At 42.4% G+C, this 144,179-nt stretch overlaps 7 protein-coding genes, 2 non-coding genes and 3 pseudogenes across 9 annotated transcripts; 2 read left to right on the top strand and 10 right to left on the bottom strand.

Moving 5' to 3' along the window:
* Positions 1 to 2: 2 nt before the first annotated feature.
* LOC133367398 (olfactory receptor 11G2-like) lies at positions 3 to 962 on the bottom strand. The gene has a single exon (XM_061591500.1). It carries the CDS (start codon positions 960 to 962, stop codon positions 3 to 5), a length of 960 nt encoding a protein of 319 aa, XP_061447484.1.
* Positions 963 to 40,821: 39,859 nt separating this feature from the next.
* LOC133367397 (olfactory receptor 11G2-like) lies at positions 40,822 to 41,781 on the bottom strand. The gene has a single exon (XM_061591499.1). It carries the CDS (start codon positions 41,779 to 41,781, stop codon positions 40,822 to 40,824), a length of 960 nt encoding a protein of 319 aa, XP_061447483.1.
* Positions 41,782 to 60,341: 18,560 nt separating this feature from the next.
* On the bottom strand, positions 60,342 to 61,295 carry LOC133367396 (olfactory receptor 11G2-like). Its single transcript, XM_061591498.1, has one exon. It carries the CDS (start codon positions 61,293 to 61,295, stop codon positions 60,342 to 60,344), a length of 954 nt encoding a protein of 317 aa, XP_061447482.1.
* Positions 61,296 to 72,907: 11,612 nt separating this feature from the next.
* Positions 72,908 to 72,996, top strand: LOC133368122 (U2 spliceosomal RNA; annotated as a pseudogene).
* A 1,943-nt stretch (positions 72,997 to 74,939) lies between these two features.
* LOC133367395 (olfactory receptor 11G2-like) lies at positions 74,940 to 75,893 on the bottom strand. Its single transcript, XM_061591497.1, has one exon. The coding sequence runs from the start codon at positions 75,891 to 75,893 to the stop codon at positions 74,940 to 74,942; it is 954 nt and encodes a 317-aa protein (XP_061447481.1).
* Positions 75,894 to 88,386: 12,493 nt separating this feature from the next.
* On the top strand, positions 88,387 to 88,582 carry LOC133368120 (U2 spliceosomal RNA). Its single transcript, XR_009758589.1, has one exon. It is a non-coding gene; the product is annotated as a U2 spliceosomal RNA (small nuclear RNA).
* Positions 88,583 to 90,408: 1,826 nt separating this feature from the next.
* LOC133367394 (olfactory receptor 11G2-like) lies at positions 90,409 to 91,360 on the bottom strand (annotated as a pseudogene).
* An 11,305-nt stretch (positions 91,361 to 102,665) lies between these two features.
* Positions 102,666 to 103,610, bottom strand: LOC133367393 (olfactory receptor 11H6-like). The gene has a single exon (XM_061591495.1). The coding sequence runs from the start codon at positions 103,608 to 103,610 to the stop codon at positions 102,666 to 102,668; it is 945 nt and encodes a 314-aa protein (XP_061447479.1).
* Positions 103,611 to 111,229: 7,619 nt separating this feature from the next.
* Positions 111,230 to 112,192, bottom strand: LOC133367392 (olfactory receptor 11H6-like). Its single transcript, XM_061591494.1, has one exon. The coding sequence runs from the start codon at positions 112,190 to 112,192 to the stop codon at positions 111,230 to 111,232; it is 963 nt and encodes a 320-aa protein (XP_061447478.1).
* Positions 112,193 to 112,941: 749 nt separating this feature from the next.
* Positions 112,942 to 113,018, bottom strand: TRNAG-ACC (transfer RNA glycine (anticodon ACC)). Its single transcript has one exon. It is a non-coding gene; the product is annotated as a tRNA-Gly (tRNA).
* Positions 113,019 to 116,707: 3,689 nt separating this feature from the next.
* LOC133366309 (olfactory receptor 11H6-like) lies at positions 116,708 to 131,058 on the bottom strand (annotated as a pseudogene).
* A 1,715-nt stretch (positions 131,059 to 132,773) lies between these two features.
* LOC133367391 (olfactory receptor 11G2-like) lies at positions 132,774 to 133,727 on the bottom strand. The gene has a single exon (XM_061591493.1). It carries the CDS (start codon positions 133,725 to 133,727, stop codon positions 132,774 to 132,776), a length of 954 nt encoding a protein of 317 aa, XP_061447477.1.
* Positions 133,728 to 144,179: the final 10,452 nt, after the last annotated feature.

Genomic DNA, 144,179 nt, shown 5'->3' with positions numbered 1-144,179 from the left:
TATTATACTGTCACTTTTCTACTCAGAAATATTTTATTTCTGTTTAGTAACCTGCCCAGGGCCTCTTTCACTTGATCATTTCTCAGACAGTAGATCAGGGGGTTAAGAAAGGGTGTAAGGCCTGCATAGAAGTATGTGACTGCCTTGGTGGCCTCTGAGCGACTTTCTCCCCCTGGAATAAAGAACTCCACTGCCACACTGCCATAAAAAAGTGTCACCACCATTATGTGGAAAGAGATGGTAGAGAAGGCCTTCCTACGACTGGCTTCATTTGAAGATTTTATCAGGTTGAGAATGACAAAGCCATATGACAGCAAAACAAAGAACACATTGATTGAATTCAGAGCATACAGAAATATTTGTAAGACAAAGGGAGTATTTCCAAGTGGAGGGCAGGCCAGGGACAGAATTGGCCCAGGATCACACAAAAAGTGGTCAATAATGTTAGGACCACAAAAGGACATCTTGGAGATCAAAATCACTGGGATAGGAAACCACAGGAAGCCAACAACCCAACATGTCCCTACCAAGGCATAGCAGGAATGTTGGGTCATAAGTTGTGGGTAGCGCAGAGGGTGGCAGATGGCCAAGTACCGATCCAAGGCCATGGCTGAAAGGAAGAAGCATTCTGTGGAGCCCAGAGAGAACCAGAAGTAGAACTGGAGGAAACAGGCCTGGAAGGAAATGATTCCATAAGGGGAAACCAGGTCAGAGAGCATACGAGGCACAGTGGTAGTCACGTAGCACATCTCCATCCAGGAGAAATTGCTCAGCAGGATGTACATGGGAAGCTGGGCCAAGTGGTTATCTAGGAACACCACTGTGATGATGGTGATGTTCTCAGCCAAAGTGAGCATGTAGAGAATGGAGAAAAAGCCAAGGAGCAAGAATCGTGTCTGCTGTTGAACGTCAAATCCCAGCAAAATGAATTCGTGGATGGTGCTTCCATTGGCCATCTCCATCTGGAATCACATGAGAGAATCACTATCATATACCACAAGGACTGAGATATAAATTAAATGACACACTACAGTTCTGTCTATGCTATCTGTTTTAATGGAAGTCAAAGGCTAAGGAGACATGCCTTTTAGTCTGGGTACTCCTTCCACCCCATGTCTTGGATCACAAGTGATCATTTACAAAAGCAATTATGCTCCTTTTTAACTATTTATTATAATAATATTAAAAGGGCCACACCAACAAGCACACTTAAAATAAACACACAAAATTGCTTTGGGGCAATTTAGCTCTGAATATATCCAGGAGCCTTCCCTTCGTAAGTAAAAATGAGGTAGTTCAGATACTTGTGAAGGACACAAATTGGTCAGGCTGCAATTTGGATGGATACAAAGTGAGAGAAACATAGAAAGCTGAACTTTAGGGATTTGAAAGCCTCTTTAAGTGCTTTTTACTCCCTGGAGATCAGATGTGGGAGCAGTGGACTTTGGTTATGCTTCGACCTTCGTTCAACCTGTATATTTGTATATGAAAGCTAATATTGCAGAATACCATGACACCTCCCGTGACCTCATCCAAAGGAAAATAAACATGGAATATCTTACCTTTTGTAGAATTAGCATGAAGAAACTTTTTTTAAAAAATTACATAATATACAATCAATGGAAGCAAATGGGAATATAAGAAGAGTCCTGCACAAGGTCAATTACTGCACCATCCTGAGGCCCATTAGGGCCTGTACAAAGCCTCCTGCTCCTCTGTTGTTTCTGTATATTTCTGTACCTTAGCTTTTGCAAAAAAGACAAGGCTGTCCAAAATGGTGCCTGCAAAGACCTGAAGAACTCTGGTTTGCTTTTTGATAAAGCACAGGAGTGGAAGATTTTTTTTTTAAGTTAAAAGCTTCCTCTATTTTTTCTAAACATCCTGCATTGCTCTGCATAACACAACAACGGAGTGCTTCTGAGCTCCACGGGCAACATTCTCGACAACATCAGGAGGATGATATTAAAATGTACCAGAAAATAAGGACAGCATACAGCTACAAAGTTTCAAAAAATGCACAGTCAAGAATACACAACTACTTATGTATCAAGTTTATCAATTTTAAGGTGAGAGAGAAGAAGAGACAAACCCTCTCTCCTCTCTCCATAAGGGATCATGGAGGAAATTTAATACCATGTACATCCCCCATAAGAAAAAATCTCTGGACATATTTGTCTACAATTTGCAGGCTCAGTCTCGGGGGGGGGGGTTCTTGTGCCTTGAAATTTCATACATCTTGTCCATCAAGTGAAAAGTCATAGCTATTTCTAGATTCCAGGCTGCTGACCTGGCCGGAAATGAGGAAATCATGGAAAACCAGAAATCCTTTTTTGATTTCTCCTGTGAAGGAGAAGAAGAACTATTAAACAACTTCCACTTATTCACAGACGGCGAACAGACTGAGGTTATCAATATGTTACAATCTCTTTTAAATAACCTGAGGGTAAAACGGCCAGGCTCCAGATATTTAGAACCCTTCGAAATGGGTTCCCCACCAAACGTCCAACTTTTAGCGTCGGAGTCGCATCCTTCAACTGCCCTACCTCAAGGCTACTCAAATGTTTGTAGACCATCATCCTCTTTTGAAATAATAGTTCATGACCCCAACACATCGATCTGACAACATCCCAACCATGCTATAATAAGGAATCAAGGAACTACAAGGACACGACGCACTCCAAGAAAAGGAAAAGGAAGCCGAACTTTAAACTCTCACTTGGTTAAATTTGTATCCTGGAATGTTGCAGGTTGGGCTTCCATGTTAATTTCCCCTGGATGTTCCGAATTTTTGTGCTCTTGTGATATAATTTGCCTACAAGAAACTTGGGCTGTTAAAAATATTTACTTATATGGCTTTCAAACTTTAGAACTTTTTGCAAAACCAGCAAAAAGCAAAGGCAGACCAAAGGCTGGCCTAGCAATTTTAATATCCACAGCTCTGGGAGCCAAAATTGAAAATCTACGTCCTTGTGATAATATAGCTATTGCAACTTTATTAGACCTAAATTTTTCACCGATTTTAATAGTAAATGCCTATATTTCACCATTTCCTACAAAGACTAAGGTCCTATCAGCTTGGCAACAGTTGGAAAATTATATAATGAATTTAGAACTCAAATATCCAAAAGCTCAATTTATTATATCAGGAGATCTAAATGCCAGAATAGGCTCAAATAATGACACATTGGCTGCATCTCCCTTTTGGGCTGATCAGAACATCGAAAATGTAATCCCACAGTATAGCCGTAGTTCTAAAGATCAAACGATAAATTTTGCGGGTATATGCTTGACCCAATTGGTATCTCGTTTAAACCTGATAATTGTCAACGGGCATAAAGAAATCGATTTTTCTCCAGAGTACACCTATATTTCAGGACGAGGTTGTAGTGTGGTCGATTATATTTTACTATCCCCTCTTTTGTTCCCACATATCTCCAACTTTTTGGTTGGAGATAGATTGGAAAGTGATCACCTTCCTCTACTATTCAATTTGCCCAACTGTAATATTTCCCAACTCCCTCTAAAATCTGCACATGATACGACCAAAACTGCTATCCAATGCAGGAGGGTTCATTGGAATGAACGTACTTCTCTTAAATTGGAAAATTTCTTAACTTCTCAAAAGGCCCTTAAGTACAGGACATGCATAATTGAATCAAACTCAATCACGGAGTCTATATTGGAATACTCTGCTTTAACTTCTGACTTAGTGAAATTCCTAAAACCACCCTTCCGTCCCTGCCGTTCAGAAAAATCGGCATATCCTAAATGTTTTGACAGGGAATGTAATGATCTAAAGCAGAAACTAAGAAAATCTTACAATAATTATAGGAAATCTGGGGCAAGTTTTCTTCCTCCTGATTTTTATACAACTAAAAAAGATTACAAAAAACTAATAGCTTACAAGAAAACTGTAGCGTTGCAGGAAAATTGGAAGTCCCTGATAAAGGCCTCTCGAATCAATGATTCCAAACTCTTCTGGGCAATAGTCACTAATGCCCTGGGATCCACAACTCCCCTAAAATACCCTATTTCCTCAGAGATTTGGGAACAACATTTTTCCACACAATTTGCAACAACCAACGGAAATTCACATAGGTCCTCGCCGCTGTTCAACCTTAACACGTTACCTGTTTGGCCCTCGATTGAACAAGCGGAGGTTGTTCTTTTGATTAGAAAGCTCAAAAGAGGTAAAGCCCCAGGGACTGATGAGATTATATCGGAAATGATAAAATCTAACATTCAATGGTGGGCGCCTCTTCTCACATCTCTTTTTACCAAGATAAACTTAACGGGAATTATCCCTACATCCTGGCTTGAGGCAACCATTATTCCGATTCATAAAAAAGGTGACAGAACAGATCCAACAAACTATAGGCCCATTATTTCTTCTTTCTATAGTGGGCAAGACCTACGCGAGCCTTCTAAATAATAGACTACAATCCTGGTTAGAGCAAGAAGAAATTTTGGGACGGGAACAGGCAGGTTTTTGCAAGAACAGATCTACTAACGATCACTGTTTAGTTTTAAGATACTTAGCCGAAAAATATTCTAGCGGCTTTAAGAGAGGTCTTTTTGTCGCTTTCATGGACCTCAAAACAGCTTTTGATTCCATTCCAAGAGGTCTACTGTGGGCTAAATTAAATAAATCCACAATTGACAAGCGCCTTCTATTCTTAATTACCCGACTCTATCATGGTACCTCTCTTAGGGTGCTATCTGGGTCAAGCGAAAGCTTGTCAAACCCCATACCAACAAATATTGGAGTCCGTCAAGGCTGTGTCCTAGCCCCTGCTCTTTTCAACCTCTTCCTCAATGACCTGAGCTCTAAATGCACTGCCAAAAATCTTCACTCACCCAAAATAGCAGAAGTGAGTTGTCCCCTACTGCTCTATGCGGATGACACGGTCCTAATGTCCTTTTCGGAAATTGGACTTAAGCGACATTAATATCTTCATGACCTATTGTAATGAAAATTCTCTCTCTATCAATTATAATAAGTCAAAAATAATGGTCTTCTCAAATAGACATTCAAAGAAACGCTGGTTAATAAAAGGCCAAACGATTGACCAGGTTAAAAAATTTAAATATCTAGGAGTTATATTTTGTTCTTCTCTTTGCTGGTCAACTCATATTAAGTCTGCAATTAACGCAGCACATAACTCCTCCAAAGCCTCTAGCAGATTTTTCTATACAAATGGAGGGCGATATATTCCTGCTGCTATGAAAATTTTCAAACTCAAAATATTACCACAACTTTTGTACGGCACTCCAATCTGGATAACAAACTTTAATGGAAAAATTGAAGCAGTTCTTTCAGGGTACTTGCGGGCTATATTTGGTCTGCCTAGATGTGCCTCTCCAGCTGGCCTCCGTCTTGAAGCGGGTATAAATTCGGTAGAATGTACAGCCTGGTCGCAAGCATTCAAATTTTGGACCAAAATGGCTTATTTTGGTCCCTCTCTGGGATACCTGAATCTAATATGGAAAGATCCTTTCAAATGCTCTTGGTCCAAAATTTTTAATGAAAAGCTAAACCGCCTAGGCCTGTCGCATGACCTATTGTCCTCATGGGACTTTATGAAAGCCAATTTTATCATTACACAAAGAATAGCAGACCTAGATCGACAATATTCATTATCAAAGGCCAAAACTTCTTCTTCCCCTCTTTTCCTGGATTTAACTTTTCGTTTTCCATCCCAAGCCTCATATTTGGAAGATCTAACGTTCCCTCATTACAGATTTTTGTTTTCCCGAGCAAGGTTCAATTGTTTACCTTCCCTCTATTTAACGGGCCGTTTTCAAGGCATTCCTATAGAGTCTCGTCTTTGTATATGTAATTCTAATCTTCCAGAAACTGTTGAACATGTACTCCTTAAATGTGAATTACATCGTGACGCCAGGACTAAACTTATCGTTCCACTTATCATAAACTTTTCTGAAAGATCCTCAAAATGGATAGCTCGGCACCTTTTGTTAGATAAAGATAAACTCATAACAGAGCAAGTTGCAAAGTTTCTTTTCATAGCTCAATCGGTCAGGAACAGACAGACTCAAAAATCATAATTGTATTAAAAGTGTTGTTTTATTCTGGATTTTCTTTCTGTATTACGGGTCTATGACTGTAAGTTTTAACAATAAATTTAAATAAATTTAATTAGTTTGGTTGGACAAGGAGAGCATTGCCTTCAGATTGGGTCTGCTAACGTTCTTGTGAATATTGTTACTTCTCCCGGTAGAATCTTTCATCTCTCCTTTATTGACCCTAGAAACATGGCTAAATTAAATCATTTAAAAACAAACCAAAATATTGAATGGTCACATTTATAACCTCTCATATTTATCTCTTAATTATTTCCAGACTTTCGCAATGCCCACTGCATCATAGACATTGCCAGTGTACCCTGTAATACTTCCTCCTCTTATGAGTGAGTCTGTCTGTCTGTCTGTCTGTCTGTCTATCTATCTATCTATGATTTCTTACTTTCAAAAAGAGGAATATCTCCCATCATTAACTCCTGTTGATGAAAATTCAGCCAATCATTCTGAACTTTCAGTTAGCAGATGCTTTGAAAAATTGTTCCTTTCAGCAAACAAGGCCTCTGAAACAGTGTGAAAGGGGATGCATCCTGATTTCAGTTAAAAACATTCAGTGGGCAATCCTATGTACACTTCCTAGAGAGTGCATCCAACTGAACTACATGGGGATTGCTTCTGAGGAGACATCTAAAGTCTTGTACTGTCGCAGTGCAAAGCTATAACACTTTCCTGGAAGTAAATTTCATTTAATGAAATGGGACTGACATTTGAGTAGACCTGTATAGGATTGTCTGTATAGGATTGACCTCTGTTGGTTTTGTGCAAGTCAAGGGTTTGGAAGGAAGGTAATAAGGTCTGCATGAAGGAAAGCAGGTGATTAAAGTCTTCCACTTAATTATGTTAAAGTGTTTTGTTTCCGTTCATGAGTTCAGTGAAATGCAGATTTCCACAAAGACTGAGGAGGACAAAGTTTGGTGAAATGTTTCAGGTGGTGGGAGGGTAGGCAATTACCTTATTTAACTTTATGACATTTCTGAGGATTTTGTACAGCAAAACAGAAAACATTTGGCTACCTCATAAACTGAAATAAGGTGAACACCACACTTCCCACTTCACCGAAATTCACTGCCCTGAAAAAGGCACTTTAGCAGGGAACAAATAGACCCATGGAAGTGGGGAGATGATGCAGATATGGATGAAAGGTGAATCTTGGGACCATGCATGCCCTTAACCTGTCTATCTATATGTCTTCACTGAAAGACAAAAGTTAAGCAGGCATGTCAAGGGGGGGATATGCAGTTCTGCAGCTCCTCCCCCCATTTGAGAACACATATCTTTATTTTTCGGAAACAATATTGTTTCTATTACATAAAAACTGTAAGGTATAAAAGCTAAGTTTAAATAGTTCAGTAATGGGCAATTACAGTCTTCATTGTGGGTCTGCTAACCTTCTGGCAAATATTGTTATTTCTCCTTGTGAAATCTTTCACCTTTCATGCTATCAAACCCAGAAATATAACAAAACCAAACCATTCTAAAATGGGAGAGTAAAACAAAATGTTCATTTATTTATTACATTGATATACCACCCCGTAGCCGAAGCTCTGTGGGTGGTTTACAGCAAAATGTTCAACTTCCGCATTTCATTCTTCTTTCACATTTCTTTCTTTTTTGTTTCAACACTTTCCCAAGTGCAAATGGCATCATGGATATTGTCAGTGTATCCTGAAATACTTTCTCTCCTCATGATTATATATATTTACACAGATACTGTAAAGTATCTGTCTGTTTGTCTGTCTGTCTGTCTGTCTAATAATCTAAACTGCTTACATTTGAAAAACAGAATACACCCCATCACTAGCTCCCATTGATGAAATTTCAGCAGATTATTCTGAACTTTCAGTTACCGGTTTTGAAGGAGAGACCAAGAAAATGCTCCATTTGGCAAGCAGGAACTCCCAATCAGCTTGAAAGAGGATATATCCCAACTTCAGTTAACAAAGACATTAAGGAAGCAGACCTATGTACATTTACTGGAGAGCACATCCCAATGAAATACACAAGGATTACTTCTGCTGAAATATCTGTAGGCTTGCATTGTCACAGTCCAAGTCTATGGAAGAAACCTTTGTGGAATTAACTGGGACTGACTTCTGAGTAGACCTGTCTAAGATTGTTCTGTTGCTAATACTCACTATCGATCTGTGTGAGTTTTGCACACATCAAGGGGCTGGGAGGAAGGTAATAATATCTGCATGAAGGAAAACAGCTGATTAAAGTCTTTTACTTAATTATGTTAATGAGTTTTGTTTCCATTCATGGGTTAGTGAAATGAGGAATTCCACAAAGACTGGGGGAGGACAAAGTTTGGTGAAAATTTCAGGGGGTAAGAAAAGGTAGCCACTTACCTTCCTTAACTTCATGAGGTGTCTGAGGATGTTTTTTTTAAGGAAAAGATAAACCGTTGGCCACCTCATAAGTGTAAATATAAGTGACAAATTTCCTACTTCTTGAATAATTCACTGAAACTTGCTCACTCCCCAGAAAACACACACAAGAATGCTTTAGCAGGGAATGAATAGACCCACGAAAGTGGGGGGAACATTTTCGTCACATTTTAGTTTCAATTTGGGATGCAGCTGAGAGTTATGGAGAGATTCCATGATCCTTTTTTCCAACTCAAACCTCCCCTGCTCTAATTTTAAAATAGTCTATCAAAATGTCATTGAAGTCCTAGCCATCTGTTGGCATCCCTTCAAATCCACCCCTTCATGGCTTCCACCCAAGTTTCACAGGTGGTCAGAACTCCCATTTCTGTACCTCAACAGGAGTCAAAGTCTTGATCCGTCTTTTAAGAGGTTTCCCAGAAGTGCTGCAACATGTTTGTGGGGACAGACCGTTCTTCTCCGTGCATTTAACTGGTGCTCATCTGCAGCGTTGATTGCATGAAGAACACAAGGGACCATATTGTAGTCTTGGTAGGAGGAAGAGTCTCCAAGTAGATGTGTAGACAAGAGCTGAAATGCCACTCTTAGCAATGACTGCTGTTTTAAAGAGTGACGGCAATGAACTTTTGGAATGTGTCTCTTGGGCACAGTACCATTTAGTGCACAAACAATATTTGTTTGAAGACAAGTTTCCAGTTTTGCAAAACTTTCTCAGCAGGCATTCTTCCCCACAGAAAACTTCTGTGAATGTTCACTTCCCCTGAAATAGAGCTCCACTTTGCTAAATATTCTGGAAACGGTTTTCAATATTTGTGTGTGACAGCCACTGTCCCACCTCTTACAATGCCCCAAGATTGTCAGCCCAGCTGCTATTGCATGATTTCTGTTATTGCTGGTGCCATCAAATGGTGGTTTCAAGAAAATCAGCTTTGGGAAGATAAAAGAGCCATGTTGCTGCTGATGGGGGTGGGAGCCTCACCCCAAAGAAACTGCTGGAGATTTTTTGCTCATCCCACCACCACCCCATTTTGTTACTGATGGATTGGGAAGAGAATGTCAGGAAAGCATTTCCTCTCAACTCAATGGTTTGTGCTTTCCAAAGGCTGCCTTTTTCAAATGGTGCCCACCTTGAAATGGAAAAAAAACTGTCTGGGCCTTGAGCAAATGAGGGACAGACTACTAGGGAGAGAGCAGCAATTCCTTTTCAATAGATTCGTACACTGATTTTGTGGTTCTGAGCTGATTGAGCTTTGCATGCATCCCAATATCTCTTGTATTGAGTGTCTGTTGATGTCTGAGTTGTTTGTGCATTGACAGATTTTTCTTTAGAAAAAAACACACATTGTAGGCAAAGTTAAATGCAAGATATACAGAGACAGTAATACCTTAGTTAACAAAGTACATGCATTCCTGGACATTACTTTTTTAACAGAAAATGTGATACCAGAGGTAGGAATTACATGGAAAGAATAGGGATAGGTTCCTACAGCTCAAACAAGAAGAGCAGTTCAACATAGTATATTTTATTCAAATCTAACGATACACATGTCTGAAATGAAACAACCAGTTCAGGTTAGCCTTGCATAAGTAAACAAAAACATTTTGAACCTTCTACAGACCACTTGAAGGCTTCTTCCAAAATGCATCCAGGGATGCCTGCCTTGCCTTTTTTTCTTTTATCATGTAGCATCTTGCTGTAGCAATTTAAAACTTTGTGCACAGTTCTCACTGTACACTCGAGCAGGCAGGCATGGGGCAGCAACCACCATCCTGTGCTTGCTCCCTCTCCCTCTCTCTGTCTCTTTCCCTCTCTGTTTGCCACCCTCCCCTGCACTTGAGCAGGTACCCTGTGTGAGAGCCGCTTGCAGCAGCTGCACTCCAGCAGGCAAGGAGAACTGAAAGATTGTGGCTGCTGCAGGCAGGCTTTACATGCACAGCTAGAAACATGCTTCTTGCCAGGTTGCACAGGCGCATCTGCAGTGAACAGTGCTTCCAGGGCACCCGAATCCTTGTTTGCTATGGAGATGCCTTCGCCACCTTTCTATCATTCCATCCACATGTGTGAAAGCTTCCTGCATAAGTTGCAATCCAACAGACAAGGAGCCACATTCTCACTATGCCAGAGTGCGCATCCCCCTGAACCCAAAAAGGCTTTGTTGAAAAGGATCTTCTTTCCTGGACATTACTTTTTTAACATTACGTTTTTTATTATTAGAAACCTCTCCACCATCACTACCATTATTACTACTACTACTTGCCCTTCTTCAGCAGATCTCAGTTTGGGCGGTTACAGCAATTTAAAAGTCAGTATGGAAACAAGTAGAACAAATGACAACCCCAAGAATAGGGTGGATCCTGAAAACATGCATCTCACGTGTCAAAGGACAGAGCAAAGAGGTGCATTTCTGTGGGGAGGGAATTCTACAACTTAGGGGCTGCCACAGAGCATGCCCTCTCCTGGCCTGTCCAATCCCAAACATCTCAGAGGGGTGGAACTACCAAGAGGACCCCCTCTGCTGATCTTAACACCTGGGATGTTCTGTAGGAAAGGAGATGGTTTCGCAGATATTGGGACCTACTATAAGTTGTTTAGGGCTTTAAAGACTAGCATGAGCATCTTGAATTGAGCCCAGAAATGAATTGGCAACCAAAGCAGCTGTTTTAAAACAGGGGTTATATGAGTTCTAAAGGCAACCCAAGCCAGTAATCTGGTGACTGCATTTTTTACTAGCTCAAGTTTCTGAGTCATCTTCAAGGGCAGCCCCACATAGAGTGCACTGCAGTAATCCAATCTGGATATTCCAAGATCATGGATTACAGTGGCTAAATTTGGGGTGGGTGGGAGTGGGAGTTTCCTTCTTGCTCTTTCCTACCTTAAGATACTGCAGAGGTGGTTGAGTGATGTGTATTGTTGCCTGGACTACTTATTACAGAAACGATAATATTATAAAACTTACTGGTCTTTCTGATGCTTCTTTGTGTCTTCTTTAAGGCTATCCAGAAAGTGAGGTTATCTTGTGAGGCTGCCTGAGGAGGTCCGAAGAGCTCTGCTTTGGGGGATTTTTTGTAGTTGCTGTTAAATAGAGCAGCATAGGATATATTAAAAAATAAAAGGAAGCTTTTAACTTAAAAAAGCCTCTGCTGCTGTGCTTTAAGAAGAACAAATATAAAGATTCAGAGGTCTTCAATGCTCCACAGGCAACATTTTGGACAGCCAGACTTGTTGCAAACCCCATAAACCTGTAGAAAGATGGAGCTTTGGAAGAATATAGAGCTGTATGGCACAGACCATATGCCAGTGAGCAGAGAGAGGGAAGCACTTGAATCACCCTGTTTCACTTCATTAATTGGCCCCTGCACAAAGACTCTGCACACCCCTAGGTCCAGGCCTTGCATTCTGGTACTCAAAGACAGAAGCAAATTCCTTGTCATGCTCTATGGCTGACACGCCACCAACAATTTCCTTACTGATTTGGAGCATCTTCACTCGACATTACAAAACAAAAATGGGAAGAGTTGGAACTCTTATTTAGCTGAGTGTTTTATGACCTCATTTGAGCAGTTGAGAGTTCTGAGGTTTTTCTTTTTCTTGACTCGTCTCCTTGTTATACTGTCACTTTTCTCCTCAGAAATATTTTCCTTCTGTTTAGTAACCTGCCCGGGGCCTCTTTCACCTGATCATTTCTCAGATCAGGGGGTTAAGAAAGGGTATAAGGCCTGCATAGAAGTATGTGACTGCCTTGGTGGCCTCTGAGTGACTTTCTCTACCTGGAATAAAGTACTCCACTGCTACACTGCCATAAAAAAGTGTCACCACCATTATGTGGAAAGAGATGGTAGAGATGGCTTTCCTACGACTGGCTTCATTTGAAGATTTTATCAGGTTGAGAATGACAAAGCCATATGATAGCAAAACAAAGAACACATTGCTTGAAATAAGAACATACAGAAATATTTGTAAGACAAAGGGAGTATTTCCAAGTGGAGGGCAGGCCAGGGACAGAATTGGCCCAGAATCACACAAAAAGTGGTCAATAATGTTAGGACCACAAAAGGACATCTTGGAGATCAAAATCACTGGGATAGGAAACCACAGGAAGCCAACAACCCAACATGTCCCTACCAAGGCACAGCAGGAATGTTGGGTCATAAGTTGTGGGTAGCGCAGAGGGTGGCAGATGGCCAAGTACTGATCCAAGGCCATGGCTGAAAGGAAGAAGCATTCTGTGGAGCCCAGAGAGAACCAGAAGTAGAACTGGAGGAAACAGGCCTGGAAGGAAATGATTCCATAAGGGGAAACCAGGTCAGAGAGCATACGAGGCACAGTGGTGGTCACATAGCACATCTCTATCCAGGAGAAATTGCTCAGCAGGATGTACATGGGAAGCTGGGCCAAGTGGTTATCTAGAGACACCACTGTGATGATGGTAATTGTAAATTACAGTTACAATTACTTGGCCAAAAAAGTAATAATTACAGTTACAATTACAATTGCTCTGAAAGTAACTGATTACTTTACTTTTCCCAAAAGTAATCACTACAATTACATTTCACTTACTTTTTTTAAAAAATAAACACCTACAAGATGCTGGCCTTGGCTGCTTCACATCTAAGTAGCCTAAAACAATATCAAAACTAAACACAGACACATAGGGGGTAGTAGAAGGGTTCAAATCCCCACATAGCCATGAAGCTCACTGGGTGACCTTGGGCCAGTCACTCCCTCTCATGAAAACCCTATTCATAGGGTCACAATAAGTTGGAATCAACTTGAAAGCAGTACATTTATTTTTTATTTTGAAGATGATGATGATGATAATGCAGCATTTCAAATTCTGTATTAGAAGCATTCCATGCCAAGCTTGGAAAACCAAGGAGGAGGTATAAAATGTAGACAAAAATACTTTTGACAAAATGCCGTTTATCCTTTATATCTATAATTAGCAATACAGCTGAATGATGTATGTAAAGTATTTTTCTCTGTCCCTTTTTTATTAGTATTTTAGTACTACTGCTAAAGTTCTGATGAAAGAATAAAGCATTCATTAGCCAAATTCAATTGATTAGAGCACATCACATAAATTCCACTGAAGTTGGAGTTTTTGCCATAGAAAAGGCAAAAAACACATACCCTATGATAGCCCAATAGTCAATCAGAACTAATATAAAACCCTATTGCTTCTCATTTGCAAATGTTGCAAGATGTAAGGTAACTCATGTGAGTTCAGGTGATGCATGTTATGTAAATCTGTATAGATATAAGCAGAGATTGTCAACAGTCTGAGATGTGTGTGTGCCAATGTGTGCGTTTACCTAAGTGGCAGGCTTTTACCCTGCACTGAGATCACTGAGACGTAAGACTTAGTAAAATAAGAAAAGCTATTTTATTTATAGAAATACATAGTAGATGGGAAAGGCATACCTAGTTCTAACTAACTAACTTGGAGGCACAACACCCAGGTTTGGGAGTTGCCCTCATGGCTCAGGAGGGAGAGAGCAGAGACAAAGGTGTCTCCTCTCTCTTGGATTACTTAATTGCTTAACTGCATTCTTTGTTTGCCTCTGTAATTCTCACTTTTTTTTACCCACTGTTTGAATGTCTTCTGGGAATGCCTACTGATTATTTGTTATCATTTGGGGCTGATTACCTTCAGCTATTATCTCACCAAAGTTGCATACACATGATAGATTTGAAGCACATTTCCACCACCACCCCAAAAAAGAATCCTGGGAACTGTAGTTTGTTACGGGTGCTGGGAATTGTAGCTCTGTGAGGAGTAAACTACAGTCCCCAAGATTCTTGGGGAAAAGCCATGTGTTTACATGTATGGTGTCTACTGGGAGACTCTTATGGATTGATTCTATACTCCCAGAAGTAAATCCTATTTACTGCTATGGGAAATACTTCCAAGTAAGTATACTTGGAATTGCAGCTTTTAGGTCATGCTTAACAGCCACCTTGTATCAAATTGAACAGTTTCCAATCAGATTTGAACACTAACCACTTAAACTGGTTAGAGTGTCATTCCCTCTGTTTCTGAAGCTCAGGCTGGAAGTGTTGTTGCTTATGTAGCCATGGTATCACCATCCATATCACACATAATAAGGAGTATTAGTGGGCAAGAGGGAACCCCAAGTGTTGCAGAATACAAAAAAGTGAGAGAGAAAACAGAAAGGGGATGACTCCCCAAACAGCCCAAATGAGTACTGAGCATGCTCTGTTATGGAATGCTCAGCGGCTGTGTGAGTGAGTGAGTGAGTGAGTGAGTGAGTGAGTGAGTGGTGCATTTGGGGAGGTGAAGCAGATGGAAGGGGCTGTTTTCCATGCCTGCCACTTTACCAGTGCATTGCCCCATATTTTTCCTTATTGACCTCCATTAGCTAGGGGAAAGTGGCCAGGGAAGGGGTTGCAGATAAAAAGTTTCAGCAGCAAATTACCCCCTCTCATCACTTCTCCCTAACAAAATGTCCCCCACGTCAGTAGCAGACACCAGCAGGGAAGTTCTTTTTTGAATTGTAATTCAGCTCTCATTCTGTTAATTCCCAAACTACACCAGTTGTCATTTTGACCTACATGCATAGGGAGAAAGACAGCGGAAAGGGTGTACACAAGGGGGAGGGGGTGACAAAGGATTTAGGACTTAAAGATTTAATATTCCATGAGTAGAAAAAAATACCCTATGCAAATGTCTATATTATTGCAGAAAAGTTCAGTTCTCCATATGTTTGCCATCTTTTCCTCAAGCACAACTGTTTTTGAGATAACAGTCTTATTCTCTCTTGCCCTTCACCAAAAAGCCATGTTAGTTGTCCAGTATATGAAATGACTGCAAGCAGGTGCAGCCCAAGACATTTTGCTACTTGAAGCAGAACAACAAATGGTGCCCTGCCCCCAAGTCAAGGTCATAGTACCATAGCTTGAAAAGTTATGTTGGCATTTGAGGCAGAAAATCTCACAAGTACCTCTTCCTGACAGTAAATATACAACAACCAAAAATTAAAATAGCTAATAATTTGTTGCATGGTGCCCCAAATTAGTTGCTTGGGGTAGTCATCTCTTGCTGCCTAGTGAGAGTCTCTCTATGAGAGGCACATAACTGAAGCAAAACACACAAACAGAAGTGTGAGACTGAACCTACCTCCTAGTCTCTTGCCAGTTCCCAATAATTTTTGTCAGTCTGGGAATAAAACAGACTGACAAAAAACTAAAAACAGAGTCAAACCTCCAACAATATTCCAGAGAGAGGGAGAGCCACGTGAGAAAACTTCTCAGGTAAAACTCAGGGAGGGCATGAGAGGCGGTGGCAGCAGTAGCATGCTCATGCAACCTTGCAGTGGGCACGAGGGGGAGGCGGCAGCCATGTCAGGTGCAAGTACTGTGTGTAGAGGAATTATTTTTCAGGGGATTGGGCACCTTGGCCCCCAGACACACACACAGAGAGGTACAGGATCTCAAGCCGCTGGGATGCTCCTGCAACCTCGTGGCAGGGGCGAGGGGGTGACAGGCACAGGGGGACAGGCACGAGCAGAGGGTGCCAGGAGGGTGCCAGGGCAAGTGGAGGGGGTGCAGAGGGGGTGCAAGGACAAGCAGACAGGGTGCAGAGGGGGTGCAAGGGCAAGCAGAGGGGGTGCAGAGGGGGTGCAAGGGCAAGCGGAGGGGGTGCAGAGAGGGTGGAAGGGCAAGCAGAGGGGTTGCAGAGAGGGTGCAAGGACAAACAGAGGGGTGCAGAGGGGGCGCAAGGGCAAGAAGAGGAGTGCAGAGGGGGTGCAAGGGCAAGCGGAGGGGGTGCAGAGGGGGTGCAAGGGCAAGCGGAGGGGGTGCAGAGGGGGTGCAAGGACAAGCTATGGGGATACAAAGGGGGTGAAAGGACAAGCGGAGGGGATGCAGTGGGGATGCAAGGACAAACAGAGGGGTGCAGAGGGGGTGCAAGGGGAGGGGTGCAGAGGGGTGCAAGGGCAAGTGGAGGGGGTGCAGAAGGGGTGCAAGGGCAAGCGGAGGAAGTGCAGAGGGGGTGTAAGGGCAAGCGGAGGGGGTGCAGAGGGAGTGCAAGGACAAGTGGAGGGGATGCAGTGGGGGTGCAAGGACAAACAGGGGTGCAGAGGGGGTGCCAGGGGAGGGGTGCTGAGGGGGTGCAAGGGCAAGCAGAGGGGGTGCAGAGGGGTGCAAGGGCAAGTGGAGGGGATGCAGAAGGGCTGCAAGGGCAAGCAGAGGAAGTGCAGAGGGCGTGCAAGGGCAAGTGGAGGAGGTGCAGAGGTCGTGCAAGGGCAAGCGGAGGGGATGCAGGGGGTGCAAGGGCAAGCTGAGGGGTTGCAGAAAGGGTGCAAGGGCAAGCTGAGGGATGCAGAGGGGATGCAAGGACAAGCGGAGGGGATGCAGAGGGGGTGCAAGGGCAAGCGGTGGGGGTGCAAGGGGAAGTGGAGGGGTGCAGGGGGTGCAAGGGCAAGTGGAGGGGTGCAGAGGGGTGCAATGGCAAGTGGAGGGGTGCAGAAGGGATGCAAGGGCAAGCGGAGGGGTGCAGAGGGGGTGCAAGGGCAGGCAGAGTGGGTGCAAAGGGGGTGAGAGGGCAAGCAGAGGGGGTGCAGAGGGGTTGCAAGGGCAAGTGGAGGGGTGCAGAGGGGGTGCAAGGGCAAGTGGAGGGGTGCAGAGGGGTGCAAGGGCAAGCGGAGGGGTGCAGAGGGGGTGCAATGGCAAGCAGAGGGGCTGCAGAGGGGGTGCAATGGCAAGCAGAGGGGCTGCAGAGGGGGTGCAATGGCAAGCAGAGGGGCTGCAGAGGGGGTGCAAGGGCAAGCGGAGGGGTGCAAGGGCAAGTGGAGGGGTGCAAGGGCAAGCAGAGTGGTGCAGAGGGGGAGCAAGGGCACGCGGAGGGGGTGCAGGGTAACACACTCACCTCCACAGCTCTTCACCTCCATTCTGCTGCTTGTGCCTTCTCCTCCTCCTTGCCCTCCAGCGCTGTCTGGCTCCCCACTTCCTCCCTCATGCCTCCTAACATAGAGCACGAGGGAAGAGCTAAACTGCGCAGAAGCCTAGTATGAGGCACATGTCTTTCCTCCACCATTCCACCAATCACAGCAGCAGATGATTCCCCTGCTTCTCCCCCCAGTAATGTCCAAATGTAATGCAGAAAAGTTACATTTGCAGCTCAAAAGTAATGAAATTACCAATTGTTCTATTACAAACAAAATGTAACGAAGCAAAATAGTAATGAATTACAAGTAACTTGTTTGTTTGTTTTTGTTTATTAAATCTGTGCATAGCCATTGGCTGTTACAGAAGGAACACAATCATTAAAAAACATCAATAAAATACAAAAAACATTTAGTAGTACTATACACGTGTATTTAGTTTAAAAATTCTATAATCTTAGCACCTAGATTAATTGGAAGCTTTAATATGCCTGGCTCTGAGATTCTTTGCCGCCAGAGCAAAATTAGCGGTACACATCATTGTGTAAGGTTGATCTGAGGATAAAAGAAATACTACTATCTGAGCTTCGTTTAAATCTTTATTCTTTTGAATCAGCGGATCCAGAAATTTTTTTCTAGGGCCATCAAATAAGGGACAAACTAACATATAATGAATTAAATCCTCGGGGGCCTTGCACCCTGCAGGACATAGGCGCTCTGCATATAGAGTACCGAGGTATCTACCGTATAAATATGCAGAGGGCATGACCTGAAATCTTAGTTCCGTGTACGCTCTACGGAGAGTGGCCTTGGTTAGGATATCAAGATAAAGTGGCCATTCATGGGTGGTTTTAATGCGTGGAAACCAGAGAGAGAATGGAGCTGCGGTAATAACTGCTTTGTCTTGTTGTGCCTCGTGTTCAAAAATATGGATACGCAATGGTCTCGAATCAAGATTAGTGAGGAGATTATCAGATAAATCATAAGTTTTAGCTACGCTAGAAAAAATTGTCTCCCAAGCTCCATTTTGCGACTGTTCCTCTCGACAGAGTCTAATCAGAGGTCGGGGATCAGATGTAATTAGTTTCTTACGGTACCGGAGAAATGCCAAGTCTGATCTAGCCTTTAAGGAGGGAACACTAAGTTCTGCTCTAACATGAGCTGCTGGAGTAGCCTTGGGTAGCCCCAAAATTTGTTTGTTTAAGGTGTTTTGAATCTGGTCTAGGGCATGCCGTAAAGGTGGGCCCCAAATTTCGGCACCATATAAAATTGACGGAATAAATTTTGTAACATAAAGTTTAAGGAAAGGTCTTATTAATTGCCCTCCCCTAGTATAGAATTTTTTTTTCAGTTGGCCTAAAATCTTGATTGCCAGAATTTTAATATGTGCTAATTGATGAGACCAAGCCAGGTTATTGTTGATATGGATACCTAGGTATTTATGTTCTAGGTGGTGACCGTTAAGGTACCAGGTAGATTTGGTTCTGCTGTTTTTACCACATATCATTATTTTCGATTTGGTGTAGTTAATCTGCAACCTGTGCTGGTTGCTGAATTCTAAGAGAGAAAGCAGCATGCATTTAATTCCTATCCTATTTTGAGATATCAGGACAAGGTCATCAGCATATAAGAGCACTGGGATTTTCCTCTCTTTGATCCGTGGCGGAAAGAAAGCTGGAGAGGCCATATTAGAGACAATGTCATTAATGAAGAAATTAAAAAGAAAAGGCGCCAAAATGCATCCTTGTTTGACTCCTCTCGATACAGAGATCTTTTGGGAGAGTGAGCCATTTAAACAGGTGCAAATTTTTATAAAGGTGTCCTGATGAAGTATCTGGATAAGCCATAACAATCTCTTATTTATACCGGCTTTATCTAGTTTCTTCCACAGAAGGGAACGGTCTGTCGAGTCAAAAGTGGCCGCAAAGTCAATAAAAGCTAGATAGAGCGACAAGAGCGGCCCCTTTTTGACTTTCCCAATAAGTTGTTGCAAGAAATATACTTGGTCAATTGTACTAGATCCTTCCCTGAAACCCACCTGAGCCTCATCTATGATAGATTCTTCTCTTTCCCAATCTAATAATTTGTTTAAAAGGTAGCGTCCATATAATTTTGCAGCCACATCCAATAGAGTGATCAGTCTGTAATTTGTAGGTATTGTAGGGTCCCCTTTTTTAAATATGGGGACCACTATACCTGTTCTCCAGCCGATGGGGATACATCCAAGTTCATTTAGTTTGGTGAACAGAGCCACAAGAATCGGGTGCCACCACAGTGAGAAGGTTTGATAAAGATCTGGAGGGATCATATCGTGACTGGGGGCTTTCCCCGGTCTAAGTGTCGCTATTAAGTTATCAATTTCCGCACCTGTCACAGGGGGCCAAGGTGGACAATCGGCGGGTAGGGTGGCCCTAGTATCATGAGTGGAGGAAAGGTCTTCGAAAATAGATTGAAAATGGGTTATCCATGTTTCTGGGAGTATTGGGAGAATTGTCAGCGGTGGCCTGTTAAATAAATTGCCATGAATTAAATTCCAGAATTCTTTCTGGTTTCCTTGCATGGCCGCCAGACTGAGCTGTTTCCAAATGGAGGTAATATATAGCGATTTTTTTTGTTTTAATAGATTATTATATTCTCTTTTAAGATTGTATAGCTTGGAGATGGCTACCTCAGAGAAATGGAGTCTAGTAAACCGTGTTTGGAAACATATTTGTTTCTTTTTAGCTAGACAGGTTTTATCAAACCATGGCTTAAAATCCAGATGGGAACTAGAGTTATTTGATGTTGATTTAGTAACCAACTGTTGGAGTCGAGTGGTGATCTGTTCAAATACACCTCCTATATCATTAGATGGAAAGGAGGCTTTGTGGCGCAAGTCCATCATACTTGAGGACTCTAATAATTGGTTAACTTCCATCATCACTGAAGTCGACCATCTTCGGCGGCAGGAGTGTTGAAAGGAATCTATATTATGGGTCATACTGTGATGAGTTGTCTGTATAATTGGATTGTATAATTTCAAAATCAATGGTAAGTGGTCACTTTCTGATCTTTCTCCAATGGAAAGCTCATTAACATGATCTAAAATTTGTGGAGAAACCAGGATGTAATCAACCACGCTGGCCCCTCTTTTAGTAATGCAAGTGAAAAAACCTTTGGATCTGTCAAAGTTCGAGCCATTTAGGCAAAAGAGATTTGCCGAGATCATGCTCTTGACAAATGCCTGTCCATTTTTATTTGTTAAATTATCTCTAGACTTGCAATGGTGTAGGGCCAGGTCAGAGTTGAAGCAATTTTGTGAATCATGAACATGAACATATGGGGAGTTGGAGCCTATTCTGGCGTTAAAATCTCCCCCGATTATTAAATTATGATTGGGGTATTTTTGATAAGTTGATTCAATGAGATCATCAAATTCATGCCAGGCTTGGGCCCTCAGCCCTGGAGCGAGGGGTGGAAAATAAACATTAATACAAATAAAGGGATGTAGTGGAGGGCTGGTTGTTATTATTAGCGCATGGCATGTAGTTGAGGGTAAGCATATTATTTCTGACATGGATACGTGGTTCTTGGTAGATATTAAGAAAGCTAGCCCGCCACTAGCACGGCCTTTTGTAGCTGTACGATGGGCGGGTTTTGCCCAACATTTAAATCCATCTAAGGGGGGCTTGTTTTCATCCATTAACCAAGTCTCTTGAAGACATATACTATCAAAAGATTGGAGGAAAAAGAGGAACTCTTTATCTAGAGCCTTATTATTCCATCCCGCAATATTCCAGAATACAATACTAAGGGTAGATGGAAAAGACAGAGATGAAGGGTTAGAATGAATTGTCTGTTCTTGTGAAGGATTATCATGAGGCAAGGTCGGCTAGTTCTCAGGATCAGTGAGTAGGCAAATTTGGTCAAGCTCTGGGCGCATCACTCTAACATTAGAAATATGCAGTTTCTCCTTTTGCTGACGGGAAGGGGAAAAATGTACGTGCTGCGCCGGTGAACCGAACTCATCTGGATAGAGATATCGTCTTTCCATCCATGTTGGGCTGGTAGTGGTTAGCTCAGATGTGTGTTGTGAGATTCCGGAGGCCTTAGGGTTTGCAGAAGGTCTAGTGAGTGGGGAAGAAAACAATTGTTGTTGATGCAAAAGGTCCATCTTTAAGTGATCCAATCTCTTGATTATGTTAGTTTGTTCATCTAAAGGAAGGTCAGGAAAGACTGCAATCAATTGTAGATCTTCGGATTCACGTGAATCATCGTTTGAATTTTTTATTGAACAATGCTGTGGTGGGGTTGAAGATTGTGGTAATTCATTCAAATCAGTCGGGGGATTGTTTAGATAAGACTTATTGTTAGGCGTTGTAGTAGTAGTTCTTACTAGCGCTGGTCTGATCAACAGAGGGGCAGGTGGAGCCACATTCTTGAAACAGTGGGTTATAAATAAGCCTTGAGCTGCTAGATGTGACTTTAAAGAATAAAATTTGCTCGCTATTTCTAGGTTTTTGAAAGTTATTATAACTCTTGTGGTATGATATTTACTGTAGAGAAACATAATACCTATTATTTCAGTGATGGCAAATTGTGTGGGTAGGAAAGGGCTTAAGTATTCAAAAAGCTGAAATTTATTTGGATAATATCCAGTTTTCCTTGGGAAATTAGGGTAGTTAAGCAGAACTACTTTGTTTTGTTCAATAACTAAATCCATATTATCAGGGCCAAATCAGTCTTTATAGCCTTTTGACCCATGGAATTTGTTCTCAGTCTATCCGCAGATTTACTGATTGTCTGCAAGCCTTCCTCAGTTGTAGTTAAAGGAGAAGGGGCATGAGATTTCATGGGTAAGGCAGAAGATGTATCTCTGTGCACACATTTCTGAGAGTCCTTTGAGACTGGTGCAGGGGTTCTTGGAAATGCTGCCTTGTTTCTTGGCTGAGATGTTAGTGCTTCGGCTGCTTTCAGGATTGCAAACAGAGGTTTATAGTTTAATCTCCTATAAAACGGTTGTTTAAAATTCTTGATGTTTTTAGGCTTCTTGAGTTGCTTCTCTTTTTTCTTTCGTTGTTTGCATTTCTGTTGTGAAGCCACTTGGGGAGGCAATTCCTTCCCCTTTGTCAGTTCCTTCTCATTTACTTTATTCTTTGGCGATTTTAAATATGCTGGGTTTCTAAGTAAAAGAGTTTTAGCTGATTGGGTCAGCATTTTCAGAAGATCATTGCATTCTGTGAGGAACGACTTGATTAAGTTTAGTTCATCAAGTACTACGAACAAGGTGCCCATAAGGTTAACTGTGGGTGGAGAGAAAGTGATTGCATCATTTCCCACAATTTCCACACTTTCCACACTCTCTTCGCAGTCAGGAGTCACGATGGGCAATGGAGGGGGAGGGGAGGATATTCCAACTGAGAAGCAGTCAGATAATTTTCCTTTGGCTAATTCAGCTTCAGCCAACTCGACGTTCAGAGGAGTGGAATGAGGATCAACTCTCAGAGAGACGCAGTCATTTATACGATCAAGGGACCAGTCCTGGATTAATGGCGATTGTGCTGCGATCATTGTATCGTCCTTGTTCTGCTGCTTTAATACTAGATCTTGTTGGAAAAAGGCAGTAATTTTTGGTTGTCCTGGGTCTTGGACTACAGGCAGAATTAAGAGGTTATCTGCCAGATCTTTGCATCTCTGTCTTGTTAGCACCATTATAAGTAATTATCCCACAGTGGTTTAAATGAAGATTAATTGTCGACTCAGCTGCTATAACTAACTCTGCAGAGGAATTTGTAGAAAGACCACCACAAGGACAAAGGCAGAGGCTATAAATTTCAGGTTTGACAATATTATCAGTCCGTTAAAATAGCAAGTAATAAAATAGGTTACTGATTTCAAAAGGCAGCTCTAGACCCTACTTAGGAGACAAATACTTTAAATCTTACGGGAGAGTGCTTGATCATGCTGCGTTTGCGGTAGCCATCTTTCACGGAAGTCACAAGTAACTTGTTATTTCTAACGAGTTACTTCCAAGCTCTGGGAATATCTTACCTTTTGTAGAATTGGTGTGAAGAAACGTTTTTAAAATATTTACATAATATACAACCAGTGAAAGCAAATGGGAATATAATGTATGATGACTTATGTCTGGAGAGGGACGGAGGGAGTGTTACTCTGTTGATTCTCCTTGATCTCTCAGCGGCTTTTGATACCATCGACCATGGTATCCTCCTGGAGAGGCTCGCGGAGTTGGGAGTTGGAGGTACAGCTTGGCAGTGGTTCCACTCCTACCTTGCGCGTCATCTCCAGAAGGTAGTGCTGTGGGAACATTACTCAACACCGTGGGCTCTCCAGTGTGGAGTCCCGCAGGGGTCGGTTTTGTCTCCCATGCTTTTTAACATCTACATGAAGCCGCTGGGTGCAGTCATCAGGAGTTTTGGAGTGCGTAGCCATCAGTACGCTATTGACACGCAGCTCTGCTTCTCCTTTTCATCTTCTTCAGGTGAGGCTGTCAATGTGCTGAACCATTGCCTGGCTGCGATAATGGACTGGATGAGAGCTAACAAACTGAGGCTCAATCCAGACAAGACTGAGATGCTGTTGGTGGGAGGTCTCTCTGATCAGATGGTGGATGTCCACCCTGTTCTGGATGGGGTTACACTCCCCCTGAAGGAGCGGGTTCGTAGTTTGGGAGTATTTTTAGATCCTTCCCTGTCACTCGAGGCTCAAGTAGCCTCGGTGGCACGGAATGCATTCTACCAACTCTGGTTGGTGGCCCAGCTACGTCCCTATTTGGACAGGGAGGACCTCACCTCAGTTGTCCATGCTCTGGTAACCTCTCGATTGGATTACTGCAATGCACTCTATATAGGGCTGCCTTTAAAGACGGTTCGGAAGCTGCAGCTTGTGCAGAATGCGGTGGCCAGACTGATAACGAGGACCAGGCGGTCTGAACATATAACACCTGTTCTGGCCCGCCTGCACTGGCTACCAATATGTTTCCGGGCCAGATTTAAAGTGCTGGTTTTAACCTATAAAGCCTTATACGGCGCAGGACCACAATACCTGCTGGAACGCCTCTCTCGATATGAACCTGCCCGTACACTACGTTCCACATCAAAGGCTCTCCTCTGAGTTCTGACTCATAGGGAAGCTCGGAGGATGATAACAAGAACTAGGGCCTTCTCAGTGGTGGCCCCCAAACTGTGGAATAGTCTTCCTGATGAGGTGCGCTTGGCGCCGACGTTGCTATCTTTTCGGCGCCAAGTTAAAACCTTCCTCTTTTCTCAGGCATTTTAGTCTATTTTAGTATTTTAAATATGTTTAACTGATTTTAGATTTGCGGATGCTTACATACATGTTCCTTGCACTGAATTATTGGATTTTATTGTGTATATTTATATTCCTCTTTGTACACCGCCCAGAGAGCTATGCTAGTCGGGCGGTATAGAAATTCAACAAATAAATAAATAAAATAAATAAGAAGAGTCCTGCACAAGGTCAATTACTGCCCCATCCACAGGCCCATCAGGGCCTGTACGAAGCCTCCCACTCCTCTGTTGTTTCTGTACATTTCTGTACCGTAGGTTTTGCAAAAAAGACAAGGCTGTCCAAAATGGTGCCTGCAAACAACTGAAGAACTCTGATTTGCTTTTTGATAAAGCACAGGAGTGGAAGATTTTCTTGTTTAAGTTAAAAGCTTCCTCTACATTTTAAAAAAATCCTGCATTGCTCTGCATAACACAACAATGGAGCGCTTCTGAGCTCCACAGGCAACATTCTCGACAACATCAGGAGGATGACATTAAAAAGTACCAGAAAATAAGGACAGCATACAGTTACAAAGTTTCAAAAAATGCACATGCAAGAATACACAACTACTTATGTATCAATTTTATCCATTTTAAGGTGAGAGAGAAGAGACAAACCCTCTCTCCTCCCTCCATAAGGGTTCATGGAGGAAATTTAATACCATGTACATCCCCCATAAGAAAAACTCTGGACATATTTGTCTACAATTTGCAGGCTCAGTCTACTCTGAGGGGGTATGACTTGTGCCTTGAAATTTCATCCATTTTGTCCATCAAGTGAAAAGTCATAGCTGTTTCTAGATTTCCCATTTATAGTGACTAAGGAACACACAGTTTCACTTTATACAGATTTGTTTAGAACTTGAAACACAGATTGAAGTGGAGACAGTAGAGAACAATATAGCAATCAACTGAAATTCTGTAAAAACGCAGAGCTACAGATGAAAGGTCTCCACTGACATTTAAAGATTAAGCAGGGATGCCATGTTGGGTGGGAATATACAGCCTGTAGCTTCTCCCCTCATCTGAGATCACAAAAGTATTTTTCAGAAACCATGATGTTTCTGATTAGATAACAACTGTGATGTATACAAACTAAGTGCCGCAACTGCATTTTAATTAGTTTGGTTGGACAAGGAGAGCATTGCCTTCAGACTGGGTTTGCTAACATTCTTGTGAATATTGTTACTTCTCCTGGTGGAATCTTTCATCTCTCCTTTATTGACCCTAGAAACATGGCTAAATTAAATCATTTAAAAACAAACCAAAATATTGAACGGTCACATTTATAACCTCTCTCATATTTATCTCTTAATTATTTCCAGACTTTCGCAATGCCCACTGCATCATGGACATTGCCAGTGTACCCAGTAATACTTCCTCCTCTTATGAGTGAGCCTATCTATCTGTCTGTCTGTCTGTCTGTCTGTCTAATCATTCTGAACTTTCAGTTAGCAGATGCTTTGAAAAATTGCTCCTTTCAGCAAACAAGGCCTCTGAAACAGTGTGAAAGGGGATGCATCCTGATTTCAGTTAACAAAAACATTCAGTGGGCAATCCTATGTACACTTACTAGAGAGTGCATCCAACTGAACTACATGGGGATTGCTTCTGAGGAGACATCTAAAGTCTTGTACTGTCGCAGTGCAAAGCTGTAACAATTTCCTGGAAGTAAATTTCATTTAATGAAATGGGACTGACGTTTGAGTAGACCTGTATAGGATTGTCTGTATAGGATTGACCTCTGTTGGTTTTGTGCAAGTCAAGGGTTTGGAAGGAAGGTAATAAGGTCTGCATGAAGGAAAGCAGGTGATTAAAGTCTTCCACTTAATTATGTTAAAGTGTTTTGTTTCTGTTCATGAGTTCAGTGAAATGCAGATTTCCACAAAGACTGGGGAGGACAAAGTTTGGTGAAATGTTTCAGGTGGTGGGAGGGTAACTTTATGACGTTTCTGAGGATTTTGTACAGCAAAACAGAAAACATTTGGCTACCTCATAAACTGAAATAAGGTGAACACCACAGTTCCCACTTCACCGAAATTCACTGCCCTGAAAAAGGCACTTTAGCAGGGAACAAATAGACCCATGGAAGTGGGGAGATGATGCAGATACGGATGAAAGGTGAATCTTGGGGGCCATGCATGCTCTTAATCTGTCTATCTATATGTCTTCACTGAAAGACAAAAGTTAAGCAGGCATGTCAAGGGGGAAATATGCAGTTCTGCAGCTCCTCCCCCCATTTGAGAACACATATCTTTATTTTTCGGAAACAATATTGTTCCTATTACATAAAAACTGTAAGTTATAAAAGCTAAGTTTAAATAGTTCAGTGATGGGCAATTACAGTCTTCATTGTGGGTCTGCTAACCTTCTGGCAAATATTGTTATTTCTCCTTGTGAAATCTTTCACCTTTCCTGCTATCAAACCCAGAAATATAATGAAACCAAACCATTCTAAAATGGGAGAGTACAACAAAACGTTTATTTATTAATTACATTGATATACCACCCCATAGCCAAAGCTCTGTGGGTGGTTTACAGCAAGATGTTCAACTTCCACATTTCATTCTTCTTTCACATTTCTTTCTTTTTTGTTTCAACATTTTCCCAAGTTCAAATGGCATCATGGATATTGTCAGTGCATCCTGAAATACTTTCTCTCCTCATGATTATATATATTTACACAGTTACTGTAAAGTATCTGTCTGTGTGTCTGTCTGTCTAATCATCTAAATTGCTTATTGTTGAAAAACAGAATACACCCCATCACTAGCTCCCATTGATGAAAATTCAGCTGATTATTCTGACTTTCAGTTACCAGGTTTGAAGGAGAGACCAAGAAAATGCTCCATTTGGCAAGCAGGAACTCCCAATCAGCTTGAAAGAGGATATACCCCAACTTCAGTTGACAAAGACATTAAGGAAGCAGACCTATGTACATTTACCGGAGAGTACATCCCATTGAAATACACAAGGATTACTTCTGCTGAAATATCTGTAGGCTTGCTTTGTGACAGTCCAAGTCTATGGAAGAAACTTTCGTGGAATTAAATGGGACTGACTTCTGAGTAGACCTGTCTAAGATTGTTCTGTTGCTAATACTCACTATCGACCTGTGTGAGTTTTGCACACATCAAGGGGCTGGGAAGAAGGTAATAAGATCTGCATGAAGGAAAACAGCTGATTAAAGTCTTTTACTTGATTATGTTAATGAGTTTTGTTTCCATTCATGGGTTAGTGAAATGAGGAATTCCACAAAGACTGGGGGAGGACAAAGTTTGGTGAAAATTTCAGGGGGTGAGAAAAGGTAGCCACTTACCTTCCTTAACTTCATGAGGTGTCTGAGGATGTTTTTTTTAAGGAAAAGATAAACCGTTGGCCACCTCATAAGTGTAAATATAAGTGACAAATTTCCTACTTCTTGAAAAAATCACTGAAACTTGCTCACTCCCCAGAAAACACACACACAAGAATGCTTTAGCAGGGAATGAATAGACCCACGAAAGTGGGGGGAACATTTTCGTCACATTTTAGTTTCAATTTGGGATGCAGCTGAGAGTTATGGAGAGATTCCATGATCCTTTTTTCCAACTCAAACCTCCCCTGCTCTAATTTTAAAATAGTCTATCAAAATGTCATTGAAGTCCTAGCCATCTGTTGGCATCCCTTCAAATCCACCCCTTCATGGCTTCTACCCAAGTTTCACAGGTGGTCAGAACTCCCATTTCTGTACCTCAACAGGAGTCAAAGTCTTGATCCGTCTTTTAGGAGGTTTCCCAGAAGTGCTGCAACATGTTTGTGGGGACAGACCGTTCTTCTCCATGCATTTAATTGGTGCTCATCTGCAGGGTTGATTGCATGAAGAACACAAGGGACCATATTGTAGTCTTGGTAGGAGGAAGAGTCTCCAAGTAGATGTGTAGACAAGAGCTGACATGCCACCCTTAGCAATGACTGCTGTTTTAAAGAGTGACTGCAATGAACTTTTGGAATGTGTCTCTTGGGCACAGTACCATTTGGTGCACAAACAATATTTATTTGAAGACAAGATTCCAGTTTTGCAAAACTTTCTCAGCAGGCATTCTTCCCCACAGAAAACTTCTGTGAATGTTCACTTCCCCTCAAATAGAGCTCCACTCTGCTAAATATTCTGGAAACAGTTTTCAATGTTTGTGTGTGACAGCCACTGTCCCACCTCTTACAGTGCCCCTAGATTGTCAGCCCAGCTGCTATTGCATGATTTCTGTTATTGCTGGTGCCATCAAATGGTGGTTTCAAGAAAATCAGCTTTGGGAAGATAAAAGAGCCATGTTGCTACTGATGGGGAGGGGAGCCTCACCCCAAAGAAACTGCTGGAGATTTTTTGCTCATCCCACCCCCACCCCGTTTTGTTACTGATGGATTGGGAAGAGAATGTCAGGAAAGCATTTCCTCTCAACTCAATGGTTTGTGCTTTCCAAAGGGCTGCCCTTTTCAAATGGTGACCACCTTGAAATGGAAAATAAACAGTCTGGGCCTCGAGCAAATGAGGGAAAGACAGCTAGGGATGGAGCAGCAATTCCTTTTCAATAGATTTGTACACTGATTTTGTGGTTCTGAGCTGACTGAGCTCTGGACGCATCCCAACATCTCTTGTATTGAGTGTCTGTTGACGTCTGAGTTGTTTGTGCATTGACAGATTTTTCTTTAATACAATAACACATTGTAGGTAAAGTTAAATGAAAGATATACAGAGACAGTAATATTTTATTTTATTTATTTTTATTTATTATTTCAATTTATATACCGCCCTTAGCAGAATAGCTCTCAGGGCGGTGAACAAACAAGATAAAATACAATATATCATAATAAAAATCATAAAAACATATACAAACAAACAACAAAAAACACTACAAAAACACAATACGAGAAAAATTAAAAATACGGATTAAAAGATTAAAATGGTTAAGAAAATTAAAATGCCTGGGAGCATAAAAAGGTCTTTACCTGGTGCCGAAAAGATAAAAGTGTAGGCGCCAGGCGTACCTCTTCGGGGAGGCTGTTCCACAACTCAGGGGCCACCACAGAAAAGGCCCTAGATCTAGTAACCACCCTCCGGGCTTCCCGATGGGTTGGTACCCGGAGGAGGGCCTTAGATTCTGAACGAAGTGAATGGGTAGGTTCGTATCGAGAGAGGCGTTCCACAAGGTATTGAGGTCCCATGCCATGTAAGGCTTTATAGGTAAGAACCAGCACCTTGAATCTCGCCCGGAGGCAAATAGGAAGCCAGTGCAGGCGCGCCAAGACAGGTGTTATATGCGAAGACCGACTGGTCCTCATCAGTAGTCTGGCAGCTGCGTTCTGCACCAGCTGAAGCTTCCGAATTGTCTTCAGGGGCAGCCCTACGTAGAGCGCATTACAGTAATCTAATCTTGAAGTTACCAGAGCGTGAACAACGGAGGCGAGGTCGTCCCTGTCCAGATAGGGGCGTAGTTGGGCTACCAGACGAAGATGGTAAAACGCATTCCGTGCCACCGAGTCCACTTGGGCCTCGAGAGACAGGGAAGAGTCGAAAAGACCCCCCAAACTACGTACCTGTTCCTTCAGGGGGAGTGTAACCTCATCCAGAACAGGGTTAACATCCACCATCTGAGCAGGGAAGGCATTCACCAACAATGTCTCGGTCTTGTCTGGATTGAGTCTCAGTTTATTAGCTCTCATCCAGTCCATTATCGCGGTCAGGCAACGGTTCAGCACATCAACAGACTCACCTGAAGAAGATGAAAAGGAGAAATAGAGCTGCGTGTCATCAGCATACTGATGGCAACGCACTCCAAAACTCCTGATGACTGCACCCAGCGGCTGCATGTAGATGTTGAAAAGCATGGGGGACAAAACCGACCCCTGAGGGACTCCGCAATGGAGAGTCCATGGTGTTGAGTGATGTTCCCCAAGCACTACCTTCTGGTGACGATCTGCGAAGTAGGAGCGGAACCACTGCCAAGCAGTGCCCCCGACACCCAACTCCGCGAGTCTCCTCAGAAGGATACCATGGTCGATGGTATCAATCGCCGCTGAGAGATCAAGGAGAATCAACAGAGTCACACTCCCCCTGTCCCTCTCCCGACACAGGTCATCATACAGGGTGACCAAGGCTGTTTCGGTGCCAAAACCGGGCCTGAAACCGGATTGAAACGGATATAGATAATCAGTTTCATCCAAGAGCGCCTGGAGTTGGCTGGCAACCACCCGCTCCAAATACCTTAGTTAACAAAGTACATGCATTCCTGGACATTACTTTTTTAACAGAAAAGGTGGTACCAGAGGTAGGAATAACATGGAAAGAATAGGGATAGGTTCCTACAGCTCAAACAAGAAGAGCAGTTCAACATAGTATATTTTATTCAAATCTAACAATGCACATGTCTGAAATGAAACAACCAGGTCAGGATAGCCTTGCATAAGTAAATAGAAACATTCTGAACCTTCTACAGACATCTTGAAGGCTTCTTCCAAAATGCATCCAGGGATGCCTGCCTTGCCTTTTTTTCTTTTATCACGTGGCATCTTGCTGTAGCAATTTAAAACTTTGTGCACAGTTCTCACTGTACACTCGAGCAGGCAGGCATGGGGCAGCGACCACCATCCTGTGCTTGCTCCCTCTCCCTCTCTCTGTCTCTTTCCCTCTCTGTTTGCCACCTTCCCCTGCACTTGAGCAGGTACCCTGTGTGAGAGCCGCTTGCAGCAGCTGCAATCCAGCAGGCAAGGAGAACTGAAAGATTGTGGCTGCTGCAGGCAGGCTTTACATGCACAGCTAGAAACATGTGTATATTGTTACCTCTCCTGGTGAAATCTTTCATCTCTCCTTTATTGACCCCAGAAACATGGCTAGATTAAATCATTTAAGAAAAAACCAAAATATTGAACTGTCACATTTATTTCCTCTCTCATATTTATCTCTCATTTATTTCCAGACTTTTCCAATGCCAACTGCATCATGGACATTGCCAATGTACCCTGTAATATTTCCTCCTCTTATGAATCCATCCATCCATCCATCCATCCATCCATCCATCCATCCATCCATCCATCCATCCATCCATCCATCCATCTATATTGCATACTTTTGAAATACCCCCATCACTCGCTGCCATTGATGAAAATTCAGCTGATTATTCAGAACTTTCAGTTACCAGTTTTGAAGGAGAGAACAAGAAAATGCTCTGTTTGTTTCCATTTATGGGTTCAGCGAAATGAGGAATCCCACAAAGACTGGGGGAGGACAAAGTTTGGTGAAATTTTCAGGTGGTGAGAAAAGGTAGCCACTTACCTTCCTTCATGAGGTGTCTTTTTTTAAGCAAAAGAGAAAACATTTGGCCACCTCATAAGTGTAAATGTAAGTGGCAAATTTCAAACTTCATGAAAAATTTACTGAAACTTGCTCACTCCCCAGAAAAAACCCACAGAAGAATGCATTAGCAGGGAATGAATAGAACCATGAAAGTGGGAGGAACATTTTCATCACATTTTAGTTTCAATTTGGGATGCAGCTGAGAGTTATGGAGACATTCCATGATCCTTTATTCCAACTCAAACCTCCCCTGCTCTAATTTTAAAATTGTCTGTCAAGAATTCATTGAAGAAGACCTAGCCATTTATTGGCACCCCTTCAAATTCACCCCTCCATGGTTTCCACCTAAGTGTCGCAGGTGGTCATAACTCCCATTTCTGTACCTCACAGGAGTCAAAGTCTTGATCCGTCTTTTAGGAGGTTTCCCAGAAGTGCTGTGACATGTTTGTAGGGACAGGTCGTACTTATCTGTGCATTTAACTGGTGCTCATCTGCAGGGTTGATTGCATGAAGAACACAAGGGACCATACTGTAGTGTTGGTAGGAGGAAGAGTCACCAAGTAGATGTGTGGACAAGAGCTGAAATGCCACTCTTAGCAGTGACTGCTATTTTTATGAGTGACGGCAATGAGCTTTTGGAATGTGTCTCTTGGGCACTGTACACTCGAGCAGGCAGGCATGGGCCAGCAACCACCATCCTGTGCTTGCTCCATGTTGCTCTCTGTCTCTTTCTCTCTCTCTGTTTGCCACCCTCTCCTACACTTGAGCTGCAGGCAGGGTTTATACGCACAGCTAGAAACATGCTTCTTTCCAGGTTGCACAGGCGCATCTGCCGTGAACAGTGCTTCCAGGGCACCCAAATCATTTTTTGCTACGGAGATGCCTGCATCACCTTTCTATCATTCCATCCACATGTGTGAGGGTTTCCTGCCACAGTCGCAACCCAACCGACAAGGAGCCACATTCTCACTATGTCAGAGTGTGCGTCCCCCTGCACCCAAAAAGGCTTTGTTAAAAAGGAGCTTCTTTCCTGGACATTACTTTTTTAACATTATGTTTTTTATTATTAGAAACCTCTCCACCATCACTACCATTATTACTACTACTACTTGCCCTTCTTCAGCAGATCTCAGTTTGGGCGGTTACAGCAATTTAAAAGTCAGTATTAAAACAATTAGAACAAATAACAACACCAAGAATAGGGTGGGTCCTGAAAACATGCATCTCACGTGTCAAAGGCCAGAGCAAAGAGTTGCATTTCTGTGGGGAGGGAATTCTACAACTTAGGGGCTCCCACAGAGCATGCCCTCTCCTGGCCTGTCCAATCCCAAACATCTGAGAGGGGTGGAACTACCAAGAGGACCCCCTCTGTTGATCTTAACACCTGGGATGTTCTGTAGGAAAGAAGGTGGTTTCACAGATATTGGGACCTACTGTAATTTGTTTAGGACTTTAAAGACCAGCATGAGCATCTTGAATTGAGCTCAGAAATGAATTGGCAACCAAAGGAGCTGTTTTAAAACAGGGGTTATATGAGTTCTACAGGAAACCCCAGCCAGTAATCTGGTGATTGCCTTTTTTTACTAGCTCAAGTTTCTGAGTCATCTTCACGGGCATCCCCACATAGAGTGCACTGCAGTAATCCAATCTGGATATTCCCAGAGCATGGATTACAGTGGCTAAATTCAGAGTGGGTGGGAGTGGGAGTTTCTTTCTTGATCTTTCCTAACTTAAGATAATGCAGAGGTGGTTGAGTGATGTGTATTGTTGCCTGGACTACATATTACAGAAACGATAATATTATAAAACTTACTGGTCTTTTTGATACTTCTTTGTGTCTTCTTTAAGGCTATCCAGAAAGTGAGGTTATCTTGTGAGGCTGCCTGAGGTGGTCTGAAGAGCTCTGCTTTGGGGGATTTTGTTGTTGTTGCTGTCATGAACCTGTACTGGTCATGGGTTATTAAAAATCTAATAACAATACTTTGGCTCCAGCAAGGGACTCTGGGAGATGGTTAGAGTTAGGAAAGTCAAGCCTTTGCCAATTTGTAAAGTTAAGTTTCATTTTCCTGCTGAAGACGGTTAGAAGAAGCCTTAACAAGCTGCACCTGTTTATCTTTGCTGATTAGCAAGTGCCTGGCACCCAAGGTCATCCTTGGCCTATACAGTTGGAAAACATAGTTGGGAGGGGGGCCTGAAGGCGCGAAAATGTGAGAAACATCGAGAAGAAAGTTACATCAGCCAATTCCTGATTGGTCAATTAGTTTTGGACCGTTAGGATCCTTTTCCCTTAAGTATAGGGCTAGAGACCCATAGCCTTTGTTCTCTGTTCTCTGCCTATGCTGACTGGCACCAGAGTTCCAAACCTTTCTGCCTTATGGTTTCAGGGGTTGCTTATGGGAAGGCAACCTATGTCTGGTTCCATTGCTTTATGTTGAACATCCATCTCTCTTAGGAGAGGTGCCACGCAACCAACTACCTCCTGTGTAAGTAGTTAGGTAAGCTAGTTTGTTATTTTCTTGTTGTGTGTATGAATTCTCTTGTAAGAACCTAAACCCCTGTTGGGTGAATGGTCTTAAAGGATTATTTGCTGCTATATGATATGTGCACTTATATTTTTTTAATAAAGCTACTTCTATTTAACCTGGTGTGTTCATTTGGGAGAAGGAGTGGTTCTGAATTCAGTGCTTCGACCATTCTCAAGTCACTCACTACCAAAGAGGGTTAAGAAGCTAAAAGCTTGGATTCTAAGTGTTAAACCAGAGGTGCCTGGCAAGGAGTGTAACTGTGACTCTTGCCTTTTAGGACCTTGGTTTTATATATCTTCTGGGCTCAGAGATCCCCTGGCTCTGAGTGGACCAGTATACAGGGGTGGTGGCAGCCTACCTTCTACCTTGCAGGGTTGTTGTGAGCATACACAGCCTTGGCAAGGGTGAAGTAATAGCTTTTTTGGTTCCAGTCTCATTTCCCTAAGGGTGGGGGTCTGAGCCTGACGCATGAACCCAGTACCTGAGGGTCTGGCGGTCATGACATGGCTGGCAGCGGTGAGGATCGAAGCCATTCCTGCTCTTAAGTGAACACGCTGTGTGAGATAAGTGCATTGCAGCAAGTTGTAAATTTTAAAGAGACTTCTGGCACAACTGTTTGTTACTTTGGGTAGTAAGGTTAGTGCAGAATGTCGCAAAAGAAAAAAACCAGATCTCAAAAGAATGGAGCTGAGGATGTGCTCCTGGCAGACACTGTGTTGCCTAGTCAGCTTGTTCAGCTGGAGGAAGGCGCTGCCGCTCTGTCGTTTATACCTCAACCTTCTGGGGATGATAAGGAGGTCATGTTTAAGCAAACTGAGGATAGCGAAGATGAGGAGGAACAAGATTCGGATGAGGAAGAGCTGCCTAGGAGCATGCAGCGCTACCTAGCTAAGCAAATGAAGTTGTTGTCCCTGCAGTTCAAGGCTATGGAGGAAGATCGCCGGAGTAGGGAAAGTTTTGCTCGTGAGATGCAACAACCGCGAGGAGGAAGACCAGATCTCCATAAAAAATCTTTTCCGACCTTTCGTGAGACAGATGACATCTTTACCTTTTTCCAAGATTTTGCTCACTCTTGCAGAGATCAAGGGGTGCCTAAAAAGTACTGGATGAGTGCTTTACGCATTAATGCTGAAGGCGAGTTGAGAGAACTGTTGAACTCCTTGCCAGTGGAGTATGCAGATGATTTTGACTATTTTTATGCTCTGGCCAGGTCTCACTTTGCTTTAACAGCAGAGGATTGTTTTCGTCGCTTAGAGGCAGATCAAAAGAAGCCTCGGGAAAGCTTCTCAGCGTTTTCTGCACGGATGGGCAGGAATGTGGAACGCTGGGCAGACACGGCTGAAGCTGTAACCCGAGAGGAGGTTTTAGATCTGTTTGCTAAAGAACTGTTTTACAGACGCCTCCCTCGAGATTTGATGGCTTTGGTCAGAGACCAGCAGCCCCGTTCGCTGGCTGAAGCAGGCATGCTAGCAGATCGTATGTTTAAAAACAGAGCTGGAGAAAAGTATACTTTGTTTTGGAGACCGGAGAACGCTCCTGTGAAACCGTCGGGGCGAGAGACTGCAGGTATGCCGAAACCATGGCAACCGCCGAGGGAAGTGAAGGGAGGGCCTGCTGGCTACTTCAAAGTATCTTCCGCCCGGACAGAGGCTGCAGTGCAAGAGAAGCCCCGTGTAGAAATAATTTGCTTCAAATGTGGGAAAATTGGGCATAAGGCTAATTCCTGTTCTGAAACCTTGCTTAAGTCCAATCCTGCTGGAAGGAAGAATCCAAAGGTTGCTCCAGTTGCGCATGTAAGAGACTTAGCGTCCCCTGGAGCGGAACCCCCTGAACTTTCTTCTTGGTCGTCAGCCGAGGAAAATGAAGGAGCGGAATCAGATTTTGTATTTTCTGCCCCAAATTCACAAGACCGTCCTGAGACTCCTCGTGGACCAGTTGTTAAAGCCCTGTCGGTGAGTGTTGCACAAAATATACCCGGGGGCAAAAAGGGAGAAGAAAAGGATGGTTTGCTGCCAGGGAGGGACTGTCCAGAACCTCTTTCATTGGAATGTAAGGAATGGGTTCAAATGCAGTTTTCAGAACCCATATATGTTAATTGTGTTCAGGTCATGGGACGGGTAGATTCGGGCGCAGAGCTCTCCAGTGTTGCTGAACACCTGGTGAAGCCAGAGCAATATGTCCCTGACTTGCAAGTGACTGTCACAGCGTATGGACCCAGGGCAGTGCAAGCCCGTGTAGCTGAGCTGGTGCTTTCGTACAAGAATTGGACTGGGCGCCATAGAGTTCTAGTTCATTCAACCAATAGTTTGTGGGATGTTTTGATAGGAACAGACCTGCTTTTCCTGCACCATAAAGAGACTGAACGTAGGGCGGAGAGGGATGCTCTTGCTAAGTCTCAAGTTTTGTTAGACACCTTGAAATGTAGTGGGAGAGAAGCCAAGGCTTCAAAGGAACGGGCCGTACGCTTGCTTGAGCCACAGGAAAAAAGTTCGCCTTTGCAGCCCAGAGGAGGGGGGGCTGATGAAATGCAAAGTGCCGCCTGTTAGCTCTCAAGGAACTAAGTCAGCTCTAATAAAGAAGGGAAGCCTCCAAAGTTGTAAAAGCAAAACGGAAGCTAACTCGGCTGTTTTATTACAAGCTGAGGAATCTGAGTCTCTTAATGGACATTTAATTATGGCTTGTACCAAGGTGTGTGAATTTACAGAGGATTCTTTGGATTTGGTTACAGAGAGCCAACAAGCAGGGGGGATAGCTGAAATTACCCTACCCGAAGGCTTGACTCAGGAGCAACGAAATCAATTAGTCCAAATTCTGATGGACTTTAAGCCTATGTTTTCCAGCAAGCCTGGAAGAACTGACTTGGCTATTCATTCTATTAACACCGGGAATCATCCCCTTATGCAAGCTTCTCCGTATCGAGTTACTGGGCGGAATGCAGAGGTGGTAGAGAGGGAAATCCAAGCTATGTTGGAAATGGGAGTTATTGAACCCTCTACCAGTCCCTGGTCCTCCCCTATTGTGTTAGTGGCTAAACGGGAAGCTAATGAAGTACGTTTCTGTGTGGATTACAGGAAGCTGAACCAGATTTCCCAAGTGGATCCGTATCCTTTGCCTAGGATGGACCATTTAATAGAAAGGCTGGGAGCAGCAAAATACATCACTATACTGGATTTAACCAAGGGATATTGGCAAGTGCCTCTAGATGGGGACGCTGCTGTGAAATCTGCTTTTGTCACGCATATGGGTTTGTTCCAGTTCAAGGTTCTCCCATTTGGACTTCGGAATGCTCCAGCAACGTTCATGAGGCTTATTAATTCTGTGATTAATGGCCTAGGCGAATTTTCTTGCGCGTATCTGGACGATTTGGCCATTTTTAGCCCTGACTGGAAGTCGCATTTGAACCACTTGAGAATTGTTTTACAGAGACTGCAGGCCGCTGGGCTAACCATCAAAGCGCAGAAATGTCAATTTGGGTTGGGGGAAGTTGTGTATCTGGGCCACAGGGTGGGGCAGGATTGTGTCAAACCCCTGGAGGCTAAGATTGAAGCTATTCACAATTGGCCTGTCCCTAGGACTAAGAAACAGGTTCAGTCTTTTTTGGGGTTAGCCGGCTATTACAGAAAATTTGCCCCACATTTTAGCAGTGTTGCTACCCCCCTAACTGAACTGTGCAAAAAGACTATGCCAATGCGTGTTATTTGGACCGATAAATGTCAAAGTGCTTTTGATGCTTTAAAGACTATGTTAGTAAACTATCCTGTTTTGAAAGCTCCTGATTTTTCAAGCCCTTTTGTAGTTCAAACGGATGCCTCTAACTTTGGGCTTGGAGCTGCCTTGCTCCAGGAAGATGCTGCTGGAGAATTACACCCTATTGCATACATTAGTAAGAAATTGCTTCCAAGAGAGCGTAATTTGGCTACCATTGAAAAGGAGTGTCTTGCTTTGGTTTGGGCTCTTGATAAGTTACGCCCGTACCTATGGGGACGTCATTTTCAATTGCAGACAGACCATTCTCCTTTGTGTTGGTTGAACAGGATGAAAAACTCCAACCAAAAACTGTTACGTTGGAGTCTGGCCCTTCAAGATTTTGATTTTACAATCCAGTTCATAAAGGGGCGTGATAATATAGTAGCTGATGCTCTATCTCGCCTACCTGTTTCAGTTGATTGATATTTGATTCATGCCTATTTCACTGACTGATTTCCCGGCTCTGATGACCTCTGGACTGTTTTTAGACCTTGTTTTACTCTTTTACATTTTTAACATGTTTTATGGACTTTTATAAGATTTTATGGCTTATGACCTTTTTTGAACCCGGACCAGCTTTTGGATCACCCCATTTTTTATTCTATCTCTTTATTTTTTTAATAAAGTCTTTTTTTCTTGGGTGTTTTAGGGGTCCCTTAATTTTTTTTCTTCTTATTGTTACTTTGTAACTTTGTTGAATTTTATGAATATATTTAGAAGGCATAAGTCAAGAAGTAGCTCACTTGCTTAAAATGTATTAATTTGTTTTTTTTCCCCTTTCTTTTTATGTTGTATTTAGTGTAATGTGATATAATTTTTTGATTGTTCCCTTATCCCTGGTTGTTGTGGCGATGATGCAGAACTATCCAGAGTCCTGACATCATCTTCCCAAAAAGGGGCGTGTCATGAACCTGTACTGGTCATGAGTTATTAAAAATCTAATAACAATACTTTGGCTCCAGCAAGGGACTCTGGGAGATGGTTAGAGTTAGGAAAGTCAAGCCTTTGCCAATTTGTAAAGTTAAGTTTCATTTTCCAGCTGAAGACGGTTAGAAGAAGCCTTAACAAGCTGCACCTGTTTATCTTTGCTGATTAGCAAGTGCCTGGCACCCAAGGTCATCCTTGGCCTATACAGTTGGAAAACATAGTTGGGAGGGGGGCCTGAAGGCGCGAAAATGTGAGAAACATCGAGAAGAAAGTTACATCAGCCAATTCCTGATTGGTCAATTAGTTTTGGACCGTTAGGATCCTTTTCCCTTAAGTATAGGGCTAGAGACCCATAGCCTTTGTTCTCTGTTCTCTGCCTATGCTGACTGGCACCAGAGTTCCAAACCTTTCTGCCTTATGGTTTCAGGGGTTGCTTATGGGAAGGCAACCTATGTCTGGTTCCATTGCTTTATGTTGAACATCCATCTCTCTTAGGAGAGGTGCCACGCAACCAACTACCTCCTGTGTAAGTAGTTAGGTAAGCTAGTTTGTTATTTTCTTGTTGTGTGTATGAATTCTCTTGTAAGAACCTAAACCCCTGTTGGGTGAATGGTCTTAAAGGATTATTTGCTGCTATATGATATGTGCACTTATATTTTTTTAATAAAGCTACTTCTATTTAACCTGGTGTGTTCATTTGGGAGAAGGAGTGGTTCTGAATTCAGTGCTTCGACCATTCTCAAGTCACTCACTACCGAAGAGGGTTAAGAAGCTAAAAGCTTGGATTCTAAGTGTTAAACCAGAGGTGCCTGGCAAGGAGTGTAACTGTGACTCTTGCCTTTTAGGACCTTGGTTTTATATATCTTCTGGGCTCAGAGATCCCCTGGCTCTGAGTGGACCAGTATACAGGGGTGGTGGCAGCCTACCTTCTACCTTGCAGGGTTGTTGTGAGCGTACACAGCCTTGGCAAGGGTGAAGTAATAGCTTTTTGGTTCCAGTCTCATTTCCCTAAGGGTCGGGGTCTGAGCCTGACGCATGAACCCAGTACCTGAGGGTCTGGCGGTCATGACAGTTGCTGTTAAATAGAGCTGCATAGGATATATTAAAAAATAAAAGGAAGCTTTAAACTTAAAAAAACCTCTGCTGCTGTGCTTTAACAAGAACAAATATAAAGATTCAGAGGTCTTCAATGCTCCACAGGCAACATTTTGGACAGCCAGAATTCTTGCAAACCCCATAAACCTACAGGGAGATGGAGCTTTGGAAGAATATAGAGCTATATGGCACAGACCATATGCCAGTGAGCAGAAAGAGGGAAGCACTTGAATCACCCTGTTTCACTTCATTAATTGGCCCCTGCACAAAGACTCTGCACACCCCTAGGTCCAGGCCTTGTATTCTGGTACTCAAAGATGGAAGCACATTCCTTGTCATGCGGTATGGCTGATACACGACCAACAATTTCCTTACTGGTTTGGAGCATCTTCACTGTACATTACAAAACAAAAATTAGAAGAGTTGGAATTCTTATTTAGCTGAGTGTTTTAATTTTATGACCTCATTTGAGCAGTTGAGAGTTCTGAGGATTTTGTTTTTCTTGACTCCTCTCCTTGTTATACTGTCACTTTTCTCCTCAGAAATATTTTCCTTCTGTTTAGTAACCTGCCCAGGGCCTCTTTCACTTGATCATTTCTCAGACAGTAGATCAGGGGGTTAAGAAAGGGTGTAAGGCCTGCATAGAAGTATGTGACTGCCTTGGTGGCCTCTGAGCGACTTTCCCCACCTGGAATAAAGTACTCCACTGCTACACTGCCATAAAAAAGTGTCACCACCATTATGTGGAAAGAGATGGTAGAGAAGGCCTTCCTACGACTGGCTTCATTTGAAGATTTTATCAGGCTGAGAATGACAAAGCCATATGATAGCAAAACAAAGAACACATTGCTTGAAACCAGAGCATACAGAAACATTTGTAAGACAAAGGGAGCATTTCCAAGTGGAGGGCAGGCCAGGGACACAATTGGCCCAGGATCACACAAAAAGTGGTCAATAATGTTAGGACCACAAAAGGACAACTTGGAGATCAAAATCACTGGGATAGGAAACCACAGGAAGCCAACAACCCAACATGTCCCTACCAAGGCATAGCAGGAATGTTGGGTCATAAGTTGTGGGTAGCGCAGAGGGTGGCAGATGGCCAAGTACCGATCCAAGGCCATGGCTGAGAGGAAGAAGCATTCCGTGCAGCCCAGAGAGAACCAGAAGTAGAACTGGAGGAAACAGGCCTGGAAGGAAATGATTCCATAAGGGGAAACGAGGTCAGAGAGCATACGAGGTACAGTGGTAGTCACGTAGCACATCTCCATCCAGGAGAAATTGCTCAGCAGGATGTACATGGGAAGCTGGGCCAAGTGGTTATCTAGGGACACCACTGTGATGATGGTGATGTTCTCAGCCAAAGTGAGCATGTAGAGAATGGACAAAAAGCCAAGGAGCAAGAATCGTGTCCGCTGTTGAACGTCAAATCCCAGCAAAATGAATTCGTGGATGGTGCTGCCATTGGCCATCTCCATCTGGAATCACATGAGAGAATCACTGTCACATACCATAAGGACTGAGATATAAATTACATGACATACTACAGTTCTCTCTACCTTATCTGTTTTAATGGAAGTCAAAGGCTAAGGAGACATGCCTTTTAGTCTGGGTACACCTTCCACCCCATGTCTTGGATCAAAAGTGATCATTTACAAAAGTTCTTATGATCCCTTTTAACTATTAATTATAATAATATAAAAAGGGCAACCCCAAGAAGCACACTTAAAATAAACACACAAAATTGCTTTGAGGCAATTTAGCTCTGAATATATGCAGGAGCCTTCCCTTCCTATGTAAAAATGACGTAGTTCAGATATTTGTGAAGGACACAAATTGGTCAGGCTGCAATTTGGATGGATAAGAAGTGAGAGAAACATAGAAAGCTGACCTTTAGGGATCTGAAAGCCTCTTTACTCCCCAGAGATCAGATGTGGGAGCAGTGGACTTCGGTTATGCTTTGACCTATATTCAACCTGTAAATTTGTATATGGAAGCTAATATTGCAGAATATCATGACACCTTCCGTGACCTCATCCAAAAGAAAATAAACATGGAATATCTTGCCTTTTATAGAAGTGGTGTGAAGAAACTTTTTAAAAATATTTACATAATATACAATCAGTGGCAGCTAATGGGAATATAAGAAGAGTCCTACAGAACGTCAATTACTGCCCCATCCTGAGGCCCATCAAGGCCTGTGCAAAGCCTCCCGCTCCTCTGTTGTTTCTGTATATTTCTGTACTGTAGCTTTTGCAAAAAAGACAAGGCTGTCCAAAATGGTGCCTGCAAAGAACTGAAGAACTCTGGTTTCATTTTTGGTAAAGCACAGGAGTGGAAGATTTTTTTTTAAGTTAAAAGCTTCCTCTAAGTTTTTTAAATATCCTGCATTGCTCTGCATAACACAACAACGGAGCGCTTCTGAGCTCTATAGGCCACATTCTCGACAACGTCAGGAGGATGACATTAAAAAGTACCAGAAACTAAGGACAGCATACAGCTACAAAGTTTGAAAAAATGTACTGGCAAGAATACACAACTACTTGTGTATCAATTTTATCAATTTTAAGGTGTGTGAGAAGAAGACACAAAGCCTTCCCCCGATAAGGGACCATGGAGGAAATTTAATACCATGTACATCCCCCATAAGAAAAAAACTCTGGACATATTTGTCTACAATTTGCAGGCTCAGTCTACTCTGAGGAGGGAGGTCTTGTGCCTTGAAATTTCATCCATTTTGTCCATCAAGTGAAAAGTCATAGCTGTTTCTAGATTTCCCATTTATATACTGGTAAGGAACACACAGTTTCACTTTATACAGATTTGTTTAGAACCTGAAACACAGATTGAAGTGGAGAGAGTAGAGAACAATTTAGCAATCAATTAAAATTCTGTAAAAATGCAGAGCTACAGATGAAAGGTCTCCACTGACATTTAAAGATTAAGCAGGGATGCCATGTTGGGGGGGGGAATATACAGCCTGTAGCTTCTTCCGTCATCTGAGATCACATATGTATTTTTCAGAAACCATGATGTTTCTGATTAGATAACAACTGTGATGTATACAAACTAAGTGCCGCAACTGCATTTTAATTAGTTTGGTTGGACAAGGAGAGCATTGCCTTCAGATTGGGTCTGCTAATTTTCTTGTGGATATTGTTACCTCTCCTGGTGAAATCTTTCATCTCTTCTTTATTGACCCTAGAAACATGGCTAAATTAAATCATTTAAAAATAAACCAAAATATTGAACGGTCACATTTATAACCTCTCTCATATTTATCTCTTAATTATTTCTGGACTTTCCCAATGCCCACTGCATCATGGACATTGCCAATGTACCCTGTAATATTTCCTCCTCTTATGATTGAGTCTATCTGTCTGTCTGTCTGTCTATGATTTCTTACTTTCAAAAAGAGGAATATCTCCCATCATTAACTCCTGTTGATGAAAATTCAGCCAATCATTCTGAACTTTCAGTTAGCAGATGCTTTGAAAAATTGTTCCTTTCAGCAAACAAGACCTCTGAAACAGTATGAAAGGGGATGCATCCTGACTTCAGTTAAAAACATTCAGTGGGCAGTCCTATGTACACTTACTAGAGAGTGCATCCAACTGAACTACATGAGGATTGCTTCTGAGCAGACATCTAAAGTTTTGTACTGTCGCAGTACAAAGCTATAACACTTTCCTGGAAGTAAATTTCATTTAATGAAATGGGACTGATGTTTGAGTACACCTGTGTAGGATTGTCTGTTGTTAACAGCATTGACCTCTGCTGATTTTGTGCAAGTCAAGGGTTTGGAAGGAAGGTAATAAGGTCTGCATGAAGGAAAGCAGATGATTAAAGTCTTCCACTTAATTATGTTAAAGTGTTTTGTTTCCGTTCATGAGTTCAGTGAAATGCAGATTTCCACAAAGACTGGGGAGGACAAAGTTTGGTGAAATGTTTCAGGTGGTGGGAGGGTAGGCAATTACCTTCTTTTACTTTATGAGGTTTCTGAGGATTTTGTACAGCAAAACAGAAAACATTTGGCTACCTCATAAACTGAAATAAGGTGAACACCACAGTTCCCACTTCACTGAAATTCACTCCCCTGAAAAAGGCACTTTAGCAGGAAACAAAAAGACCCATGGAAGTGGGGAGATGATGCAGATATGGATGAAAGGTGAATCTTGGGACCATGCATGCCCTTAACCTGTCTATCTATATGTCTTCACTGAAAGACAAAAGTTAAGCAGGCATGTCAAGGGGGGGATATGCAGTTCTGCAGCTCCTCCCCCCATTTAAGAACACATATCTTTATTTTTCGGAAACAATATTGTTTCTATTACATAAAAACTGTAAGGTATAAAAGCTAAGTTTAAATAGTTCAGTGATGGGCAATTACAGTCTTCATTGTAGGTCTGCAAACCTTCTGGCAAATATTGTTATTTCTCCTTGTGAAATCTTTCACCTTTCATGCTATCAAACTCAGAAATATAACGAAACCAAACCATTCTAAAATGGGAGAGTAAAACAAAATGTTCATTTATTTATTACATTGATATACCACCCCATAGCCAAAGCTCTGTGGGTGGTTTTCAGCAAAATGTTCAACTTCCGCATTTCATTCTTCTTTCACATTTCTTTCAACACTTTCCCAAGTGCAAATGGCATCATGGATATTGTCAGTGTATCCTGAAATACTTTCTCTCCTCATGATTATATATATTTACACAGATACTGTAAAGTATCTATCTATGTGTCTGTCTGTCTGTCTGTCTGTCTAATCATCAAAATTGCTTACGTTTGAAAAACAGAATACCCCCATCACTAGCTCCCATTGATGAAATTTCAGCTGATTATTCTCAACTTTCAGTTACCAGGTTTGAAGGAGAGACCAAGAAAATGCTCCATTTGGCAAGCAGAAATTCCCAATCAGCTTGAAAGAGGATATACCCCAACTTCAGTTAACAAAGACATTAAGGAAGCAGACCTATGTACATTTACCGGACAGTACATCCCATTGAAATACACAAGGATTACTTCTGCTGAAATATCTGTAGGCTTGCATTGTCACAGTCCAAGTCTATGGAAGAAACTTTCGTGGAATTAAATGGGACTGACTTCTGAGTAGACCTGTCTAAGATTGTTCTGTTGCTAATACTCACTATCGACCTGTGTGAGTTTTGCACAAATCAAGGGGCTGGGAGGAAGGTAATAAGATCTGCATAAAAGAAAGCAACTGATTAAAGTCTTTTACTTAATTATGTTAATGAGTTTTGTTTCCATTCATGGGTTAGTGAAATGAGGAATTCCACAAAGACTGGGGGAGGACAAAGTTTGGTGAAAATTTCAGGGGGTGAGAAAAGGTAGCCACTTACCTTCCTTAACTTCATGAGGTGTCTGAGGATGTTTTTTTTAAGCAAAAGATAAACCGTTGGCCACCTCAGAAGTGTAAATATAAGTGGCAAATTTCCTACTTCTTGAAAAAATCACTGAAACTTGCTCACTCCCCAGAAAACACACACAGAAGAGTGCTTTAGCAGGGAATGAACAGACCCACAAAAGTGGGGGGAACATTTTCATCACATTTTAGTTTCAATTTGGGATGCAGCTGAGAGTTATGGAGACATTCCATGATCCTTTTTTCCAACTCAAACCTCCCCCGCTCTAATTTTAAAATTGTCTATCAAAATGTCATTGAAGTCCTAGCCATCTTTTGGCACCCCTTCAAATCCACCCCTCCATGGTTTCCACCCAATTTTCAGAGGTGGTCATAACTCCCATTTCTGTACCTCAACAGGAGTCAAAGTCTTGATCCGTCTTTTAGGAGGTTTCCCAGAAGTGCTGCAACATGTTTGTGGGGACAGACCGTTCTTCTCCGTGCATTTAACTGGTGCTCATCTGCAGGGTTGATTGCATGAAGAACACAAGGGACCATATTGTAGTCTTGGTAGGAGGAAGAGTCTCAGGTAGATGTGTAGACAAGAGCTGAAATGCCACTCTTAGCAATGACTGCTGTTTTAAAGAGTGACTGCAATGAACTTTTGGAATGTGTCTCTTGGGCACAGTACCATGTAGTGCACAAACAATATTTGTTTGAAGACAAGATTCCAGTTCTGCAAAACTTTCTCAGCAGGTCTTTTTCCCCCACAGAAAACTTCTGTGAATGTTCCCTTCCCCTCAAAAAGAGCTCCAATTTGCTAAATATTCTGGAAACAGTTTTCAAAGTTTGTGTGTGACAGCCACTGTCCCACCTCTTACAATGCCCCAAGATTGTCAGCCCAGCTGCTATTGCATGATTTCTGTTATTGCTGGTGCCATCAAATGGTGGTTTCAAGAAAATCAGCTTTGGGAAGATAAAAGAGCCATGTTGCTGCTGATGGAGGTGGGAGCCTCACCCCAAAGAAACTGCTGGAGATTTTTTGCTCATCCCACCCCCCCCCCCCGTTTTGTTACTGATGGATTGGGAAGAGAATGTCAGGAAAGCATTTCCTCTCAACTCAATGGTTTGTGCTTTCCAAAGGCTGCCTTTTTCAAATGGTGACCACCTTGAAATGGAAAATAAACAGTCTGGGCCTTGAGCAAATGAGGGAAAGACTACTAGGGAGAGAGCAGCAATTCCTTTTCAATAGATTTGTACACTGATTTTGTGGTTCTGAGCTGATTGAGCTTTGCATGCATCCCAACATCTCTAGTATTGAGTGTCTGTTGATATCTGAGCTGTTTGTGCATTGACAGATTTTTCTTTAAAAAAATAACACATTGTAGGCAAAGTTAAATGCAAGATATACAGAGACAGTAATACCTTAGTTAACAAAGTACATGCATTCCTGGACATTACTTTTTTAACAGAAAAGGTGGTACCAGAGGTAGGAATTACATGGAAAGAACAGGGATAGGTTCCTACATCTCAGTCAAGAAGAGCAGTTCAACATAGTATATTTTATTCAACTCTAACAATGCACATGTCTGAAATGAAACAACCAGGTCAGGTAAGCCTTGCATAAGTAAACATCTGCAGTAAACATCTGCGCATCTGCAGTGAACAGTGCTTCCAGGGCACCAGAATCCTTGTTTGCTATGGAGATGCCTGCGTCACCTTTCTATCATTCCATCCACATGTGCGAGAGTTTCTTGCAACAGTCGCAATCCAACAGACAAGGAGCCACATTCTCACTATGTCAGAGTGTTCATCCCCCTGCACCCAAAAAGGCTTTGTTAAAAACGAGCTTCTTTCCTGGACATTACTTTTTTAACATTACGTTTTTTATTATTAGAAACCTCTCCACCATCACTACCATTATTACTACTACTACTTGCCCTTCTTCAGCAGATCTCAGTTTGGGCGGTTACAGCAATTTAAAAGTCAGTATGGAAACAAGTAGAACAAATGACAACCCCAAGAATAGGGTGGATCCTGAAAACATGCATCTCACGTGTCAAAGGCCAGGGCAAAGAGGTGCATTTCTGTGGGGAGGGAATTCTACAACTTAGGGGCTGCCACAGAGCATGCCCTCTCCTGGCCTGTCCAATCCCAAACATCTGAGAGGGGTGGAACTACCAAGAGGACCCCCTCTGTTGATCTTAACACCTGGGATGTTCTGTAGGAAAGAAGGTGGTTTCACAGATATTGGGACCTACTATAAGTTGTTTAGGGCTTTAAAGACTAGCATGAGCATCTTGAATTGAGCTCAGAAATGAATTGGCAACCAAAGGAGCTGTTTTAAAACAGGGGTTATATGAGTTCCAAAGGAAACCCCAGCCAGTAATCTGGTGATTGCCTTTTTTTACTAGCTCAAGTTTCTGAGTCATCTTCAAGGACAGCCCCACATAGAGTGCACTGCAGTAATCCAATCTGGATATTCCCAGAGCATGGATTACAGTGGCTAAATTCGGGGTGGGTGAGAGTGGGAGTTTCTTTCTTGCTCTTTCCTACCTTAAGATAATGCAGAGGTGGTTGACTGATATGTATTGTTGCCTGGACTACTTATTACAGAAACTATAATATTATAAAGACTTACTGGTCTTTCTGATGCTTCTTTGTGTCTTCTTTAAGGCTATCCAGAAAGTGAGGTTATCTTGTGATGCTGCCTGAGGAGGTCCGAAGAGCTCTGCTTTGGGGGATTTTTTGTTGTTGCTGTTAAATAGAGCAGCATAGGATATATTAAAAAATAAAAGGAAGCTTTTAACTTAAAAAAGCCTCTGCTGCTGTGCTTTAACAAGAACAAATATAAAAATTCAGAGGTCTTCAATGCTCCACAGGCAACATTTTGGACAGCCAGAATTCTTGCAAACCCCATAAACCTACAGAGAGATGGAGCTTTGGAAGAATATAGAGCTGTATGGCACAGACCATATGCCAGTGAGCAGAGAGAGGGAAGCACTTGAATCACCCTGTTTCACTTCATTAATTGGCCCCTGCACAAAGACTCTGCACACCCCTAGGTCCAGGCCTTGTATTTTGGTACTCAAAGACAGAAGCAAATTCCTTGTCATGCGGTATGGCTGACACACCACCAACAATTTCCTTACTGATTTGGAGCATCTTCACTGTACATTACAAAACAAAAATTGGAAGAGTTGGAACTCTTATGTAGCTGAATGTTTTTTGACCTCATTTGAGTAGTTGAGAGTTCTGAGGTTTTTCTTTTTCTTGACTCATCTCCTTTTTATACTGACACTTTTCTCCTCAGAAACGTTTTCTTTCTCTTTAGCAACCTGCCCAGGGCCTCTTTCACCTGATCATTTCTCAGAATGATCATCCCACCCCCACCCCACCCCCACCCCCAACCCCAACCCCATTTTGTTACTGATGGATTGGGAAGAGAATGTCAGGAAACTATTTCCTCTAAGCTCTGTGGTTTGTGCTTTCCAAAGGGCTGCCGTTTTCAAATGGTGACCACCTTGAAATGGAAAATAGACAGTCTGGGCCTTGAGCAAATGAGGGACAGATTACTAGGGAGAGAGCAGCAATTCCTTTTCAATAGATTTGTACACTGATTTTGTGGTTCTGAGCTGATTGAGCTTTGCATGCATCCCAACATCTCTTGTATTGAGTGTCTGTTGATGTCTGAGTTGTTTGTTCATTGACAGATTTTTCTTTAAAAAAATAACACATTGTAGGCAAAGTTAAATGCAAAATATACATAGACAGTAATACCTGAGTTAACAAAGTACATGCATTCCTGGACATTACTTTTTTAACCGAAAAGGTGGTACTGATATGAAATGAGATATATATTTTGGGAACCATAGTACATGCAGTGTTAATTTGACACAGCAGAGAATGAGTTAACCTGACTTAACATACAACCAGGAAAACAAAGTTCCTAATATGCCTGTAGAGGCTAGATGCTGAGTTGGTGTTTGATACTTAAAATGCTAGCTTGTTCACCCCATGTAACTGGACATCATCCAAGTAGCTCAAGGACAGAAGCGCTGGTTTAATAATGCAAGACAATGAAGCATATTGAAAAGTTGCTAACAAGCAATAAGGGAGGGGCTGTGTGTTAGGAGGACTTGAGAGACATATAACTTGTATACTGTGTGTTCATGCTTCAGACTAGGATTCTGGCGCTAGCTGAATGCTTCGTCTCTCTTTTGCAAAAGATATTGGTAATCAATCAATAAAGGTGTTGTTTTATATCCTGGTTTCCCATCTGGTGATTATTTGGAACTTCCCCCAGATGAAAAGAACCTTTTTGGGCGTAACAATTCTGGCGAGCCAAGCAGCCAGGAGATTTGGTTAACCTGCTGACCTTCTGGGTCGCCCCTGGAGAGTCAAGGGGAGCTCCAGGTTGTTTGAACCTGCCTTGAGGCCAGGAAGCGGAGAGCAGAGGGTACAGCAGTTTCAACTGGAGCTTCAAATAGTGAAACCAGAGAAGCCAACACCTTAAGGAGGAACGGGAAAGCTGCAGACTGTGTGTGGTCGTGAGAGTAGGGGTGACTTCACGAGAGGCCTGTGAGACAAGAGCCTGTTGAAAAAGCCCAGGGAACTGACCTATAGTAGGCAGTTGAAAAACCCAGTAAATGGGAACAGGGGCGTGTCACGGCAAGAAAAGCTGCAGAATCCGTTAGAATGTTTTTTTGAGAAACTTTAAAGATTTTAAAAATGCATATGGTTGAGCGCAAGATGTGGTTGGAATGGAATTTTAAGGAATGGAGTCAGTTGTCAGGCTCCCATGTGTGTAGTTTGTAGCATTTTCCCGGGAAATAAGAGTGGTATTAGGAATGATTTTGTCTAAATAGACGTGTATGAATGAGTACTCAAATGTGAATTGGTTATATGTGTGAAGGTGTGAAGGTTTTTTTTGAGTGTCTGTGTGAAGGTTTTCTGTGGGAATGTTATAAGGGAACTTTCCTCCCTTTATTGTCACTTCCTAAAACATGTTGTTGTTTTTTTGTTGCTTGGACCGGCTGTTCCGTCCATGTTACTGTTTCTGCTTGCTGTCCTTGTTTGTCACAGGATTCAAAGAACCCAATCTGTTCCTTTAATAGCAAAAAGCAATCTTTTAAGTTAGAGTGCCTAAGAGATTTGCTCTGTTTGTTTAAGCAAGTGATTAAGAGAGGTAGAGAGGAAAAGGAACGAGAGATTTTTGCCAGACTCTCATACCCTCCTTGGCAGGAGGGGGAGAGAGGAAAAAAAGATCTTTTAAAACCGAGGTTTGAAGGTAGAAAAGGAGGAGAGGAAGAAAGAGGAAGGGGGGCTGAGGAACATCAGAGCTCCCACACACGTGTACTACACTCTCAAGGAACGCATCAAGGACTGCAGGGACAGAACCTGGGAGACTCTGGGTCTCGGTGCAAAACCTTGAGACCAAGAGATTCCTTCCTGGTTTTGGATCAGAGCTCTTCCACATAGCTTCAGCTGTATTCAACAGCCAATTCCGGGCATAGGATAGGTAATCTCTCCTACCTTTCACCTCTTATAGTAATAGGGTCCTTTGATTTCTTAACTTTAAAGTTATGAATGGGTTAGGATATTAATGATAAATGCTGCCACGCACCCAAGTAATTCTGTAATGCTTTCCTACTCTTTCTCTCAATAAAATCAAGCTTTGCTTTAGTTTGGTTTGGACCTGCATTTCTTGGGTTAAATATATACACCATTTAAGCACATTTCAGGGCAAAGCGCTTGTTTTATCCCTAGCAAAAGATCCCCTCCTCTCAAGGAGGTGTGTTTCATGCGACATGAGGGTGGCAAAGGCACACACTCAGGTTCCCAAGAGCACATGTCATAACAAACTGGTGGAGAATCAAGCGGGCAGCAAGGGTTGCAGGAACAAAGTAACATGTGAACAGTCCTGCAATCCAGGGAAACAGGTAGCCAAGTTCTGAATGTAACTGGAATGAGTGTAATTTCCTTTTCTTTTTTACTATGTTTTGCTGTCTCTTGTTTTAAAGTGAGTGGGGAAATGTCCTTTAAATGCTGTGGTAAATCCAGAGGTTAAGGTATAGAAATTCCCTGGCACATTGTTATCCCCCTACCCTTCTGTCCTTGGCAACAAAGCTTTGGCAAACGGTGGTTGTGATTGTGACACAGCAATTAGCCAAAGTTGATACTGGGGAGAAGGTTAACCCATTACTGGCCAGAAGCTACTAAAGGGGTTCCCTAAACTGGGTCCCATCCATTTTAAAAGCCCTTGATAACACTTGTGTCTCCCTCCCCTTCTGCAAAGTCCTGGGGAACGAAGCCTTGCAAGTATTTTGAGCCGGTGGGGCTAGGTACTTGGAAAAGGTGGAAACAGGATTTGCACTGGGAATGTTCAGTGCTCTGGCTGGCAGAGACTCTTAACTGGTTCCTGTCCCTTTAGATACCCCCTCTGTTTTTTTTCCTTTTGAGAGTCAATTTGGGAGAAAAAGCTGGTGACAACAGCTTTACTCATGAGTGACTTGATTTGGGAATGTGGCATTTGAAGGTGGCTCATTCCTGAACTTATTTTGAAACTAGGTTTGGTTGTTTTGTGTGTGCACTGCTTCATTCTTTGCATTTGGCTTTTGGTGTTGGAGATTTCTAAGCTATGGCAAAAGTGGTAGCCGTGGAGGGAATAAAACGCTTTATGAGTCCAGTAGAGTGCCTATCGAAAATAGAGAAATGGTTGATTAAGAAAGGAAGGTGCGTGTGGGATGATTGTTTTAAGACAGATGACCCTATGAAAACCATGACTGAGGCCTATGTGGGATATTGGAAAGAATGCAGGCCTTCCAAATCAAAGAAAAGTGCTGCAGCTGCTTGGGGACTTTACAATGCATGTCAGGATTTGTCAGATTTGTTAGAGGAAGAACGCAAGAAAAGTCAGGAGTCAAGGAGTAAGTTGGCTCAGGCAGAGGAAGCCTTTGAAAAAGAGTGTTTGGAGTTAAAAGAAAAGGGGGAAAATGATTGTGAGGGTTTGAATGAGAAATTTGAAATAGAGTGCCTACATTTGACCGAGGCACTGGAAAAGGGAGTACAGAGATGGTTCTGGAAGTTTTAAGCTTCCTTACAGCAGGCAAAAGCATAGTGACATACGTGGAAGAAACCCCAGTTTCTATGGGGGCAGTTGTAAGATTGAGGCATACAGGATGTAGACAGAAGGTTTGAGCTATGCAGACAGTGAAAAGGTTAAAGAGCCAGTTGTGATGGGTAAGAAATGTCTTGAGCAAATTAGTGGATTGTGTTAGGGAGAAGAAAAGAGAATAATTTCTGTTCTAGAATGTCAGAGTTCCTTTTCTTTCTTTGCTCCAGTACGGGATTTAGTTTTCAACACTGCAGCTCGTTCTCTGTGTATGTGCGTGTCTAAATTTACAACCCCTGCTTCCTTTCCACCACTTAATAGGTAAACAGCCAAAAGAGCCGCTGCCCCTTTCAGCCCGGTATAATTCTGTTATATTTTCCAGTTTATTGTGTGATTGCAGTTTTTCCCTGCATATCACTCATGATTTAATTACAGGAATTAGTTCTTGACTGACCCGAGATTTTCTGCTGATAACTGCACGGACAGAGGGTTTTCTTTATGCATTTGTACATGATCAGAAGTCTAATCTTTTTTATCCCATTTTCCTTTTTTTATTATAGGATGAAGCAGAACAGGCGTTAACAATGTTTGTTTTGATTTTATATGGGTATAGAGGAGAATCTCCTGGATTCCCCTTTGTCACTCTGGTATAGTGTTAAGAAATTAAGAAGTTTTTTCTACTGTCTGATTTAAAGCATAAGTATATTTTGGTAATTTAAGAATGTAGCTGCAAATTGTTTTTCTTTCTCTCTCCTTGTATTAAGTTTCTTAAAGCTGTTTTCTCCAGTCTGTGTAGAAGCTGCAAAGTATTCCCCCTTCTTCTAAAGGCTGCTTTTCATGGCTACTTTCATGGGCAACCTCTGTACATGACCAGAGGCTAGGGAAACACAAAGGTTTTTAGAATGTGTAGTCCTATTGTGTGTTTGTCTGTCTGTTGCAACACAATATTTTGGTTTTTGTCCACTTTTGATCAGAAGTCTCATCTGTGGCCATGGATGTGTTTTATTTTTATATTTTCTTTCCTGCGCTGAAGCATTTTCTCCCAAAGGAACGTCTTCTTTTTGTGTGAGTCACAGGAGATTTATTGCAAGCATTTTAATAATAATAATAATAAATTTAATTTTTGTGTCACCTATCTGGCCGAAACCACTCTAGGCGACATACAACATTAAAGTTCAACAATACAATATAATACATAATAAAATACAGTGCAGTCAACAATAATCATTTTAAAAGCAGCAGTACAGAACAGTTTAGGGCCATCAATAGACAATGTTAAAACAATATAAAGAAATTAGCCCACCCCGGGGATCCCAAAGGTCTGTCCGAAGAGCCATGTTTTCAAGGCTCGGCGAAATGTATCTAGGGAAGTGTCATGGCAAAGATCAAATGGGAGGGAGTTCCAGAGAGTGGGGGCCACCACTGAGAATGCCCTCTCTCTAGTCCCCACCAACCTAGCTGTTTTCATTGGTGGGACGGAGAGAAGGCCCTGTGTGGCTGATCTGGTCGGGCGGCTTAGTTGGTGGTACTGGAGGTGCTCCTTCAGGTAAACTGGGCCGAGACCGTATAGGGATTTAAAGGTTAAGACCAACACCTTGAATTGGGCCCGGAAAACAACTGGAAGCCAATGTTTTGTAAGCCTGTAAGCCAATTTTTGACTGGAGCTTCACCGATCATTAACAGGAAGCTGGTACCAACGCCTTGGGCTTTTACATAACTATGCAACTGGCGTGCCATTCTCCAGCATGTGCTAAAAGCATAGAGGCCTGCTTCATTCTTTCCCAACTACAGAAACTGGCAAGTCCACTTTGGCCATCAACTTGAAATGGACATCACTATTTCTTTTGGCGAGGTGTCTCATGTTGTGCAAGTTTGCAATCTTTATCACAGTCACTCGGGGGGAGGGAGAATGTTTTCCTGCCTAGCATCGGCAAATCATACACAGTTCAGTTACCGCTTCTGCTGAACATGACTAGCTGGTTTCCAGAGGATGAACTCTGTACAAGCCACCATGCAGTATTTTATTTATTTATTTTTTTACAGTCATAGACCCGTCCAGCTGAAAACAAAGGATACAAAAGAGTAGGGTAAAACATCAGTATTATCTTTCAGATATACATGAAATATAAAAATATACAGATAGTTGTCCTAAAAAATCTTAGAGCGTATACGTTGAGCTGCGTATATAAAATTGGCAACTCTCAATGTAATTCGTTTGTTAATTCCTGAAACAAGAAAGCGTATTTTGTTATCAGAGGTCATCAGGGGTATACTCTGAAGTATGTTCAATAAAAATTTAGAACGTATGCAAACATACATGGGACAGTTTAAAATAACATGAGCAAGTGATTCAATATTTTTCCCACATGGACACAAGCGTTGGTCATAAGGGATTCCCTTATATCTTCCCAGAAGTATTGCCGAATGAAGGGAATTAAATCTGGCCCTAGTGAAAGCTGAGCGGAGATTTGGAACCTCTAGAAAGTCCAGGTACAAAGCATGCTTAAAGGGTTCAAATTCCAGTTGAAAGTATATGGGTGAACAGGTTTTTGCTGCCTCTGTGATGGCGGATTGGAAATTAATATCTTTAAGCCGAGTCCGAAGGGCAAGTTTTGCCGAGAGTAAGGTTTTCTGGCCCATTTGCTTACTTTCCCACTCTGTCATAACAATGGTTAGGAATAGTGCAATGTTTAGGAGTGCAAGTTACATGTCAGATAATACATGATCATCATACAGTCACTCATATCATAGATAAGCTCTCACAGATAGAGACACATAGATGGTGGGATTCTCTGTTTGGCTGGGGATGAGAACGCCAAAGGAGGTTTTAACCCTTATAATGCACCCCATTGTGGTGGTTTTGGTTTTCGAGAAAATTCTGATCTTTGTCTAATTAGCCCTTGTAATGTGTTTCCATCTCATATGGCACAGTTACACCGACTGGAAGTCAGCATTGGAGCCCGGGGGCAGAATTGTGAAAGGATGTATACGTCTACATTTCAAAGGGGGGGGGAGCGGTACGGCTTGGCTAACCCCATGTTAGTTCAAGTGGACTCTAGGAGGTGCAAGGCCAGGAGCTATAACTCCCACCCCAACTCTCACACACCCCCACCTGATGGCATGGCTGGTGATGCGTTCCAGAGGTTTTGTGCAAAGGAAAACAAAGGGCAGAGTTAGACGCGGTTGCATAAATGTTATCTTATTCCTTGGCGTATACACCCCCACCCACAGTGAATCCTATTGTTCGTTAGAAAGAGCCTTAGTTTTTTTTGGTGTCAGGAAGAAGTCATGTTTCTGAAATACCAAATCAAAAAGGGGCCTTAGGCCTTGAAAGAAGGGAAGCAATATGTGGTATGCCAAGCCCCAGAACTCCAAAAGAGCTGAGAGCTTTTTTGGGACTAGTGGGGTTTTGCAGGCAATGGATCCCTGAGTTTGGAGTAAAAGTGGCTGTTTTGTATGAATCCCTGACAAAGGAGAGGCTAAAGGATTGGAAATGGACTAAATTAATGAAAAAAGCATTTGGGAGTTGAAACAAGTCCTCAGCAACCCTCCTGGGCTAGTAACCAGATGGACAGAAGCCATACTGATTGTATGTGAGTGAAAACAAGGGAGTAGCTTCAGGAGTCCTGATGCAGAAATGGGGAGACAGATGGCACCCCATAGGATACTATTCTAAAGTATTAGATCCTGTTGCCAAAGGGTGGCCCACCTGCTTGAGAGTGTAACACATAAACAAATGCTTATGATGTATCATAGCCTTCCAAAAGAGGAAAATGATTAAGTTTCAACCCCCAAATGCTTTTGAGGGGGGACTGATATGAAATGAGATATATATTTTGGGAACCATAGTACATGCTGTGTTAATTTGACACAGCAGAGAATGAGTTAACCTGACTTAACATACAACCAGGAAAACAAAGTTCCTAATGTGCCTGTAGAGGCTAGATGCTGAGTTGGTGTTTGATACTTAAAATGCTAGCTTGTTCACCCCATGTAACTGGACACCATCGAAGTAGATAGTGCTAGGAACACCACGGAGGAACGCTCAAGGACAGAAGCGCTGGTTTAATAATGCAAGACAATGAAGCATATTGAAAAGTTGCTAACAAGCAATAAGGGAGGGGCTGTGTGTTAGGAGGACTTGAGAGACATATAGCTTGTATACTGTGTGATCATGCTTCAGACTAGGATTCTGGCACTAGCCGAATGCTTCGTCTCTCTTTTGCAAAAGATATTGGTAATCAATCAATAAAGGTGTTGTTTTATATCCTGGTTTCCCATCTGGTGATTATTTGGAATTTCCCCCAGATGAAAAGAACCTTTTTGGGCATAACAGTACCAGAGGTAGGAATTACATGGAAAGAATAGGGATAGGTTCCTACAGCTCAAACAAGAAGAGCAGTTCAACATAGTATATTTTATTCAAATCTAACAATACACATGTCTGAAATGAAACAACCAGTTCAGCATAGCCTTGCATAAGTAAATAAAAACATTTTGAACCTTCTACAGACCACTTGAAGGCTTCTTCCAAAATGCATCCAGGGATGCCTGCCTTGCCTTTTTTTCTATTATCATGTAGCATCTTGCTGTAGCAATTTAAAACTTTGTGCACAGTTCTCACTGTACACTCGAGCAGGCAGGCATGGGGCAGCGACCACCATCCTATGCTTGCTCCCTCTCCCTCTCTCTTTCCCTCTCTGTTTGCCACCCTCCCATGCACTTGAGCAGGTACGCTGCGTGAGAGCCTCTTGCAGCAGCTGCAATCCAGCAGGCAAGGAGAACTGATAGATTGAGGCTGCTGCAGGCACGGTTTACATGCACAGCTAGAAACATGCTTCTTGCCAGGTTGCACAGGCACATCTGCAGTGAACAGTGCTTCCAGGGCACCCGAATCATTGTTTGCTATGGAGATGCCTGCGTCACCTTTCTATCATTCCATCCACATGTGTGAGAGTTTCCTGCAACAGTCACAATCCAACAGACAAGGAGCCACATTCTCACTATGTCAGAGTGTTCATCCCCCTGCACCCAAAAAGGCTTTGTTAAAAAGGAGCTTCTTTCCTGGACATTACTTTTTTAACATTACTTTTCTATTATTAGAAACCCCTCCACCATCACTACCATTACTACTACTATTACTACTACTACTTGCCCTTCTTCAGCAGATCTCAGTTTGGGCGGTTACAGCAATTTAAAAGTCAGTATTAAAACAATTAGAACAAATAACAATGCCAAGAATAGGATGGGTCCTGAAAACATGCATCTCGCGTGTCAAAGGCCAGGGCAAAGAGGTGCATTTCTGTGGGGAGAGAATTCTACAAGTTAGGGGCTGCCACACAGCATGCCCTCTCCTGGTCTATCCAATCCCAAACATCTCAGAGGGGTGGAACTACCAAGAGGACCCCCTCTGCTGATCTTAACACCTGGGAAGTTCTGTAGGAAAGGAGGTGGTTTCGCAGATATTGGGACCTACTGTAAGTTGTTTAGGGCTTTAAAGACTAGCATGAGCATCTTGAATTGAGCCCAGAAATAAATTGGCAACCAATGCAGCTGTTTTAAAACAGGGGTTATATGAGTTCTAAAGGAAACCTCAGCCAGTAATCTGGTGATTGCATTTTTTACTAGCTCAAGTTTCTGAGTCATCTTCAAGGGCAGCCCCACTTAGAGTGCACTGCAGTAATCCAATCTGGATATTCCCAGAGCATGGATTACAGTGGCTAAATTCGGAGTGGGTTGGAGAGGGAGTTTCCTTCTTGCTCTTTCCTACCTTAAGATAATGCAGAGGTGGTTGAGTGATGTGTTTTCTTGCCTGTACTACTTATTACAGAAACTATAATATTATAAAGACTTACTGGTCTTTCTGATGCTTCTTTGTGTCTTCTTTAAGGCTATCCAGAAAGTGAGGTTATCTTGTGAGGCTGCCTGAGGAGTTGTGAAGAGCTCTGCTTTGGGGAATTTTTTGTTGTTGCTGTTAAATACAGCAGCATAGGATATATAAAAAAATAAAATGAAGCTTTTAACTTAAAAAAACCTCAGCTGCTGTGCTTTAACGAGAACAAATATAAAGATTCAGAGGTCTTCAATGCTCCACAGGCAACATTTTGGACAGCCAGACTTCTTGCAAACCCCATACAACTATAGAAAGATGGCCAATGGGGCTACATGGAAGACTGGTGGAGGAGGTAAAATTAAAAAAGAGCATGTATAAAGAATTGAAGGAAGGACGCATCACCAAGGAAGAGTACCGACGAGCGGCTCGGGCTTGCAGGAATAGCGTAAGGAAAGCTAAAACCCAGATTGAGCTGAGGCTGGTGAGGGAAGTGAGGAACAACAAAAAAGGGTTTTTCAGATATGTTCGAAGCAAGAGAAAGACCAAGGAAACGGTGGGACTTCTGCTCAATGAGGAGGACAGAATGTTGACAGATAACAAGGAAAAGGCAGAACTGCTCAACGCCTATTTTGCCTCAGTTTTCTCCCAAAAAGGGAACAGTGTGCAACCTTGCATCAGTAGCAATCTCAGGAAGGGGTCGGGATTGCAGTTCGAGATTGATAAGGAGATAGTCAGGAAATACCTAGTTAACCTAAATGAGTTCAAATCTCCAGGGCCTGATGAACTGCATCCCAGAGTATTGAAGGAACTTGGGGATGTACTCTCGGAACCTCTTGCCATCATCTTTGAGAAATCCTGGAGAACAGGAGAGGTGCCGGAGGATTGGAGACGGGCAAACGTCATCCCGCTTGTTAAAAAGGGTAAAAAAGAAGATCCGGGGAATTACAGGCTGGTCAGTCTGACTTCAATACCGGGAAAGATATTAGAACGGATAATAAAAGAGTCCATTGGCAACTATCAAGATGACAATGCTGTGATTAGTAGGAGCCAGCATGGGTTTGTCAAGAAAAAAATCCTGTCAAACTAATCTCATCTCTTTTTTTGATCGGGTCACTAGCTTAGTAGATGGTGGAAATGCTGTAGATGTCATCTATCTAGATTTCAGCAAGGCGTTTGACAAAGTCCCCCAAGACCTTTTGATTAGCAAACTGGTCAAATGCGGACTACATAGAAATACTGTCAGGTGGATTCACAACTGGTTGGAAAACCGTACTCAAAGAATGGTCGTCGGTGGCTCTGCTTCGGACTGGAAGGAGGTTTCGAGTGGAGTGCCACAGGGTTCTGTCCTGGGGCTGATACTCTTCAACATTTTTATCAATGACTTAGATGACGGGGTGGACTATATGCCAGTGAGCAGAGAGAGGGAAGCACTTGAAATCACCCTGTTTCACTTCATTAATTGGCCCCTGCACAAAGACTCTGCACACCCCTAGGTCCAGGCCATGTATTCTGGTACTCAAAGACAGAAGCAAATTCCTTGTCATGCGGTATGGCTGATACATCACCAACAATTTCCTTGCTGATTTGGAGCATCTTCACTGGACATTACAAAACAAAAATTGGAAGAGTTGGAACTCTTATTTAGCTGAGTGTTTTAATTTTATGACCTCAGCTGAGCAGTTGAGAGTTCTGAGGTTTTTCTTTTTCTTGACTCGTCTCCTTATTATACTGTCACCTTTCTCCTTAGAAATGTTTTCTTTCTCTTTAGCAACCTGCCCAGGGCCTCTTTCACCTGATCATTTCTCAGACAGTAGATCAGGGGGTTAAGAAAGGGTGAAAGGCCTGCATAGAAGTATGTGACTGCCTTGGTGGCCTCTGAGCGACTTTCCCCACCTGGAATAAAGAACTCCACTGCTACACTGCCATAAAAAATTGTCACCACCATTATGTGGAAAGAGATGGTAGAGATGGCTTTCCTACGACTGGCTTCATTTGAAGATTTTATCAGGTTGCGAATGACAAAGCCATATGATAGCAAAACGAAGAACACATTGCTTAAAATCAGAGCATACAGAAATATTTGTAAGGCAAAGGGAGCATTTCCGAGTGGAGGGCAGGCCAGGGACAGAATTGGCTCAGGATCACACAAAAAATGATCAATAATGTTAGGACCACAAAAGGACAACTTGGAGATCAAAATCACTGGGGTAAGATACCACAGGAAGCCAACCACCCAACATGTCCCTACCAAGGCATAGCAGGAATGCTGAGTCATAAGTTGTGGGTAGCGCAGAGGGTGGCAGATGGCCAAGTACCGATCCAAGGCCATGGCTGAAAGGAAGAAGCATTCTGTGCTGCCAAGAGAGAACCAGAAGTAGAGCTGGAGGAAACAGGCCTTGAAGGAAATGATTCCATAAGGGGAAACCAGGTCAGAGAGCATACGAGGCACAGTGGTAGTCACGTAGCACATCTCCATCCAGGAGAAATTGCTCAGCAGGATATACATGGGAAGCTGGGCCAAGTGGTTATCTAGGGACACCACTGTGATGATGGTGATGTTCTCAGCCAAAGTGAGCATGTAGAGAATGGAGAAAAAGCCAAGGAGCAAGAATCGTGTCCGGTGTTGAACGTCAAATCCCAGCAAAATGAATTCGTGGATGGTGCTGCCATTGGCCATCTCCATCTGGAATCACATGACAAAATCACTATCACATACCATAAGGACTGAGATATAAATTAAATGACACACTACAGTTCTGTCTATGCTATCTGTTTTAATGGAAGTCAAAGGCTAAGGAGACATGCCTTTTAGTCTGGGTACACCTTCCACCCCATGCCTTGGATCACAAGTGATCATTTACAAAAGCTATTATGATCCTTTTTAACTATTAATTATAATAATATATAAAGGGCAACCCCAACAAGCACACTTAAAATAAACACACAAAATTGCTTTGAGGCAATTTAGCTCTGAATATATCCAGGAGCCTTCCTTCGTAAGTAAAAATGAGGTTGTTCAGATATTTGTGAAGGACACAAATTGGTCAGGCTGCAATTTGGATGGATAAGAAGTGAGAGAAAAATAGAAAGCTGAACTTTAGGGATCTGAAAGAAAGCCTCTTTACTCCTCAGAGATCAGATATGGAAGTAGTGGAGTTTGGTTATGCTTTGACCTATGTTCAACCTGTATATTTCTATATGAAAGCTAATATTGCAGAATATCATGACACCTCCCGTGACCTCCTCCAAAGGAAAATAAACATGGAATATCCAGAGCTTGGAAGATTGCTTTTAAAAAGTAATAAATTACAGTTACAATTACTTGGCCAAAAAAGGTAATAATTACAGTTACAATTACAATTGCTCTGAAAGTAACTGATTACTTTTTCTCAAAAGTAATCACTACAATTACATTTCAGTTACTTTTTTAAAAAAACGCCTACAAGGTGCTGGCCTTGGCTGCTTCACATCTAAGTAGCCTAAAACAATATTAAAGATAAACACAGACACATAGAGGGTAGTAGAAGGGTTCAAATCCCCACATAGCCATGAAGCTCACTGGGTGACCTTGGGCCAGTCACTCCCTCTCATGAAAACCCTATTCATAGGGTCACCATAAGTCGGAATCAACTTGAAGGCAGTACATTTATTTTTTATTTTGAAGATGATGATGATGATTATGATAATGCAGCATTTCAAATTAATTCTGTATGAGAAGCATTCCATGCCAAGCTTGGAAAACCAAGGAGGAGGTATAAAATGTAGACAAACATACTTTTGACGAAATGCTGTTTATCCTTTATATCTATATCTATAATTAGCAATATAGCTGAATGATGTATGTAAAGTATTTTTTGCCTTTTTTATTAGTATTTTAGTACTACTGCTAAAGTTCTGATGAAAGAATAAAGCATTCATTAGCCAAATTCAAATGATTAGAGCACATCACATAAATTCCACTGAAGTTGGAGTTTTTGCCATAGAAAAGGCAAAAGACACATACCCTATGATAGCCCAGTAGACAATCAGAACTAATATAAAACCCTATTGCTTCTCATTTGCAAATGTTGCAAGATCTAAGGTAACTCATGTGAGTTCAGGTGATGCATGTTATGTAAATCTGTATAGATATTAGCAGAGATTGTCAACAGTCTGAGATGTGTGTGTGCCAATGTGTGCGTTTACCTAAGTGGCAGGCTTTTACCCTGCACTGAGATCACTGAGACGTAAGACTTAGTAAAATAAGAAAAGCTATTTTATTTATAGAAATACATAGTAGATAGGAAAGGCATACCTAGTTCTAACTAACTAACTAACTTAGAGACACAACACTCAGGTTTGGGAGTTGCCCTCATGGCTCAGGAGGGAGAGAGCAGAGACAAAGGTGTCTCCTCTCTCTTGGATTACTTAATTGCTTAACTGCATTCTTTGTTTGCCTCTGTAATTCTCACTTTTTTTTACCCACTGTTTGAATGTCTTCTGGGAATGCCTACTGATTATTTGTTATCATTTGGGGCTGATTACCTTCAGCTATTATCTCGCCAAAGTTGCATACACATAATAGATTTGAAGCACATTTCCACCACCACCCCAAAAAAGAATCCTGGGAACTGTAGTTTGTTACGGGTGCTGGGAATTATACCTCTGTGAGGAGTAAACTACAGTCCCCAAGATTCTTGGGGAAAAGCCATGTGCTTACATGTATGGTGTCTACTGGGAGACTCTTATGGATTGATTCTATACTCCCAGAAGTAAATCCTATTTACTGCTATGGGAACTACTTCCAAGTAAGTATGCTTGGAATTGCAGCTTTTAGGTCATGCTTAATAGCCACCTTGTATCAAATTGAACAGTTTCCAATCAGATTTAAACACTAACCACTTAAACTGGTTAGAGTGTCATTCCCTCTGTTTCTGAAGCTCAGGCTGGAAGTGTTGTTGCTTATGGATGGTATCACCATCCATATCACACATAATAAGGAGTATTAGTGGGCAAGAGGGAACCCCAAGTGTTGCTGAATACAAAAAAGTGAGAGAGAAAACAGAAAGGGGATGACTCCCAAAACAGCCCAAATGAGTACTGAGCATGCTCTGTTATGGAATGCTCAGCGGCTGTGTGAGTGAGTGAGTGAGTGAGTGAGTGGTGCATTTGGGGAGGTGAAACAGATGGAAGGGGCTGTTTTCCATGCCTGCCACTTTACCAGTGCATTGCCCCATATTTTTCCTTATTGACCTCCATTAGCTAGGGGAAAGTGGCCAGGGAAGGGGTTGCAGATAAAAAGTTTCAGCAGCAAATTACCCCCTCTCATCACTTCTCCCTAACAAAATGTTACATCAGTAGCAGACACCAGCAGGGAAGTTCTTTTTTGAATTGTAATTCAGCTCTCATTCTGTTAATTCCCAAACTACACCAGTTGTCATTTTGACCTACATGCATAGGGAGAAAGACAGCGGAAAGGGTGTACACAAGGGGGAGGGGATGACAAAGGATTTAGGACTTAAAGATTTAATATTCCATGAGTAGAAAAAAATACCCTATGCAAATGTCTATATTATTGCAGAAAAGTTCAGTTCTCCATATGTTTGCCATCTTTTCCTCAAGCACAACTGTTTTTGAGATAACAGTCTTATTCTCTCTTGCCCTTCACCAAAAAGCCATGTTAGTTGTCCAGTATATGAAATGACTGCAAGCAGGTGCAGCCCAAGACATTTTGCTACTTGAAGCAGAACAACAAATGGTGCCCTGCCCCCAAGTCAAGGTCATAGTACCATAGCTTGAAAAGTTATGTTGGCATTTGAGGCAGAAAATCTCACAAGTACCTCTTCCTGACAGTAAATATACAACAACCAAAAATTAAAATAGCTAATAATTTGTTGCATGGTGCCCCAAATTAGTTGCTTGGGGTAGTCATCTCTTGCTGCCTAGTGAGAGTCTCTCTATGAGAGGCACATAACTGAAGCAAAACCCACAAACAGAAGTGTGAGACTGAACCTACCTCCTAGTCTCTTGCCAGTTCCCAATAATTTTTGTCAGTCTGGGAATAAAACAGACTGACAAAAAACTAAAAACAGAGTCAAACCTCCAACAATATTCCAGAGAGAGGGAGAGCCACGTGAGAAAACTGTTTCTGTAGAAACAGGAGTAACACAGGAAAGAAGCAAAGCAAGAGCACCAACAAACATACAAAAATGTAATACTCCATCTTTGGAAATGTAGTCCTGATTGCAGGTGTTGCCATCACTCACTATATGCTCAGAGGCAAGTTACCAAATTCTTCCAAGCTACACAGTAAGTGGCTTGGACTGTGAAAGACCAAACCAAATTGTGTTTGCATTTTTACAAATGTGTAGGGCAGTACAATATCTCAGACAGGAGGTCAGGTCTCCTGCTCCCCTGGTGCATTCACCATAGCCGCCTAATTCCCCTGCTTTTTTGAAATTTGATAGAAATATATGTAGCTATAAGTACATTGTTAAACAGCAAGGGTTTTTTGGGTTTTTTTTGCTTATTAGAGAATCTATCTGCAATTTGGCAGGCTTAATCCCCCTCAGAAGGGCTCCTGTGCTTTTAGATTTTGTCCACTTTGGCCAAAAGGGAAAACAGTTATAGCCAATTTTAGATTCCTCATTATAGTGATTGGGCAATGCAGTGATTAATTTTTACAGAGCTGTTTGGAACCAACTCAGAAAACAGATCAGGATTTTTTAAATTGCAGAGATATACATAAAGGGTGAATCTTGAGGCCAGTGCATACCCTTAACTTGTCTATCTCTATTTTTCCGTTGAAAGGCAAAGGTTAAGCAGACATGCCACTGAGGGGTAGGGGAGAGCCAGTCAGCAGTTCCTTCTCCCATTTGAGATCATGTATGATAATTCTTCAGAAACAACTGTGTTTCTGATTAGATAACAACTATGAGGTATAATAGGTAACTACCACAAATGCACTTTATAGTTTGGTTTGAGTGAGGCACTGTCAGCATTGCCTTCAGTGTGGGCGTGTGAATCTTCTTGTGAATATCATTACGTCTCCTAGTGAAATGTCTCATCACTCTTGCCATTGAACCCAGGAATATATGAAATCATTGAAAGAACAATTAGTAAAACAAAATGTTCAACACTCTTGTTTCTTCTTCATTTCTTATTTCTTTCCAGGCTGTCCCCAGTGCAAACAGCACCATTATGTCCTAAAATACCTCTTCCTCTCATGATTCTTTCTCTCTTGTTACCTTTTGAAAGCATCATCAGCTCCTGCTGATGAAAATTCATCTGACCACCCTGGACTTTCAGTTAGTAGATGCTTTGGATGAGAGATGCAAAAAATGTTCTTGAGTGTCAAGAAGAGATCCCCAAACAGCTTGAAAGGAGAACCATCCCAACTTCTGTTAACAAAACCATTAAGTCTGTAATCCTATGCACACTTTCCTGGGAATAGGTACAGCTGAACTACATGGGGTTTATTTCTGAGTAAGCATGTATAGGCTTGCACTTTTATAGTATCTTGGAAGGGTCATTGAATTCAGTAGGACCAACTTCTGAGTAGATCTGTAGTGGACTGTGATGTAGCTAATGCTTACGGTAGATCTCTGTGGATCTTGTGCAAGGCAAGGGGTGGGGGGAAGGTGATAAGGAAAAGCAGGAAGGTGATAAGGTCTGCATGAAGGAAAACAGATGATTCAAGTATTTTACATAATTAAGTTCAGATGTTTGCGTCCATTCAGGGGGTCAGTGAAATGAGGCCATCCACAGAGACTGAGGAAAGGCAGATGTTGGTGAAATTTTCAGGTGGTGGGATAGGGTAGGCACTCACCTTACTTAACTTCCATGAGGGATTTTTTTTAAGCAAAAGAGGAAACCTTTGGCCACTGCATAAACTTAAATTAGGTGAATGCCAAACCTCCCACTTCCTGAAACATTCACTGAAATTTGTTCACTCTTGTGAAAAAAGCACTTTAGCAGGGAACGAATAGACCCATGAAATGGGGAAGTGCTTCTCCCTTGCTCTTTCCTTCCTCTATTTTTGCAATTGTCTATGAATATTCCTTGAAGAAACCCTAGTCATTTTTTCTCGAGATTGACACTCATTCAAATCCATCCCTCTATGGTACCTATCCCAATTTTCCTGTTGGTAATAACTTCTATTTCCATACCTCAGTAAGAACCAGAACGTTGATCTGTCCAGTAGACAGCTCCCCAGAAATGCTGTGACAGAATTTGTGAGGCAGGCTGTTGTTCTCTGTAAATTGAAGTGGTGCTCACTCATCTGCAGGGCTGATGGCAGGAAGAACCATATTGTGGCCTCGGTGGCAGAAAGAGCAACCAGGCTTTTGGACAGACCAGAGCTCAAAAGCCACTCTTCAGTTCTGACTGCAGTTTTAATCAGTGACTAAAATGAACCTTGGGGATATGTCTCTTGCGCATAATGCCATTTCATGCAGAAACTTTTGTCTGAAAACAGGATTGCACTTTTGTCAACCTTTCTCAGAAGACATTTTTTTCAGGGAAACACCTGTGAATGTTCCCTTCCCACATTCCTTCTTCACTTTTAGCAGTCTCTCACTCATAGGCTCTGGGCCCAGACTATGCATTTTTCACTTCAGAAAGGGCAACATTTCGAAGAAGCAGCCCTTTGGAAAGCACAAACCTTTGAGATTGAGACAAAAGAGCTTCCTTACAGTCTCCTCCCAGTTGACTAATGACAAAACAGGGTGGGGGTGATTGTGCTGAATATTCTCTGAGGTGACAGAAATTTTCCAGCAGTCGCTTGGGGGTGAGGCTTGGTATTATGAACAGCATGGCTTTTTTATTGTTCCAAAGCTTACTTTGCAGCAACCACTATTTGCTGGCACCACCAATAGCAGCTGGACTGACATTTTGTGGGACATTGTTGAGGAGGGGGGCAGACAGTGGCTGTCTTCACAAAAAATGAAGATTGTTTCCAGACTATTTAGCAAAGTGGACTTCTTTTTTGGGGGGAGGGGAGGATTGTGCTGCCTGTTTGGAGCTGACCAATGACATGGCCTTCTTAGTAGCAGCTCCCCATTTGTGGAATGCCCTCCCCAATGAGATCTGTTTGCCTCCCTCATTAACACTTCATTTTTTTTCAACCAGGCATTTAACGGCTGAAATATACTGTGCCCGAAGTTATTAGCTGTGAGGATATGCAAGTGCTTTTAAAGTTGTGAGGATATGTGAGTGTGTTTTAGATGTTTTTAATGCTTTTAATGTTTTCTTCTTTTTTTTCAAAAAAAGTCTGTTTTTACTAGTTTGTTATTTGCCAGCCTGGTCTCGTTTGGAAGGACACACGTTTCATAAAATAAAAATAAAATAAAAGGGATGTGGATCTGTGCCTCTTGACTACTCCTCTGATATTGTATATGACTGGCTAGCTCCACCCCCTTTGACCACTCATTCATATGGAAGTCTGTAGCATGGAAAACATCAGGTGTGGAACTCTGCATGCAGAGGTTTCCACATCTTTGGGAACCTCCTTCCCTTTTTTCTATGCGTGGACCGTGCGAATGGAGGGGGCTGTTACATGCAAATAGGCACAATCATATACAACACATGACATATGTTTTGGATGTCATTACATATATACAATAAATACCATTTAGGGTCTGACCCTAATTATTTCTGTTGTGTATATTTCGTTTCATGGAACAAAAAAAAATCACACAACTGAGACAGGAATATTTTAACATCAGCCAATCCTTTTTATTATAGAGAGGAAATAATTTTTAATTGTAATGGGAACTATTCATAGAGCTTCATGTGTTTCAGGCAGGAGTGTGTGCTGACTCCAATATTCAACTTGTATATCTGTGTATTTATAAAATTTAAGATCTGTTTCTGAGTTACTCTAGGCTATTTATTTATTTATTTTACTTATTTCTATCCTGCCCTTCTAAATAGGGCACTCAGGGCAGCTTACAAAAATAAAATTAGACATGTACCTAATAAAATTGTAAGCAACAGATTAATCTTTTTATTAGAGAATGTTTCAATTACAGATCAGTATACAGGCAATGAAGCAGCATATATCGTTCCCGTACAGGTCAGGTGCACACAGAAAAAGTTCTCATAAGCAATGTTATTAAGCAACATATGGTAAGGCATGCAAGTCCTTTTGGGGAATGTGGCAAGTCCAGGTTAAAGTCCCATAAATGAGTTTTCAGAGTATCAGGAAGGGAGACCAGGGCAGAGACAGTCTCACCTTGTGTGGGGCCGGTGAGCCGGGCCAGCCCTCTTCTGCTGATTGCAGCCTCCAGTCATCGGTCCTGGGTAGCAGGAGTTCGTCTCCAAGGCAGGGGGCTCTTCTGAAGGCTTTCTCTGTGGTGAGGCTGACGCATCTGGCATATTTAGATGGCACCGTTATAGGGCGCACATAGTAGTTCCCGGAGCGTAAGGTTACATGCAGTAAGCAGAGCACAGGTAGAATGCAGCATTTTAGATGGTTGGGAGGTTGGATGCAGTACAAGCATCTAGCATGTGGGTCCTCTCCAGGAGTTGCATTGATGGGTCGAGGGTGGATCTTCTGACACAGAGTCTGTAGCTGGGGAGCAGGGTGGACCCAGGCTCCTCCAGCAGATGGGGGGACTTGGGCTTGTCCGCAACACGGTGTTTCCTCTTGCCTCTGACCCCATTTGGGCAAAGGCCAAGAGGCTGGGGCTCCCTCCTCACAAGGGAGGAGGGAGCAATTTGTGGCTCGCCCCCTCTGGGCGCAGCGGGGCAAGCCTGTGGTGGTGGCTCCCCTCCTCTGGGTTAGGAGGGCGAGCCATTTACTTGGGATCTTGTTGGACCATCCTCACAGTGATTGTGGAGGATGGGCCATTTGTGGCTCTCCCCCTCTTGGGTTAGGGGGGCGAGCTGGTTCCTCGTACTGGCGGTGGCCCGTGATGTATTCAATGTAGATATCGTGGGACCACCGGATGGTATCTGAAACCATCAGCTTGCGCATGAGTTTGGCGTAGCGTTTGCCCACGCCACAAGCTCTCAGTACGGGCTTGTTGTCGGGGTCCCAGCCTCCTAGGGCTCCAACTAGGAGGGCATGCACGGTGACTTCGTACCCCCTCTGCCTGAGTGCATCTGTCAGAGGGAGGTACTTGTGGTGCTTGCATTCCCTGGCTTCCTTCATAGCCGCCTTTCTGTTTTCAAAGGGGATGGTTACATCTATCATGGTGATTTTCTTCTGTTCTTCCTGGCGGATGACGATGTCTGACCTCAGTTGACTCCTAGTGTTGGGTATGGAGCGGTTCAGGGAGATGGTGCCCATTGAGGCAGGGATGGCTTTGGCTAGGCAGTTCATTACTGCATCATGTCGGTGCTTCCATGCCGTTGAGTGGGGCTGGCAGCTGCTTATAGGCCCCTTCCAACTCTACCATTCTATGATTCTATGAAGATATTTATATAAGCATGACTATCAAATATGTTTATTATTTATACAACCTGTCAAGATATTTATAGTGCAATCCTATGTTTGTTTACTCAGAAGCAAGTCCCAATGTATTCAATGGGGCTTACTCAACCAGGGAAAACTGTACCCTGAAGTGATAAAGAACTTGTTCTTTTAACAAGTCTTTTAAGTTGAGACTTATCCCAGTCTGCGTCTGTGTTGGAATTGCTTTTTAATATGTTTTTAAAACTTTTCTTAAAAAAATGTTTTTAAAGCTTTTAAAAATGTTTTTATATATGTTTTGTTTTAATATATTTTAAAGGCCGTTTTTATGATTTTTAAAGTGTTTTTAGTGCTTTTATTTATTTATTTTATTTATTTATTAATTATATTTCTATACCGCCCAATAGCTGTAGCTCTCTGGGCGGTGCACAACATAAAAACATCCAATATACAAGTAAAAACATATTATCAGCATAATAACATCATTACAACTGTTAAAACAATCATATTAAAAGTTCTAAATTTTCCAAGTAACAAGAATGCAACCTCTTCGCTGCTAGAACAAACTGAGCCACTCTGTATGAGATATACAGTACACATTTTGTTTGCTGCCCTGGGATCCTCCTGGGAGGAAGGGCAGGATATAAATCAAATAATAAATAAATAAAAATAAATAAATAAACTTCATTCATTTTTTTAAAAAATCAGTATTAGTTTCCTACATAATAAAAACTGTGATAAACCCTGTCTAATTTCTTTAAAAATAGGGTTGGAGGGAGAGAGAAAGGTTTACACCAACACAAGTCTGTGCTATGTTTACTCACAAGCCCCATTAATTTACAGCACAATCCTAACCATGTCTACTCAAAAGTAAGTCCTAATGGAGTTCAATGGAGTTTACTCCAGGTACATGCTTTACTGCCAGAAATTGCTTTACTCCCAGGAAAGCAGATATTGGATTAAATTCACTAATACACAAAAAACCTTGTGGTTTAAGAATGTACCTATAGCCCACAGATATTTCTACCAAACTTTAAAAAGCAGGGAAATTGGGTAGCTATAGTAAATGCACCAGGGGAGCAGCAGACCTGAACTCCTCTCCAAGATACTGTACTTCTCTACAAATTTGTCAAAATGCAAACACAATTTGGGTTGGTCTTTCACAGTCCAATCCACTTGCTGTGTAGCTTAGAAGAATTTGGTAACATGTGCCTCTGAGCATATGGTAAGTGGTGGCAACACCTGCCATCTCAAAAGATGGAGAATTATATTTTTGTATGTTTGTTGGTGTTCTTGTTACTTTGCTTCTTTCCTGTGTTACTAATGTTTTTACAGAGAATCTAAACCAGAATTTTTTTTCAATTGTATGCTCCAAGCAACTGTGATTGATGCTTAATGTATCATGCTTAATGACATCACTTGGGCCCACCCTGTGACATCATTCAGGCCTGCCCCATGACATCACTCAGGTCCGCCCCTCAAATCTCAGGTTTTGGGATGCTTCGACCTGGCAACCCTACTCACAGAGGCTTCTAAAGTTTATTGGACCACAAAAATAAACAGCAGAAGCTGCAACATTTTATAACATGTACAAACCTGAATGTACACCACTCAACCACCTCAGGAAAGGTTATAAAGAGCCAGAGGGAAATACCCAGTCCTTCCCTCAAAAACATGACACTGTCATTGATTTTAGAGCTGTATCTGGTGGTCTACTAATTGCCTGATGGTTTTTTACTTTCCCCACCAAAACCCCTGGACCTATTTGTCTGCAATTTGGCAGGGTAGTATGTATGTATGTATGTATTTTACTCAGTGTCAGCAAGATTCATACTGATTCTCCACAAAGCACTAGGGTAGGTTAAGTGATTAGCCACCCAATGCCTTAGCGGAGAAAACCACTGCAACTATCCTGTTGTTGTTGCAAATATAACAGAGAAAAAGAAATAAATATTGTCAGCTGATATTAACAATAAGTATATCCCATCCACCCTGACTTAAACATATTAATTAATATAGGGAGTCCATATTTCCAAATAGGCATCCAAATGACATTGACTGTGATAAGGTATCCTTCTGAAATTTGGTAGACCTCATGCCTCCTCCTCCAAGGGATGATTGTGACTGCAACTTGCATCCTATTTTGTGACAAAATGAAAAGTTATAGACTTGTCTTTGCTTTTTTTTTTAAAGGCTTAAAGGTGCCCTTCACATCCTTGTAGGTACCTGCCTGAATATGGCAGCCTTAATCCACTCTGGAATAGCTTGTGTGACTTAAAATTTTGTACACGTTGGCCAAACAGGGATAAGTTATTGCCATTGGGGAACACAGAGCTTCATTTTACACAGAGCAACTCAGAACCTATATTACAGCTCAAAATGGAGATAGCCTTTAGTACCAATCCCTATATATATACATATACATATACAGTAGGGCTCCACTCATACAGCGGGTTACGTTCCGGACCACCGCTGTAAAGCAAAAACCACTGTAAAGTGGAACACATTGACTAACATTGACCAAAATGGCGCCCGACGGCCAAAAAACACCGTAAAAGTGAAACAAGCGCCGTAGGAGCGGGGCCTTTCTGCAGTTGACAGCCACTATATTAGCGGAATGCTGTAAAGCGAAGCGCTGTAAAGTGGGGCCCTACTGTACATATACATATATTATATATATAGTATTTTATGTATTTTAATTTTTATGTTTTTGTGATTTTACTGCTTACAATTCTGTATGTATGTATGTATGTTTCCCTTTATTGTTCATAGCCATTGGCCATCACAATGAAATATTAATACAAGAATTTCAAAAGAGGACAGCTGATACAGAGAATATATATAAGCATTTCGAGGTTAAAAATTACAAAAATTCAAGGGAAAAGAGCAAATAAATCATTTCTTGGCCTGTTGGCTAAGATCAACTGTAGTATCTGTTCTTATCAGTTTAATCACTGGTAAACTTATACTGCCAGGATCTCTTGATGAGCTGAAATCACTTTCACAGAAAGAAAGAAGACTTTGTCACATATGATTGCTACTTCCAATTGACACTACTTCCGCGATTCCCTATGGAAGAAGAAGATCCACCTCCCTCTGATGAGGGGGAGAGACAACTGGAGGAGACCAGCCGCCAACACCAGCCCCCGTTGGGGAAGAAGATAGGATCTGCCTGCCTTCGGGCTGTCAGTCGGATCCGAGAAGACAACCTAGCAAGAAGGGAAGGAAGGCTCACCCCACCCCAGGGAGCTCCTTGGGTGAGCCGCTGACCCAAGAAGCTCCTGGACAGGAAGGGCAGAACAGCTTGATGGCCTTATAGGCCTGCATCACCTTTCTATCATTCCATCCACATGTGTGAGAGCTTCCTGCAGCAGTTGCAATCCAACAGACAAGGAGCCACATTCTGCCTATGTCAGAGTGTGCATCCCCCTGCACCCAAAAAGGCTTTGTTAAAAAGGAGCTTCTTTCCTGGACGTTACTTTTTTAACATTACTTTTTTATTATTAGAGACCCCTCCACCATCACTACCATTCCTACCATTCCTATCACTACTACTACTACTACTACTACTACTACTACTACTTGCCCTTCATCAGCAGATCTCAGTTTGGGTGGTTACAGCAATTTAAAAGTCAGTATTAAAACAATTAGAACAAATGACAACGCCAAGAATAGGGTGGGTCCTGAAAACATGCATCTCAGGTGTCAAAGGCCAGGGCAAAGAGTGCATTTCTGTGGGGAGGGAAATCAACAATTTAGGGGCTGCCACAGAGCATGCCCTCTCCTGGCCTATCCAGAGAGAGGTGGAACTACCAAGAGGACCCCCTCTGCTGATCTTAACACCTGGGACATTCTGTAGGAAAGAAGGTGGTTTCACAGGTATTGGGACCTACTGTAAGTTGTTTGGGGCTTTAAAGACTAGCATGAACATCTTGAATTGAGCCAGAAATAAATTGGCAACCAATGCATCTGTTTTAAAACAGGGGTTATATGAGTTCCAAAGGAAACCCCAGCCAGTAATCTGGTGATTGCATTTTTTACTAGCTAAAGTTTCTGAGTCATCTTCAAGGACAGCCCCACATAGAGTGCACTGCAGTAATCCAATCTGGATATTCCCAGAGCATGGATTACAGTGGCTATATTCGGGGTGGGTGGGAGTGGGAGTTTCTTTCTTGCTCTTTCCTACCTTAAGATAATGCAGACGTGGTTGACTGATATGTATTGTTGCCTGGACTACTTATTACAGAAACTATAATATTATAAAGACTTTCTGGTCCTTCTGATGCTTCTTTGTGTCTTCTTTAAGGCTATCCAGAAAGTGAGGTTATCTTGTGAGGCTGCCTGAGGAGGTCCGAAGAGCTCTGCTTTGGGGGATTTTTTGTTGTTGCTGTTAAATAGAGCAGCATAGGATATATTAAAAAATAAAAGGAAGCTTTTAACTTAAAAAAGCCTCTGCTGCTGTGCTTTAACAAGAACAAATATAAAAATTCAGAGGCCTTCAATGCTCCACAGGCAACATTTTGGACAGCCAGACTTCTTGCAAACCCCATAAACCTATAGAAAGATGGAGCTTTGGAAGAATATAGAGCTATATGGCACAGACCATATGCCAGTGAGCAGAGAGAGGGAAGCACTTGAAATCACCCTGTTTCACTTCATTAATTGGCCCCTGCAGAAAGACTCTGCACACCCCTAGGTCCAGGCCTTGTATTCTGGTACTCAAAGACAGAAGCAAATTCCTTGTCATGCGGTATGGCTGACACACCAGCAACAATTTCCTTACTGATTTGGAGCATCTTCACTGGACATTACAAAACAAAAATTGGAAGAGTTGGAACTCTTATTTAGCTGAGTGTTTTAATTTTATGACCTCATTTGAGTAGTTGAGAGTTCGGAGGTTTTTCTTTTTCTTGACTTGTCTCCTTATTATACTGTCACCTTTCTCCTTAGAAATGTTTCCTTTCTCTTTAGCAACCTGCCCAGGGCCTCTTTCACCTGATCATTTCTCAGACAGTAGATCAGGGGGTTAAGAAAGGGTGTAAGGCCTGCATAGAAGTATGTGACTGCCTTGGTGGCCTCTGAGCGACTTTCTCCACCTGGAATACAGTACTCCACTGCTATACTGCCATAAAAAAGTGTCACCACCATTATGTGGAAAGAGATGGTAGAGAAGGCCTTCCTACGACTGGCTTCGTTTGAAGATTTTATCAGGTTGAGAATGACAAAGCCATATGATAGCAAAACGAAGAACACATTGCTTAAAACCAGAGCATACAGAAATATTTGTAAGACAAAGGGAGCATTTCCGAGTGGAGGGCAGGCCAGGGACAGAATTGGCTCAGAATCACACAAAAAGTGGTCAATAATGTTAGGACCACAAAAGGACAACTTGGAGATCAAAACCACTGGGATAAGATACCACAGGAAGCCAACAACCCAACATGTCCTTACCAAGGCATAGCAGGAATGTTGGGTCATAAGTTGTGGGTAGCGCAGAGGGTGGCAGATGGCCAAGTACCGATCCAAGGCCATGGCTGAAAGGAAGAAGCATTCCGTGCAGCCAAGAGCAAACAAGAAGTAGAACTGGAGGAAACAGCCATGGAAGGAGATGATTCCATAAGGGGAAACCAGGTCAGAGAGCATACGAGGCACAGTGGTAGTCACGTAGCACATCTCCAACCAGGAGAAATTGCTCAGCAGGATGTACATGGGAAGCTGAGCCAAGTGGTTATCTAGGGACACCACTGTGATGATAGTGATGTTCTCAGCCAAAGTGAGCATGTAGAGAATGGAGAAAAAGCCAAGGAGCAAGAATCGTGTCCGCTGTTGAACGTCAAATCCCAGCAAAATGAATTCGTGGATGGTGCTGCCATTGGCCATCTCCATCTGGAATCACATGACAGAATCACTATCACATACTATAAGGACTGAGATATAAATTAAATGACACGCTACAGTTCTGTCTATGCTATCTGTTTTAATGGAAGTCAAAGGCTAAGGAGATATGTCTTTTAGTCTTGGTACTCCTTCCACCCCATGTCTTGGATCACAAGTGATCATTTACAAAAGCTATTATGATCCTTTTTAACTATTAATTATAATAATATAAAAAGGGCAACCCCAACAAGCACACTTAAAATAAACACACAAAATTGCTTTGAGGCAATTTAGCTCTGAATATATCCAGGAGCCTTCCCTTCGTAAGTAAAAATGAGGTAGTTCAGATATTTGTGAAGGACACAAATTGGTCAGGCTGCAATTTGGATGGATACAAAGAGAGAGAAACATAGAAAGCTGAACTTTAGGGATCTGAAAGCCTCTTTACTCCTCAGAGATCAGATATGGGAGTTGTGGACTTTGGTTATGCTTCGACCTATGTTCAACCTGTATATTTTTATATGAAAGCTAATATTGGAGAATATCATGACACCTCCCGTGACCTCCTCCAAAGGAAAATAAACATGGAATATCCAGAGCTTGGAAGATTACTTTTAAAAAGTAATAAATTACAGTTACAATTACTTGGCCAAAAAAGTAATAATTCAAGTTACAATTACAATTGCTCTGAAAGTAACTGATTACTTTACTTTTTAATCATTACAATTACATTTCAGTTACTTTTTTAAAAAAACGCCTACAAGGTGCTGGCCTTGGCTGCTTCACATCTAAGTAGCCTAAAACAATATTAAAGCTAAACACAGACACATAGGGGGAAGTAGAAGGGTTCAAATCCCCACATAGCCATGAAGCTCACTGGGTGACCTTGGGCCAGTCACTCCCTCTCATGAAAACCCTATTCATAGGGTCACAATAAGTTGGAATCAACTTGAAGGCAGTACATTTATTTTTTATTTTGAAGATGATGATGATGATGATGATAATGCAGCATTTCAAATTAATTCTGTATGAGAAGCATTCCATGCCAAGCTTGGAAAACCAAGGAGGAGGTATAAAATGTAGACAAACATACTTTGACAAAATGCTGTTTATCTATATCTATATCTATAATTAGCAATACAGCTGAATGATGTATGTAAAGTATTTTTCTTTGTCCCTTTTTTATTAATATTTTAGTACTACTGCTAAAGTTCTGATGAAAGAATAAAGCATTCATTAGCCAAATTCAAATGATTAGAGCACATCACATAAATTCCACTGAAGTTGGAGTTTTTGCTATAGAAAAGGCAAAAAACACATACCCTATGATAGCCCAATAGACAATCAGAACTAATATAAAACCCTACTGCTTCTCATTTGCAAATGTTGCAAGATCTAAGGTAACTCATGTGAGTTCAGGTGATGCATGTTATGTAAATCTGTATAGATATAAGCAGAGATTGTCAACAGTCTGAGATGTGTGTGTGCCAATGTGTGCGTTTACCTAAGTGGCAGTCTTTTACCCTGCACTGAGATCACTGAGACGTAAGACTTAGTAAAATAAGAAAAGCTATTTTATTTATAGAAATACATAGTAGATAGGAAAGGCATACCTAGTTCTAACTAACTAACTAACTTGGAGACACAACACCCAGGTTTGGGAGTTGCCCTCATGGCTCAGGAGGGAGAGAGCAGAGACAAAGGTGTCTCCTCTCTCTTGGATTACTTAATTGCTTAACTGCATTCTTTGTTTGCCTCTGTAATTCTCACTTTTTTTTACCCACTGTTTGAATGTCTTTTGGGAATGCCTACTGATTATTTGTTATCATTTGGGGCTGATTACCTTCAGCTATTATCTCGCCAAAGTTGCATACACATAATAGATTTGAAGCACATTTCCACCACCACCCCAAAAAAGAATCCTGAGAACTGTAGTTTGTTACGGGTGCTGGGAATTATACCTCTGTGAGGAGTAAACTACAGTCCCCAAGATTCTTGGGGAAAAGCCATGTGCTTACATGTATGGTGTCTACTGGGAGACTCTTATGGATTGATTCTATACTCCCAGAAGTAAATCCTATTTACTGCTATGGGAACTACTTCCAAGTAAGTATGCTTGGAATTGCAGCTTTTAGGTCATGCTTAATAGCCACCTTGTATCAAATTGAACAGTTTCCAATCAGATTTAAACACTAACCACTTAAACTGGTCAGAGTGTCATTCCCTCTGTTTCTGAAGCTCAGGCTGGAAGTGTTGTTGCTTATGTAGCCATGGTATCACCATCCATATCATACATAATAAGGAGTATTAGTGGGCATGAGGGAACCCCAAGTGTTGCTGAATACAAAAAAGTGAGAGAGAAAACAGAAAGGGGATGACTCCCAAAACAGCCCAAATGAGTACTGAGCATGCTCTGTTATGGAATGCTCAGCGGCTGTGTGAGTGCGTGAGTGCATGAGTGCGTGCGTGCGTGTGTGCGTGTGTGTGTGAGTGAGTGAGTGAGTGAGAGAGAGAGAAAGAGAGAGAGAGAGAGAGAGAGAGAGAGAGAGAGAGAGAGAGAGAGAGATGTCTCCGGTAACAGAAAATTATAGAACAGTAGAGTTGGAAGGAACCTATAAGGTCATCGAGTCCACACCCCTGCTCAATGCAGGAATCCAAGTTAAAGCACACCTGATAGGTGGCTGTCCAGCTGCCTCTTGAATGCTTCCAATGTTGGAGAGCCCACCACTTCCCTAGGTAATTGGTTCCAATGTCATACTGCTCTAATGACTGACAGTCCTTTTTAGAGTGTTGAAATGTGTTTCAAATAAAATTCTAACCTTTATAATAGTCCAGATTTTTTTAATGTCCATATGAATGATGGGCAGGCTGGAAAGAAAAATAACTCACTAAGGCTACATCCACACCAGAGATTTATTCCACTTTAAACAGTCATGATTTCCCAGAATCCTGGGAAGTGTAATTTGTGAAGGGTCCTGAGAGTTGTTAGGAGACCCCAATTCCCCTCACAGAACAGAATTGTCTGAGAAGAGGGGCTGACAAACCACTTGGACATTGGAGCTCTGTCAGGAGAATAGGAGTCTCCTAATAAAACTCAGCACCCGTCACAAACTACACTTGCCAGGATTCTTTGGGGGAAGTCATGACTGCTTAAAGTGGCATAAATGTCTGGTGTGGGTGTGGCCAAAAGGTCATCCAGCGAGTTCATGGCTGTGGTAAGATATGAACTCAGAACGTCCCAGCTGCACCCAGCATGGAACTACACTTTCAGCAGCAAATATCAGAAAACCAACTCAATGTGTGCTGTCAACGTGCAAAGCATTTGCTAGGGTGCATTTGGGGAGGTGAAGCAGATGGAAGGGGCTGTTTTCCATGCCTACCACTTTACCAGTGCATTGCCCCATATTTTTCCTTATTGACCTCCATTAGCTAGGGGAAAGTGGCCAGGGAAGGGGTTGCAGATAAAAAGTTTCAGCAGCAAATTACCCCCTCTCATCACTTCTCCCTAACAAAATGCCCCCCACATCAGTAGCAGACACCAGCAGGGAAGTTCTTTTTTGAATTGTAATTCAGCTCTCATTCTGTTAATTCCCAAACTACACCAGTTGTCATTTTGACCTACATGCATAGGGAGAAAGACAGCGGAAAGGGTGTGCACAAGGGGGAGGGGATGACAAAGGATTTAGGACTTAAAGATTTAATATTCCATGAGTAGAAAAAAATACCCTATGCAAATGTCTATATTATTGCAGAAAAGTTCAGTTCTCCATATGTTTGCCATCTTTTCCTCAAGCACAACTGTTTTTGAGATAACAGTCTTATTCTCTCTTGCCCTTCACCAAAAAGCCATGTTAGTTGTCCAGTATATGAAATGACTGCAAGCAGGTGCAGCCCAAGACATTTTGCTACTTGAAGCAGAACAACAAATGGTGCCCTGCCCCCAAGTCAAGGTCATAGTACCATAGCTTGAAAAGTTATGTTGGCATTTGAGGCAGAAAATCTCACAAGTACCTCTTCCTGACAGTAAATATACAACAACCAAAAATTAAAATAGCTAATAATTTATTGCATGGTGCCCCAAATTAGTTGCTTGGGGTAGTCATCTCTTGCTGCCTAGTGAGAGTCTCTCTATGAGAGGCACATAACTGAAGCAAAACACACAAACAGAAGTGTGAGACTGAACCTACCTCCTAGTCTCTTGCCAGTTCCCAATAATTTTTGTCAGTCTGGGAATAAAACAGACTGACAAAAAACTAAAAACAGAGTCAAACCTCCAACAATATTCCAGAGAGAGGGAGAGCCACGTGAGAAAACTGTTTCTGTAGAAACAGGAGTAACACAGGAAAGAAGCAAAGCAAGAGCACCAACAAACATACAAAAATGTAATACTCCATCTTTGGAAATGTAGTCCTGATTGCAGGTGTTGCCATCACTCACTATATGCTCAGAGGCAAGTTACCAAATTCTTCCATGCTACACAGTAAGTGGCTTGGACTGTGAAAGACCAAACCAAATTGTGTTTGCATTTTTACAAATGTGTAGGGCAGTACAATATCTCAGACAGGAGGTCAGGTCTCCTGCTCCCCTGGTGCATTCACCATAGCCGCCTAATTCCCCTGCTTTTTTGAAATTTGATAGAAACATATGTAGCTATAAGTACATTGTTAAACCGCAAGGGTTTTTTTGGGTTTTTTTTGCTTATTAGAGAATCTATCTGCAATTTGGCAGGCTTAATCCCCCTCAGAAGGGCTCCTGTGCTTTTAGATTTTGTCCACTTTGGCCAAAAGGGAAAACAGTTATAGCCAATTTTAGATTCCTCATTATAGTGATTGGGCAATGCAGTGATTAATTTTTACAGAGCTGTTTGGAACCAACTCAGAAAACAGATCAGGATTTTTTAAATTGCAGAGATATACATAAAGGGTGAATCTTGAGGCCAGTGCATACCCTTAACCTGTCTATCTCTATTTTTCCGTTGAAAGGCAAAGGTTAAGCAGACATGCCACTGAGGGGTAGGGGAGAGCCAGTCAGCAGTTCCTTCTCCCATCTGAGATCATGTATGATAATTCTTCAGAAACAACTGTGTTTCTGATTAGATAACAACTATGAGGTATAATAGGTAACTACCACAAATGCACTTTATAGTTTGGTTTGAATGAGGCACTGTCAGCATTGCCTTCAGTGTGGGCGTGTGAATCTTCTTGTGAATATCATTACGTCTCCTAGTGAAATGTCTCATCACTCCTGCCATTGAACCCAGGAATATATGAAATCATTGAAAGAACAATTAGTAAAACAAAATGTTCAACACTCTTGTTTCTTCTTCATTTCTTATTTCTTTTCAGGCTGTCCCCAGTGCAAACAGCACCATTATGTCCTAAAATACCTCTTCCTCTCATGATTCTTTCTCTCTTGTTACCTTTTGAAAGCATCATCAGCTCCTGCTGATGAAAATTCATCTGACCACCCTGGACCTTCAATTAGTAGATGCTTTGGATGAGAGATGCAAAAAATGTTCTTGAGTGTCAAGAAGAGATCCCCAAACAGCTTGAAAGGAGAACCATCCCAACTTCTGTTAACAAAACCATTAAGTCTGTAATCCTATGCACACTTTCCTGGGAATAGGTACAACTGAACTACATGGGGTTTATTTCTGAGTAAGCATGTATAGGCTTGGACTTTTATAGTATCTTGGAAGGGTCATTGAATTCAGTGGGATCAACTTCGGAGTAGATCTGTAGTGGACTGTGATGTAGCTAACGCTTACGGTAGATCTCTGTGGATCTTGTGCAAGGCAAGGGGTGGGGGGAAGGTGATAAGGAAAAGCAGGAAGGTGATAAGGTCTGCATGAAGGAAAGCAGATGATTTGAGTCTTTTACTTAATTAAGTTCAGATGTTTGCGTCCATTCAGGGGGTCAGTGAAATGAGGCCATCCACAGAGACTGAGGAAAGGCAGATGTTGGTGAAATTTTCAGGTGGTGGGATAGGGTAGGCACTCACCTTACTTAACTTCCATGAGGGATTTTTTTTAAGCAAAAGAGGAAACCTTTGGCCACTGCACAAACTTAAATTAGGTGAATGCCAAACCTCCCACTTCCTGAAACATTCACTGAAATTTGTTCACTCTTGTGAAAAAAGCACTTTAGCAGGGAACGAATAGACCCATGAAATGGGGTGGTGCTTCTCCCTTGCTCTTTCCTTCCTCTATTTTTGCAATTGTCTATGAATATTCCTTGAAGAAACCCTAGTCATTTTTTCTCGAGATTGACACTCATTCAAATCCATCCCTCTATGATTCCTATCCCAATTTTCCTGTTGGTAATAACTTCTATTTCCATACCTCAGTAAGAACCAGAACGTTGATCTGTCCAGTAGACAGCTCTCCAGAAATGCTGTGACAGAATTTGTGAGGCAGGCTGTTGTTCTCTGTAAATTGAAGTGGTGCTTACTCATCTGTAGGGCTGATGGCAGGAAGAACCATATTGTGGCCTCGGTGGCAGAAAGAGCAACCAGGCTTTTGGACAGACCAGAGCTCAAAAGCCACTCTTCAGTTCTGACTGCAGTTTTAATCAGTGACTAAAATGAACCTTGGGGATATGTCTCTTGCGCATAATGCCATTTCGTGCAGAAACTTTTGTCTGAAAACAGGATTGCACTTTTGTCAACCTTTCTCAGAAGACATTTTTTTCAGGGAAACGCCTGTGAATGTTCCCTTCCCACATTCCTTCTTCACTTTTAGCAGTCTCTCACTCATAGGCTCTGGGCCCAGACTATGCATTTTTCACTTCAGAAAGGGCAACATTTCGAAGAAGCAGCCCTTTGGAAAGCACAAACCTTTGAGATTGAGACAAAAGAGCTTCCTTACAGTCTCCTCCCAGTTGACTAATGACAAAACAGGGTGGGGGTGATTGTGCTGAATATTCTCTGAGGTGACAGAAATTTTCCAGCAGTCGCTTGGGGGTGAGGCTTGGTATTATGAACAGCATGGCTTTTTTATTGTTCCAAAGCTTACTTTGCAGCAACCACTATTTGCTGGCACCACCAATAGCAGCTGGACTGACATTTTGTGGGACATTGTTGAGGAGGGGGGCAGACAGTGGCTGTCTCCACAAAAAATGAAGATTGTTTCCAGACTATTTAGCAAAGTGGACTTCTTTTTTGGGGGGAGGGGAGGATTGTGCTGCCTGTTTGGAGCTGACCAATGACATGGCCTTCTTAGTAGCAGCTCCCCATTTGTGGAATGCCCTCCCCAATGAGATCTGTTTGCCTCCCTCATTAACACTTCATTTTTTTTTCAACCAGGCATTTAACGGCTGAAATATACTGTGCCCGAAGTTATTAGCTGTGAGGATATGCAAGTGCTTTTAAAGTTGTGAGGATATGTGAGTGTGTTTTAGATGTTTTTAATGTTTTTAATGTTTTCTTCTTTTTTTTCAAAAAAAGTCTGTTTTTACTAGTTTGTTATTTGCCAGCCTGGTCTCGTTTGGAAGGACACACGTTTCATAAAATAAAAATAAAATAAAAGGGATGTGGATCTGTGCCTCTTGACTACTCCTCTGATATTGTATATGACTGGCTAGCTCCACCCCCTTTGACCACTCATTCATATGGAAGTCTGTAGCATGGAAAACATCAGGTGTGGGACTCTGCATGCAGAGGTTTCCACATCTTTGGGAACCTCCTTCCCTTTTTTCTATGCGTGGACCGTGCGAATGGAGGGGGCTGTTACATGCAAATAGGCACAATCATATACAACACATGACATATGTTTTGGATGTCATTACATATATACAATAAATACCATTTAGGGTCTGACCCTAATTATTTCTGTTGTGTATATTTCGTTTCATGGAACAAAAAAAAATCACACAACTGAGACAGGAATATTTTAACAACATCAGCCAATCCATTTTATTACAGAGAGGAAATAATTTTTAATTGTAATGGGAACTATTCATAGAGCTTCATGTGTTTCAGGCAGGAGTGTGTGCTGACTCCAATATTCAACTTGTATATCTGTGTATTTATAAAATTTAAGATCTGTTTCTGAGTTACTCTAGGCTATTTATTTATTTATTTTACTTATTTCTATCCTGCCCTTCTAAATAGGGCACTCAGGGCAGCTTACAAAAATAAAATTAGACATGTACCTAATAAAATTGTAAGCAACAGATTAATCTTTTTATTAGAGAATGTTTCAATTACAGATCAGTATACAGGCAATGAAGCAGCATATATCGTTCCCGTACAGGTCAGGTGCACACAGAAAAAGTTCTCATAAGCAATGTTATTAAGCAACATATGGTAAGGCATGCAAGTCCTTTTGGGGAAGGTGGCAAGTCCAGGTTAAAGTCCCATAAATGAGTTTTCAGAGTATCAGGAAGGGAGACCAGGGCAGAGACAGTCTCACCTTGTGTGGGGCCGGTGAGCCGGGCCAGCCCTCTTCTGCTGATTGCAGCCTCCAGTCATCGGTCCTGGGTAGCAGGAGTTCGTCTCCAAGGCAGGGGGCTCTTCTGAAGGCTTTCTCTGTGGTGAGGCTGACGCATCCGGCATATTTAGATGGCACCGTTATAGGGCGCACATAGTAGTTCCCGGAGCGTAAGGTTACATGAAGTAAGCAGAGCACAGGTAGAATGCAGCATTTTAGATGGTTGGGAGGTTGGATGCAGTACAAGCATCTAGCATGTGGGTCCTCTCCAGGAGTTGCGTTGATGGGTCGAGGGTGGATCTTCTGACACAGAGTCTGTAGCTGGGGAGCAGGGTGGACCCAGGCTCCTCCAGCAGATGGGGGGACTTGGGCTTGTCCGCAACACGGTGTTGCCTCTTGCCTCTGACCCCATTTGGGCAAAGGCCAAGAGGCTGGGGCTCCCTCCTCACAAGGGAGGAGGGAGCAATTTGTGGCTCGCCCCCTCTGGGCGCAGCGGGGCAAGCCTGTGGTGGTGGCTCCCCTCCTCTGGGTTAGGAGGGCGAGCCGTTTACTTGGGATCTTGTTGGACCATCCTCACAGTGATTGTGGAGGATGGACCATTTGTGGCTCTCCCCCTCTTGGGTTAGGGGGGCGAGCTGGTTCCTCGTACTGGCGGTGGCCCGTGATGTATTCAACGTAGATATCATGGGACCACCGGATGGTATCTGAAACCATCAGCTTGCGCATGAGTTTGGCGTAGCGTTTGCCCACGCCACAAGCTCTCAGTACGGGCTTGTTGTCGGGGTCCCAGCCTCCTAGGGCTCCAACTAGGAGGGCATGCACGGTGACTTCGTACCCCCTCTGCCTGAGTGCGTCTGTCAGAGGGAGGTACTTGTGGTGCTTGCATTCCCTGGCTTCCTTCATAGCCGCCTTTCTGTTTTCAAAGGGGATGGTTACATCTATCATGGTGATTTTCTTCTGTTCTTCCTGGCGGATGACAATGTCTGACCTCAGTTGACTCCCAGTGTCGGGTATGGAGCGGTTCAGGGAGATGGTGCCCATTGAGGCAGGGATGGCTTTGGCTAGGCAGTTCATTACTGTGTCATGTCAGTGCTTCCATGCCGTTGAGTGGGGCTGGCAGCTGCTTATAGGCCCCTTCCAACTCTACCATTCTATGATTCTATGAAGATATTTATATAAGCATGACTATCAAATATGTTTATTATTTATACAACCTGTCAAGATATTTATAGTGCAATCCTATGTTTGTTTACTCAGAAGCAAGTCCCAATGTATTCAATGGGGCTTACTCAACCAGGGAAAACTGTACCCTGAAGTGATAAAGAACTTGTTCTTTTAACAAGTCTTTTAAGTTGAGACTTATCCCAGTCTGCGTCTGTGTTGGAATTGCTTTTTAATATGTTTTTAAAACTTTTCTTAAAAAAATGTTTTTAAAGCTTTTAAAAATGTTTTTATATATGTTTTGTTTTAATATATTTTAAAGTCCGTTTTTATGATTTTTAAAGTGTTTTTAGTGCTTTTATTTATTTATTTTATTTATTTATTAATTATATTTCTATACCGCCCAATAGCTGTAGCTCTCTGGGCGGTGCACAACATAAAAACATCCAATATACAAGTAAAAACATATTATCAGCATAATAACATCATTACAACTGTTAAAACAATCATATTAAAAGTTCTAAATTTTCCAAGTAACAAGAATGCAACCTCTTCGCTGCTAGAACAAACTGAGCCACTCTGTATGAGATATACAGTACACATTTTGTTTGCTGCCCTGGGATCCTCCTGGGAGGAAGGGCAGGATATAAATCAAATAATAAATAAATAAAAATAAATAAATAAACTTCATTCATTTTTTTAAAAAATCAGTATTAGTTTCCTACATAATAAAAACTGTGATAAACCCTGTCTAATTTCTTTAAAAATAGGGTTGGAGGGAGAGAGAAAGGTTTACAACACCAACACAAGTCTGTGCTATGTTTACTCACAAGCACCATTAATTTACAGCACAATCCTAACCATGTCTACTCAAAAGTAAGTCCTAATGGAGTTCAATGGAGTTTACTCCAGGTACATGCTTTACTGCCAGAAATTGCTTTACTCCCAGAAAAGCAGATATTGGATTAAATTCACTAATACACAAAAAACCTTGTGGTTTAAGAATGTACCTATAGCCCACAGATATTTCTACCAAACTTTAAAAAGCAGGGAAATTGGGCAGCTATAGTAAATGCACCAGGGGAGCAGCAGACCTGAACTCCTCTCCAAGATACTGTACTTCTCTACAAATTTGTCAAAATGCAAACACAATTTGGGTTGGTCTTTCACAGTCCAATCCACTTGCTGTGTAGCTTAGAAGAATTTGGTAACATGTGCCTCTGAGCATATGGTAAGTGGTGGCAACACCTGCCATCTCAAAAGATGGAGAATTATATTTTTGTATGTTTGTTGGTGTTCTTGTTACTTTGCTTCTTTCCTGTGTTACTAATGTTTTTACAGAGAATCTAAACCAGAATTTTTTTTCAATTGTATGCTCCAAGCAACTGTGATTGATGCTTAATGTGTCATGCTTAATGACATCACTTGGGCCCACCCTGTGACATCATTCAGGCCTGCCCCATGACATCACTCAGGCCCGCCCCTCAAATCTCAGGTTTTGGGATGCTTCTGACCTGGCAACCCTACTCACAGAGGCTTCTAAAGTTTATTGGACCACAAAAATAAACAGCAGAAGCTGCAACATTTTATAACATGTACAAACCTGAATGTACACCACTCAACCACCTCAGGAAAGGTTATAAAGAGCCAGAGGGAAACACCCAGTCCTTCCCTCAAAAACATGACACTGTCATTGATTTTAGAGCTTTATCTGGTGGTCTACTAATTGCCTGATGGTTTTTTACTTTCCCCACCAAAACCCCTGGACCTATTTGTCTGCAATTTGGCAGGGTAGTATGTATGTATGTATGTATTTTACTCAGTGTCAGCAAGATTCATACTGATTCCCCACAAAGCACTAGGGTAGGTTAAGTGATTAGCCACCCAATGCCTTAGCGGAGAAAACCACTGCAACTATCCTGTTGTTGTTGCAAATATAACAGAGAAAAAGAAATAAATATTGTCAGCTGATATTAACAATAAGTATATCCCATCCACCCTGACTTAAACATATTAATTAATATAGGGAGTCCATATTTCCAAATAGGCATCCAAATGACATTGACTGTGATAAGGTATCCTTCTGAAATTTGGTAGACCTCATGCCTCCTCCTCCAAGGGATGATTGTGACTGCAACTTGCATCCTATTCTGTGACAAAATGAAAAGTTATAGACTTGTCTTTGCTTTTTTTTTAAAAGGCTTAAAGGTGCCCTTCACATCCTTGTAGGTACCTGCCTGAATATGGCAGCCTTAATCCACTCTGGAATAGCTTGTGTGACTTAAAATTTTGTACACGTTGGCCAAACAGGGATAAGTTATTGCCATTGGGGAACACAGAGCTTCATTTTACACAGAGCAACTCAGAACCTATATTACAGCTCAAAATGGAGATAGCCTTTAGTACCAATCCCTATATATATACATATACATATACAGTAGGGCTCCACTCATACAGCGGGTTACGTTCCGGACCACCGCTGTAAAGCAAAAACCACTGTAAAGTGGAACACATTGACTAACATTGACCAAAATGGCGCCCGACGGCCAAAAAACGCCGTAAAAGTGAAACAAGCGCCGTAGGAGCGGGGCCTTTCTGCAGTTGACAGCCACTATATTAGCGGAATGCTGTAAAGCGAAGCGCTGTAAAGTGGGGCCCTACTGTACATATACATATACATATATTATATATATAGTATTTTATGTATTTTAATTTTTATGTTTTTGTGATTTTACTGCTTACAATTTTGTATGTATGTATGTATGTGTCCTTTTATTGTTCATAGCCATTGGCCGTCACAGTGAAATATTAATACAAGAATTTCAAAAGAGGACAGTTGATACAAAGAATATATATAAGCATTTCGAGGTTAAAAATTACAAAAATTCAAGGGAAAAGAGCAAATAAATCATTTCTTGGCCTGTTGGCTAAGATCAACTGTAGTATCTGTTCTTATCAGTTTAATCACTGGTAAACTTATACTGCCAGGATCTCTTGATGAGCTGAAATCACTTTCACAGAAAGAAAGAAGACTTTGTCACATATGATTGCTACTTCCAGCTGACACTACTTCCGCATTCCCTATGGAAGAAGAAGATCCACCTCCCTCTGATGAGGGGGAGAGACAACTGGAGGAGACCAGCCGCCAACACCAGCCCCCGTTGGGGAAGAAGATAGGATCTGCCTGCCTTCGGGCTGTCAGTCGGATCCGAGAAGACAACCTAGCAAGAAGGGAAGGAAGGCTCACCCCACCCCAGGGAGCTCCTTGGGTGAGCCGCTGACCCAAGAAGCTCCTGGACAGGAAGGGCAGAACAGCTTGATGGCCTTATAGGCCTGCGTCACCTTTCTATCATTCCATCCACATGTGTGAGAGCTTCCTGCAGCAGTTGCAATCCAACAGACAAGGAGCCACATTTTCACTATGTCAGAGTGTGCATCACCCTGCACCCAAAAAGGCTTTGTTAAAAAGGAGCTTCTTTCCTGGACGTTACTTTTTTAACATTACTTTTTTATTATTAGAGACCCCTCCACCATCACTACCATTCCTACCATTCCTACTACTACTACTACTACTACTACTACTACTTGCCCTTCATCAGCAGATCTCAGTTTGGGTGGTTACAGCAATTTAAAAGTCAGTATTAAAACAATTAGAACAAATGACAACGCCAAGAATAGGGTCGGTCCTGAAAACATGCATCTCAGGTGTCAAAGGCCAGGGCAAAGAGTGCATTTCTGTGGGGAGGGAAATCAACAATTTAGGGGCTGCCACAGAGCATGCCCTCTCCTGGCCTATCCAGAGAGAGGTGGAACTACCAAGAGGACCCCCTCTGTTGATCTTAACACCTGGGGCATTCTGTAGGAAAGGAGGTGGTTTCGCAGATATTGGGACCTACTGTAAGTTGTTTGGGGCTTTAAAGACTAGCATGAACATCTTGAATTGAGCCAGAAATAAATTGGCAACCAATGCATCTGTTTTAAAACAGGGGTTATATGAGTTCCAAAGGAAACCCCAGCCAGTAATCTGGTGATTGCATTTTTTACTAGCTAAAGTTTCTGAGTCATCTTCAAGGACAGCCCCACATAGAGTGCACTGCAGTAATCCAATCTGGATATTCCCAGAGCATGGATTACAGTGGCTATATTCGGGGTGGGTGGGAGTGGGAGTTTCTTTCTTGCTCTTTCCTACCTTAAGATAATGCAGAGGTGGTTGAGTGATGTGTATTGTTGCCTGGACTACTTATTACAGAAACTAGAATATTATAAAGACTTACTGGTGTTTCTGATGCTTCTTTGTGTCTTCTTTAAGGCTATCCAGAAAGTGAGGTTATCTTGTGAGGCTGCCTGAGGAGGTCCGAAGAGCTCTGCTTTGGGGGATTTTTTGTTGTTGCTGTTAAATAGAGCAGCATAGGATATATTAAAAAATAAAAGGAAGCTTTTAACTTAAAAAAGCCTCTGCTGCTGTGCTTTAACAAGAACAAATATAAAAATTCAGAGGTCTTCAATGCTCCACAGGCAACATTTTGGACAGCCAGACTTGTTGCAAACCCCATAAACCTATAGAAAGATGGAGCTTTGGAAGAATATAGAGCTATATGGCACAGACCATATGCCAGTGAGCAGAGAGAAGGAAGCACTTGAAATCACCCTGTTTCACTTCATTAATTGGCCCCTGCAGAAAGACTCTGCACACCCCTAGGTCCAGGCCTTGTATTCTGGTACTCAAAGATAGAAGGAAATTTCTTGTCATGCTGTATGGCTGACACACTACCAACAATTTCCTTACTGATTTGGAGCATCTTCACTGGACATCACAAAACAAAAATGGGAAGAGTTGGAACTCTTATTTAGCTGAGTGTTTTAATTTTATGACCTCATTTGAGTAGTTGAGAGTTCTGCGGTTTTTCTTTTTCTTGACTCGTCTCCTTATTATACTGTCACCTTTCTCCTTAGAAATGTTTCCTTTCTCTTTAGCAACCTGCCCAGGGCCTCTTTCACCTGATCATTTCTCAGACAGTAGATCAGGGGGTTAAGAAAGGGTGTAATGGCTGCGTAGAAGAGCGTGATTGCCTTGGTGGCCTCTGAGCGACTTTCTCCACCTGGAATAAAGTACTCCACTGCTACAGTGCCATAAAAAAGTGTCACCACCATTATATGGAAAGAGATGGTAGAAAAGGCTTTCCTACGACTGGCTTCGTTTGAAGATTTTATCAGGTTGAGAATGACAAAGCCATATGATAGCAAAACAAAGAACACATTGCTTAAAACCAGAGCATACAGAAATATTTGTAAGACAAAGGGAGCATTTCCGAGTGGAGGGCAGGCCAGGGACAGAATTGGCTCAGGATCACACAAAAAGTGGTCAATAATGTTAGGACCACAAAAGGACAACTTGGAGATCAAAATCAGAGGGATAAGATACCACAGGAAGCCAACAACCCAACATGTCCCTACCAAGGCATAGCAGGGTCATAAGTTGTGGGTAGCGCAGAGGGTGGCAGATGGCCAAGTACCGATCCAAAGCCATGGCTGAAAGGAAGAAGCACTCTGTGGTGCCAAGAGAGAAGAAAATGTAGAACTGGAGGAAGCAGGCCTGGAAGGAGATGATTCCATAAGGGGAAACCAGGTCAGAGAGCATACGAGGCACGGTGGCAGTCACGTAGCACATCTCCATCCAGGAGAAATTACTCAGCAGGATGTACATGGGAAGCTGGGCCAAGTGGTTATCTAGGGACACCACTGTGATGATGGTGACGTTCTCAGCCAAAGTGAGCATGTAGAGAATGCAGAAAAAGCCAAGGAGCAAGAATCGTGTCCGCTGTTGAACGTCAAATCCCAGCAAAATGAATTCGTGGACGGTGCTGCCATTGGCCATCTCCATCTGGAATCACATGACAGAATCACTATCACATACTATAAGGACTGAGATATAAATTAAATGACACACTACAATTCTGTCTATGCTATCTTTTTTAATGGAAGTCAAAGGCTAAGGAGATATGTCTTTTAGTCTGGGTACTCCTTGCACCACATGTCGCCAGCAGAACCATACTGCTCTCCCTCCTGAATACTACGCTACCAAAAGTAAGTACAAAACTCTAATAACCACTAAAAAAAGGCAAGCAATTTATGAGGGTTGGAAGTCTCTAATCAGTGCGTCCAGACTTAAAAACTCTAAAACCTTCTGGTCTATTGTCTCTGGAGCTTTGAAATACACCTTGCAAGCTCCGTGTAATATTCCACCTTACATATGGGAACAACACTTCTCAGACTTGTATGCACCCACCCATGAGACTCTTACTAACTATTCCTTCCCCTTTAACATCGAAAAGCTTCCAGATTGGCCACCTGTGCAACACAGTGAAATAACAGAGCTAATTGCTGACCTGAAAGCGGCCAAGGCCCCAGGAGGTGACAATTTACCCCCAGAGATCTTGAAATCCCATCACGAATGGTGGGCTCCCATATTGGCCAACTTATTTACAGTCATTAACAATACAGGTCACTTCCCAGAGGACTGGCGGGAAGCCACAGTAATCCCCATATACAAAAAAGGATCCAGAGCGGATCCCCTCAATTATAGACCAATCAGCTTACTGTCGGCAGTGGGGAAACTCTATGCCAGTCATTTGAAGAGGAAATTATCCTTATGGATAGAGGAGGAGAACATCTTGGGCTCTGAACAAGCAGGATTCAGGAGAGGCAGATCCGTGCTGGATCACTGCCTACTCCTTAATCACCTGGCAGAGAAATACACCAACCGAACAAGGAATGGCCTTTACGTTGCGTTCGTTGACCTGAAATCAGCCTTTGATTCCATCTCAAGGGAGAAACTATGGGATAAACTCTCAAGAACGACAATAGATAAAAGACTCCTCTGTTTAATATATAATTTACACCAGAACACCTCTATACGCGTCCGCTGTGGAAGCGACGGGGGCCTTACAAAACTGATCCCTTCAACGAAAGGGGTTAGACAGGGCTGTGTTCTGGCCCCTTTATTGTTTAACCTCTTCCTCAATGATTTATGTTCCAGCTGTCTTTCTCCAACCTTTCATTCCCCCAAATTAAGCAACCATAGTTGTCCCATCCTGCTATATGCCGATGACGCTGCTCTGTTATCTTTCTCCAAAATTGGTCTAAAACGCTTATTTAGAGCCTTCATGCTATACTGTTCAGACAATAACCTAAATATTAATTTCTCCAAAACCAAAATTCTAGTGTTTTCCAAGAAATCTACAACTTCAGACTGGATAATTAATGGCAACCGCATATCTCAAGTTTCGAGCTATAAATATCTCGGTATAATTTTCCATTCTTCCCTATCCTGGTCCCCCCATATCCGTGCGGCTGTCTCGACTGCCCGAACCACAATGAAAGGCATTCTACATTTCTTTTATACCAAAGGAGGGCAGTACATCCCGGCTGCCATCCAGGTTTTTAAGGCAAAGATAATCCCTCAACTTCTTTTCGGCGCCCCACTTTGGATCACCTCATATCGTTCCTCCATAGAGGCAGTACTTTCCACTTTCTTACGCCAAATTTTTGCCCTCCCAAGGTGTGTCCCTAATGCTGCGCTTAGATTGGAAGCTGCCCAACCTTCGCTTGAATCTCAGGCATGGGTTCAGGCATTCAACTTTTGGATTAAACTGTCCTATGATTGCCTTCCCGGTTATTTACAACTTCTATGGGCAGACACCTATCTCTCACTCTGGATGAAAACATTCCGGGATAAACTTCCCAGATTAGGCTTATCCATTGAGTACTTATACACGTTAGATCCAATAATAGCCAAATCCACTATCCGATCGAGACTCAGGGATCTAGAAATACAAACCACAATGACAGCAGCAACCAAAGTCTGCTCTCCTCAACATTTCAACCTGAACTTGGACCCTAATACGCACGCCCCCTATTTAGATTTTTTAACTGTCCCTAAATATAGAATCGCGCTTACCAAAGCAAGGTTCAACTGCCTAACCTCAGCAGTACTGGAGGGAAGATACCAGGGTATTGAGTATAATCAACGCACCTGTCCCTGCAAACTGGGTGCTATAGAAACCCTTCGGCACGTGTTTCTCGAATGCCCACTCTACTCCCGCGAACGCAACAAATATCTATCTCCATTCATAAAGAACCGTATTAACCTATCTCCTGAGTGCTTGCTTGCCTGCTTGCTGAGGGGTCAAAATAAAAATATCACTTTCTCCGTTGCTAAATACATATACGCAGCCCAGTCTAAAAGAACTCAATTATCCTCTTGAATATCCTATAAACATTTTACTCTGACCTACTCAATTTTAATTTTAATTCTGTTATTTTTTATTCTTATAATGCATAACAAATTATTTTATTTATGTATCAAGTATTAAGCATACCAATGCACTTTTTATGCCCATGAAACACATTATCTGTTCTGTACGTGTGTAATTTTTATGCCCATGAAACACGTTATCTGTTCTGCACGTGTGTAATTTTATGAACTGATACACCTATGCTTTTTACTGGTCATAGACCGCAATAAATATTGATTGATTGATTGCACCACATGTCTTGGATCGCAAGTGATCATTTACAAAAGCTATTATGATCCTTTTTAACTATTAATTATAATAATATTAAAAGGGCAACCCCAACAAGCACACTTAAAATAAATACACAAAAGTGCTTTGGAGCAATTTAGCTCTGAATATATCCAGGAGCCTTCCCTTCCTAAGTAAAAATGAGGTAGTTCAGATATTTGTGAAGGACACAAATTGGTCAGGCTGCAATTTGGATGGATACGAAGTGAGAGAAACATAGAAAGCTGAACTTTAGGGATCTGAAAGCCTCTTTACTCCCCAGAGATCAGATATGGGAGTAGTGGAGTTTGGTATGCTTTGACCTATGTTCAACCTGTATATTTCTATATGAAAGCTAATATTGCAGAATATCATGACACCTCCCGTGACCTCCTCCAAAGGAAAATAAACATGGAATATCCAGAGCTTGGAAGATTACTTTTAAAAAGTAATAAATTACAGTTACAATTACTTGGCCAAAAAAAGAAATAATTACAGTTACAATTTCAATTGCTCTGAAAGTAACAAATTACTTTACTTTTTCTCAAAAGTAATCACTACAATTACATTTCAGTTACTTTTTTAAAAAAAAACGCCTACAAGGTGCTGGCCTTGGCTGCTTCACATCTAAGTAGCCTAAAACAATATTAAAGATAAACACACACATATAGGGGGTAGTACAAGGGTTTGAATCCTGACATAGCCATGAAACTCACTGGGTGACCTTGGGCCAGTCACTCCCTCTCATGAAAACCCTATTCATAGGGTCACAATAAGTTGGAATCAACTTGAAGGCAGTACATTTATTTTTTATTTTGAAGATGATGATGATGATAATGCAGCATTTCAAATTAATTCTGTATAAGAAGCATTCCATGCCAAGCTTGGAAAACCAAGGAGAAGGTATAAAATGTAGACAAACATACTTTTGACAAAATGCTGTTTATCCTTTATATCTATATCTATAATTAGCAATACAGCTGAATGATGTATGTAAAGTATTTTTCTCTGTCCCTTTTTTATTAGTATTTTAGTACTACTGCTAAAGTTCTGATGAAAGAATAAAGCATTCATTAGCCAAATTCAATTGATTAGAGCACATCACGTAAATTCCACTGATGTTGGAGTTTTTGCCATAGAAAAGGCAAAAAACACATACCCTATGATAGCCCAGTAGACAATCAGAACTAATATAAAACCCTATTGCTTCTCATTTGCAAATGTTGCAAGATCTAAGGTAACTCATGTGAGTTCAGGTGATGCATGTTATGTAAATCTGTATAGATATAAGCAGAGATTGTCAACAGTCTGAGATGTGTGTGTGCCAATGTGTGCGTTTACCTAAGTGGCAGGCTTTTACCCTGCACTGAGATCACTGAGATGTAAGACTTAGTAAAATAAGAAAAGCTATTTTATTTATAGAAATACATAGTAGATAGGAAAGGCATACCTAGTTCTAACTAACTAACTAACTTGGAGACACAACACCCAGGTTTGGGAGTTGCTCTCATGGCTCAGGAGGGAGAGAGCAGAGACAAAGGTGTCTCCTCTCTCTTGGATTACTTAATTGCTTAACTGCATTCTTTGTTTGCCTCTGTAATTCTCACTTTTTTTTACCCACTGTTTGAATGTCTTCTGGGAATGCCTACTGATTATTTGTTATCATTTGGGGCTGATTACCTTCATCTATTATCTCGCCAAAGTTGCATACACATGATAGATTTAAAGCACATTTCCACCACCACCCCAAAAAAGAATCCTGGGAACTGTAGTTTGTTACAGGTGCTGGGAATTATACCTCTGTGAGGAGTAAACTACAGTCCCCAAGATTCTTGGGGAAAAGCCATGTGCTTACATGTATGGTGTCTACTGGGAGACTCTTATGGATTGATTCTATACTCCCAGAAGTAAATCCTATTTACTGCTATGGGAACTACTTCCAAGTAAGTATGCTTGGAATTGCAGCTTTTAGGTCATGCTTAATAGCCACCTTGTATCAAATTGAACAGTTTCCAATCAGATTTAAACACTAACCACTTAAACTGGTCAGAGTGTCATTCCCTCTGTTTCTGAAGCTCAGGCTGGAAGTGTTGTTGCTTATGGATGGTATCACCATCCATATCATACATAATAAGGAGTATTAGTGGGCAAGAGGGAACCCCAAGTGTTGCAGAATACAAAAAAGTGAGAGAGAAAAAAGAAAGGGGATGACTCCCAAAACAGCCCAAATGAGTACTGAGCATGCTGTGTTATGGAATGCTCAGTCGCTCGTGTGTGTGTGTGTGAGTGTGTGTGTGTGTGTGAGTGTGTGAGTGTGTGTGTGTGTGTGTGTGTGTGTGTGTGTGTGTGTGTGTGTGTGTGAGAGAGAGAGAGAGAGAGAGAGAGAGAGAGAGAGAGATGTCTCAGCTAACAGAAAATTATAGAACAGTAGAGTTGGAAGGAACCTATAAGGTCATCGAGTCCACACCACTGCTCAATGCAGGAATCCAAGTTAAAGCACACCTGACAGGTGGCTCTCCAGCTGCCTCTTGAATGCTTCCAATGTTGGAGAGCCCACCACTTCCCTAGGTCATTGGTTCCAATGTCATACTGCTCTAATGACTGACAATCCTTTTTTGAGTGTTGAAAGGTGTTTGAAATAAAATTCTAACTTTTATAATAGTCCATATTTTTTTAATGTCCATATGAATGATGGACAGGCTAGAGAAAAAAATGACTCACTAAGGCTACATCCACACCAGAGATTTATTCCACTTTAAACAGTCATGATTTCCCAGAAATCTGGGAAGTGTAATTTGTGAAGGGTCCTGAGAGTTGCATGAAGGAAAGCAAGTGATTAAAGTCTTCCACTTAATTATGTTAAAGTGTTTTGTTTGCGTTCATGAGTTTAGTGAAATGCAGATTTCCACAAAGACTGGGGAGGACAAAGTTTGGTGAAATGTTTCAGGTGGTGGGAGGGTAGGCAGTTACCTTATTTAACTTTATGAGGTTTCTGAGGATTTTGTACAGCAAAAGAGAAAACATTTGGCTACCTCATAAACATAAAACTTCCCACTTCACCGAAATTCACTCCCCTGAAAAAGGCACTTTAGCAGGGAACAAATAGACCCATGGAAGTGGAGGGATGATGCAGATACGGATGAAAGGTGAATCTTGGGGGCCATGTATGCCCTTAGCCTGTCTATCTATATGTCTTCACTGAAAGACAAAAGTTAAGCAGGCATGTCAAGGGGGGGATATGCAGTTCTGCAGCTCCTCCCGCCATTTGATAACACATATCTTTATTTTTCAGAAACAATGTTTCTATTACATAAAAACTATAAGGTATAAAAGCTAGTTTAAATAGTTCAGTGATGGGCAATTACAGCCTTCATTGTGGGTCTGCAAACCGCCTGGCAAATATTGTTATTTCTCCTTCTGAAATCTTTTACCTTTCATGCTATCAAACCCAGAAATATAACGAAACCAAACCATTCTAACATGGGAGAGTAAAACAAAATGTTCATTTATTTATTACATTGATATACCACCCCGTAGCCGAAGCTCTGTGGGTGGTTTACAGCAAAATGTTCAACTTCCGCATTTCATTCTTCTTTCACATTTCTTTCTTTTTTGTTTCAACACTTTCCCAAGTGCAAATGGCATCATGGATATTGTCAGTGTATCCCAAAATACTTTCTCTCCTTATGATTATATATATTTACACAGATACTGTAAAGTATCTATCTATCTTTCTATCTATCTATCTATCTATCTATCTATCTATCTATCTATCTATCTATCTATCTATCTATCTATCTATCTATCTATCTATCTATCTATCTATCTATCTATCTATCTATCTATCTATCTATTTGTCTGTCTGTCTGTCTGTCTGTCTGTCTGTCTGTCTGTCTGTCTGTCTATCTATCTATATCTGTCTGTCTGTCTGTCTGTCTGTCTGTCTAAACGTCTTACTTCTATCAATCATCTATAGATCGATCTATGTATCTAATCATCTAAATTGCTTACTTTTGAAAAACAGAATACCCCCATCACTAGCTCAGAATAATTCAGCTGATTATTCTGAACTTTCAGTTACCAGATGCTTTGAAGGAGAGACCAAGAAAATGCTCCATTTGGCAAGCAGGGACTCCCAATCAGCTTGAAAGAAGATATACCCCAACTTCAGTTAACAAAGACATTAAGGGGGCAGACCTATGTACATTTACCGGAGAGTACATCCCATTGAAATACATGAGGATTACTTCTGCTGAAATATCTGTACGCTTGCATTGTCACAGTCCAAGTCTATGGAAGCAACTCTCATGGAATTAACTGGGACTGACTTCTGAGTAGATCTGTCTATGATTGTTCTGTTGCTAATACTCACTATCGACCTGTGTGAGTTTTGCACACATCAAGGGGCTGGGAGGAAGTTAATAAAATCTGCATGAAGGAAAGTAGCTGATTAACGTCTTTCACTTAATTATGTTAATGAGTTGTTTCCATTCATGGGTTAGTGAAATGAGGAATTCCACAAAGACTGGGGGAGGACAAAGTTTGGTTAAAATTTCAGGGGGTGAGAAAAGGTAGCCACTTACCTTCCTTAACTTCATGAGGTGTCTGAGGATGTTTTTTTTAAGCAAAAGAGAAGATGTTTGGCCACCTCATAAGTGTAAATATAAGTGGCAAATTTCCTACTTCTTGAAAAATTCACTGGAACTTGCTCAGTCCCCAGAAAAAACAGACAAAAAAAATGCTTTAGCAGGGAATGAATAGACCCACGAAAGTGGGGGAAACATTTTCATCATATTTTAGTTTCAATTTGGGATGCAGTTGAGAGTTATGGAGACATTCCATGATCTTTTTTTCCAACTCAAACCTCCCCCGCTCTAATTTTAAAATTGTCTATCAAGATTTCGTTGAAGAAGATCTAGCCATTTATTGGTACCCCTTCAAATCCACCCCTCCATGGTTTCCACCCGATTTTCAGAGGTGGTCATAACTCCCATTTCTGTACCTCAACAGGAGTCAAAGTCTTGATCCCTCTTTTAGGAGGTTTCCCAGAAGAGCTGCAACATGTTTGTGGGGACAGACCGTTCTTCTCCGTGCATTTAACTGGTGCTGATCTGCAGGGTTGATTGCATGAAGAACACAAGGGACCATATTGTAGTCTTGGTAGGAGGAATAGTCAACAAGTAGATGTGCAGACAAGAGCTGAAATGCCACTCTTAGCAGTGACTGCTGTTTTAAAGAGTGACTGCAATGAACTTTTGGAATGTGTCTCTTGGGCACAGTACCCTGTAGTGCAGAAACAATATTTGTTTGAAGACAAAATTCCAGTTCCACAGAACTTTCTCAGCAGGCATTTTTCCCCACAGAAAACTTCTGTAAATGTTCCCTTCCCCTCAAAAAGAGCTCCATTTTGCTAAGTATTCTGGAAACAGTTTTCAATGTTTGTGTGTGACAGCCACTGTCCCACCTCTTAAAATGCCCCAAGATTGTCAGCCCAGCTGGTATTGCATGATTTCTGTTATTGCTGGTGCCATCAAATGGTGGTTTCAAGAAAATCAGCTTTGGGAAAATAAAAGAGCCATGTTGCTGCAGCTGCTGGGAGCCTCATCCCAAAGAAACTGCTGAAGATATCTCTCCTCCCACCCCCACCCCACTTTGTTACTGATGGATTGGGAAGAGAATGTCAGGAAAGCATTTCCTCTCAACTCAATGGTTTGTGCTTTTCAAAGGGCTGCCTTTTTCAAATGGTGACCACCTTGAAATGGAAAATAAACAGTCTGGGCCTTGAGCAAATGAGGGAAAAACAGCTAGGGATGGAGCAGCAATTCCTTTTCAATAGATTTGTACACTGATTTTGTGGTTCTGAGCTGACTGAGCTTTTCACGCATCCCAACATCTCTTGTATTGAGTGTCTGTTGATGTCTGAGCTGTTTGTGTATTGACAGATTTTTCTTTAAAAAAATAACACATTGTAGGCAAAGTTAAATGCAAGATATACAGAGACAGTAATACCTTAGTTAACAAAGTACATGCATTCCTGGACATTACTTTTTTAACAGAAAAGGTGGTACCAGAGGTAGGAATAACATGGAAAGAATAGGGATAGGTTCCTACACCTCAAACAAGAAGAGCAGTTCAACATAGTATATTTTATTCAAAACCTGTGCCATCTTATTCAAAGCCTGTGCCACCTTTCCACCATTCCAGCCATGTGTGAGAGATCTGCGTGCAGCAGCCACAATCCAGCAGACAAGGAGCCACATTGTGACTATGTCAGAGTGTGCGTCCCCCTGCACCCAAAAAGGCTTTGTTAAGAAGGAGCTTCTTTCCTGGAGGATTTGTGAATTGAGGTATTACTGTACTATACATGCAAAATGCATGAAAGAGTCAGGCCCCATGCTCAAATATATTTGCAGCACAATTTTATGTTAATACATATCTATTCTTATGCTGCTCAAATCTTCATTCAATCATGAAGTTCCCTGGTTGATTTTGGGCCAGTCACTATCTCTCAGTTAAACTTATATCACAGAGATGCTGTCTGGATAAAATTGGAAGGGAGGGACCATTTGGAGCTCTTTGGTGGAATGGCGGATAAGCATTTAATGAATCATAAATAATATGAAAGAGGAGTTTTCAGGATAGGTTCAGGGCAAGGGTCATAGTTCAGTGGTAAACCAAATGCTTTGCATACAAAGGGTCCCAGGGTCCATCTCCAGCAGCAGCTCCAGTAGGCCTGGGATGGATCCCTATATGAAATCCTGGAGGGCCTCTGTCCATCAGTGATGACAATGCTAAAGTGGATGGACCAGTGGTTCGACTTGACATAAGACAGATTCCTATGAACTTATAGCTTTTGGGTTTGCTTGAAGATGTGGTAGAAGAAAGTTTTATTCTGCAAATAACAGTGGTTGCCCAGTCCTAAACACATCTGTGAAGAATAGGATTTCAGTCCACACAGGTACAGATTGTTATAATAAATATACTGCAGTGTAGGGTGTGTGTGTGGATAGTGCCATTATACAGGTAAGTCACTAGGTGGCAGTTGTGTCTGGGTGAAGTCAGAAATTTCCTGTTGCTGCTCTGCTTTTGTTTAACAGAGATAATAAATGTTTGTTTATTTTCCTGGCAAGTGTGCCTTCTAAGCCTTGCATGACACTCTGTAGCCTTGTTATGGAAGCTGTTATAACTATCTAGAAGTGGCAGGGAGAGAACCATGTTTTCTGCCATCTTGAGCTCCTTGGAGGAAAGGTGGGATAAAAATGTAGTAAATACATAAATATATACTATTTCCAAGCATTTCACAATCCACCTCTACACTGTTTTGAGTTTTTATTTTCTTCCAGTTTGCAGAAATCAATATTTGAGTAGCTATTAAATGATGCACCATCATTTCAACATTGTGAGACGACACTCAGCCCTTTATAAATCCAAACCGTACAGTCAACAGATCTAATGTTAACTTGTAACCTGTTCAATTGTTGTTTCTGAACAAAAGTTTCTTATTCTGCGACAAAACCAACAAAAATGGGCCATGTCTGCATTCATTGTCTTCCCCAATATGTGTTGCTAGCATCACCATTAACAGAGTTAAGCCTTGCATTACATTGGCTCTAAATGAACTACATTGGCTGCCTATTTGCTGCTGAGCTCAGTTGAACATGCTTACCTATAAAGCCCTAAGCAGCTTGGAGCTCAAATATATGAAGGGGTTCCACCTCTTGTATCAACCTGCCCATGCATTATGGTTGCCAGAGGGGGCTCTTCCCTTCAGCATTCCATTTGTAAGAGCAGTCTGTTATCCATGTACAATAGCGAGAGCCTTCTGTGTGGTATCACCCTGACTTTGGAATGCCCATCTGAGGAAGGTGTGGGTGTGTCCAGCCCAAAACTTTCCATTTTCAGTGCCAAATATAAAGTTATTTTTTGCCCACGTTTTAAATTATTGTATATTTAGCTGGTTGAATGGTTGTCCCCCTCACAATTTTGTTTTATTTTTGTTCAATTGATAAATACGAGGCTGTCTAGAATGCTGCCTATGGGACTCTGAAGAGCTCTTTATGTGTGTGTTTGTTGTTAAAGCAGAGCAACTTTAAATTTATTGTTTAAAAAAACTTAAAAGAAGTGTTGATTTTTAAAGAATCTTATGCTGCTGTGCTTTAACAAAAATTCCAAATCCAAACCCAGAGGTCTTCATGTTGCCATAGACAACATTTTGGACAGCCTCACTTCTTGCAAACTCTGTATATCTAGAGAATCAGAGACACATGAAAAATGAAAGTGTTACACAGCACAGAAAAGCAGAAACAACAGAGCAACAGAGTCAGATGATCATTTGCAGGGCAAACACAGGGCACTTTATTGGCATCATGCGGAAAGCATCCCAAATCACTCTGCTTCTTACTATTATCTGCCCCCCAAGTCTCTAAACACCCCTAGTTTCAGGCCTTGTATTCTGGTTCTCAAGTGAAGAAGTGAAGTGAATTCTTCTTTGTCTCATGTGGTTGCAGGCAACTAAGAAGTTCCCCACTGAGTCTTTACCAAGCTTAGATATGGATCATCTTATCAGGCAGTAGCTGCGGTTGAGAGCTAGCTGTTTTTCTCTTCTCCTTATTATAGTGTCACCTTTCACCTCAGAAATGTTTCCTTTCTCCTCAGCAACCTGCCCAGGGCCTCTTTCACCTGATCATTCCTCAGACAGTAGATCAGGGGATTGAGAAAAGGTGTGATGGCCGTGTAGAAGACAGTTACTATCTTGGTGACTACTGAATGATTTTCTCCACCTGGAATTAAGTACATCCCTACGAGTGTGCCATAGAAAAGTGTCACCACCGTTATATGGAAAGATATGGTGGAGAAGGCCTTCCTTCGACTGCTTTGGTTTGTAGTATGTATTAGGTTGAGAATGACAAAGCCATATGATAGCACAACAAAGGATGCATTGCCTGAAAAAAAAACCCGCATGAATATTTGGCAGATAAGGGGAACATTTCTGAGTGGAGGGCAGGCCAGGGACAGAATTGGCACAAGATCACACAAAAAATGATCAATAATGTTCGGTCCACAAAAGGACAACTTGGAGATCAAAATCACTGGGGTAAGAAACCACAGAAAGCCAACAACCCAACATGCCCCCACCAAGGCATAGCAGGAATGTTGGGTCATAAGTTGTGGGTAGCGCAAAGGGTGGCAGATGGCCAAGTCCCGATCCAAGGCCATGGCTGAGAGGAAGAAGCATTCCGTGCAGCCGAGAGCAAACAAGAAGTAGAACTGGAGGAAACAGGCCTGGAAGGAAATTATTCCATAAGTGGAAATCAGGTCAGACAGCATACGGGGCACAGTCGTGGTCACATAGCACATCTCCATCCAGGAGAAATTGCTCAGCAGGATGTACATGGGAAGCTGGGCCAAGTGGTTATCTAGAGACACCACTGTGATGATGGTGATGTTCTCAGCCAAAGTGAGCATGTAGAGAATGGACAGAAAGCCAAGGAGCAAGAATCGTGTCCGCTGTTGACCATCAAATCCCAGCAAAATGAATTCCTGGCTGATGCTCCCATTGACCATCTCCATCTTGAATCACGTAACAAGATCACTGTCACATAACGTAAGGAATGAGATATAGATTACATGGCATACTACAGTTCTTTCTACACTGTCTATTTACTATTAAAAAAGGGTAAGCAAGTATGCTTTTTAGGCTGGGCATCCCTTCCACCCACTCCATGGTTTGGATCAGAAGTGACCATTCCACAAAAACAGTTGTGCTCTTTTAACTGTAAATAATAATATTAAATAGGCACCACCACCAAACACACTTTAAATCGTGCTTTGGGGCAATTTAACTCTGAATATAATTGAGATCCTTCCCCTCCCGTTTGATCTTCGACATGCCCCTTCCCTGGATGTATTCCGCAAGGCCCTGAAGACATGGCTATTTCAACAGGCCTTTGAGATCCTTGGGATGGGTTAATCTTCATGATTTGTCATCTATTATATGCTGTAAATGTAAATGTTTTATAAATGTATTGATGACTGTCCAGTATTTTATTTATTGAGACTAATGTGACTGCATTTGATACTATTGTATTTTATCCCATTTTATCCCAGATAGGTGACACACAAATTATTATTATTATTATTATTATTATTATAAAAATGAGGTAGCCAGATCTTTGTGAAGGATGCAAAGGGGTTTAGGCTATAATTTGGATGGACAGAACATGAGAGAGACAGAACTGAGTTTTGAGTCTGAAAGCATCTTTGGGTGCTGACACTGTGGCCTTTGTCTGTGCTTCAACCTACATTCAATATGTATATTATCACTTTGTAAAAAGCTTAGAGGGCTTAACATTCAAGCAGAAGATAAATTTTGTTAAATAAATAATACATAAGTATATTTATATATGAAAGGTAATATTGCAAAACTCCAGGAGCCTCCACAGTCTTCCTTCCAAAGGAAATCACACTCCAGTAAGCAATGTCACCCCGGAATATTTTACCATTGGAGAAGTGGTGTGAACATTTAATTCTTTTTTTATTTTTACAAATATATAGTCAGTAGAAACAAATGGGAACTGTTGTGGGAAAACAATGTTCGTTTCTCGCTCTGGCTCAAAACAAGAAGTTAACAGCAGTTCAGGATAAAAACTTTAAAATAATTTATTAGAAAATAAGCAGCACTCACACCAGCAATTCAGGGTGAGCGCGGTCGACCCAGACTGTCTTGTTCCCCCAATATTTGTACCCCTTAGTAAACAACTTACAGGAAGCTTACAGTAGGAACTCCATATATGGTAATATTACAGTGTGTTACATTGAACTGTATTCCCTGAGTCATGCTTCCGGCCATAGTACATGAACAGCTTATATTACTAAGATGGCAGATATAGACATCTGTTGTAAGAAGGCGGTGCTTAATCGAAACAGTAGATAACTCTCAAGGATGCCCCTCAAGGAGGTGCTTTAGTGCGTCAGAGGAATTAACCCTTAACAGAACATAAGAAGAATCCTGTACAATGTCAATAAACCCTCCTGAGTTGTATCAGGACCTGCACAAAGCCTCCTTATTCTGTTGATTCTGTATTTTTCCATTCCATGGGATTTGCAAGAAATGAAGCTGTGCAAAATGTTGCCTGCAAAACACGAATTAACTCTGTTTTGTTGTTGTTGTTAATGCACAGCATTGTTTTAAAAATAAGTTAAAAGCATATAATTTTTTAAAAAAACAAACCCTGTGTTGCTCTGTGTAATAAAATAACAATGGAGCTCTTATTATTTATTATTTATTAAGCTTATATACCACCCGACTAGCAATAGCTCTCTGGGCGGTGAACTCCACAGGCAGCATTCTTGACAATGTCAATGTCAGGAGGATGTCTTTAAAAATTGTCAGACACTAAGGGAAGCATGAAGCAGCAAAATTTGAAAAAAAAATGTTAAGCCAAGAATACATACTGAAAAAACTTGGTCACATTTTAATCATTTTAAGGTAAGGAAGAGGAAGAAACAACCTCCCTCTCACTCTCCTGAGTGATTACAGAAAAAATTTAATACTATTCGCTTCGCCCACAAAAGGCCTCTGGATATATTTGTCTATAATCTGACAGGCTTAATCCACTCAGGAGGAGCTCCTGTGCCTGTAATTTCATGCACTTTGGCAAAAAGGGGGAAAATCATAGCTCATTCCTCATTATAATGACTGGACAACACAGAGCTTCATTTTATACAGAGAGCCTCAGAACCCAACACACAGAAAAAAGCAGAGAGAGGAAAGAGTAATTGGGAATAACATTGGATTTGTCTTTTTAAAAATGCAGAGACAGAGCAAAGGTGAATGTTGGAGCCCAGGCACACCCGAAAACTATCTATCTATCTCCATTGAAAAACAAAAATAAAGCAGGCATGATGTTTTTGATTAGATAAGAAGCATATAAGGTAATTGCTCCAATTGCCCCAAAGTTTGGTTTGGGGCAATTGCAGCAGATTGGGTCTGTGAACCTTCGTGTGAATATTGTTACATTTCTAGTGAACTCTTTTGTCTCTCCTGCTATTGAACACACCAATATAGCCAAACTTTAATAATAATAATAATAATAAATTCAACTATCACATTTTTTTCTTCTTTCATATTTATTATTTATTTATTTCCAGGCTTTCCCCAGTGCAAACTGCATCATGGACATTCCCACTGAATTCTACAATACTTCCTCCTCTCACAATTCTATCTATCTATCTATCTATCTATCTATCTATCTATCTATCTATCTATCTATCTATCTATCTATCTATCTATCTATCTATCTATCTATCTATCTATCTATCTATCTATCTATCTATCTATCTATCTATCTATCTATCTATCTATCTATCTATCTATCTATCCTAGTCTAGTCTAGTCTAGTCTAGTCTAGTCTAGTCTAGTCTAAATTTCTAACTTTCAAAAAGAAAAAATCTCCTATCTCTAGCTCCTGTTGATGAAAATTCAGGTTATTCTGAACTTTCAGTTAGCAGATGTTTTTAATGAGAGACTCTGCAAATCTCCTTTTAGCAAGCAGGTACTCCCAAACAGCTTGAAAAGGAATACATCCCAAGTTCAGTTAAGAAAGACACTAAAGGGCCAATACTATATACACTTACCTGAGAATACATCCCATTGAACTATACGGGAATTACATCTGCAGAAATATCTATAGGTTTGCACCATCACAGTCCAAGGCTATGAAAGTAATGGAATTAGATGGGACTGACTTCTGTATAGGATTCTTCTGTTGCTAACACTCACAGTAGACCTATGTGGGTTTTGTGCACATGAAAAGGTGGGGTGGGAGAACGTAATAAGGTCTGCACGAAGGACAGCAGGTAATTAAAGTCTTCCACTTAATTATGTTAATGTGTTTTGTTTCCATTCATGGGTTCAGTGAAATGATTCCCACAAAGACTGGGGGAGGACAAAGTTTGGTGAAATGTTTCAGGTGGTGGGAGGGTAAACAATTACCTTCCTTAACTTTATGAGGTTTCTGAGGATTTTGTACAGCAAAAGAGAAAACATTTCCCGCTCATAAACCTAAATTCTGTGAGTAGCAAATTTTCCACTTCCTGAAAAATGCACTGAAATTTCCTCTCTCCATGGACAAAAATAAAACCTTAACAAGGAATAAACAGATCCATGAAAGTGGGGAGATGATTTTCAGCCCACCTTAATTAAAATTAAGGCTGACAGTTATAGACACATGCCATGATGCTTTTTTCTGACTCAAACCTCCACCGCTCTAATTTTAAAACTGTCTCTCAACATTTCCTTGAAGAAGCCCTACCTTTTACTGACACCCAGTCAAATCGATCCTTCTATGATTTCCACCCAAGTTTCCTGGGTGGTCAAAACTCCAATTTCCATACCTCAACAGGAGGAAAGTCTTGATCTGTCCAGCAGAAGGCTTCTCAGAAGAGCTGCAACAGGTTTATGGGTCGTACTTCTCTCTCCATTTTACTGGTGTTTCTCTGTGGGCGTGTGAGTATGAAGAACACAAGGGACCATATTGTAGGGTGATCGGAGGAAGAGTCTCCTAGTATATGTGCAGACCAGAGCTGAAATGCAAATCTTTAGTTCTGACTGCAGTTTTAATGAGAGACTGCAATGCAACTCTTAGAAGATGTCTCTTGGGTCCAATTATCATTTGTTGCAGAAACAAGATTTGTTTGAAGAGAAGATTCCTTTTTCCCCAAGGCTTCTCAGAAGACATTTGTGTCAGAGAAGATGTATGTAAATTTTCCTTTCTCCCTCAAAAAGGAAGCCCTCAAAAATAGATGTGCAAAGTCTTTGAGGAAAGAGAACACAACTGTGATTTCATTACAAGCAACACATATTAATACAGGCGATGAAAGCCTACTAGCAGCTGTAATATTGGGAGAAGTAAATATCTGTCTGCTCAGAGAAAAAGAAGAGTTGCTACTATCATAAGCAGTCCTTGTCCTTCTAGCCGTCTCCATAGTTTGTCATTTCTTTTTACCTAGCAGCAAGGATACATCTTTCCTGTGGTGGGTTCGTTTGAGGTCAGTACTCCCTGAAAGTTATTTCTGCAAATAACTGCTGGTGGATATTAAAAAATCTCTTCCCCAAATGGCAAATGTAAATTGTGAAAACTCTGCAGAGAGTCCTAGGCTTGTCTCCAGCTGTGCAAGAGCTGATGTCCAGGTACTCATTCAGAATTCACTGTACAGTTAACTTACAGTACAAAGGTATACATGTCTAATTCAGAAGTAAGTCTTTTTGTGCTTAATGGGCTTACTCCCAGGTAAGTGGCTACAGGCTGGCAGTCTAGGCTTTGGTTTATAATTGGGATTCGGAAAACAGGTTTCTTGTGCATTCAACAGCTGTATCTCCACAAACAGGACAAACAGGACATAGCTGACATCCTGACATGGTAAACAGCAGGTTGTCCGGGGGAAAGGTTCAGACCTAAACCCTGGCTTAATTTGCACATCCCAGCTCAGCCAGCTGAACTTAGATCAGCATAATTTATGAGGGTGTAAGCCCTGAAAAATGGGTACTTAGGGGGAGTGCCAGGGATGGGAACAGGGATATAGTCATCCAGAGTCTCAGGGGGTCTTAGGCCCCTTACTTTCTTTAGCACCATGCCCCAGCATGGTCTCTTAGTCTCCAGCATCCTACGAGCCAATCAGCATGAAAGGGGAGTGTGTTAGCCACTGAGAAGAGTCTTCTAACTTGCTTACTTGTTCTTTCCTGCTGATTAGAGCTCCTATTCAGAGCTTGGAAAAGTTACTTTTTAAAACTACAACTCCCATCTTCCCCAGCCAGCATTGCCACTAGATTGGGCTGATGGGAGTTGTAGTTCAAAAAAGTAACTTTTCCAAGCTCTGCTCCTATTAGTTTCTACTTCAAAAAGCCAAGCTGTGGTGAGTGAGAATTCTGTAACTGCAAAATGAGAGACAGTGAATCCTGATGGTAGCATCCCATCTACATCATCAAGCAGTTTGGTAGCATCAGGAGATAAACATGTAGACCAGAGCTTGGAAAAGTTACTTTTTTGAACTACAACTCCCATCGGCCCAATCCAGTGGCCATGCTGGCTGTGGCTGATGGGAGTTGTAGTTCAAAAAAGTAACTTTTCCAAGCTCTGATGTAGACACTGAATTCAGCAATAACTGTGACAGTGAGAGAAGGACAGTCAAATTCTGACAGTGGTAGAGAAACAGAAAGCAGTATTCAAGCCTGGCCAGATTGTTCTATAATCTTATAAGGGAGCATTGCTGTGAAAGGGGCATGGCTGTGACTATTACGAAGGGACTCTGCACTTCTGAATTTGCCACTACGCTTCTGGGTAGGAACGAGGGGGGAACCTACCATGGATCCTAACTCTGTTCAGCTCACTTATGTGACCTGGAAACCTCGGCAAACTTAGATCAGCAAAATGGTCTTGTAGATCAACCTGTATTTTCCAGGCTTGTTTTCCTGGCTTGGGCTGTCCCAGCCAGCAGTATCCTAGCTCCCGAAGATGGACTGGATCTGGCACTCCCAAGGAATTCTGGGAATTGTAACCATATGAGGTGAAAAGGGGTCTCCTCCTAACAACTCTCCACCCTCTTCACAAACTACAGTTCCCAGGATACCTCGGGGGAAGACATGAACATTTGAAGTAATATAATACTGCTTTAAATGTATAGTGCAGTTTGGGCCTCAGTTTCTTATTTTTCCAATCTTCAGTTCTCCACATTTCCACATCCATTTGCAATTTTTAAATGAGAAAGTCCTCATGAAGTCCACTAAATTCTCTGCACACATGATTGCATGCAATTTTGCCTAATATATACATTTTGGAAAACCAATTTTCCCTAATATAATGCATTCTTATGCACGTTACCACAGTATGTGCGTTTACCATACGTACATTGCTTGGCCAAATAACTATATTGCAAAAAAGTGTGAGTTTTAAGGATGACTGTGTTTCAGTTCTCATATTGTTTCACCTTTGTATGTAAACTGAATCAAATTTCTCCCCCATACCTAATGCCTACCCATGCCTACTTTTATAGTTACAATGTTTTCCATACAAACAGCAATAAAATTATATTTTACTAGGGGCTCCACCTCTGCTTGCTTCGCTCACCAATCCTGCCCGCTGTTGCCAGCTCACCCAACACATGGGTTGCCAGTGCTCCCTCATCTCCTTCCCTGGGTCACCAGCACTCCCCCTTTTCATCGCCACAGATAAGGCAGAGGAAGATTTCCCACAACTGCCTTGGCTATAGGTTTCCATCAGGGTGAGAATCACAACATCATCGGATAGCGCAACAAAGAAGGCATTGCCTTAAAAAAGAACATGCATGAATATCTGGCAGACAAGGAGGACATTTCCAAGTGGAGGGCAGGCTAAGGACAGGATGGGCCCAGGATCACACAAAAATGGTCAATAATGTTAGGACCACAGGAGGACAACTTGGAGATCAGAATCACTGGGATAGCGTAACCTCTGACATCCCTTTCAATTGGTGAACCCGCTTCACATGAGTAATGCATGAAGGAGCGATGGTCATCCTATGTTTGCTGTGTGAGGCCATATTAATGCACACTCCCGGCTTCCATCCACAATGAGAAGCTCTAAAGGCAGAGCAACTGGGCTTGGCTTATTTGGAAGAGAGCACTGGAGAATCACTCTGGTGTTCGGGGTTTTTTTGGGGGTAATATTTTATTTATTTACAAATATGGCATATACTACCCTCCTCTTATGAGCCTTTAGTCATGTCTATTAACTTCCATGAGTCTACTTTGAATAGGGCTAGCACTGAATACCTAATAATAACAGCAGCAGTAGCAAAAAGAACAATATACATTTCATTTCATGGAACACAAACATCACACAATTAACAGTAGCAGCCGTGGCATTTTATTACAGAAATCAAATCATTTCAACTCCAATGGAAAGTGCTCACACAACCTTGAGAGTCTGGGTTATTTTGGTTCGCAAAGGAAGGAAGGAACTTTCTTGTAGTCCAGTGCAGTTGCCAGGCAACCAACAAGTTCCTCACTGAATCTTTTCCCAGCTTAGATTTCTGGCAAAATCACTGGGTGATATAACACACAAGGGAGGAGGGGTGCCACTCTAACTGAGCTCCGAATATTAATCTCCTCAGTTGGGTGGATGAGTGCTTTGTTTTTGTGATTCCTCTCCTTGTTAAACTGCCACCGTTCTCCTCAGAAGTCTTTCCTTTCTCTTCAGCAGCCTATCCAGAGCCTCTTTCACCTGATCGTTTCTCAGACAGTAGATCATGGGGTTGAGAAAGGGTATAACTGCAGCATAGAAGGTAGTTACTACCTTTGTGACTGTTGACTGGCTTTCTCCACCTGGAATTAAATACATGGCTACTGCTGTGCCATAGAAAAGGGTCACCACCATGATATGGAAAGATATGGTGGAGAAGGCCTTCCTTCGGCGGCCTGGGCTAGACGTTTTCATCAGGCTGAGAATCACAATGCTGTATGATAGTACAACAAAAGATACATTAATTAAAACCAGAGTATTCATGAAAATTTGGCAGACAAGGGGAATGTTTCCGAATGGAGGGCAGGCCACGGACAGAATTGGCCCAACATCACACAAAAAATGGTCAATAATGTTAGGTCCACAGAAGGACAACTTGGAGATCAAAATCAGAGGGATGGGGTAACACAGGAAGCCAACAACCCAACATGTCCCTACCAGGGAATAGCAGGACTGTTGCGTCATAAGTTGTGGGTAGCGCAGTGGGTGGCAAATGGCCAAATATCGATCCAAGGCCATGGCTGAGAGGAAGAAGCATTCGGTGCATCCAAGAGAGAAGGAGATGTAGAACTGGAGGAAGCAGGCCTGGAAAGAGATAATCTCACGAGGGGAAGCCAGGTCAAAGAGCATGCGGGGCACAGTGGTGGTCACATAGCATATCTCCAGCCAGGAGAAGTTGCTCAGCAGGATGTACATGGGAAGCTGGGCCAAGTGGTTATCGAGGGACACCACAGTGATGATGGTGATGTTCTCTCCCAAGGTCAGTATGTAGAGAATGGCAAACAGGATGAGGAGCAGGAATCGCTTCTGCTGCTGCTCAGCTTCAAATCCTAGCAAAATGAATTCCTGGACTGTGGTTGCATTGTCCATCTCCATCTGGAATCACATAATAGAATCACTGTGATGTACTCTAAGGTCTGAGGTACAATATTACTTAGTGTACCCTAATCTTCCCTTCCTGTTTCCCTTGAAAGAGAAAGGCTAAGCAGGCATGTAGTTGAGGCAGTGAGGGCTGGTCCATTCAGACTAATGGAGCACTGCCCTACCAAGCTCAGTCTGCCCTCATCTAGCCACCACCTGCCTGTCGTCTTACTTACAACCAGGCCAGGGGGTGGCACTGCCTATCAGCTTCCTCCTCCTCAGTCTCAAGGTTGCCCTGGCAGAACCCACCAGTCCTAGCGGCCACTGAATTTAGGGAGTGCAGCAGGGCATTCCTTCACCCACTCCATATTTCAGATCAGAAGTGATCATTCCTCGGGAGCAGTTATGCTTCTGGTTCACCATACATTGCAATATATATATATATATATATATATATTAAAGAAAGACAACAAGTGCACTTAAAAGAGATTGTTTGGGGGCAACAACTCTGACCCTATCCAGGAGCCTCGCTGTAAACCTGCTGTGCATATTTCTCCAGTCCCTGAAATCCTCCCTCTGTCACTGAATGCTTAAACGACACCAAGCCAATCAGTTATTCCTTCTTTTAAAGGGTAAAACACACGCGACCCAAAATATAGAGTGTGTCCTTATACTGAGTGAGAACATTGGCCCCTCTAGCAGCCTACACTGACTGGCTATGGCTTGCCACAGTTTCAGACAAGGGGATCTTTCCCAGCACTACCCGGAGATGCCAGGGATTGAACCTGGAACCCTCTGCATGGTAAGCAGATGCTCTACCACTGAGCTACAGCCCTTCTCCTAAACATCTCACCTGAGAGCATATATGTGAGCTTTCACGCAGTGGTTCCTAAAGTTTTTTTTCCCCATGGGCTACTTGAAAATTGCTGATGGTCTTGGTGGACTACTTAATGATTTTTCATTGTAGCAATTGTACAGTTGTAGCACTTGTAATGCACAATGCTTGGTGGTGTGTGGTTATTAAAGTACAATTATTGCTTCTTTTATTTGTTATATTGAATTTCATTATATATTTAATGTACCACAGACCACCTGAATGAAGCTTGAGGACCACTGATGGTTCACAGACCATATTCTCTGCCTTGAAGATATATAATAATTAAACTATCTGTTATTTGAAATGTGTTGTGAGATAGCTTTCTCTGAAATATGTTCCATAAAATAGATGCAATGCTATTTTTATATGCACCACATTTCCCTGCATGGAGATATGTCCAGAGGCAGGTCTGAAGAACCTTGTTTTTTAAACCTTGTTTTTTAAACCTAGTTTTTTTTTAAAAAATCTGTTTTTAAATTTGTATACTTGTTTTTAAAGTTTTTAATTGTTGCAAACCGCCCAGGGAGCTTCAGCGACGAGGCGGTATACAAATGTAATAAATAATAATAATACATAAACTAAGAGTACTTGGAGGCGTCTAGTGTCTTTACACTATGCTCTTGGTTTGCATTTACAAACACACAAGCAAAGGGATCCGATTGCTTCCTACTCACGTTTCCATTATCTTGGCAACAGACCCCATTTCTGTACCTCAGTAGGTCTCAGTGTTTTCCTCCATTCAGCAGAAGGCTCACACTAAGTCCTGTGTCAGAATTTAGGATGGAGGGATGCCACTCACCTTGTCTTATATTGGCACCCATCTGCACTATTGTTGGAGCGAAGGACATCATCTTGTGGGTTTGGAAGAAGAAAGATGTAAGGTGTGTGTGTGTGTGCGTGCTTGCAACCAACATTCAACACCACTGGTTAATATCAGCTTCAGTTTTAATCACTGACTGAAACTATCTTGGGAACTCATCTCTCAGGAACTATACTGTTTTTCATCCAAACAAGAACTGTTTGGAGACAAGATTTCACCTATTTCCAGCTCCTATTAAATGTACAAATTAAGTAGGGTCACCTTTAAATGTGAACTGAATCATTTTGTTTCCTCCATGCCAACTCCTTCCCTTATTAAATTGTATCTAAATGCACTAATAGACAAAAGACCTTGTGGTTTAAGAACGTACCTATAGCCAACATATATATCTATCAAACTTTAAAAAGCAGGGAACTTGGGCAGCTATAGTGAATGCACCATAGGAGCAGGAGACCCGACCTCTTCTCTGAGATACTGTACTGCCCTACAAATTTGTCAAAATGCAAATACAATTTGGGTTGGTCTTGCACAGTCCAATCTAGGGTTGCCAGGCTCAGGGCCTGAGAATGATTCTGTATCTTTAAGAGAAGAGCAAATTCAGCCAAGTGCAGGTTTTCTTGCAATACTGTAATGGGAAAAACCACAAGTTGAACTTCTCCCTTCCCCCTGCACAACTTTTAAAGATACAGAAGACCTCTTGGCTGCCAGGTTGCGTTACTATAGGATGGTGGCAGATAGCAGTAATAAGACCATTGCTGGCTGGGAGGTGAACAATATCTTTAGCCTCCCCAGCCCTTCTTTACTGCACCTGCTCCTGTACCTGGAGAACTACAGCCTATTGAGGAGCCAGAAGGTTGAGCTAGTCAACACCACCTTCGAGAGCAACTCTAAGAACTTTGGCACAGCAAATTAAACCAGAACTATCACTAGAAGCTAAAATGATGAAACTGAGGATATCATACTTTGGACACATAATGAAAAGACAGGATTCATTAGAAAAGATAATAATGTTGGGGAAAACAGAAGGGAGTAGGAAAAGAGGAAGGCTAAAGAGATGGACTGATTCCATAAAGGAAGCCACAGACCTGAACTTACAAGATCTGAACAGGGTGGTTCATGACAGATGCTCTTGGAGGTCGCTGATTCATAGGGTCGCCATAAGTTGTAATCGACTTGGAGGCACAAAACAACAACAAACAGCTGCTTCCAGGGGGAAACCTATTGTGTGGATTCTTGTTTGTGGTTGGCAATGGTCGCTGTGGTGAGAGCACAAATGTAACTTATGAATGTAGAAAGTGGGAATTATGGTGTGCCTGGGTTTTGTTATGTTATATTTTATTGATTTATTGGATTATGCATTTTAATTTGTACTCAATGCAAATTTATTATAGTCTCTACTCTGTTATTCTGTTCACTGCTTTGGGGGACTTGGCCAAAAAGGTACATAAATAAATCAACAAATGAATGAATGAATTTGAAATAAGTCACCAAATAGCTTTCTTTGAAATGTCTATGTTTATATGCTCTGCACTTCATAAGAACATAAGGACAGCTTGATGAGTCAGGCCATAATCCCATCTAGCCCAGCATCTTGTCCTTACATTGGCCAGCCAGATGCCTGTGGGAACTCTGCAACAGGGCTGGCCCCAGGTATGTAGGGCCCTTGGGCACCACCTTGCCCCGGGCCTCGGGGCTCCCCTTCTGTGATTGGCAGGGATGTGCACGCGTAGCACGATGCATGCCATCAACCAAGATGGCAACAGAGGCTTCAGCCCCTTAGTTGAACCTCTGCTGCCATCTTAGTTAAGAGCAGCCCTCCACGTGCTGTGTGGGCAGCCACAAAACACAGCCATGAAAGGTAGCTTGAACGAGGGAAATGTGGGAGCTCCGAAGCTCCCACCCTTCTATCCCTGGCAGTGATCCTGCCAGGCCGCCCTTTATTATCCATAATAATAACCATTATTATCTGGCCAACCTCCTGAGGGCCACATGCCAGTTGTGGGTGAAGCCAATATCAAAAGTGGGTGGAGAAGCAAATGAAAATTTTACCTTTGTACAGTAAGGTTGCTTGTACACACAAACCTCTCTCTCTTCCATTGAGGCAAGCAAGAGGCATTATCAGAATTCAAGGACACATTTCAGCAAAGCAAGAATCACAAGGAAGATGGAAAGTAGGTCAGAGTTCTGAGGGCCACATAGAGAGGACTCAGGGGCCATCTTTGGCCCTGGGGCTGAGATTCACCACCCATAAGCATCCACCCCCTTAGACGGACCATCAGTCAGCCCTCACGGATGAGGTATCAGGCAATCTCCCTGTCAAAGGAATTGTGGGCCAGCTTCTATACCAATATAATTAGCAGCACTTACGCATTTGCCTTCACTCCAGAGAGCCCAGAGAGCCATCTGCCTTTCCAGGTGTCTGCAGCTGAGAGTGTGTATGGGCCTTACAGCCAACACAGGATTTTAACACAGGATATATATCCTACTTTCCTAAAGAAAATGCAGAGTCTCAAGCAGCTCCAGACCTTGGCAGTTTTCTCCTGTCCTACCCTGTCTGTACCTCCAAATACAGCGGCTATTATTTCTGCCCTGGTCTTGGCTCCAATCTTGAAACATTTGAGTGAGGGCAAATGCAATGTGTGTGCCTGGTGGTGGTGAGCGAGCATTGCTACACTCTGCATAGCCATGGCATGGGGAAAAATGTCACTTCTTTAAGAGCAAGCAAACAACAGTAAGATATTAGTGTTTTTACCGTTAGAGGCACGGGCACATCAAAGAAAAAAGCAACAATAAATAAGAATATCTTTATTGAAATGAAACAATGGCAGTGCTCTGGTCTGAAGGAGAAATACTATCATACTAACTTTTTTTTAAGGGTACATGTGTGCTCAGGTTGGTCAGTCATTAACTGCTCATCCTTTATCGAAAAACATACACACACACACAGAGTATAAATGCATGTATCAAAAACAAATTACATTTGAGGTTATCATCTAATTATTTTCATTGCAATGATGACACTTGATGGAATACACATGTAACAATCACACAGTACAGAATGCCATGTTCTTAAAAAATGACATAATCCATTTTATTTCAAGTATGGCATAATATTTATTCCACTGGAGTCTGCCAAATAACATTCTATCTAAATGGATTTGGGGCTTGTATGCTGGGTTCTCAAAGATAAGTGTGTACTTCCTCGTAGTGCCATAAGGTGGCCAGGTAACCATTACACTCCACTATGATCCTTTCCTTGGTTTAAATTTTGATCATTCACATTGGCCCACACTAAACAATAAAGAGGAATTGGTGCCCCTCTTTCCCAAATATAGAAAAATACATTAATTTGATCTCAACAGAAACATTTTGGTTTGGTTTGGCTAAATTCTCACCTGCTACTGACTGTTTTTACACGGTGACCTTTGTCGTCAGCAATCTCAGCATTCTCCTCAGCAACCTACCCAGAGCTTTTTTCACTTGATCATTCCTCAGACAGTAGATCAAGGGATTAAGAAAGGGTGTAACGGCTGTGTAGAAGAGTGTGACTGCCTTGGTGATCACTGACTGGCTTTCTCCACCCGGAATTAAATACATTGCTCCCACTGTGCCATAGAAAAGGGTCACCACTAACAGGTGCATTGATATGGTGGAAAAGGCCTTCTGACGACTGCCTTGGTTAGAGGACTTCATCAGGGTGAAAATTACTATGCTGTATGATAGCACAACAAAGAAAACATTGCCTAAAAACAAAGATTCCATGGACACGAAATATAAGGGGGGCATTTCCAAGAGGAGGGCAGGCCAAGGACAGAATTGGCCCAGGATCACATAAAAAATGGTCAATGACGTTAGGTCCACAGAAGGATAGCTGGGATGTCAAAATAACTGGGACAACATATCCCAGGAAGCCAAGGACCCAACAAATGGCCACCAGCGAATAGCAGGAATTTGGGGACATGATTTGTGGGTAGTGCAGTGGGTGGCAGATGGCCAAGTAGCGATCCAAAGCCATTGCTGAGAGGAAGAAGAATTCAGTGTTGCCGAGTGAGAATAAGATGTAGAACTGGAGGAAGCAGGCATGGAAGGAGATCAGCTCTGGAGGAGACACCAGGTCACAGAGCATACGGGGCACAGTTGTGGATACATAGCACAACTCCAGCCAGGAGAAGTTGCTCAGCAGGATGTACATGGGCAGGTGAGCCAGGTGGGCATCAAGGAATACCAGAGTGATAATGGTGATGTTCTCAGCTAAAGTGATGATGTAGAGGATGGTAAAAAAAATGAGAAACAGGAATCGCTTCTGCCTCTCAACTCCAAATCCCAGCAAAATGAATTCCTCCACTGTGGTGCCATTGGCCCTCTCCATCTGGAATCACATAACAGAATCACTTTTGTATACTTTCAGAGAGGTATTAATTACTTCACACACTTTAAGCCTGTCTGCTTCTCTGTTTCCACTGAAATGTTAAGGCTCCCATTATGTCCCAGATCCTAGATTATTAGTGAGCTATCACTCTGGTTATAGCACAGTGGGGAGGAGAGCCTGGCTGGGAGTCCAGAGTCTGTGAGTTCAGATCCCCAATCATGTCTCCTGGGTATCAAGGGCCAGCTAAAGATCACCCCCACAGGGAGTGGCTCAGGAGTTACGTGCCCTGCCACCTGTGCAGCCGTGGGCAAGCTGCATAGTCCCAAGGAGCCCAGGTGCCCCCCAGCTGGCAGTTGCGGACAGAAAGGGGCTGGCTTGTGCAGCTGTGGCAAGCTGAGCAGGCCCTAGCCAGCTGGGGAGCACTAGCCTCAGAGAGAGGCAATGGTAAACTCCTTCTGAATACCGCTTACGATGAAATCCCTATTCATAGGGTCGCCATAATTCGGGATTGACTTGAAGGCAGTCCATTTCATCACTGTAGAACAACTAGTTCTAGTGGGACATCAGATGTTGCTGGACTACAACTCCCATCAGCCCCAGCAAGCATGGCCAATGGTCAGGAATGCTGGGGCTGATGGGAGTTGGAGTCCAGCAACATCTGGTGGCCCACTAGTTGGGAAAGGCTGCTCTAGAACATAAGAAGAGCCTGCTGGATCAGGCCAATGGCAAATCTAGTCCAGCATCCTGTTCTCACAGTGGCCAAACAGATGCCCATAGGAAGCCTACAAGCAGGACCTGAGTGCAAGAACACTCTGCCCTCCTGCGGCTTCTGGCAACTGGTTTTGAGAAGCATACTGCATCTGACTATGGTGGCAGAGCACATTCATCATAACTAGTAGCCATTGATAGCCTCATGCTCCATGAATTTGTCTAATCGTCTTTTAAAGCCATCCAAGTTGGTGGCCATCCCTGCCTCTTGCATGAGCGAATTCCATAGTTTAGCTATGCGCTGCATGAAGAAAGAAGTACTTTCTTTTCTCTATCCTGAATCTTTCAGCATTCAGCTGCACTGAATGTCTGTGAGTTCTAGTGTTATAAGAACATAAGAACATAAGAAGAGCCTGCTGGATCAGGCCAGTGGCCCATCTAGTCCGGCATCCTGTTCTCACAGTGGCCAACCAGGTGCCTGGGGGAAGCCCGCAAGCAGGACCTGAGTGCAAGAACACTCTCCCCTCCTGAGGCTTCCAGCAACTGGTTTTCAGAAGCATGCTGCCTCTGACTAGGGTGGCAGAGCACAGCCATCACGGCTAGTAGCCATTGATAGCCCTGTCCTCCATGAATTTGTCTAATCTTCTTTTAAAGCCATCCAAGCTGGTGGCCATTACTGCATCTTGTGGGAGCAAATTCCATAGTTTAACTATGCGCTGAGTAAAGAAGTACTTCCTTTTGTCTGTCCTGAATCTTCCAACATTCAGCTTCTTTGAATGTCCACGAGTTCTAGTATTATGAGAGAGGGAGAAGAACTTTTCTCTATCCACTTTCTCAATGCCATGCATAATTTTATACACTTCTATCATGTCTCCTCTGACCCGCCTTTTCTCTAAACTAAAAAGCCCCAAATGCTGCAACCTTTCCTCGTAAGGGAGTCGCTCCATCCCCTTGATCATTCTGGTTGCCCTCTTCTGAACCTTTTCCAACTCTAGAATATCCTTTTTGAGATGAGGCGACCAGAACTGTACACAGTATTCCAAATGCAGCCGCACCATAGATTTATACAACGGCATTATGATATCGACTGTTTTATTTTCAATACCTTTCCTAATTATCGCTAGCATGGAATTTGCCTTTTTCACAGCTGCCGCACACTGGGTCGACATTTTCATCGTGCTGTCCACTACAACCCCGAGGTCTCTCTCCTGGTCGGTCACCGTCAGTTCAGACCCCATGAGCGTATATGTGAAATTCAGATTTTTTGCTCCAATATGCATAATTTTACACTTCTTTATATTGAATTGCATTTGCCATTTTTCCACCCATTCACTCAGTTTGGAGAGGTCTTTTTGGAGCTCTTCGCAATCCCTTTTTGTTTTAACAACCCTGAACAATTTAGTGTCATCAGCAAACTTGGCCACTTCACTGCTAACTCCTAATTCTAGGTCATTAATGAACAAGTTGAAAAGTACAGGTCCCAATACTGATCCTTGAGGGACTCCACTTTCTACAGCCCTCCATTGGGAGAACTGTCCGTTTATTCCTACTCTCTGCTTTCTGCTTCTTAACCAATTCCTTATCCACAAGAGGACCTCTCCTCTTATTCCATGACTGCTAAGCTTCCTCAGAAGCCTTTGGTGAGGTACCTTGTCAAACACTTTTTGAAAGTCTAAGTACACTATGTCCACTGGATCACCTCTACCTATATGCTTGTTGACACTCTCAAAGAATTCTAATAGGTTACTGAGACATGACTTTCACTTGCAGAAGCCATGCTGGCTCTGTTTCAGCAAGGCTTGTTCTTCTATGTGCTTAGTTAATCTAGCTTTAATATAAGAGAGGGAGAAAAACTTTTCTCTATCCACTTTTTTCAAGCCATGCATACTTTTATACACTTTTATCATGTCATCTCTGACTCACCTTTCCTCTGAACTAAAAAAGTCCCACATGCTGCAGTCTTTCCAGTCTAATAATAAATGGTATCCCATGGTCCCACAGATCCATTACAGTGCTAGCTGTCAGCATCACTAGAGCAAAGATAAGATGAAAAAGCCTCCTTTGCGATTTCAGCCTTGGATAGATATATGATCCTAGGATTATCATGGGGGTTGTATCTGCAATTGGTACTTAAAACTCATCCCAGTCTTATTTCCTCCCTTGCTGCTCCCAATGCAAACTGCATCATGCACATTGCACACTCTGCCTACAGGACACAGATATTCCCTCTTTGCACAATGGCATGTCAATTTCACCTCTGCCTTCCAGATGCTAAGGGTGGCTTGCCTGGGTCTTCTTGACTGTCTCCCATTCAAGCTAAGACCTGCTCAGCTTTAATTATATAATTACACTTGTTCCACTAACTTCTCCAAGTAGCTCCAGGATGCAGGGTTTACTTGGGTTTGGTTCCCTTTGGAAGGCTGTCACTGGAGGGTTTTTGGCATATTGTAATATTTGTGTGTATTTTAAAATGTACAGGGTGTGCATTGATGAAGCCATAGAGCTTAAATACTCCAAGAGAAAGCTGAATTGCATTGCTTCCACATCATATCTCTAAGATTGTTAAAGAACTCAAACCTCAGCTCTCTGTGTCACATCTTCTGCCTCATTCAAATTGCACTGTCCTTTTCACACCCAAGCTCTTGGATTATCTCATCGTTAATCGGGTGCCCTTTTTCTGATTGCTTCTACCAATTTAAAACATTCCCAAAATGATGCTGTATCCAACATCAATTAGCTAATATTTTAGTTCCCATGGCAACATATTTCTTGTATTTCACCTAACAAAGGCGCTAGGCCAGAACTAGCCAGCAAATCTAACCCTCTGCTGTCCAACCCCCGATCCCACAATAATATAATACCATCAGGTCCTCCATTGTCTGGGCTCATTTCTGTTCTGTACTGCCCATTTATGTAATGTGCATCAGGATTTACTGGAGGTCTTTTGTTGTTGTTGCTACTGCTGCTGCTGCTGCAGTTGTATTTTTCTTTTTTTGTGTGGAGGCCTACCTTCTTCTTTTGATGGAATTCCTCCCCAGTTCAAGTTTCCACACAGGTTTCCTTTGCCTTGTTCACAAATCCCATTTCGGTGCCTCAACAGGTCTCAACATGTTTTCTCCATCCATCTCAAGGCTTGTCCCAAAGTGATGTGCTAGAATTTGGGGTGGGAAGGTGCTGCTGTCTGTGTCTTATGTTGGTGCCTATCTGCAGTATTATTGGAGTGAAAGCCATCAAGGACCATCTTGTGGGTTTGGTAGAAGAAATAGCTGAGATGTGTGAGTGCATGCGTGCACCAACCAATCTTCAAACAGTTGGTTGGCTGCAGTTTTAATCACTGACTGAAAAGCATCTTAGGTACGAGTCTCTTAGGAACAAGACCATTTTTCACTGAAACAAGATCTCTTGGGGAACATGACTCCCCCTCCTTTCACTGTGTTTCACAGGGAATTTTGTTTTCTATTCTCTATTTCTTCTATCTTGGTTAAGTTCATTTACAGGGTTAAGTATAGCCCAATTCTGATCGGGTGCAAGAATTTCCAGGAGTGCAGCACTTTCCTAAGTTTGGTTTCTTTGGAAAGAGATAACTTTAGGTATATTGGCATTTTGCAATATTTATGTGCAGCACTAGTTTGGTAATAATAGTAATAGTAATAATAGTAATATGCCAGTACTCATATCGTGATGCAAGTGCTATGGGTGCTAGCATACATCGGCTGCCATGGGAAGTAAAAAAAAAACACAAAGAGGTGATGGTACTCCACAACAGTGAGTAATATTACAGAGAGACAGAGAGAGAGAGCACTTTGTGTGTATTCACAAATATACAGGTTGAGTATAGGTAGAAGCACAGCATTAAACCACTCCAAAAGATTTCTCAAAGTTTCCCCTTCAGATTTCTAATGGGGCAGCCAACAGCAGAAGTTGTACATATGGTTGGGGGGAGGAGCCTAACTTTGGGCTTTCTCACCTCTGATCCAAGAAATAAAGTTGGCAACATTTCACAACAGCCATAAGGTTAGTTAGTCATATCCATAAGCATCAATGGATCTGCTCTGAGGAGGACTAGGGTTGAATACCACCCATTGTTTCCATAGCACCAGGCCTATGAAATGCTGTGCCAGGAGGGACTGGCTCGCAAAGTTCTTTTCCTGGTTTTGGAAGGACAGGGAATAGCTACTGGCTGATGATTTCCCCAGTAGGCAGTGTCCTCAACTGGTGGTTCATCAATAGGGCCTAATGATATTAGCTGTCTCCTGACCGCTGGAGATCTCTCCTGAATGTTTGAATGAGATACACATCAAAGCTTGGGGAAGACAACATCCTTCTAGCTGAAGAGAGGGGGCAGTGACACAGTAAGAACCAGAGTTGTCAGTTGTCAGGAGAGAGGGAGAGAGAGAGAGAGATTCTTGCAGAATGATGTATCAAAAATTGAGATTGTGGCCTAGGGCTGCCAAGCTTGCTCGCTTGGTGACATTCTTCCTTGCAGAAGTGCCTCTTTTTCTCCACTGATAAACTGCCTATATATGAGTAAATAAAGCAGATCTTACAAAGATCCCATACGTCTCTAGACCTCTCTCATTCAAAAGGAACAAAACTTTCCAGTGCTGCCATAGAAAGTCAACGATTTCTTTATAATCTTTTTAATTGTGTTTATGTTTTATTGTGTACATATTATTTTTATTTTATTTTATAGTTTTGTTGATAGAACTCACCTTTAAGCAACAAATGGAACTTACAACAAAATGTTGCAGTGTAGAGCACGCCTGTTTATGGCTGGCTGGCTGGCTGGAACCCTGCCAACTTCAAGGATACTCCATTCCACTTCCTCCTAGTTTTCTATTCCATTCCAATGGTCAGCCAACATTCCATGGCACCTGGACATGCTCTGTTTTGTGGTTGTCCCATCCCAAGAGATGTTTTTCCTAAATATTTTTTCCCCTTTTGCAAACCTTGTGGTTCGCAGAAGACAGCTAATGCTTCACTTGTGTGTATGGATGGTACCATTTTGGCTACCTGAGCACTAGCATCCAGAGAATTGAGATTGCTGTTAGCATGTGTCATTTGTAGCTACAAGACCAGCACTGTGGGCCATATTCTATCAATGGGGCTATGCCCTTGAGCATTGCGCGTTATACTTCCCTCTTTTTCATTGCTCCCTTTTGTTCATTGTTTGTCAATCTTGATTTTATTTTCTCTTCCCTTTACCAACTGACTCATTACTAGACTGAGAACTCTGTGGGTTAGAGATCTTTGTTTTGTTACCTATGAATAAATGCAACACTTCTCATGTCTAATAATGCCCCTTGTGTCTATCTGTGCATCCATCTCCTCCTCCTCAACTGGTTTGGTAGAGCAAGTGGAAGACACACTGTTGGAAATCTTAGATGTTGTTGGCTGCACTGAGAAATCTCTTGTTTCTCATTGGACAACCCTTTGGGGTTTCACCATTGGCCACGTTGGCTGGGGCTGATGGGAGGTGGAGTCCAACAACATCTGGTGGGCCAAAGGTACCCCTCCACTGCTCTGAGGGAATAGACAAAGCCAAGTCTGCCATTGTTTGGTGGAACTGGATGCCACCACAGAGAGGTAAGGTGAGATATACTGTTTTGGAATTTGGGTGTTGAGATGGACGATTTCTATGAATCCCCTTTCCATCCTCTGATTTGGGATCTGCAAAGGAAGAAACCTGTTCTACTGATCAGACTAGTTCCATTCACAAGTTAATGGATTCAAGCCAAGTCTGTCAAATGCCCCTATTAACAAGTGTAAGAACTGGCCAAGAAAGCAATGTGGGCCATTAAGAACTCTTTCAGAAGAGAGGCCTCCCCCACCCCCAAAGGAAATAGTTAGCTGGAGAAAAGGCTGGGAGCTGAAAGCAGTCAAAGAGACTCACTTGTTCTCTGTGTCTGAAGGGACCCCAAAGCTGTGGGCCTTGGGGAGCGAGATCCGTTGGACTGTTAATGCTGTGAACCCCTCTATATTATGCTCAAGCTGTATATATGTGTAAATAAAAACCATATATCCTAGTAGACATCACAGTCTCTGCTGACCTTCATTCCAAGGAAACCAAACCTTGGGTAAGTGCAGGAACCCCTGAAAGTCTTGCACCTCTCAGAGATTGGGTTGGCCTGGAATGATGATATTCAGCACTGCTCCTGCCTGCTTGAAATCACAACTGAGTGACAGTGAAGTGGGGAATTTGTTGTTATTGTTGTTATATGCCTTCAAGTCAATTATGACTTATGGCAACCCTATGAATCTTTTGAATATACTCATAGGGTTTTCTTGGTAAGAGGTATTCAGAGGTAGTTTACCATTGCCTTCCTCTAAGCCTACAGCACCTGGTATTCCCTGGGGGTCTCCCATCCAAGTACTAACCAGGCCTGACCCTGCTTAGCTTCCAAGATCAGGCAAGAAAAGCGCACTGAAGGCCACTGGGAATTATTCTTATTTTAATTATTTTATATTAATCATTTATTATATTTCCAGACAGCCCCTCAGCTGAAGTTCTCAGGGCAATACACAAGGAATACAGTCAAATACAACATGAATCAACCATAATATTATCCAACTCAGAGTTCAATTGCAAAACAGCAGCAATAGGAATATAGGAAACTACCTTGTCTTCAACTGCCTTTTACGCAGAGCAGACCTATTGAAATTAATAAGCCCTGAGTTAGTAATGAGCATTCATTTCAATGGGTCTAATCTGAATAAAAGGTAGTTGCCTATAACCCACTGAGTCAGACTATTGGTCCATCTAGCTCAGATTTGTCCACACTGACTGGCAGAGGCTCACCATGATTTCAGTGAAATGTCTCTCCAAGGCCTACCTGGAAATGCTGAGGATTGAACCTGTGACCTTCTGCATGCAAAGCAGATGCTCTGCCCCTGAGCCATGACCCCAAACACAACAGCTGCTGTAGTAGTAGTAATGTTAATGTAATAGTGTGGACTTTCTACAGAGAGGACCATAAAACGAGTAATCAAAGCTAAAGAGGGGAGAGCTGACACACACCTAAATACTCACCCTCCCAAATTTCAGCTTTATTCCAGACAAAATACCTCCCTCTTCCCCCATTATCCTACATCACCCTCTTTGTTTTCAACAGCCTGACCAATGCTTCCTTCACCTGATCGTTCCTGAGGCAATAGATCAGGGGGTTAAGCAGAGGGGCAAGGGCAGCATGGAAGAGAATAGCAGAAATCCTGGGATATGATTTGTGGGTAGTGCAGTGGGCACCAGATGGCCCCTGCCACTATCAAATCATCAGTCCGCCACCCAGCGGAGCTCTTCAGAATTGTCCAGGGGCTATTACATGTTGGCTCCAAGGACCTGGTAGAACCATCTGAGGCCCACTGTAATGAATTTGCTAGGCACTTCCAGGATAAAATTTTTAGCATCCGCCAGGACTTAGACTTCAGTGATATAGCAGGTGAATCAAGCGAGGTATCCAGAGCACAGCCTTGTCCCGATTTCTTGGATGAGTTTCAGTTGGTACAGCATGAGGATGTTGACAAGGTGCTTGCACAGGTCCGTGCAACCACTTCTGTGCTGGATCCTTGCCCTTATTGGCTAATAAAAGCTAGCAGGGATGGAACAGCCGGCTGGGCCAGGGAGGTGATTAATGCTTCTCTGCGTGAGGGGGTGGTCCCTGGCTGCCTGAAAGAGACCCTCCCTGGACCCAGAAAATTTTAATAACTATAGGCCAGTGGCAAATGTTCCATTCCTGGACAAGGTCCTTGAACAAGTGGTTGCAGGCCAGCTCCAGACACCCTTGGATGAGACAGATTATCTGGATCCATTTCAGTCGGGTTTCAGGCCTGGTTTTGGCATGGAAACAGCCTTGGTCGCCCTGTATGATGACCTCTGTCGGGAGAGAGACAGGAGGAGTGTAACTCTATTGATTCTTCTTGATCTCTCAGTGGCTTTCAACACCATCGACCATTGTATCCTTCTGGGAAGACTGCTGAGTTGGGAGTGGGAGGGACTGCATGGCGGTGGCTCTGTTCCTACTTGGCAGGTCAGCTTCCAGAGGTGGTGCTTGGGGAACATTGCTCAGCACCCTGGACTCTCCAGTATGGGGTTCCGCAGGGGTCAGTTCTGTCCCCCATGCTGTTCAACATCTACATGAAACCATTGGGTGTGGTCATCCGGAGTTTTGGAGTGCACTGTCATCTGTATGCTGATGACACACAGCTATTTCTCCTTTTCATCTTCTTCAGGTGAGGCTGTCAATGTGCTGAACCGGTGCCTGGCTGCGACAATGGACTGGATGAGGGCTAATAAACTGAGGCTCAATCCAGACAAGTTGGTCATGGAACCGACCAGAGGGACGGCAACCCTGGACTTAATCCTCAGTGGGGACCGGGACCTAGTGCGAGATGTAAGTGTTGTTGAACCGATTGGGAGCAGTGACCACAGTGCTATTAAATTAAACATACATGTAACTGGCCAATTGCCAAGAAAATCCAACATGGTCACATTTGACTTCAAAAGAGGAAACTTCACAAAAATGAGGGGATTGGTAAAAAGAAAGCTGAAAAACAAAGTCCAGAGGGTCACATCACTCGAAAATGCTTGGAAGTTGTTTAAAACCACTATATTAGAAGCTCAACTGGAGTGCATACCGCAGATCAGAAAAGGTACCGCCAGGGCCAAGAAGATGCCAGCATGGTTAACGAGCAAAGTCAAGGAAGCTCTTAGAGGCAAAAAGTCTTCCTTCAGAAAATGGAAGTCTTGTCCGAATGAAGAAAATAAAAAAGAACACAAACTCTGGCAAAAGAAATGCAAGAAGACAATAAGGGATGCTAAAAAAGAATTTGAGGTGCACATTGCTAAGAACATAAAAACCAACAGCAAAAAATTCTATAAATACATTCAAAGCAGGAGACCATCTAGGGAGGCGATGTTAAGGGAGTCAAAGGTGTACTAAAGAACGATAAGGAGATTGCAGAGAAGCTAAATGAATTCTTTGCATCTGTCTTCACAGTGGAAGATATAGGGCAGATCCCTGAACCTGAACTAACATTTGCAGGAAGGGATTCTGAGGAACTGAGACAAATAGTGGTAACGAGAGAGGAAGTTCTAAGCTTAATGGACAATATAAAAACTGACAAATCACCGGGCCCGGATGACATCCACCCGAGAGTTCTCAAAGAACTCAAAGGTGAAATTGCTGATCTGCTAACTAAAATATGTAACTTGTCCCTTGGGTCCTCCTCCATGCCTGAGGACTGGAAAGTGGCAAATGTAATGCCAATCTTCAAAAAGGGATCCAGAGGGGATCCCGGAAATTACAGGCCAGTTAGCTTAACGTCTGTCCCTGGAAAACTGGTAGAAAGTATTATTAAAGCTAGATGAACTAAGCACATAGAAGAACAAGCCTTGCTGAAGCAGAGCCAGCATGGCTTCTGCAAGGGAAAGTCCTGTCTCAGTAACCTATTAGAATTCTTTGAGAGTGTCAACAAGCATATCGATAGAGGTGATCCAGTGGACATAGTGTACTTAGACTTTCAAAAAGCGTTTGACAAGGTACCTCACCAAAGGCTTCTGAGGAAGTTTAGCAGTCATGGAATAAGAGGAGAGGTCCTCTTGTGGATAAGAAATTGGTTAAGAAGCAGAAAGCAGAGAGTAGGAATCAACGGACAGTTCTCCCAATGGAGGGCTGTAGAAAGTGGAGTCCCTCAAGGATCGGTATTGGGACCTGTACTTTTCAACTTGTTCATTAATGACCTAGAATTCGGAGTGAGCAGTGAAGTGGCCAAGTTTGCTGACGACACTAAATTGTTCAGGGTTGTTAAAACAAAAAGGGATTGCGAAGAGCTCCAAAAAGACCTCTCCAAACTGAGTGAACGGGTGGAAAAAAGGCAAATGCAATTCAATATAAACAAGTGTAAAATTATGCATATTGGAGCAAAAAATCTGAATTTCACATATACGCTCATGGGGTCTGAACTGGCGGTGACCGACCAGGAGAGAGACCTCGAGGTTGTAGTGGACAGCACACTGAAAATATCGACCCAGTGTGCGGCAGCTGCGAAAAAGGCAAATTCCATGCTAGCGATAATTAGGAAAGGTATTGAAAATAAAACAGTCGATATCATAATGCCGTTGTATAAATCTATGGTGCGGCCGCATTTGGAATACTGTGTACAGTTCTGGTCGCCTCATCTCAAAAAGGATATTCTAGAGTTGGAAAAGGTTCAGAAGGGGGCAACCAGAATGATCAAGGGGATGGAGCGACTCCCTTACGAGGAAAGGTTGCAGCATTTGGGGCTTTTTAGTTTAGAGAAAAGGCGGGTCAGAGGAGACATGATACAAGTGTATACAATTATGCATGGCATTGAGAAAGTGGATAGAGAAAAGTTCTTCTCCCTCTCTCATAATACTAGAACTCGTGGACATTCAAAGAAGCTGAATGTTGGAAGATTCAGGACAGACAAAAGGAAGTACTTCTTTACTCAGCGCATAGTTAAACTATGGAATTTGCTCCCACAAGATGCAGTAATGGCCACCAGCTTGGATGGCTTTAAAAGAAGATTAGACAAATTCATGGAGGACAGGGCTATCAATGGCTACTAGCCGTGATGGCTGTGCTCTGCCACCCTAGTCAGAGGCAGCATGCTTCTGAAAACCAGTTGCTGGAAGCCTCAGGAGGGGAGAGTGTTCTTGCACTCAGGTCCTGCTTGCGGGCTTCCCCCAGGCACCTGGTTGACCACTGTGAGAACAGGATGCTGGACTAGATGGGCCACTGGCCTGATCCAGCAGGCTCTTCTTATGTTCTTATGTTCTTATGACTGAGATGCTGCTAGTGGGTGGTTCTTCTGAGCGGATGGTGAATGTCCAACCTGTCCTGGATAGGGTTGCACTCCCCCTGAAGGAGCAGGTTCGTAGCTTGCCGGTTCTCCTAGAACCATCTCTTTCACTTGAGGCTCAGGTAGCCTTGGTGGCACAGAATGCCTTCTACCACCTTCGGTTTGTGGCCCAGCTACTCCCCTATCTGGACAGGGATAACCTGGGTTCAGTTGTCCATGCTCTGGTAACCTCCAAGTTAGATTACTGCAATGCACTCTACGTGGGGCTGCCTTTGAAGATGGTTCTGAAACTACAGCTTGTAGCGGCCAGATTGGTAACTGGACCAGATGTTTCAAACATATAAAACCGATTCTGGCCTGCTTGCATTGGCTGCCCGTATGTTTCTGAGCTTGATTCAAGGTCCTGGTTTTAACCTATAAAGCCTTACATGGCTTGGGACCACAATACCTGATGGAACGCTTCTCCCAACATGAACCCACCCATACATTATGCTCAACATCAAAGGCCTTCCTCCAGGTGCCTACTCCAAGGGAAGCTGGGAGTCTGGCAACAAGGGGGAGGGCCTTCTCAGTGGTGGCCCCCAAATTATGGAATGATCTCCCTGATGAGGTGTGCCTGGTACCAACACTGTTATCTTTTCAGTGTCAGGTCAAGATCTTCTTCTTCTCCCAGGCATTTTAGCATGTGTTTTTAAATTGTTTTTAAATTGTTTTTGTGTTTTTAATTTTTTTTAAAATAATGTGTTTTAAATTTATATATTTGTTTTTAATGTTTTTAATTGCTGTAAACTGCCCAGAGAGCTTTGGCTATTGTGTGATATATTAATGCAATAAACAAACAAATAAAACAGATCCAAGGCCATGGCTGAGAGGAAGAGACATTCAAAAGTGCCAAGGGAGAAAAAAATGTAAAACTGGAGGAAGCAGGCATGGAAGGAGATGACCCCACCTGGAAAGGACAGGTCAAAGGGCATCCTTGGCACTGTGGCACTCACATAACATATCTCCAGCCAGGAGAAGTTGCTCAGCAGGATGTACATGGGCAGACGAGCCAAGCGAGCATCTTGAACCACTATCATGATGATGATGAAGTTCTTGGCCAAAGTGAGGGTGTAGATGTTGAGCTCTTGTGCCCCAAACCAACAAAGCAGACATTACTTGTTGCACAGGACACAGAGGTGTGTGAGTAACAGCACTCCCGAGCTGGCAAACAGGAAGAAACCACTATTGAGCTTTGTGCCAGTAAAACAAACTTTATCCAAGTGCATACAGAAATAATCACCAACATAACCTACACTCCTATCTTCTCCCACACAGCCTGGCTCTCTGGGCTTGTGTTTTATAGCCAGCCCCTTTAATCCGGTACAGCTGTGTGTCCTTCACGTAATTACTGTGATATAGTTAACCCTTTCCCAACATGGGGAATGACTCAGCTTAATGAGCTAACAGTAGACAGCTGTAAAGAAGATGAGAAGGAGCAGGCGTCCCTGTGGTCCAACTCTGAAGCCCAGAAGAATGAATTCCTGCACTATAGTCTCATTGATCATCTCCATCTGGATCACACACAAAACTGCATGGAGGCTAGTCTTTCATTGTTCAGTACTAATCTAAAATACTCTGTTGAATGCTTGGAATGGGCAAACCGTCTCTTTATCTGGCATGAGTTATCCCCAACATGAAGCTATTTCTGAGATTAGGGCTGCTATCTGTTAATTTGCAAGGAAACAAGTTCTTCAGAACTACTGTGTTGGTGGCACAGGGAGGGTTAAACAAGTTTCTTTAGCACTTGGTAATGTGGCACAGACCCCGACAGACTGAGTTCAGTCTTAAGTGATCTATTTCTTCAAAATCCTCTTCATCTACTGATGGGTTTTTAACGTAGCAGCAACTGTTCTCATTGAGGATCTCTGAACAGTTATGCAGTGAGTCATCTGTTTTAAGCAATGCTCACAATGTCTGAGAATATCACTGTCTTGCTGGATCCAGAATTCTTTGCAAATAGAATTCTGCACCAAGAAGAATTCTGCAACCAGTAGTCACTTATGGGCTACCAGAATTCTGCAACCAGCAGCCACTGATGGGCTACCAGAAACTGACCAGAGATCCCCCCCCACCTGCAAATCTCAACTTTCTTTCTGCCGAAGTCTGGCTTATGGTTATTAAGCAAGCAGGCATCAACAATATGAATTTGCTTTAATCTATTATTTCTCCTGCAAAGCAGCAAAACGTACTGGAAACTTTCAGGCTATTCTTCAGAAATAGCATCTTAGCAAACCTAGCCCTCTAAGATGCCCATCTCATCCCTCTGTAATCACCTGATATTTCTGTACCTCAGTAGCACAGAGGAAACTGCTCCAACCAGCCAAAGATTGGATGTGCACAAAATCCCAGCATTTAGAGTCCCTGCATTCTTCATCGCTCAGAGCTGGGTTTGGTAGTGGCTAGAGAAAAGTCTGCATTGTAGGGTGTAGACTGGACAGCTTGGCCGCTGGTGCCATACTCAGCTTGAAGCCTTATTTTAAAAGGTTAGCTGAAGCTTCATCCAAGAAAGATGGCTCTTGAGGATTTGCCTTTCAAAGCTAGTTATGATTTCCATCCAAAGAAGAACTTGGAGATCGCTGAAGAGAACTAGTAATTTAAAGTATCTTGGGTTTCTTATGTACTGAGCCCTCCAAACTGGGTGAAGACAAACACTGGGGCTTGTTCTCTTTCTCATTGTTTTACTTTTTAAAAAAGTGGATTTCTGTATTGAAATAAAGTTGAAATTACAAGCAAGAGAAAGGGGAAGACATACATCACAATATAACAAGATCACTAATAAAGGAAAATAGAAAAATCAGTGATTACAACCCTTTGTATATTGTGGGTAAACATCTTCACTGAACATTGCAAAACAAAAATCAGGAGATGAGGCACTCTTATGTAGCTGAGTGTTTTAATTTTATGACTTCACTTGAGTGTTTGACAGTTTTGAGGTTTTTGGTTTTCTTGACTCCTGTCCATATTATACTGCCACCTTTCTCCTAAGGAATGTTTCCTTTCTCTTGAGTAACCTGCCCAGGGCCTCTTTCACCTGATCATTTCTCAGACAGTAGATCAGGGGATTAAGAAATGGTGTGATGGCCGTGTAGAACAGCGTGACTGCCTTGGTGGCCTCTGAGCGACTTTCTCCCCCTGGAATAAAGAACTCCACTGCCACACTGCCATAAAAAAGTGTCACCACCATTATGTGGAAAGAGATGGTAGAGAAGGCCTTCCTACGACTGGCTTCGTTTGAAGATTTTATCAGGTTGAGAATGACAAAGCCATATGATAGCAAAACAAAGAATACATTGCATGAAAACAGAACATACAGAAATGTTTGGAAGACAACGGTAGCATTTCCGAGTGGAGGGCAGGCCAGGGACAGAATTGGCCCAGGATCACACAAAAAGTGGTCAATAATGTTAGGACCACAAAAGGACAACTTGGAGATCAAAATCACTGGGATAGAAAACCACAAGAAGCCAACAACCCAACATGTCCCTACAAAGGCATAGCAGGAATGTTGGGTCATGAGTTGTGGGTAGCGTAGAGGGTGGCAGATGGCCAAGTACCGATCCAAGGCCATGGCTGAAAGGAATAAGCCTTCAGTGCAGCCAAGGGAGAACAAGAAGTAGAACTGGAGGAAACAGGCCTGGAAGGAGATGATTCCATAAGTGGAAATCAGGTCAGAGAGCATACGGGGCACAGTGGTGGTCACGTAGCACATCTCCATCCAGGAGAAATTGCTCAGCAGGATGTACATGGGAAGCTGGGCCAAGTGGTTATCTAGGGACACCACTGTGATGATAGTGATGTTCTCAGCCAAAGTGAGCATGTAGAGAATGGAGAAAAAGCCAAGGAGCAAGAATCGTGTCCGCTGTTGAACGTCAAATCCCAGCAAAATGAATTCGTGGATGGTGCTGCCATTGGCCATCTCCATCTGGAATCACATGACAGAATCACTATCACATACTATAAGGACTGAGATATAAATTAAATGACACGCTACAGTTCTGTCTATGCTATCTGTTTTAATGGAAGTCAAAGGCTAAGGAGATATGTCTTTTAGTCTTGGTACTCCTTCCACCCCATGTCTTGGATCACAAGTGATCATTTACAAAAGCTATTATGATCCTTTTTAACTATTAATTATAATAATATAAAAAGGGCAACCCCAACAAGCACACTTAAAATAAACACACAAAATTGCTTTGAGGCAATTTAGCTCTGAATATATCCAGGAGCCTTCCCTTCGTAAGTAAAAATGAGGTAGTTCAGATATTTGTGAAGGACACAAATTGGTCAGGCTGCAATTTGGATGGATACAAAGAGAGAGAAACATAGAAAGCTGAACTTTAGGGATCTGAAAGCCTCTTTACTCCTCAGAGATCAGATATGGGAGTTGTGGACTTTGGTTATGCTTCGACCTATGTTCAACCTGTATATTTTTATATGAAAGCTAATATTGGAGAGTATCATGACACCTCCCGTGACCTCCTCCAAAGGAAAATAAACATGGAATATCCAGAGCTTGGAAGATTACTTTTAAAAAGTAATAAATTACAGTTACAATTACTTGGCCAAAAAAGTAATAATTCAAGTTACAATTACAATTGCTCTGAAAGTAACTGATTACTTTACTTTTTAATCATTACAATTACATTTCAGTTACTTTTTTAAAAAAACGCCTACAAGGTGCTGGCCTTGGCTGCTTCACATCTAAGTAGCCTAAAACAATATTAAAGCTAAACACAGACACATAGGGGGAAGTAGAAGGGTTCAAATCCCCACATAGCCATGAAGCTCACTGGGTGACCTTGGGCCAGTCACTCCCTCTCATGAAAACCCTATTCATAGGGTCACAATAAGTTGGAATCAACTTGAAGGCAGTACATTTATTTTTTATTTTGAAGATGATGATGATGATGATGATAATGCAGCATTTCAAATTAATTCTGTATGAGAAGCATTCCATGCCAAGCTTGGAAAACCAGGGAGGAGGTATAAAATGTAGACAAACATACTTTGACAAAATGCTGTTTATCTATATCTATATCTATAATTAGCAATACAGCTGAATGATGTATGTAAAGTATTTTTCTTTGTCCCTTTTTTATTAATATTTTAGTACTACTGCTAAAGTTCTGATGAAAGAATAAAGCATTCATTAGCCAAATTCAAATGATTAGAGCACATCACATAAATTCCACTGAAGTTGGAGTTTTTGCTATAGAAAAGGCAAAAAACACATACCCTATGATAGCCCAATAGACAATCAGAACTAATATAAAACCCTACTGCTTCTCATTTGCAAATGTTGCAAGATCTAAGGTAACTCATGTGAGTTCAGGTGATGCATGTTATGTAAATCTGTATAGATATAAGCAGAGATTGTCAACAGTCTGAGATGTGTGTGTGCCAATGTGTGCGTTTACCTAAGTGGCAGTCTTTTACCCTGCACTGAGATCACTGAGACGTAAGACTTAGTAAAATAAGAAAAGCTATTTTATTTATAGAAATACATAGTAGATAGGAAAGGCATACCTAGTTCTAACTAACTAACTAACTTGGAGACACAACACCCAGGTTTGGGAGTTGCCCTCATGGCTCAGGAGGAAGAGAGCAGAGACAAAGGTGTCTCCTCTCTCTTGGATTACTTAATTGCTTAACTGCATTCTTTGTTTGCCTCTGTAATTCTCACTTTTTTTTACCCACTGTTTGAATGTCTTTTGGGAATGCCTACTGATTATTTGTTATCATTTGGGGCTGATTACCTTCAGCTATTATCTCGCCAAAGTTGCATACACATAATAGATTTGAAGCACATTTCCACCACCACCCCAAAAAAGAATCCTGGGAACTGTAGTTTGTTACGGGTGCTGGGAATTATACCTCTGTGAGGAGTAAACTACAGTCCCCAAGATTCTTGGGGAAAAGCCATGTGCTTACATGTATGGTGTCTACTGGGAGACTCTTATGGATTGATTCTATACTCCCAGAAGTAAATCCTATTTACTGCTATGGGAACTACTTCCAAGTAAGTATGCTTGGAATTGCAGCTTTTAGGTCATGCTTAATAGCCACCTTGTATCAAATTGAACAGTTTCCAATCAGATTTAAACACTAACCACTTAAACTGGTCAGAGTGTCATTCCCTCTGTTTCTGAAGCTCAGGCTGGAAGTGTTGTTGCTTATGTAGCCATGGTATCACCATCCATATCATACATAATAAGGAGTATTAGTGGGCATGAGGGAACCCCAAGTGTTGCTGAATACAAAAAAGTGAGAGAGAAAACAGAAAGGGGATGACTCCCAAAACAGCCCAAATGAGTACTGAGCATGCTCTGTTATGGAATGCTCAGCGGCTGTGTGAGTGCGTGAGTGCGTGAGTGCGTGAGTGCGTGAGTGCGTGAGTGCGTGCGTGCGTGCGTGTGTGAGTGAGTGAGTGAGTGAGAGAGAGAGAAAGAGAGAGAGAGAGAGAGAGAGAGAGAGAGAGAGAGAGAGAGATGTCTCCGCTAACAGAAAATTATAGAACAGTAGAGTTGGAAGGAACCTATAAGGTCATCGAGTCCACACCCCTGCTCAATGCAGGAATCCAAGTTAAAGCACACCTGATAGGTGGCTGTCCAGCTGCCTCTTGAATGCTTCCAATGTTGGAGAGCCCACCACTTCCCTAGGTCATTGGTTCCAATGTCATACTGCTCTAATGACTGACAGTCCTTTTTAGAGTGTTGAAATGTGTTTCAAATAAAATTCTAACCTTTATAATAGTCCAGATTTTTTTAATGTCCATATGAATGATGGGCAGGCTGGAAAGAAAAATAACTCACTAAGGCTACATCCACACCAGAGATTTATTCCACTTTAAACAGTCATGATTTCCCAGAATCCTGGGAAGTGTAATTTGTGAAGGGTCCTGAGAGTTGTTAGGAGACCCCAATTCCCCTCACAGAACAGAATTGTCTGAGAAGAGGGGCTGACAAACCACTTGGACATTGGAGCTCTGTCAGGAGAATAGGAGTCTCCTAATAAAACTCAGCACCCGTCACAAACTACACTTGCCAGGATTCTTTGGGGGAAGTCATGACTGCTTAAAGTGGCATAAATGTCTGGTGTGGGTGTGGCCAAAAGGTCATCCAGCGAGTTCATGGCTGTGGTAAGATATGAACTCAGAACGTCCCAGCTGCACCCAGCATGGAACTACACTTTCAGCAGCAAATATCAGAAAACCAACTCAATGTGTGCTGTCAACGTGCAAAGCATTTGCTAGGGTGCATTTGGGGAGGTGAAGCAGATGGAAGGGGCTGTTTTCCATGCCTACCACTTTACCAGTGCATTGCCCCATATTTTTCCTTATTGACCTCCATTAGCTAGGGGAAAGTGGCCAGGGAAGGGGTTGCAGATAAAAAGTTTCAGCAGCAAATTACCCCCTCTCATCACTTCTCCCTAACAAAATGCCCCCCACATCAGTAGCAGACACCAGCAGGGAAGTTCTTTTTTGAATTGTAATTCAGCTCTCATTCTGTTAATTCCCAAACTACACCAGTTGTCATTTTGACCTACATGCATAGGGAGAAAGACAGCGGAAAGGGTGTGCACAAGGGGGAGGGGATGACAAAGGATTTAGGACTTAAAGATTTAATATTCCATGAGTAGAAAAAAATACCCTATGCAAATGTCTATATTATTGCAGAAAAGTTCAGTTCTCCATATGTTTGCCATCTTTTCCTCAAGCACAACTGTTTTTGAGATAACAGTCTTATTCTCTCTTGCCCTTCACCAAAAAGCCATGTTAGTTGTCCAGTATATGAAATGACTGCAAGCAGGTGCAGCCCAAGACATTTTGCTACTTGAAGCAGAACAACAAATGGTGCCCTGCCCCCAAGTCAAGGTCATAGTACCATAGCTTGAAAAGTTATGTTGGCATTTGAGGCAGAAAATCTCACAAGTACCTCTTCCTGACAGTAAATATACAACAACCAAAAATTAAAATAGCTAATAATTTATTGCATGGTGCCCCAAATTAGTTGCTTGGGGTAGTCATCTCTTGCTGCCTAGTGAGAGTCTCTCTATGAGAGGCACATAACTGAAGCAAAACACACAAACAGAAGTGTGAGACTGAACCTACCTCCTAGTCTCTTGCCAGTTCCCAATAATTTTTGTCAGTCTGGGAATAAAACAGACTGACAAAAAACTAAAAACAGAGTCAAACCTCCAACAATATTCCAGAGAGAGGGAGAGCCACGTGAGAAAACTTCTCAGGTAAAACTCGGGGAGGGCATGAGAGGCGGTGGCAGCAGTAGCATGCTCATGCAACCTCGCAGTGGGCATGAGGGGGAGGCGGCAGCCATGTCAGGTGCAAGTACTGTGTGTAGAGGAATTATTTTTCAGGGGATTGGGCACCTTGGCCCCCAGACACACACACAGAGAGGTACCGGATCTCAAGCCGCTGGGATGCTCCTGCAACCTCGTGGCAGGTGCGAGGGGGTGACAGGCACAGGGGGACAGGCACGAGCAGAGGGTGCTAGGAGGGTGCCAGGGGAGGGGATGCAGAGGGGGTGCCAGGACAAGTGGAGGGGGTGAAGAGGGGGTGCAAGGACAAGCAGACAGGGTGCAGAAGGGGTGCAAGGGCAAGCGGAGGGGGTGCAGAGGGGGTGCAAGGGCAAGCGGAGGGGGTGCAGAGAGGGTGGAAGGGCAAGTGGAGGGGTTGCAGAGAGGGTGCAAGGACAAGCTATGGGGATACAAAGGGGGTGACAGGACAAGCGGAGGGGATGCAGTGGGGATGCAAGGACAAACAGAGGGGTGCAGAGGGGGCGCAAGGGCAAGAAGAGGAGTGGAGAGGGGGTGCAAGGGCAAGCAGAGGGGGTGCAGAGGGGTGCAAGGGCAAGTGGAGGGGGTGCAGAAGGGGTGCAAGGGCAAGCGGAGGAAGTGCAGAGGGGGTGTAAGGGCAAGCGGAGGGGGTGCAGAGGGAGTGCAAGGGCAAGTGGAGGGGTTGCAGAGAGGGTGCAAGGACAAGCTATGGAGATGCAAAGGGGGTGCAAGGACAAGTGGAGGGGATGCAGTGGGGGTGCAAGGACAAACAGGGGTGCAGAGGGGGTGCCAGGGGAGGGGTGCTGAGGGGGTGCAAGGGCAAGCAGAGGGGGTGCAGAGGGGTGCAAGGGCAAGTGGAGGGGATGCAGAAGGGCTGCAAGGGCAAGCAGAGGAAGTGCAGAGGGGGTGCAAGGGCAAGCGGAGGAGGTGCAGAGGGGGTGCAAGGGCAAGCGGAGGGGTTGCAGAAAGGGTGCAAGGGCAAGCTGAGGGATGCAGAGGGGATGCAAGGACAAGCGGAGGGGATGCAGACGGTGTGCAAGGGCAAGCGATGGGGGTGCAAGGGGAAGTGGAGGGGTGCAGGGGGGTGCAAGGGCAAGTGGAGGGGTGAGGAGGGGTGCAATGGCAAGTGGAGGGGTGCAGAAGGGATGCAAGGGCAAGCGGAGGGGTGCAGAGGGGGTGCAAGGGCAAGCAGAGGGGGTGCAGAGGGGGTGCAAGGGCAGGCAGAGTGGGTGCAAAGGGGGTGAGAGGGCAAGCAGAGTGGGTGCAGAGGGGTTGCAAGGGCAAGTGGAGGGGTGCAGAGGGGTGCAATGACAAGCGGAGGGGTGCAGAAGGGATGCAAGGGCAAGCGGAGGGGTGCAGAGGGGGTGCAATGGCGAGCAGAGGGGCTGCAGAGGGGGTGCAAGGGCAAGTGGCACAGGGGGACAGGCACAAGCAAGGGGTGCAGAGGGGGTGCAGAGGGGGTGCAAGGGCAAGGAGATGGGGTGCAGAGGGGGTGCAAGGGCAAGTGGAGGGGTGCAGAGGGGGTGCAAGGGCAAGCAGAGGGGGTGCAGAGGGGGTGCAAGGGCAAGTGGAGGGGTGCAAGGGCAAGTGGAGGGGGTGCAGGGTAACACATACACTCACCTCCACAGCTCTTCACCTCCGTTCTGCTGCTTGTGCCTTCTCCTCCTCCTTGCCCTCCAGCACTGTCTGGCTCCCCACTTCCTCCCTCATGCCTCCTAACATAGAGCACGAGGGAAGAGCTAAACTGCGCAGAAGCCTAGTATGAGGCACATGTCTTTCCTCCACCATTCCACCAATCACAGCAGCAGATGATTCCCCTGCTTCTCCCCCAGTAATGTCCAAATGTAATGCAGAAAAGTTACATTTGCAGCTCAAAAGTAATGAAATTGCCACTCGTTCTATTACAAACAAAATGTAACGAAGTTACCCACTCATTATGCAAAACAGTAACAAATTACAAGTAACTCGCTATTTCTAACGAGTTACATCCAAGCTCTGAGGCCAAACAAGAGATGGACTGATGGTCAGTTTTACCTATATTAAGCATGACTGTACGGGAATAAATCCCATTGAACTCAATAACATGCAAATGATCAAACTTGCCCTCTCCTCCTCCTCCCTCCCATCACCTCCCTTTTGCCCCTTCTCTCCCCCTTTCCCCCCTCCCTTCCCCTTCAACTCTCCTCCTTCCACCTCCCCTCCTCTCCTCTTCCTTCCTGCTTCCCTCTCCCCTCCCCTCCCCTCCCCTCCCCCTCTCCTCCTCCTTCTCCATAGTCAGTTTTACCTATCCTAACCATGAGTGTACGGGAGTAAACTAAACTCAATAAACATGCAAATGATCAGACCTGCCTTTCCCCTCCCCCTCTCCTCTCCTTCCCCTTTCTCCATCCCTCTCCTCCCCCTCCTCCTCCCCTCCTTCCAGTCTCCTTTCCCCTCCTCCTCCCTTCTTCCTCCCCTCCCCTCTAACTTCCTCCTCCTCCCCTGCCCACTCCAGACCTCCCTCCCTCTCCTCCTCCTCCTCCTCCCCTGTGGTCAGTTTCACCTATCCTAAGCATGATTGCAGATGAGTAAATCCCATTGTACTCAGTATTTATTTATTTATTACATTTATATACCACCCCATAGCCGAAGCTCTCAGGCCTGTTTACATCAATTAAAAACAAATATACAAATTTAAAAACACATTTTTTTTAAAAAAAAAGCAGTTTAAAAACACATGCTAGAATGCCTGGGAGAAGAGGAAAGTGGAGTGGTTTAAACATAGCAGGCTAAACACATGTATCTTGGGCAGGTCAAGTTCATTTTTTCCAACAGCTAAATTTATTGCTTAAGTAGCAACATATTGTAATCAGTCTGATTTTATATCAGACTGCCATTCCAGATTCAACTACTGATGCACCCAAGACAGAAATAGAACATAACCTCCAGTTTGAAACACAAAAGGTGTCTTCACCATCATATAACATTGCCCAATAAAAAGGCTTTGAAATTAATAAAAAATAATTTTGAGACAAATTTCTAGGATGACTAATGAGAGTAATATAATTTTCTAGGTTAGATGCTCTGTAGAAACAGGAGTAACACAGGAAAGAAGCAAAGCAAGAGCACCAACAAACATACAAAAATGTAATACTCCATCTTTGGAAATGTAGTCCTGATTGCAGGTGTTGCCATCACTCACTATATGCTCAGAGGCACGTTACCAAATTCTTCCAAGCTACACAGTAAGTGGCTTGGACTGTGAAAGACCAAACCAAATTGTGTTTGCATTTTTACAAATGTGTAGGGCAGTACAATATCTCAGACAGGAGGTCAGGTCTCCTGCTCCCCTGGTGCATTCACCATAGCCGCCTAATTCCCCTGCTTTTTTGAAATTTGATAGAAATATATGTCGCTATAAGTACATTGTTAAACCGCAAGGGTTTTTTGGGGTTTTTTTTGCTTATTAGAGAATCTATCTGCAATTTGGCAGGCTTAATCCCCCTCAGAAGGGCTCCTGTGCTTTTAGATTTTGTCCACTTTGGCCAAAAGGGAAAACAGTTATAGCCAATTTTAGATTCCTCATTATAGTGATTGGGCAATGCAGTGATTAATTTTTACAGAGCTGTTTGGAACCAACTCAGAAAACAGATCAGAATTTTTTAAATTGCAGAGATATACATAAAGGGTGAATCTTGAGGCCAGTGCATACCCTTAACCTGTCTATCTCTATTTTTCCGTTGAAAGGCAAAGGTTAAGCAGACATACCACTGAGGGGTAGGGGAGAGCCAGTCAGCAGTTCCTTCTCCCATTTGAGATCATGTATGATAATTCTTCAGAAACAACTGTGTTTCTGATTAGATAACAACTATGAGGTATAATAGGTAACTACCACAAATGCACTTTATAGTTTGGTTTGAGTGAGGCACTGTCAGCATTGCCTTCAGTGTGGGTGTGTGAATCTTCTTGTGAATATCATTACGTCTCCTAGTGAAATGTCTCATCACTCCTGCCATTGAACCCAGGAATATATGAAATCATTGAAAGAACAATTAGTAAAACAAAATGTTCAACACTTGTTTCTTCTTCATTTCTTATTTCTTTCCAGGCTGTCCCCAGTGCAAACAGCACCATTATGTCCTAAAATACCTCTTCCTCTCATGATTCTTTCTCTCTTGTTACCTTTTGAAAGCATCATCAGCTCCTGCTGATGAAAATTCATCTGACCACCCTGGACTTTCAGTTAGTAGATGCTTTGGGTGAGAGATGCAAAAAATGTTGTTGAGTGTCAAGAAGAGATCCCCAAACAGCTTGAAAGGAGAACCATCCCAACTTCTGTTAACAAAACCATTAAGTCTGTAATCCTATGCACACTTTCCTGGGAATGGGTACAACTGAACTACATGGGGTTTATTTCTGAGTAAGCATGTATAGGCTTGCACTTTTATAGTATCTTGGAAGGGTCATTGAATTCAGTAGGACCAACTTCTGAGTAGATCTGTAGTGGACTGTGATGTAGCTAACGCTTACGGTAGATCTCTGTGGATCTTGTGCAAGGCAAGGGGTGGGGGGAAGGTGATAAGGAAAAGCAGGAAGGTGATAAGGTCTGCATGAAGGAAAGCAGATGATTCGAGTCTTTTACTTAATTAAGTTCAGATGTTTGCGTCCATTCAGGGGGTCAGTGAAATGAGGCCATCCACAGAGACTGAGGAAAGGCAGATGTTGGTGAATTTTTCAGGTGGTGGGAGAGGGTAGGCACTCACCTTACTTAACTTCCATGAGGGATTTTTTTTAAGCAAAAGAGGAAACCTTTGGCCACTGCACAAACTTAAATTAGGTGAATGCCAAACCTCCCACTTCCTGAAACATTCACTGAAATTTGTTCACTCTTGTGAAAAAAGCACTTTAGCAGGGAACGAATAGACCCATGAAATGGGGTGGTGCTTCTCCCTTGCTCTTTCCTTCCTCTATTTTTGCAATTGTCTATGAATATTCCTTGAAGAAACCCTAGTCATTTTTTCTCGAGATTGACACTCATTCAAATCCATCCCTCTATGATTCCTATCCCAATTTTCCTGTTGGTAATAACTTCTATTTCCATACCTCAGTAAGAACCAGAACGTTGATCTGTCCAGTAGACAGCTCTCCAGAAATGCTGTGACAGAATTTGTGAGGCAGGCTGTTGTTCTCTGTAAATTGAAGTGGTGCTCACTCATCTGTAGGGCTGATGGCAGGAAGAACCATATTGTGGCCTCGGTGGCAGAAAGAGCAACCAGGCTTTTGCACAGACCAGAGCTCAAAAGCCACTCTTCAGTTCTGACTGCAGTTTTAATCAGTGACTAAAATGAACCTTGGGGATATGTCTCTTGTGCATAATGCCATTTCGTGCAGAAACTTTTGTCTGAAAACAGGATTGCACTTTTGTCAACCTTTCTCAGAAGACATTTTTTTCAGGGAAATGCCTGTGAATGTTCCCTTCCCACATTCCTTCTTCACTTTTAGCAGTCTCTCACTCATAGGCTCTGGGCCCAGACTATGCATTTTTCACTTCAGAAAGGGCAACATTTCGAAGAAGCAGCCCTTTGGAAAGCACAAACCTTTGAGATTGAGACAAAAGAGCTTCCTTACAGTCTCCTCCCAGTTGACTAATGACAAAACAGGGTGGGGGTGATTGTGCTGAATATTCTCTGAGGTGACAGAAATTTTCCAGCAGTCGCTTGGGGGTGAGGCTTGGTATTATGAACAGCATGGCTTTTTTATTGTTCCAAAGCTTACTTTGCAGCAACCACTATTTGCTGGCACCACCAATAGCAGCTGGACTGACATTTTGTGGGACATTGTTGAGGAGGGGGGCAGACAGTGGCTGTCTCCACAAAAAATGAAGATTGTTTCCAGACTATTTAGCAAAGTGGACTTCTTTTTTGGGGGGAGGGGAGGATTGTGCTGCCTGTTTGGAGCTGACCAATGACATGGCCTTCTTGGTAGCAGCTCCCCATTTGTGGAATGCCCTCCCCAATGAGATCTGTTTGCCTCCCTCATTAACACTCATGACAAATTTAATATTTTTTTTCAACCAGGCATTTAACGGCTGAAATAT

Source organism: Rhineura floridana, chromosome 11 (genome assembly GCF_030035675.1).
Source record: "Rhineura floridana isolate rRhiFlo1 chromosome 11, rRhiFlo1.hap2, whole genome shotgun sequence".
Taxonomy (NCBI): Eukaryota; Metazoa; Chordata; class Lepidosauria; order Squamata; family Rhineuridae; genus Rhineura; species Rhineura floridana.
This window is presented reverse-complemented; position numbering and strand designations above follow the sequence as displayed.

What these genes read in the sequence shown, in the direction of transcription:
- LOC133367398 (XM_061591500.1), bottom strand. Translation starts at nt 962, where the DNA reads ATGGAGATGGCCAATGGAAGCACCATCCACGAATTCATTTTGCTGGGA.
- LOC133367397 (XM_061591499.1), bottom strand. Translation starts at nt 41,781, where the DNA reads ATGGAGATGGCCAATGGCAGCACCATCCACGAATTCATTTTGCTGGGA.
- LOC133367396 (XM_061591498.1), bottom strand. Translation starts at nt 61,295, where the DNA reads ATGGCCAATGGCAGCACCATCCACGAATTCATTTTGCTGGGATTTGAC.
- LOC133367395 (XM_061591497.1), bottom strand. Translation starts at nt 75,893, where the DNA reads ATGGCCAATGGCAGCACCATCCACGAATTCATTTTGCTGGGATTTGAC.
- LOC133367393 (XM_061591495.1), bottom strand. Translation starts at nt 103,610, where the DNA reads ATGGAGATGGTCAATGGGAGCATCAGCCAGGAATTCATTTTGCTGGGA.
- LOC133367392 (XM_061591494.1), bottom strand. Translation starts at nt 112,192, where the DNA reads ATGGAGATGGACAATGCAACCACAGTCCAGGAATTCATTTTGCTAGGA.
- LOC133367391 (XM_061591493.1), bottom strand. Translation starts at nt 133,727, where the DNA reads ATGGCCAATGGCAGCACCATCCACGAATTCATTTTGCTGGGATTTGAC.